The following is a 144,179-nucleotide window of genomic DNA, read 5'->3' as shown; positions in this document are numbered from 1 at the left end:
GGGAGGAGAATGGGAAAAAACTTTGTGGGTTTAGATAAAGACAGTTTAATAGGATAACAAAGGAAGATAACAACAACAACAACAACAATTCTTTTTTTATATATATAGTCTGGGCCAGCTGTCCTGGCTGTGCTCTCCCAGTTTCTTGTGCACCTGGCAGGGCGTGGGAAGCTGAAAAGCCCTTGGCTTAGTGTAGACACAACAGCTACCTGGCAACAACTAAAAGCATCAACATTATTCTTATACTAAATTCAAAACACAGCACTATACCAGCTACTAGAAAGAAAATTAACTCTATCGCAGCTGAAACCAGGACACAGGTCATCAAAAAATGCTTTGATAAGAAGCAGCTGCATAGTGAAGGTTACAGGCAGACTCCTGTTATATGCGAAAATGTTTGTTCTTTTTTTATTCTGCATAGCAAAAATATTTTTAAATTGCCACCAAGCAACTATAAAAAATTTGTATGTGTCTTAAAGGCCAATGATCAGGCTATTATGTACCTTTTCTGTTATTTTCTTTGAAACTTCTAACATCTTTCTGAGTCACTTCATCTTTAAAAAAGACAAACTTTCAACCAAAGAAATCTTGACACAAGATTTATGCTTCACTTGCAGTCAAACAAGACTAAAAACTAGAAAACGGGCAACGTGCATGTACACACATACATAAACACAGTGAATCATATTTTATAAATTATATTCAGCCACAAGAAAAAACATGTTCAGAGAGTAGCAGTGCAGAGCACTTGCTGGGAGCTTGCAGAGATCCTCCTGTCTGTAGGGAATAGGTAGAAGTGTGATCTTTTTCGAGCAAAGGGGCTGTCCTTGCCAGCTGGGAGAGCTGGGATGCACAAAGCCCTGAGTCCTTCTCTACAGGGAGCAGTCGGGGTGTCTGACACTCTGTCATATAAACTGCTAAGGTCAGAAAAATTCAGAAACTTACTTGGAAACTTACATTGGTCCTAACATAGATGTTTGTAGGGGAGCTGGTGACCCTGGAGAGATTCTAGCAGAATAAGGTTTAGAGTTATTGCAATCTATAAAAATGAAAGTGTCGCTTGCTTTTAAAGGTCAAAAAAATCAGAACAGTATTATCTCCATGTTCATTCTCTGTGAATACTGTTTCATACGCTCAAATTCTTCCTTTTACAAAAAGCAGACAAATTTTCTGAATAGAATGGCTATTTATTAGGATGTCTGAACTGTGCCTTCTAATAAACTCCAAAAAATAAATGACTGCCCAATAAGACTTTCTCTCAGCATATAAAACTATTTTTTCCTCAGTTTCAAGAGTAACTGTGTGTAATCTAATCTTGCTTTTCAAAAATATCCTCCCTGCAGAGATTATGTCAATTAACTACAGAAATACTCTTGAGCTTCAAGAGTGTCTGAACTTACATGCTCAAGTGAGCTGATCATTTATTGTATAGTATGTCTCAAATGTGCGATGCTTCTGATGGAGTTTAATGTTTACTGAATACCACAGAAGGGGATTCTGTACTGGGGAACTATTCAGTAAAATATTATTTACATAGCTGGAGCATCCCAGTGGATATTGGCAGTATTTTAATGGAAACTATCACCTAGTTTAAGTATTGAACAGGCCCTTAAGCCTGTGATGAGAGGACCTGGAGAAATGTAAAATCTTAGTGAAAGATCAGGACTTCAGACTGAGGTATCCTTCACGTTGTCCTGAGATTTAACTTGTCAAAGACACAGGTTTTCTAACAATGCACAAACGAAATAGTGCTAACTGAAATAAAAACAGATTAATATTATTAAGAAAATTATGCTTATGCAAATAGTTCTTGCCTTACTATTTACTTTTAAATGGGTATCCTAAAATTATAGTACGGCAAAACAGCTTGTATTCCTCTCACTGGGTGTTCAGAAGTATACGTGCATTAGAAATGTAGCTAAAGGCAATTTGCTTGGCCAGCTCTCAATTTGCTCTTTTCTGGATCAATATTTGTGTGCTTGTCTATATACATCTACCTGCATACACACAATCAAAATGTCCATTTCATTTACATTTGTTCACAGTTTCTTGACAGCTGCTTAGATTAATGCAACATAATTGCTAGATCCTTTAAAATCACTTCTTACAGATAATATTGCAACAGTTTTGAGTTTGTCTTTCAATTTGCGCAATTTCAGGCACAAAATAGAGCATAATCTCTAAATGTCCTGTTTTATTGAGGTGAGACAACTTAGACTGCTGACCTGCAGTAGCAAACCATTATCCAGTTAATTTAGTTTCCCATCATCTTGATGTTTTCGTCTACAGATAAAAGGCAGGCAGTTATCAAGCAGCTGTGTAATCTTGCCCTTTCAGACGATCCTCAGCTTTTTGGCCTAGAGGAGCTGTACCTGTCATATGTACCTTGTTTATGCAAGCAAGCCATCTCCTCATTCTTCTGGCTTTCTACCTTTACAATACAAACATTTACAATAGTCTTTAACAACAGCATTTTCTAGTAAAACCATTATTTCTTCAGTGTTTGAACAACTGATCCAGTGTCTGCATATTTATTTTATTTCTCTTATCTACCCAGACCCTTGGGTTAGAAAGGAACTTCTGAAAGCTGTAATCTGAATTTTTCACCTAGAGTAGTAGTATTGTTAAAAGCCTAAACACTGCAACAACTCTATTTCTACTGTCAATTTCTTAATATCACATAATTTTTGTAGTCAAAATAGTGTCTAACCAGCTGAACTCTCACTGGCAGTATATACTATGAGGACAGGCTGAGAGAGTTGGGGTTGTTCAGCCTGGAGAAGAGAAGGCTCTGGGGAGACCTTATAGCAGCCTTCCAGTACCTGAAAGGGACCTACAGGAAAGATGGTGAGGGACTGGTTACAAGGGCATGGAGTGATAGGATGAGGGGTAAAGGGTTTAAGCTGAAGGAGGGTAGATTTAGATTATATAGATTTAGATATAAGGAAGAAATTCTTTACTGTGAGGGTGGTGAGGCAGTGGAACAGGTTGCCCAGAGAGGTTGTGGATGCCCCATCCCCGGAAGTGTTCAAGGCCAGGTTGGATGGGGCTTTGGGAAACCTGGTCTAGTGGAGGGTGTCCCTGCCTATGGCAGGGGGGGTTGGAACTAGGTGATCTTTGAGGTCCTTTCCAACCCAAACCATTCTGTGATTCTGTATAGAGATAACAGCATTACAAAAAAACATTCCTGTCTTCATAACACTGTATAGTAAATGCTTTTATAATAGGTATATCTGGCATATTTACATAATGATTATTTCAGATGTGATAAATTGGCCATACTAATGTAACTTTTGCAATTTGGGGAATGGAAGAAGGACAGGGAAGACACAAAGTGATGTTTTTATTTCCCATTATTACACATTGAGATCATACTTCTGCAGCTAGCTTTACTTCATTGGATTCATTTACAAATGAAGGAAAATGCTGCCAATATGAAAAATTCAGTGTAAGAGATGTAACTCCACTGGGCACTTCTTTAAGTAGAAAGCCTTGCATACAATCCGAATACTTTAAAAACTTGCTTTCTATCATGAACAGTGAAAAATAGGCTACAAAAATATCATTTGAAGTATGCAAACAAGTGAATTCAGATATACTTATTAATCATATATAGCATTATAGCTTTGTTGCAAGTAGCAATAGAGTTAGAATACTCTAAGAGCAAAATATTCTCTGGCATATCTTAGCAAATTAGGTTAACAACTGAGCTTTAAAGCCAACTCCAGATTGGTCATAGACATTGGTCCTATTTCCTGTTCATTACTTTCATTTTCTATTATTAAAGTATAATTCTTTCAATTCAAAAACTCTGGAATGAAGTATTTAAGGATCTAACTCCATTGAATTTTTCATGAAAGCCAGTTGGGCTAGGATTCTTACATATTTTTGGTATTTTTGAGAATGTTGGTTTAGCTTCCAGCTTCAGATGGTACTATGAGAGGACACAAGAGATTATAGGTTACATTTTTGTGTCTTCTTCTCAGGGACCTTTGTACTTGGACCAGTGTCAGACAGAGTGTGATAATGAGATTAATCTCTTCATGCCTATTGCCCAATGTAAAAATAAAACTATAAAATGTTTTGTTTAAAAAATGACATTTTGATTTCATACTTCCCTGGCATGATCCAAAGTGCTTTCTTGTCCAGCAGGAAGAAATGACTTTAATAGTTTGGATAGCATCATGATGATCAGAGAAATGCTGACTTAAGCTCTCTGCATTGGTATCTATACTACTGTTCCTCTATACAGAGCCACCAACGTACAACAGTGGAATTATTTATTCATTTACTTAGATTGGGTTAATTGCAATTTCAGCTAATTAGCGACTTTCATCTGAATTCAAAAGATGATAAATTAAAAGCTCTGTACTCCAGAGTTTTCACTCAGCAAAACAAGTTACCTCCTTCAATCTGATTCCCATTTTTGGTGCATCAGGGAGAGACTCTACACACTGGGCAGCAATCCAAGCCGACTTCTACTCCTTTAGTTACATGGCAAGATGCATCTAGCTCCATCAAGCCACTTAAAGGTAAACTGAGCTGATATTTTATGAAACTGGGGAGAAAAAAACCCACCCAACCATAATGAAAGGTTTTTACCATGGCTTAGAAGAAACCGTGGGATCAACTACATTAAAAAAATAACAGGAAGTATTAATACAATAATTTTACCTATATTATCAATGAACCTTTTTGTATTTAAAACTTTTAGCCTGTTTTCTGATCAGCTGCAGGCTTCTTAGCAAAAATAAAAGTCAATGAATAAAAAACTAATGGGTTGTGTGTCTTAAAATATGAAAGCAAAGGGAAGAAATTCTCATGATGTATACCACCATAGCTAACAATGGTCACATTAGAATAATTAGTTAGGGATTTCTAAATTCTTCAGAACATCATCAGTCTCCTTCTAAGTTATCCTTTATTATTATAGTTACTATTTTTATGTAACTAGTTGAGGTTTTTTTCATGTTTCTGGGTACCCAGTTGCTGTCTAGTTGTAGCTTTCAGAGAAGTAAAATGAGAGAATCTTGTGTGGTAAGTTTAGTAGCAGGTACATCAGATCCTCAGATCTGGCCAACTGGCAAATTTCTTTGACATTGGATCCTATGCTAGAATTATCCATTCTACTACTGTACTGCAGAGCATTCATCCCTCTTTAAGTTAAGTACTTCATACCCTTATATCTCTGCCAGGATGTCTGAACTTATTTTTCACCAACAGGACAAAAAGAAAGGACTGAAAATTATTCTCTTAATTAGCACGGCAGGCAAACACATGCAGTAAGTAAATTTCAGTGTATCATTGCCTTGTGTTTGATTTTGTACCATCAAAGGTTAATTAACTTATAGTTGAGGTAAAAAGCATCTATTAGGTGACACAAAGCAATACAAAATGTACACATCTGTAATGACAGCAATGTGAGCAATCCACTTGACACATCTTGTCATTGTCTTTGAAAAGTAATCTTCACGGGGGATGGGAAGGGTGATAAAGTGCTGTTCTAAAAATTGTGTGGCTTTTTTCTTCTTTAAGCTTGAACACAGGGACTTAAAGAAAAATTCTCCTCAAAATATTTTCATGTTGTCCCTCCAGCGTGTGTATAGTTATGTGCATACGTATTTATAAATAGGCACACACACACATACAAATCTGAGGGATCCAGTCAGTTCCTTTGGAGGTGATGTGGGTGTTCTAGGGGCTGAGGAAAGTATCTTGTGCTACTACTTCACACACATTTCAAATACTAGATTATCGGGGTGACTGTGCTGTCCATTTGTCTTCTTGTCAACAGTCTGTTCTTCATAACACTCTAAACTGTTAAGCATATTGGCCAGTTTCACAGGAATTGGAAAGAAGTCTCATATTTCTTGAATATGAGCCACTAGATGGAGGATGAAGATGCAAATTACTGCTGCCAGTGAGGAAAAGGCAAGAGGAACTCAGACATTCAGTACTTTGCTAGCAAGCAACGAGACACAGTTTCTTTCTTGCCTGCAGTGTTTCATAAGGACAAGTAGGTTATATAGCCTTTCCACTGGAATACAGTAGGTAAGGCTGCAGGGAAAGGAATGCCTACGGAAAAAGACTTCATTAGTTCCACTGTCCCAAACACCTGGTCACATTTGACTTTCCTACTTTGAAAAACTTTCTGTAGGTGAACTCCTGTAACCAGTGAAGAATAGATTGTGCTCAAATCATATTTCACTTTGTTTTAAATAATGGTGCTGTATTCCTCAGATCAAACTCAAAACCCCTTTGTTTTCATTGATCTTGTAGGTCATGGCATAGCATGGTTGCAGTATACATAGGGTCAAGGACTGTATACTAGCATGGCACATAAAAAAATTTCCTTTTATCATCGGATATAAGACGTAAGAAGGCAGTATTTTTAATTCAAAGACTATCTGTATGAACAAATAAGCTATTTTGTAACAAAGGACTGCTGTATGAACCAGCTTAGCCCTTGACAATTTAAAAAGCCCTATGTACAGAATGTAGTGGCCAACAGCAGCAGAAGAAATAGAAACCTCAACAAGTTATAAAGCTGACTTCTCCTGCTATGAACTGAACATAAGAATATCAGGATGACAAAATGTGCTAGACAAGGCACTGATGGAGGTGTCTGAAACCTTTTGAAAAATTTCCATGAGTTTCAAGTCTGCCTCTGATTTGCTTTCTTTTGTTCTCAGATGGTTATCTATCAGTTCCTAACACAACTAGGTTATCAAAGTAATCAGCTATACAGCAAGAGTCTGTCACTCGTAGGACATAAAATTCTAAGAGAAACAAAACCCGGGCTGCAAATGGCTGTAGGCCTTTCTGCTACAATTTTAATTCCAGACTCCCTTAAATTCTTTCTTTTTTCCTAGTGTTAGTTCCCTTCCCTCCTGACTTATCAAGTCAATAAACTGTCTCAAACATTTCATAAAGTGGCTTTAAGGAATACCTAGACCTTTTATTGCACTGAGAACCTAACTAACTAAGCTGTCTGCTCTATAATGCAGAGCATTCCTTTTTCCTTTCTAACTCTTCTTCCTGTATGCTCAGAATAAGTCACCTTTAGATAGCTTTATTTTTTAAAACAACCCACACCCCCAAAAAAACCCAAGGTTCTTTTTTAACAGCTTATCCTTCCCAAAATCCTTTCTTCTGTGATACACATTTTATCATAATGTATTTTTTTATTTTTTGTTTTGTTTTGTTCTTGACACGATATAGTGCTTTTATTATTTACAAATCAGGGTGTTTATTAAATCTGCTTCAGATACAACTGAGCTCTATTTCTCTTCATAGAGCGAATAATTTTGTGATATTTGGCTGGAGCCAATACAGAAATTAAAAGCATGTAAAGTTCACTGGAATAAGCACTGACCTAAGGAGATGAATATCTTTTCAAGAACCATATGTACCTCATTATTGTATTGCATATTGAACAATATAAGACAATCATTAAGGGAAGAAATAAGATACTAATTTTCCTATTTAATAAATAAAAAATATTGAAATAAATATGAAAACTTTTCCTTATGCTAAGGAAAAGTGCAATTTCCCATTTATTCATTAATTCAAAAGACATGCCTCAAATTCAACATCAGATTTCACTAATCCAGTCTTATTCAGTCACTTGAAAAGCAAACATATGACAATCAGCATCTTGCTGTTTGTCTGTTCCTCATGATGCCAACCAATCTGCAGACTGGGACAGAGGAAACACTCCCATGGCAGTCCTGTGATACATATGTGCTATAGTACTTTATGATATATATTTATTTTTCTGTATCAGTACTCATCTTCAGTTCAATTAATGGGACAAGTCTAATAGCTTTGTTGCATGCACCTTTTAAAGCTGCTTCAAGGGTAGCTTCAAAAAAAAAAAAAATCTCAAATGAAATTCCAAGAAGATTTAAAAGTAATTCTGAGCTGTAGCTGCATGAAAGTTAAGAGGGCTGAAAAATTATCTAAGTACTTTAAAGTTGATGAGAGAAGGACTTGAGTTGTAACATATAATTTGGTGGTTTTTAAAATCACCCAAAGCTCAGGAATATTTATGTTAAGGAGTATTGTTAAGGCCTGCCTACATTTAGACTTAATTTAAAGTTACCTTACAAACAGAGCTGACCAGCTGCTGATGGATTCTCCCACTGAGACATGTCACAGAGCAACTGGCTGCATTGTTTTTCTTCTAAAAGTTCCTTTATCTTTCCTGTCTTACAACAAGCATATCCAATTGAGCAACTATTTGAAAATGATCTGTCACTGAAAAAGTATTTCCTTTGTGAAGATGTGAAATTGCAAAAATCACAGTTTTTTCCTATTCACTGTCATTTGAAATATCGATACCAACAAGCTGTATGTTATCTGCGGCTCCACCATGGTCAAGGTCCATGTTGTCAGATTTTAGGAAATGATCTACAGTCTGCAACTAATTTCCTTTGTTGACAAAACGGAGTTGGGGACTCTTTAAAAACATAGCAGAACTCTGACAATGTTAATGTTTTGTTCTGGGAAACAACATATGAAAGAAGATTAGAATTATCATACCGGGATGAGTCAATCACCCGCTCCAGCGCTAGCCTACAACCAAGAATGTCTGTTCTCATATGTTTTACGTGAAAGTAGAAAAACATTATGCTTAACCAAATGGCATGAGGAAGGAAATATGTTCTTCAGGGTAAACAGACCTACTGGAAACCTTCTGTGATTGTTCCACATATCTGATAAATAGTTTTGAAATGGGATTGATATTTCTGAATGTTACAAAGTTTTACTCAAAACAGTAGGACTCCAACTGAGGATAAAGTATGTGTTAATGAATTGCATAAGTTGTAAACCAATATTTGTCAACTTGGTACCCCATTAACAGTGATATTTCATAATCACTTTAACTTCACTCTAGGGGAAAAAAAAAAGTGAGATAAAGAAATTGTTGGGGAAAATGGACTTTGTAGAAATGCACATATCTCCCCTACCCCAAAACCATTTTTTTAATGACTTTTGAATAAGATGAAACTCAGTGGTTCATTTTAGATATATTTTCTATTATTTTTATTGACATTTCTATTTTAAAACTCTGTAAATCTGCTACTGTGTATTTTTTCTATATTTTATGAACTTCAGAAATTAGAGAAAGAAAGTTACAAGGTGTAAAATTTTTAGTCTCCTCATTCTGCATCTTTTCCAAAGTTGGATAAGTTTCTACCCAATTGTTACAAAATCTATCATCAGAGAAAAACAAAAAACAAAACAAAACGAGGAACCAATCAGACAAACAAAAACAAGCAAACAAAATACTTGGGGGAAAAACAACCCAGTCACTATATATAAATTAATCTTGGAGATTATGGGTCAGCATTTTAAAAAAAATTGAAGATATAGGTATATGTCTTAGTTACTTTAATAAAAGATAGGGTCCTCAGTTGTTACACACTTTTATAAGGCCTATTAGATACTTTTATTTAGTCCTCTAATTGTCTGAAAAGTCTGGCCTTCTTACATTTATTAATAGCTCACTTTCTGTTGCAGGCAAAAAATCTTAACTATTATTATAAAGTTAATTGTTTAGTTAGTGAGAAAAAGTGATTATATTCTTTAAAAATATCTGAGTAGCTGTGTATCGAAACCTTGATATGTACACAGAGAAAATTAATCCTATTTTTAATTCACTTGGGAGTCATAGAAATACAGAAGAGAAAGTGATCATGAGAGGCTGTGATCTATGTAGTCTGTTCTGGTGCAGGTCCAATTATACTATCAACCTTCATAACATGTATTTCTCACTTGTTTTAAAATTTCAAGTGATGGAGATATTATAGGCTTTCTAGGCATTCCATCAAAGTGTATAATTACGTTTACCATTAGACTTTTTTTCCTACTGCCTAGACTAAATATGCGTTGTTCCATTTCAGATCCATTATTCTCATTCTGTTCTGAGTGAGCATGGAGAACAGATGATACCTTTTTGCTTTATAGCTTTTATGTATTTGAAGATTTAACATTTCACTTCCATCTTCTCGTCTAAATAGTCTACGTTAGTTTTCATATTCCTTATGTTTTCTAAATGTCTGACCAATCCTATTGTTTTTCTCCAGACTCCTTAAAATTCATCTACATATTTCAAATATTTGCTGGCTGACCTTTTACCACAGATACATCAGTGGAGGAAATGCATACAGACATGATTTTCACTGTGGAAATGTGTTTATATTGCAAGAAAAAACATAACTGTAAATTTTCCAGCAGTATAAATTAAGCAGATTAGAAATACCCAAAACTGTTTCAGTTGGTAAACAGAGAAACTGAATAGCTGCTGATAAAGCTGTATTGGGTGACAATTTTAAAGCAAGCATCTACCAGGACTCACATATTCCCCTTCCAGTAGCTGAGATAATCTGACTTCTGAACGAGGGTGAGAATCTGTATTGGGTTTCTGTGGCAAGTTTTTGGTAGTGGGGGAGCTCCAGGGTGACATCTGTGAGAAGCTGCCAGAAGCTTCCTCCACATTGGACAGAGCCAATGCCAGCAGGCTCCAAGAGGGACCTGCCGCTGGCCAAGGCCAAGCCCATCAGTGATGGTGGTAGCGCCTCTGGGATAACATTAAAAAGGGCAGAAGAAACCACCAAGAGCAATTGCAGCTGGAGGGAGGAGTGAGAGGAACAGCTCTGCAGACACCAAGGTCAGTGCAGAAGGAGGGGCAGGAGGTGCTTCACGTGCTGGAGAAGATTCCCCTGCAGCCCCTGGAGAAGACCACGATGAGGCAGGCTGTCCCCCTGCAGCCCATGGAGGAAGGATGAGGGGGTGTAGAGATTCCACCTGCAGCCCGTGGAGGACCCCATGCTGGAGCAGGTGGAGGCACCTGAAGGAGGCTGTGACCCCATGAGAAGCACGTGCTGCAGCAGGCTCCTGGCAGGACCTGTGGCCCCATGGGGGACCCATGCTGGAGCAGTCTGTTCCTGAAGGTCTGCACCCCATGGGAGGGACCCCATGCTGGAGCAGGGGCAGAGTGTGAGGAGTCCTTCCCCTGAGGAGGAAGGAGCGGCAGAAACAACGTGTGATGAACTGACCACAACCCCCATTCCCCGTCCCCCTGTGCCACTGGTGGGGGGAGGAGGGAGAGAAAATCAGGAGTGGAGTTAAGCCCAGGAAAAAGAGGGGGGTGAGGGAAGGGATTTTTAAGATTTAGTTTTATTTTCTCATTTCTTCACTCTGATTTCATTGGTAATAAATTAATTTTCCCCAAGTTGAGTCTGTTTTGCCCATGACAATAATCAATGAGCGACCTCTCCCTGTCCTTATCTTGACCCAGGAGCCTTTTGTTGTGTTTTCTCTCCCCTGCCCAGCTGAGGAGGGCAGTGACAGAGCGGCTTTGGGGGGCACCTGGCCTCCAGCCAGGGTCAACCCACCACAGAAGCTTATGAATATGAATTAAGAAACATTTGTTTATTTAAAGAGTGATTGACAGCAGGTCAAGAGATAGTACTGATGTGATTTAGATCATCTGTTGTTTTCCAACATCAGCCAAAGATCATCCCAAGGTCTGCAATACTAAAGTTGTAAGGACCCCAGATTTGATAGCAAAAAGGTTGCAACGACATGAAATAGTAACACTTCTTTGGGTCTGGAGAATCCCAGAAGCACTCAATAACTCTTATGGCTACCTTTTATACAACTTCTCTGACAGAAGTTAGGAAGGGATGTGCTTGTGTGCGCATGTGCAGAAAATGTAGATGTACAAACCTCATACAGAAACTGTACAATTTAATATAACCAAGAGGAAAAGAGAGCAGGAGCTTTTACAATGACCAACAGCTTTGCTGCCTCGATATTTTTTTCTTTGAAGTTACTCAGACAGATTCCCAGAGCTGGCTCAAGACCTTTCGGCAACACAGACAAAATTAAATCTTGCAGCTCCGTGGGTGAGAAGCTGCGAATGGCTGGAGCAGGAACACAGAGCCGCAGGGGAGCTGCGGTGAGCTCAGCTGCTCGCTCCTGCTCCTGCTGCCTGGCAGATGGGAGGCTGTGAGCAACAACTGCTCCCACACCAGCAGCAGCCACCGCCGCCTGCCCGCTTCCCAGAACTCTGGCGTAGATAAATCGTGTTTTGGGGTCATCAACATCGTTTGTATATCCCGTTTGCCTGTGCAACAGCCACTTTTTTCTCTGCATTTTTGTTACATATTTGTTTTCTGCATGGAATTGTGACTCTAACGTGTGAATGCTGTTAAAAAGAACCATTTATGGAACATGCTATCATGAAGTACAGTATCAGTTGTGTTCTTTCATATTTTTAATACAAATTGCTGCTAACACTAATAGCTTTGTATTAGTTCTTTCAGTATCAGCTCTGTATTCTGACTTTGAAGCTGAAGAAATTAACTAAAGTATTTATTTTGTTTCATGAAAAAAATCTAGAATGAATGAATACTTTGTCTTTAGTTTCAGCAAGCTGCTAAATTTAAATACATTCTCCCCTACCAAGACATATGCAAGTTCACAAGCATTGGACATTTTTGTGCCCTGAGAGTATGATCTTGAGGAACTTCTGATTAGAAATTGAGTTCACTTCCACAAGATGTAAAATTTCTTATACTTGTATTTCAGATCCTGCTTAGTCATGTTTTACATTTACCATTTACTTAAATTCTCTGTAGCATCTGAGATGTCCGTTACATTTTAGAACCCTATTTTCCGTGCATATGGTACTGCTGGTATTAAACATTCCCAAAGACTTTTCAAATATGAAGGTACGTTTCCATGATACTTAGAGTTGCTACCTCTTTTAGTATGCTTTAGCACTGAAAAGATCTTTCCATAGAGTCTGATCTATTGCTGTTTGCTTTGCTACCTTCTTCCCTGACCATGTTTAACTGAGCTTAGGGCCAAGGTATTTTGAATATGGCTTTTGTGTAGGAAAAATCTCTTTTTTCTTGAATCTAGTTTTCATTAATAAGGTTTCAAAACTGCCACCAGGAGGTTTCCTTGATCAGAAACCCAACAGTTTCTGAATTCTGGCTCTTAATTGCACGTATTGTTAGAAAACTATTTCATGTGAATGGATTGCTTTTGCTAGTTACAGGAAAGAGAAACACCTGTTGTTTTCAAAGACTTTTTAAAAATTCTGATGAACTATTCCTTAATCCATCACTGACAGTTTAATATTGATATTTTATTGCACAGTCACTTCCATTTTTAAGTAAATATACTTTATATATATATATATATATATATATGATGTACCTTGTGGGCCTATTTATTTTTCTAGAAAAAAGACTTGGAGTGGAGAAGAGAAAAAAAAAATTCGCTCGGTCATGGCTATTCAAGACTGATTCAGTTATTCAAATCTTTAAAGCCAGACACTGCATTCAAAGGATTATGGAGTTATTCAAACAAGAACATGTTTCTCCCATGCTTTAATCAGCTATAAAAAGCTACCCCTAGCAGAATTTAAAATCGTTATTGCTTTTCAAAGTAGTATCCAGTGAAAATAATATGGGCAGCCACAGTAGAGAGTTAGTGTTTTGAAATGACCCAGTCTCATCCAGCAGTACTGGGCTATTTCCAGTCTACTTCTGAATGTTTATCTTCACTGGAGATTATATATTTAAGAAAGCTGGACAATGAATAAGGGAACATATGAGTATGTTGGAAACAAGAAAGTAAAGTGTTTATGAGTTAAGAAACACAGGAGAAAAAAGTTAAAAATGTATGTTTGGCATATATCACAAACCTCTTGGAGAATGCAGAATCATTATTTGAAGTATATATGTGGCTAAATTCAGTGTTTCTTTTGATCTTTTTGTTTTCCAATAGCTTTTTTGTTGTTGGCTTTTTTTTGTTGTTTGTTTTTTTCAAGCTACAGCATCCTGCATATATATTTGCCTTGCTAGGGATTAATGGTATTAGTATTCTCCAGCTGGGAGAGGTCTTCATTTACTGTCATTCAGTTTAGTCCGTCATCTCTTCTGTTTTCTATGACCTCATTATAAGGCATAACTAACCATGACATGTTTTTGCTGTAGCTAGAGAAGTGGAAAAGGTCTCTTTGAAACCAATTTCGATTTTGTTATTTCCTCTATTCACCATAGACAAAGTATCAATGTGGTAATCATTATTTGGAGACATATGGTTAAATTCTAGCTAATAAAACTTTACTGATAATTTCCCATGAGGAGAGAGCTGTGTATTGGGTTTGCATGGCAAGGTTTTGGTAGTGGAGGGGCTACAGGGGTGGCTTCTGTGAGAAGCTGCCAGAAGCTTCCCCTGTGTCTGACAGAGCCAATGCCAGCCGGCTCCAAGATGGACCCACCGCTGGCCAAGGCCGAGCCAATCAGTGACAGTGGTAGTTCCTCTGGGATAAAAGAGTTAAGAAGGGGGAAAAAACTGCTGGGGAAACAGCAGTGGAGGAGTGAGAAGATGTGAGAGGAACATCTCTGCAGACAGCAAGATCAGTGCAGAAAGAGGAGGAGGAGGTGGTCCAGGCGCCGTAGCAGAGATTCCCCTGCAGCCCATGGAGATCCATGGTAGAGCAGATATCCACCTGCAACCCATGCAGGACCACATGCTGGAGTAGGTGGATGGCCAAAGGAGGCTGTGACCCCATGGGAAGTCCAGACTGGAGCAGGATCCTGGCAGAACCTGTGGAGAAGGTTTGCTGGCAGGACTTGTGACCCCGTAGGGGACCCACACTGGAGCAATTTGTGAAGAACTGCAGCCTGTGGGAAGGACTCACATTGGAGAAGATAATGGAGGACTGTCTGCCGTGGGAGGGACCCCACGCTGGAGCAGAGGAACAGCGTGAGGAGTCCTCCCCCTGAGGAGGAAGGAGCGGCAGAGACAACATGTGATGAACTGACCGTAACCCCCATTCCGCGTCCCCCTGTGCCACTGGCGGGGGGAGAGGTAGAGAAAACTGGGAGTGAAGTTAAGCCCGGGAAGAAGAAAGGGATGGGGGAAAGGTGTTTTAAGATTTAGTTTTTATTTTCTCATTATCCTACTCTGATGTGATTGGTAATAAATTAAATTAAATTTCTGTTTTGCCTGTGACAGTAACTGGTGAGTGATCTCTCCCTTATCTCGACCCAGGAGCCTTTTATTATATTTTCTCTCCCCTGTCCAGCTGAGGAGGGCAGTGACAGAGTGGCTTTGGGGGGCACCTGGCCTCCAGCTAAGGTCATCCCACCACAAGCTGCCATATTTTTGGTTTTCTGAAGTTTGTCTCCCTTGTCATATGCAGACTAGCTTTTAGGGCATACTGATGGATTTAGATGTAGAACTCCTACATCAAAGTTCTGAAAGCCTGAACTGTGAGCAGCATGATTCAAAATTTGTTGCTGAAAAGAATATTAATGTATCGTTACATACATATAATATTTTGTAGATAAGAAATGTCAGAAAAAGAAGAGGATCAATCACTGGAAATCCTGGAACCTTAAAGCAAGCTGAACAAATGTCTTGCAATCTAAATGACTGCTGTTAAATGGAAAACAAATTTTAATGATTTTGTAAGACCAAAGAGGAATAATTAACTTCTAAACAGTCATACTTACATAAGAAATCCCAAAACAACTAAGAAAAGATCAAATTAATTGAAAAACCCTCAAAGCTGAATATTACTAGCTGGAATATGTAATTTTTTTTTTCTTAATGGTCTTCTAATACATAGGTAATTTATTCTGTCTCTCACAGTTTAAATGATGGTTCATAATATATTACTTTCAGCAAAGGACATTTCAGCAGAGGAATTTCCGCTTTGCAGATCTCTCTTTGACCTATATACTTTAGATTTTGGTTGACAAGACCTTTAGCAGCAGTTAATACATATATGGATAATACATATGTGGATAAGGAATTGGCTGGATGGTCACACTCAAAGAGTTGTGATCAATGGCTCAATGTCCAAGTAGAGAACGGTGACGAGTGGCATCCCTCAGGGGTCGGTACTGGGACTGGCCCTGTTCAACATCTTTGTTGGTGACATGGACAGTGGGACCGAGTGCACCCTCAGCAAGTTTGCCGATAACACCAAGCTGTGTGGTGTGGTCGACACGCTGGAGGGAAGGGATGCCATCCAGAGGGACCTTGACAGGCTGGAGAGGTGGGCCTGTGCGAACCACATGAAGTTCAGCAGGGCCAAGCGCAAGATCCTGCATGTGGGTCAGGGCAATCCCAAGCACGACTATAGGCTGGGCGAGGAATGGATTGAAAGCAGCCCCGAGGAGAAGGACTTGGGGGGATTGATTGATGAGAAGCTCAACATGAGCCAGCAGTGTGCGCTTGCAGCCCAGAAAGCCAACCGTGTCCTGGGCTGCATCAAAAGAGGCGTGACCAGCAGGTTGAGGGAGGTGATCCTGCCCCTCTACTCCGCTCTTGTGAGACCCCACCTGGAGTACTGCGTCCAGCTCTGGGGGCCCCAGTACAGGAGAGACATGGAACTGTTGGAGAGAGTCCAGAGGAGGGCCACAGAGATGATCAAAGGGCTGGAGCACCTCTCCTATGAGGACAGGCTGAGAGAGTTGGGCTTGTTCAGCCTGAAGAAGAGAAGGCTCTGGGGAGATCTAACTGCAGCTTACCAGTACCTGAAGGGGCCTACAGGAAAGCTGGAGAGGGATTGTTTATGAGGGAGTGTAGTGACAGGACAAGGGGTAACGGGTTTAAGCTGAAGGAGGGTCAATTTAGATTAGATGTTAGAAAGAAATTCTTTACTGTGAGATTGGTGAGGCAGTGGAACACGTTGCCCAAAGAGTTTGTGGATGCCCCATCCCTGGAAATGTTCAAGGCCAGGTTGGATGGGGCTGTGGGCAACCTGGTCTAGTGGAAGGTGTCCCTGCCCATTGCAGGGGGGTTGGAATTAGATGATCTTTAAGGTCCCTTCCAACCCAAACCATTCTATAATTCTATGATTCTATGATTCTGCTACTGCTTACCTAAGTCACATAAGAAATGGATGTAAGGGATTGACATAGGTTAGAGGATCTTGACCATATGTGTGCACTTTCTGTTTCAGTTTTGAAAAAGATTATGTAGCTCAACAAAGAGAATGGACCTCTGTTTTCTTGTGTAACTAGTGAAAAATTAATATGTCTGAAGCTGATCTAATGGTCATTATAGGAATTCCATTATACTACTGAAGAGTAAATCAAGGTATTTATGTGCACATATGTAAATCAACGTATTAATGGAACTTTACCTTCCAAATAACTCAGATTTTGATACCTGATTTGATTATTCCCATAGGTGATAAACATATGCTTAGATGCTAATTGTGAGGCAAAAGCTTATATTCTCATTTTTTTCAAGTATATTTTGCCTATTCTGTGGAATAAGGGAAAATTAAAGGTAGAAAAATTGTTACAGACTGATGATTCTAACAAAGCAATTGTGCAAATCAAAGAACACCAGAGCCATGGGAAAATGTCTCTCCTGAGATTTGTGGAGAGTAAGTTTGGATTTATTTTAAAGGGAATGACTTCTACATTTTTCTGCATATCTTGGTGACAGGGAGCCAAGTAGATCAGGCAGGTGGATCAAGCTTCCAGCATGTTGGTCTCCCTGTTCCTTGCAGCCCCCCAGGATCTGAAGCTTTCCAGTCCTGTATCATGCCCTTTGCCTTCCTGATTCTGAAATTAGGCAAATTACACATGGAAATCAGATAAGATAACTCCTTTATCATAACATCAACTCCTTTATCAGGATTAGGTCACAACATTTACAGTGTCTATGACTAAACTGGCAGCTGTTAAAATATATTGCAGTTTTCCTTTCTTCATCTTGCTTCCTTTCTTTCTACTGTAAAAAAATACAATTATATATTTGTGTCCTGGGAAACATAAGTATAAAATTAACTAGCCAGGACAATTCCACTTATGCAATACAGTCATGAGTCTGTGAACAGAAAGACAAGCTAAACGCAAGAGCCTTAAACAGATGGAGCTTTATAAAAATTGGTGAGCAATTGGCATGCCTGTAGTTTGCCAGAAGCTAGCTTCAAGTAAGAAAACATCAGAAACTAAAGCTGTAATTTCTTTAATTTCATTCTTCTCTTTTATTATCCTTTGTGGAAAACGCCTTTATTTTTCTTAAAGGGAACAAGATTAAACTCCATCATCAACAAGAACAGAAGATGCCTATTCTCCAAAAAGACAGTTAAATTTTCTTTCTACTGTCTAAGACTGGAAATATGTTTCTTCCTTTTAAAGTGTCTATGAGACTAAAAGGAAAGGGGATACAAGAAAACATGCACTGAAAGTCTTAATTAATCAACTTTCAAGTGGTATAACACCTTTATTACCTTTCTCTGTAAGCTTAATAAAAGGTTTCTTTTATGGCAGGTTGTTATAGCAGAAGCAAACTCCCACTAACCTAACACAAAACCTTAGGTCACATTTATAATTTTACTGTAAGCAGCAGTAAAATTATCAACAAAAATTTTAAAATGGTGGCCAGAAATTTTGCTATATTTCCCACTTCACTTGTCTGAAGATTAAATACTCACACACAAGAAGGTAGTTTTAATACTCAGAGAATTTATCTAGTTAAGAGAGCAAAATCTGGAAGATTTTCTTCAGACAAATTCTTCACTATTATGAAGCCAATGGTTTCCTTCTTCTGAGAAAAAAAAAATAGAGAGACTCACCCTCTGCAGCTTTCCAAGCTTCCCAAGGTCCACAGTTCTGAGTGGTCAGCAGGTCTTACACTTCAGCCTTGTGCCCCAGTAGCCTTCTCACTGTGTAAGCCCAGGATTTGCCAAAAGCGAAGTGTGCTGCCAAGCTGTGCTCCCACTACCTTCCCGTTGCTGTCGGGCTCTTGATCACTAATACATAAAATGATAAAAATTGTGTCCAGCCAAGCAAAACACTTTGTAACCATTGTAGTGCTGTAGGCTCAAATGGGCCTGTTCACCACCTAACTGTATAAATAAACAAACATACAAGTTTCGCCAGATTACAGCATGAACGCTGACATAGACGATCTTTGTCAATGAATGCAATGACAAACTTCCTATGACCAGCTTGCAACTCCTGTGCCATCCTAACGACCAAGTACATAATTCACAGGATCTATTTAATGGCAGTGGTGGAAATCATGCAGGTTAAAGCTTGGTTTTCTTGAAAAAAACCCAAAACAGTCCCAGTGCAGTTGTGATAGGGTGATGTGTATGCTGACAGTTTGCAGAAATGTAGAACACACCGTAACCAAAAAGCCATCAATATCAGTATTAAGAAAACTTTTTGAAATCCTTTCCCATTTATTTTAATTTCCCATTTAATTTAATTCTCCAAAATAGTAAACACAAAAAAACCCTGAAGATAGAAACAGGTGTGACTCACCAGAGAATGAATTGTAGATCATCAGTGGTGCAAACACTTTTTCCAGGGGACCTCTGGGGAGCAGAGGATGCAGGACATAGTATTCAGAATTTAACTTAGGAACTGATTTCAATGACTTTAAACTCTGTTCAGCAATAATAGTCTACTTTATTTTTTTATTTATACAAATACATCCTGTGACTAGTGTTTTTCTTAGCAAGTTATTTGTAGGTATAAAGCTATTAGATGAAGGAACCACTTCAGTTCTTGTGCTTTATTCAGTTACTTCTATGCTCTTCATTTTGACATCACTTACAAATAGTGAGAGCAGCATGTCACAATTCTGATGACAGTTAACAATGGTAAAACTGTTAAGTTGCCTCCAGTTGACTCTTTTGAAATACAGACTGTCCTTGATGTTCATGTCTAGTGGTTTGCTACTACTGGAACAGCTGATGATATGTGGTAGCTGGCATTAACAGTGCATTGAATTATTTTCTCTGGCAGTGGCTGACTCTGAAGAGTTTCACATTCTTAAAGTGCTACACTGAAATGAAGAGAAGCATTATCAATCATTAAAATCACTTTGCATTTTAAGATACTTATAGAGTGGAAAAACAATGGGATTGAGCAAATAATTCATACTCAATTAACTAGTAAAAAAAAATTAGTGGATTTTTTTTTTTTCCTTCCTTGTGATATGTGCATGAAAAGACTATAAATTCTTTGAAAGCATATATGAATATCTTGGACAAACATTTGTTCAAGTCTGTCCAGCATATAAGTCACACTATTCTGCAAGTGTTTGGTGCACACTGTGCTAAATGAAAATCATGTTAGTACCTTTGTAAATGATCACAAGCCACAGGTTCTTTTTCTGCTCTGTAGCTGGAGGAATGTGTTGTTGTTAAGGGGATATGAAACTTGTAGATATCCTTGGAATTTTCAGTCACCATCTTCTAATTACTTTACTATTTCTTTTGTAATATTTACTGCTGAGATAATTATCTCAGAAATTGAGATCTATTTAGGTTTCGTCTGTTTTTGAAAAAAAAAAAAACCAAATCCAACTAACAGTTGCTGACAAGAAATATGAAAGCAGAAATGATCCAGTTTTTAAAGAGGAATAAAATCCCTCATAAGTATTACAATGTAAAGATTAATCTTTTCTGTTCTGAAGAACCCTTGTATTTGGAAATAAGATATTGTTATATCTGAGAAAATGGAATCATAGAGTTAAAAAATTTAGGACTTCTTCAGAAACACAAGGTCTTTCTTTTTACTACTGCACTTGATGCTGTGTGAACTTAGCACAGCTCTTTGGAACACTTAAACTGTTGAGTGGAAGGTTTAAATATGCCACGTTGTAGTCATAGAAAATGGACCACAACTGAAATATATCACTAATTCCAATTGTATTATGTTTGTAACAAGATATTACAATCAGTTACGTTCACTGTTTTACTCTAAAGAGATAAGATGAGAGAACAACATCGATCTGAAAAGATTTTATAAGAATAATTGGTATCTGCAGACTGATGCAAAGAGTGAAATATTGATTTATAGTAGTAGGGTCTAACGTACAGAATCAGCAGCTCTAAGTCCATTTTACTAGAGCAATCATATCTGAATCTGTGCACCTACCCAAAAGGTACAGATGAAGGGAGGGGGTTACTCTGTTTACAACTGTAGCACAGAAAGCTTCCTATTACTGTCTTCAACAAACTGTAGAGGAAAGAAAACCAGAGGGAAAACAAAATGAAAACTTTTATGGTCTCACCATTAAAATGAAAATCATGAAAATATAGTTCTGTCATAGCCGCAGTAAACACCTGGGCCCAGTGATAATTGAAGTTCAAAAGGAACTAGTCGATAGACATTAGTTATGGTTAAGTTAAGGGTATGATATAATATGAAAAGCCAAATGCTAGGTATCCAACAGGCATAGGTCAGGATTACACTTCAGCCTTTACTTATATAACAGAGAGCTCATTCTATTCACTTGAGAAAAGCAGAAATTGACCGAAGCTGGCCAAACTGAAACCAGTGGCAATTCTATTAATGTTTCAAATAAGGAGTCACTAAATTAAATCAGGGGGATCCATGTAGTCCAAATTTCATCTCAATAGGTGCTTGATATGGATGCTGTACTGAAGGTATTCAGTGAAATGATTAGTGAGGCATGGTCTAACCACTTAGTCTGAGCATCAGTTAATAGATTTTCTTGAAGGTTGAATCAATTATCACCAGGTTAGATGAGAGACTGGGGACTTTAAGCTTTTCATGGCAACAACCTGAAGTAATTTAACAATGTTGCTCAACATTTCCAAACTTTTATGGTGGCCTGAAATAGTTCTATGTTGTTACATGTCCTTTGCAGGGTAATAAGAACCACCTAACGTGTCAGAGTTGGGTACAATTCCTCTGACACCTGAGAAGCATCAAGCCTGCTACCTGTGCAAGTCAATTACCACATACACATGGCAGGTTTAGTTGCAATTTTATTCTTTTTCTCATCTGAAGATCACACAAGGCAATCCCTTCATGCAAGCATGGACTACAATTTTCAGATAAATTAATTCCTCTGGTTCTCAGACATCCTTTCTCAGGAACTCTCTATGTTTGGGTGGGAAATGCACTGAAAGCCCACCAATTACCTACTGCCCATGGAAAGGTGGTGGCTGGAGTAGAACAATGCCAGAATAGTTGTTGTGACCTGTTAATAGGCTCTCAAGTTGTTTCAGGAAATGCAGTCTTTTGAATCAATTGCCACAGGCTGACAATCCCATAAAGACAATATCCTAAATGAAGATGCAGCAGATTTAGCATGATTTCTGCCAAAGGCAAATAGAATATACTATTTTAGTCAGAAGGGACCTACAACAATCATCCAGTCCAACTGCCTGAGCAATTCAGGGCTGACCAAAAGCTAAACAATGTTACTAAGGGCATTGTCCAAATGCCTTTTAAACACTGACAGGCTTGGGGCACTGACCACCTCGCTAGGAAGCCTGTTCCAGTGTTTGACCACCCTCTTGGTAAAGAAATGTTTCCTAATGCCCAGCCTAAACCTCTCCTGGTGCAGCTTTGAACCATTCCCACACATCCTATCACTGGATCCCTCCCTGAAGCACCTCCCTCCCCGCTTCCCCTCCTCAGGAAGCTGTAGAGAGCAATGCGGTCACCTCTCAGCCTCCTTCTCTCCAAACTAAAGAAACTCAAAGTCCCCAGCTACTCCTCATAGGACATTCCTTCCAGCCCTTTCACCAGCCTTGTTGCCCTCCCTTGGACACATTCAAGGACCTTCACATCCTTCTTAAATTGCGGGGCCCAGAACTCCACAGAGTACTCAAGGTGAGGCTGCACCAAAATTGAATAAAATGGTGTCCTGGTTTCAGCTAGGGTAGAGTTAATTTTCACAAGAAGTGAGGAGGGGACACATCCAGGACAGGTGACCCAAAATAGCCAAAGGGGTATTCCACACCATGTGACATCATGCTCACCATAAAAGGAGGCTAATCAGGGAGAAGCTGCTCTGGGTGCTCTGAGACTGGCTGACGGTGGGCTGAGTGTCCAGTCGGTCATCAGGTCAATAAATTGCCTTGTGTTATCACCCATTTTGTATATTCTAAGTACTGTTGTTGTTTCCCTCTCCCTTTGCTGTCCCAGTAACCCGCCCTTATCCCAATCCATGAGGTTTCGCCTTTATCTTCCCATTCTCCTCCCCATCCCACCGGGGAGGGGTAAGCAAGTAGCCCCCTGGTGCTCAGCTGCCAGCTGGGGCTGAACCACGACAAGTGGGATAATCCCCTCTTTTGACTGGCTGGTAATGCTGTGTTTGATGCACCCCAGGATGGGGTTTGCCCGTGTGGCTGCCAGGGCACACTGCTGACTCATAGTGAGCTGCTGTCGACCAGCAGCCCCAGATCCCTTTCTGCAGGGCTGCTCTCCAGCCACTCCTCGCCCAATTTGTACTGGTGTCTGGTGTTACTCCGTCCTAGCAGCAGAGTCTGGCATTTTTACTTGTTAAATTTCATCCCACTAATCATAGCTCAATGGTCCAATCTGTCTAGATCCTTCTGCAAGGTCTCTTGTCCCTCAGGAAAGTCAACAGCACCTCCCAGTGTCATATCATTAGCAAACTTGCTAATGGTGCATTCAACTCCTGCATCCAGATCATTGATAAATGTATTGAACAGAACCGGCCCTAGAATTGAACCCTGCAGAACACTACTGGTGACTGATCACCAGCCAGATGTAGCCCCATTCACTACAACCCTTTGAGCTCTGCCCTTCTGCCAGTTCTTCACCCAGTGCACCGTGAACCCGCTCATTCCACAGTTGGACAACTTGTCCAGAAGGATGCTGTGAGGGACAGTATCCAAAGCCTTACTAAAATCCAGGAAAACTACATCCGCTGCCTTCCCTTCATCCACTAGGCAGGTGACCTTATCATAGAAGGATATCAAAGTAGTTAAGCAGGACTTTCCCTTTGTGACCCCATGTTGACTGTGCCTGATGATTGCATTATTCTTTAAATGCCTGTCGATAGTATGCTGTACAATCTTCTCCATGATTTTTCCAGGAAGCAAAGTTAGACTAACAGGTTTGTAGTTCCCTGGGCCTTCCCTCATGCCCTTTTTGTAGATTGGATTGACATTGGCCAGCTTCCAGTCAGCAGGACCTCCCCAGACTCCCAAGACCTTTGGTAGCTGATTGAGAGGTGTCCTGCCATAACTGCTAGCTCCTTCAGAACTCTGGGATGAATCCCACCATGGACTTGTGAAGATTCAGCTGATACAGCTGGTCCCTTACAATTTCAGTGTCCACAAATGGAAAGTCACTGTTCCCACATTCATGGTCCTCTGACTCAGGGGGCCCATCAGCCCAAGGTCCATGAATATTATTAAAGACTGAGGCAAAAAAAGCACTGAATGCCTCCTCTTGTTCTTCATCCCTATTAGTCAGATGATCATCTTCAACAAGTATCGGCCCAATGTTTTCTTTAGACCTTCTCTTGCTATTAACACACTTATAAAAGCCCCTCGTTATCTGAAACAATACTGGCCAGTTTCAACTCTAATTGAGCTTTGGCCTTTTGTATCTTCTCCCTGCATAAACAAGCCACAGCTCTGTTACTCTTCCTGCAAAGCCTGACCTGGCTTCCGGAGATGATGCAGTTTCTTTTTCCTCCTGAGCTCCATGGGGAGCTCCTGTTCAGGCAAGCTGGACTTCTGCCCCACTTACTTGACTTGTGACACAGTGGAATTGCTCCTGTGCTTCTAAAAGGTCGTTCTTAAAGTCTGACTGCACTCATGGACTCCTAAGCCTTCAAAAGCAGATTCCCAGGGTACTCTGTTAAATAGCTCCCTGAATACCTTAAAGTTTGCTCTCCTGAAGTCCAGGGTAGCAACTCTGCTTTTTTTGTCATTACACTGAAAATTTTAAACTCAATCATTTCATGATCACTGTGGCCAAGACAGCCACCTACCATCACATCCTCCATAAGTCCTTCTCTATTCACAAATGGCAAGTCTGGCATCTTTCCTAGTTGGCTCAGTGAGTACCTGTGACAAGAAGTTATCTCCTACAAACTGTGACCAAATTGACAAACTGCTCTGCCTGGTGGCTGAATGAAAAATGGTTCAGTAACCCAGCCCTCTTCAGCCTGGAAAGACTGGAGAAGACATAACAGAGGTGTATAACCTTATGAGAGCCATGGGTAGGGTATATAAACATCACATTCTCCATCTCTTTTCTGTACAAGAATTAGGAGACGTGAACAAGCCTGGTAGAAACTTGGTTCAAAACAGAATTAAATGGTACTGAATTGATGGGGTAAATATTCTGTGGAACTCCTTAGCAAAGGATATCATGGATGTTAAGCTTTTATATGGGCCCAAACATGGCAATTGCCTGAAAGAAAATCCATCAAAGATTATTACAGAAAGCATACCTGACTCAGGAGGTTCCTGAACTGAGAGGAGGTGAATGCTGAAAGAATATTGAAGTATCATATATGTTTGTCCTCTCTTACACTCTTCAGGCACCTGCATTGGCCACAATTGGAGACAGGCAAGTGGACTAGACAGACCTTTAGTGTAACCCCAACTAGATGATCTTAAAGGCTGTCGAAAAAGCACAAATGAACCAAAAAAATGCCCCTACAGGGCTTCTAGGTTCACAAGTGTATCAGGTTTCTTCTTTGAAACAAGTATCTTACAGGCTTCCATAGCCTTGCTAGCACAGGAAGAGGCATAAAGAAGAGTAAACCGAATATTATGGGATATTTGTCTGTCTCTTTTAGAATCTGATCTAATTCCAAGTGAAGCCACAAAGGATCACTCCATTCATTTCAGTGGATATTGGTCTTTTCAGTGGAAAAGTGAGTCCAGACAATGGACAAAAATCTGTATAGAAAATGTAATACTATAGAGAAGCATTTGCTTGCAGAAGATGTTAACAGCAGCCTGTACTCATAGTATTCTCCAAGTACCACAAATATGTTAACGTGTTAATGATTTACACTGAGTATAATAAATATAGAAGGATCTGCAGATAAAAACATCCTTTTGTGATCCTCTTCCCTGGCAATGTATGGCAGGCATGGCAGCCAGCTCGCTGCATTCTACTTACTGTAGTCATCTTGTACTTGATTTTCAGCTTACTGCTGGATTAAGCCATTAGCAGCTCTCAGTGCTTGAGATGTAGCTGTATCTGTGTGTATATTTGTACAGAACTTAGGAGTTATCTGTTTCTAATAAAAACATTTTCATTTCTTGTAAGGGCATATGACTAATCTTATCCTATAAATGCACTTAGTATTAGCTGACATAAAAGCACTGAGAAGGTTACCAAAGCCAAAGTACATCATGCACAAATTAAAAACAAGAAGCAAGCCCACTTATTTCAATCAGTATTTCAGTATGCATTTCTCCAGCTTTATATAACCATCTAGAAGACGGTTTATGTAGTCTTAGCAAAATAGTATGCCAAATGCTGACACAAAATATGATTATTGGTTTTAAAATATCATTAACAATCAAATGCTTGAACATCACATTATCACATTTACAAATTATCAGAGAGATAGGTGGATGGCAAATATGGAAAATCCTCTCATACCTCGTATATCTTATCATATAATTACAAAGTCACAGGAGAAGGAAAAATGTTTTTAAGCACTTATGGCTGTTGCTTCGATGTAGTATTTCTCTGCATACAGAAGTAAAGTATGCTTTGCGATATTTGTTAAGGCACTTGGTCAGGTCTTAAGGCATGGGTTTAAAGAATAGCTGAAGGATTAGCAGCGCTTTTCCTAAGAAATAGAAATTCATTTTCCTGAATCCATTTGTGCTTTTTTCTGCTACAGTCTTAAGCCCTGAATTTGAGCTTCTTAAGATGTTTTTTAGCTTAATACTTATTCTACTAGATAGGACTCTCAGTTCTCTTATGTTATCCAGTATCAAAACTAATCATAGAAAAAAAGAATCTGCAGAAGGAGGAAAGAATTTTCTATTTATATGGCAGGCTCATTATGTACTTGAGTATTTTCCACTGAAGGAAAAAAAAACCTACAGGAGCTGATGCTTCTGGGAGACACACTAGCTGCCTCCTCAATTTCTTTTGTGCATTGACTGAGCCGACAGTACTATTGGAGCAGTGTGCAAGCTGGAAATAGATCTTCCACAGAGGGGCTGCCATTTTTTTTTCCTATGCCTTCATTAAGTTAAAATAATATACTTAATATCACCACCAATATTTACTACTGTCAACATGGTATGCACCAAAATGCACCAGATTTACCCAAAATACCAAAATCTCATCTGGATTTTACATAAATGTTCCAGTTTGAACAAAGTTTTCCAACAGAATAAAAAGAAACACAAACAAAATCCCCACCAAACAATAGACTTAATACTCTACTGGAACATGTTTTCTTTTGTGTCTGTTTTATATTTTAAAAAATGAATGAGTATTTATTGCTGGAATATCTAAATATTTTGAGTTTTATAAAATAATTTTACGTGGATTGACTATACCCGGATTTCTAAGAGAACGTCCTCTCTTTTAGAAAGTACTATTCACCTCAGTCTTGACAATTTTACAGATGTGAATCAACATATCTCCTAGATTTCCTTGTACAAAAATATTCATCTATGTTGATAAAAATAGCATTTATATTGTAGATGCTAATAATGTTTATGCTCTTAATTATCAAGTGTATTAGTAAAATCATCTTATTTGATTAGGTGCTTAGGTCATCTGCTGTGACATTACCTAACTAAATGTATAAGGTGATTCAAAACTTTGAAGTGGAAATGTAGGATTTAATTGTACAGGGAAGTTTCTAAATAAAAATGAACTCATTTATAAAGTACTTAGTGATTACATTCCAATTAATTTCCACAGAAATCAGCTGTGCCGAGGACTTCAGATGACAAGCACTAGCGTTAGGTATTCAAATGTTTAAACATTAAATAAAGATATTGACAATAATCCACAATATTTTTCCAGTCTTTCATAAACAAGTCACCTTCTCACCTGTTCTTGTCTAGTGACAAAATATCTATGTGTGCATGTATGAATACAATGAAGGAGAAGCAGAGGAAGAAATTGGTCTGTAAATCTCATTAATTCAGTGATTAGCACAAAGAGAAATTATGCACCTGCTGAAGCACAACATTATTCTCTTACAGAAGGACAGAAAGGGTGAGCTGATGTTTCATATGCAGTATGTTAAGTCCATTTCCGTAAGTGAAGTGTGTAACATTACTCAAAACTTCTTATGTGGAAAAGATCTACAGTATGCTGACATTACTCATCTTTTATCTTGTTCAGCTCACAGACAACACATCAACAATCCCATCTTCTATCTTTTTGTTATATTCAAAATAATAGAAAAAATATTATTCCAGCAATAATATCAAGCTCTTTCTTGCAGAATATAATTTGCAATGGGCAAGTAATTACTGTATTAGATAAATGTCAGTAAATCCACTAGTCGTAAACCTCCTTCGGATTGTTTCCAGAGCATTTAGCAGAAAAGAGTTACAGTGTTAGAGGTATGAATCCTTGAAACTATAGCTTAAATGAAAATAGAGATGTGCATTCTTAATTGCCAGTATTTTGATAGAGTTGTTTATTAGTAATTTTTTTATTTTCTGGTATCAGTCTTATTTTGTGTTTATTTCAACTGTTGCAATTTCAAAGCACCTTGAGCCAATCTTTCAAGGATTACATAAATCTCAGCAAAATGTTTCCTGCAGTGATATAGAGCTAATCATCTAGTGGTCTAGGAAGAATATTTGGTTGGTCTACGCACAAGATATGGACGGGGCTGCTCTCAAAGCTATTATTTTCTTAATTGAGGGCCCAAGTGAAAATGGATTAAGAAAACAGGAAGACTTATGAACAGACTATCAATAGTGACTGCCAAGGTTTTGCTAGTTGTGATACTGGCAGAAGTGGGCTCCAACTTCAGACGAAGTACTGGAGGGAACCTGGAGCCAATTTCCTGGCAGGGACAGTGGGGCAGAGCATCCTGGCATCCACATCTTCATCTGGCAACACATCAGGGATCACAGGAGCAGACGCCTCTGCTGGGAATGGCTGCCACAGCTGTGAAAGCCAAAACTCCCAGATGGCCATGTGACGACCATGATGCATCCTGGCAGTGGTATTTTGAGTGGTGATTGCAATACCCTTCTCTGAGTAGCTGTGGCTTGTAGCCATGGGGTTATCAGCTGCGAGTGCCATGGAAAGGTGCACACGAGCCAAAGTAGCAGCTGCACCACCATGGGCAGCAGGATCCAAAGTAGAGATATGACAGGGACAAAGGTTTTGACATATACCATATTCAGGGAATGGTGTACTGAGTAAGAGGAAAAGATGAGTGACGCTATTAAGTTTAGCAGCCACTTCAGTGGCAGCAGCAACAGCTTCACTGTGTGATCCGATGCCATTAGAAAGCTTGCTCACTATTGCATGGTTATCAGAAGAGAACTGCCCACTGACAATGATTACGGGTGTTTGTGTGGGGGTTTAATATGTAGCAGATCCGATGTGAATGAGCTGTGGCTACTACAAAACATTATCCCACTAAGAAAATGTACATTATTTAAGTATTTCTAGATATTTCAAATTGTGTATGGAAGAGTACTTATAGTATACTTCCATAAGAAACCTGAATTCAACAGGAGGGTAAAAGTGCATGAGACTGCAGGGACAAAGTGATTACAGCAATTAACAAATAGATAGCTGAAAAACTTCCCTCTAAGCTGATACTTAAAGAGTGAATCAGGTGATTCTCACTTGAAACCTTTTTTGTCTTACCCACTCACCTTCCTCCCACTAAACACCTCTGTGATTTGGCTTGCCAAGTACAGCATTAAGTCTTCATTCATGTGTTACTAGAGAACTGTTCTTATTTTAATGTCGAAGACCTTAATTCCCACAGGCAGCAATTCTTTAACAAGAATTGGGCAAAGGACTATGCCATAATAGGCCATGACATAGATAGCAAAGTTGTCCCGATGGACTTACTATCTCATTGAATCCTTGTTTGCTGCAGAACAGAGGATTGACAAAGTGAAATAATCTCTTAGCCCCTGAATGGAAGTAACAGATGGGGAAGTGACACTGGAAATCCTTTTGGGAGAGGAAGAAGTTGAGGTTTCACAGAGAAACATATGTATATAGAAGTCAAGCTTCCCAATAAGCTATAGAACTTTGGGACTTTGGTCTTAGAAACTGAAGTGGAGAGAGAACAGATCTCAGCATGGAGCAGGACACGAGGCGCAATCAGACATATCTGCAAGAAGATTTGGAGGTGTAAAATAAATTTCAAAAGAAATGTTCAGAGTTGTTGCAAAGAAGAAGGTGTTAGAAGTTACAGGAACTATCCATAGGTAGTTATGAACCTGTACTTTATAAAGAATACAAATTTCTTGGAAAAAATAGGTGTTGGGATGAGTTAATTAACAAGTGGAATTGTATTGTATATAATACATGGGCAATAAGCAGTAAATTAACAAAGAAAGCCTCACTGGACTGTAAGTTACTAAAGATTTTCAAGTCTCACTGTGCTGAAGTGCTGTGTATGTACAAGACTAGACTAGCAGAGCAGATACTGAACCTGATTTTCAGGAAGAGTAATTCAAGAAACTCTGTTCCCTTTTGAACTCAATATTTTAAAGGGAAAAAATGAAACACATCTTATTTGAGGAACCAATAATTTGCTGTTACTCCAGTTTGGGTTCTCTCAAAGAGCTTAAGCTATCTAATTGCTACAGAAAAGCTTCATTAACAACTGGTTCGTTCGTTCGTTCGTTCGTTCGTTCTTTCTTTCTTTTTTTTTTTTTTTTTTTTTTTTTTTGCCAGAATACACATCCCATCACCAACAATTTCAAGGCAATGGAACTTAAGACAACATTAATGTCAATAAGCATGCAGGTATTTTTTGCACTGAAGATTTTCTCACTTGAAAGAGTTCCTGAAACCTTGAGAACAGGAAGGGCTGTGATCCAAGTGAAACCCTATTCTAAATGCAGGTGATGTAAGGTGCAGCAAAAGGTGCAGTAGTCAGTACAGGTAAGATGATGGCCTTGAAGTTTTGGGTTTCTTTCAATTTCCAGATCTCCATTGGGCAGTACTGTTAGGGGAGCACAAGAAAGTTGGTGCAGGTGCCCATTCTCATGAAATCCCCTGACACAGATGTTAGGGTTATTGTTCATACTTAAAGCTTTAGAAGAGACACAGTCTTTCACTCAGCGTTTCTAACAGTTTTGCCAACAAAATGTTGGTCTTCACCATAGCAGGCATTGAGGACAGGACAGAAGGCGTTGCTTTGCCATTATATAGAACCTTAGTGTGCTCACCTCTTGAGTTCTGCACGCAGTTTTGGTCTCTGCATCTCAGGAAGCTGCAGCTACTCCTCAAAATCAAGGACAACAGTAGCAGTTCTACTCAGACTGCAAAGGTAGTCCATGCCCTTCCTCATTCATGCAGCTAACACATAGAGCAGCTAACACATAGAGTACTCGTGTGAGAAAGAAGGTTACTGTGTTGGTTTTGCGTGGCAGCGTTTTATAGCTAATAGCAGCTATAAATTCAATCTATCTAGCACATTCCAATCAAATCTGTCATTATCTCGAACCCTTCGAGCCCCACGTTGGGCGCCAAAAAGGACTGTCGTGGTTTTACCCCAGCCGGCAGCTGAGCATCACGCAGCCGCTCATTCACTCCCCCCCCCATCGGGATGGGGAAGAGAATTGGAAGAGTTAAAGTGAGAAAACTCGTGGGTTGAGATAAAGACAGTTTAATAGGTAAAGCAAAAGCCGCGCGCACGAGCAAAGCAAAGCACGGAATTCATTCACCACTTCCCATGGGCAGGCAGGTGTTCAGCCATCTCCAGGACAGCAGGGCTCTGTCACGCGTAACGGTTACTTGGGAAGACAAACGCCATTGCTCCGAATGCCGCTGCCCCCCTCCCTCTCTTCCCCCAAGCTCCTTATAAACTGAGCATGACGTCACATAGTATGGAATATCCCTTTGGTCAGTTTGGGTCACCTGTCCTGTCTGTGTCTCCTCCCAGCTTCTTGTCCACCCCCAGCCATCCCGCTGGCAGGGCAGTGCAAGAAGCAGAAAAGGCCTTGGCCCTGTGTAAACACTGCTCAACAATAAATCCATAGAACAAAAACATCTCTATATTATCAATGCTGTCTCCAGCACAAATCCAAAATGTATCCCCACACTAGCTACTATGAAGAAAATCAATCCTCTCAGCTGAAACCAGGACAGTTACATAATGCCAGTCCCTGTCTTGACACTACTGGCATTTCGGTTCTGTATAGGAGACCAGGACTTTTACTTATACTAATGTTAGGCGTAAATTGAAGTGATAAATTATTTTCTACGAGAAATAATATTGCAGTTGTTTTGAAACAGAAATTTTGGAAGATTGTTAATTGATTCTACCAAAACCAGGAACTGAGGCATCTCCTTTACTACAGGTGAAAATCCAACCATGATAAAAGAAATAAAATAATCAAGAAAAGTACTTCAGAGGACTGATAAACTGCAACCAGTTTATAATCTGTCACTTGGATAAATGAAAATTAGTTTTCTTTTATTATTATTTAATGAGATCCTGCAGCTTGGTGCCTCCAACCACTTCTTTTATCTCTTCCTAGAGATTTATGCATCTTCAGTTACAGGCCCACAAATATTTCAACTGGCATTTGGCATAACTAAAAGAGCTTCAGACAGAAAATGACAAGTAAGGCAGGAATAAACTATTCAGGTCAATGGTATGGAGCAAACTTCTAAATATGGTGAATAAAAAAACCTTTTTTAGATACAAAAATTTTAGACATTCTATTATTGTACCTGAACAGTTGAATAGAAAAACAGCATCAATCTTCAGTGCAGGAATATGGACCCTCTTTGGAAAAGCATGCAAAAAAAGATGCCTGATAGCTTCTACATATCTACCAACTGCTCATCTGAATCTCAAAGAATGTAATGTCATCCTCTGCTTCAGCTTTCCCATTTATCAGGAATACGTTTGGAGGATTCTTTGATGTTTATCAATTTAAATTCTCAGTGTTCAATAACAATTATGTACTTTTTTGAATAAACATCTGTTTTACCTATCACAGAATCCCAGAATTGCTGAGACTGGGAAGCACCTCTGGTGGCCATTAAGTCCAACTGCCCCCTGCTTGAAGCAGGACCAGCTAGAGCAAGTCACCAAGAACTGTGTCCAGTCCAGTTTTGAATATCTTCAAGGACAGAGACACTATAGATTCTCTGGGCAACCTGTTCTAGTGTTTGATCACCCTGACAGTAGAAAAAGATTTTTCTTATGTGTAAATATAATTTCCCATGTTTCAGTTTGTGCACAATCTTCTCCTGTCACTGGGCACCACTGAGAACGGTCTGTCTCCATTTTCTTTGCTCCTCCCATCAGCTGTTTATACACATTGACAGTATCCTCCTGAACCCTTTCTTCTGCAGGCTGAACAGTCCCATCTCTCTTAGCCTCTTCTCATATGACAGATGGTCCATTCACTTAATCATCTTTGTGGCCCTTTGCTGGACTTGCTCCAGTAAGTCCATGTCTCTCTCGTATTGGGGAGCCCAGACCCAGTCCTCCAGATGTGTCTCGCTAGGGCTGAGCAGAGGGGAAGGATCACCTCCTTCGATGTGCTGACAGCACTCTTCCTAAAGCAGCCCAGGATGCTGTTGGCTTTGTTTGCCACAAGGGTGCATTGCTGGCTCATGGTCAGTTTGTGTACTACTAGGACCCCCCAGGTCTTTCTCTGCCAAGGTGATTTCCAGGTGGTCATTCCCCAGGGCTAACGGGTGCCTGGGTTAGTCCTCCCCAGGTGGAGGACTTGGCATTCCCCTTTACTGAACGTGATGAGGTTCCTTTCAGCCCATTTCTCCAGCCTGTCAAGGTCCCTTGGAATGGCATCAAACCCATCTGGTCTATCATCCACTCCTCCCAGTTTTGTATCATTTGCGCTCCTGCTCCGGGTGTGCTCTGTCCCATTGTCCAGGTCGTTAATGAAGATGTTAAAGATTAGGGACTCAGGGTTGACCTCTAGGGTACTGCACTAGACACTGGCTTCCAACTGGACTTTTTGCCACTGATCACAGTCCCCTGAGCCCAGCAGTTCAGCCTGTTTTCAATCCACCTCCCTTTCCACTTATCTAGACCTTATTTCATTACTTTGTCTATCAGGAAGTTACAGGAGACAATGTCAAAAGCCTTAATAAATTGATAAACAGCATCCGCTGCTCTCCCTTCATCCACCACGTCAGTCATCTCATTGTAGACAACTGTCAGGTTGGTCAGCTCTTGAGAGTGTTAATAAACCAGTATATATATTATTCAGATATACTCATGGAAAGACTAACTGCATTGACAAAATTCTTGCACACTACCTGACAAAAATCCTGTGTACAGTCAAATGTGATAACTTATACATTAAAAATAGATTTTATCCCATAAAGATACATATAAAGAATTCCTCCATAGTTATGATTAAAAAAACCCAAACCAAACCAAAACAAAAAAACTCCCAAACCAAAACAACCCCACACCCCACCCCTGGCCTGTTATTCATTCAATCTGAAGTTTATTTGTGAAACTTGTTTATTTTGGAGCCAAACCCAGTAATTCCCAGAATGATTATAAATTCGCTAAATACCCTGCCACTAATGGGTTGACTTCAATAAGTTAGGACAGCAGTATTAAATCCTTTGGGAACTCAGCAATTAAGCCAGTGTATGCAGTTTACTAGACCAAAATACTTCATCCAAATCCTATCTGCAAAAAGCATTTTCCCATTTTTTCACTTAAGACTTCCAGAAGAGCTTCTTGAATTCTAAAAGGGTCCCAACAGCTCATTTCTCCATGAAAATCTGGGTCACCTAACCCACAGAACTTTATTGAAGGGTAGGAAGTAGAGTGCTTTCTAGACTTCACTAAGTAACTTTTCCAGCAGTGAACTTTAATATGCCTTAGAGTATTAGCTTAACAAAATATGACAACAGTTTATCTTCATAATAATCTTTTTCCCCCATATATCTCATATAACTATGTATTCCCACAGTTGTTAAATTTACCTTTATCAGTCTAATAGGATGATTGTTTTTCCCTCTAAATTGCATGCTGACATACAGGACTGTTGAATTGTTGGGGGATAGAATTCTTTGAATATTATATGTTTTATTATTTAAATAATGTGATGATTGGTAATGTTCTGATTAATTTTGGATTTTGATTTCTTATGTCATCATTAGTGGTTTTGGCCCATATTCTGAATCTAGAAAAAGTCATACAATACCAGGATAGGTTGTATCAAGAATTGGCCTAACTCATAATTTTATGTCTACAAACATAACAGAAAGATACAACACTTTCTGGAGACCACTACTTATGACTGATTCAGCTTGGATACTGAAAGCAGAGAGAAATTTACCTTCCATGTGTGTGAGATTAGTTTACAACAAGGGAGAATCAGGTTACTGATCAAAAAAAAGGAAAAAAGAAAGGAAAAAAAAAAAAAAAAAAGACTTAATCATAAGAATGAGAAAGCATTATCCAGAAAGGTAAAGATGTCTCTGTTATTAGTAGTCCTTAAAAACAGACTGGGCAAACATTTCTCAGGAATGACTTGGTTACAACTGAATGTGTTTTTGGCTGGGGAATGAACAGGAAGACTCCCAAATCTCAGAACACTGCCAGGAGGCAGGGTGAAGAAGCGCGATCACCCACAAGGAATTTTGTCACACTAGTCAAAACCATCAAAGATATCATCCAGAAATGGTCACGAGGTGTACAGCACAGTAAGAACAGAGCTTCTCCAAAGTGTATCAGGTTGAGGTGGGAGTTACTTTGTCAGATCTGTCACAGACTCAGTTAATATGAAATTCTAATTCTGTAAAAATATCAGCAAGTTGAAAAGTACTGTTAACGTATGTGTTTCACCTCATATAGTGTTGGAATTAATTTGCTTTTATCTTTTTGTTATACTATCAAAATTAATTATATTTAGGATGTTACACAACGTGTTAATGTTGGGAATCCAGATTGTAGTTTTTAATTATTCAAAAAGCTACAATGGATTTAGGCCAGGACTGTGCATCTCTTGGACTCTAGCAAAACCTGGAAGAAGCCAAATCAAGTGGACATAATTAACATTTACAAATGATGATGGTTCACACTACATTTAACTTATTTTTTCTATTTATTTTAATGTGACAGATAGCAAAGGAGACTTAACTATGGCTTTTATAACAGCTTTCCTATTATTTCAGACTTCCTGTGCTTGGATAATGGTTTATCCAGACCAGTCCAGCTTCCTTTGCTTGATCCTGCAGCAAAGTCACAATAATCCTATTGGTAACATTACAGGCTGTTGCTATGGAAATTAATGTATTATCTCAGAAAAATGACAGATGGGTTGAAGAGGGAACAAGCCCGTACTTAAACACTGATCCTTACATGACTATCTAATCCCTAAACGGATGTCACTTAGGGACTAGCTAATTTCAAAGACTTTAGTGAAACCATATGAGTAACCAGAACTGCAGATGACAGAGGATATATCAAATATTTTGCTTTGAAAGAGTTAAATTTTCTCTGCTTCGTTTCCACTTGTGGCCCACTCTTGTGTCAGAAAACCTGCAGTAGGTCAGGAATTGTCACGAGGCAGCAGAACTTCAGCAGTATTGTGTGTGCAGCTTAATAATAGCTTTTCCTCATCTCTCACTCTGTGTGAATTATGTCCTTAAAGAGAGAAGTAATTTCCAGGACAGCAGCAATGAAGCAGCTATCACTTGCTGATACACTTCATATTAAAAAACAGAAAACAAGACAAAGTTGATGTGTATTACTTTGCCATTACACAAAAGGATACTTTGCACCTTTTCAGTGTTTAATTGTTGAGGTTTATTCTTTCTCTTAAATTTAAACTAAAACATTAGAGTAAAACATCAGTGTAAACCAGGAAAAATTGTGGAGAATGCAGCATACAGCATTTGCTCAAGAAGGCCGAAGTAGGAGTGTGGGTTAGAAATGTCTCTGTCATATAAATGCCAACAGGGAAATGGATCAAGGAAGTAGAATGAGACTGGGACTTTTAAAGGAGAAAAGAACCACTGCGGTATGGAAATATTGTTTAAGACTGACAATAGATCATTGATTTTCATTCAATACAGAAAATCTTTTTCTTTCTCAGAAAACAGAAGGAAAAACACAACAGAAGATTTTTTTCTTTTTCCTGTTAAGCAATACTACATACCACCTTTTTGATTATTTTGTCTTCAGAATTATTTGACTGTTTTTTATAAATCACATAACAACACATTCTTCTTTGACGGTGATTTTTTTGATATTGCTTGGCTATGAATAACAATGTTGCAACAACTGTCAAAAACATATTATTGATAAATACTTAGGAAAAAAAATCACCTGGCTGTGATGATGACAAAATGCTGAGAATTAAAAGTATCTTCTCACAATGCTTTGAGTAGCAATGAGAATTGCTACACATGAAAATGTATAAAAGTAATTCTGAGTCACATCAGTAAATAACATATTATTATTTCAAGATTATAATAAAACGGTGTGTCAGAACAAGGACTTGATTTAAAATCTCCAGAACTGAAAGCCAATGACCTAAATTATGTCCTAATTTTATTCCCAAAAAATAGCAATTCCACAAGGGTAAGCTATTTGATTTTTTTTGGGGGAAAAAAATTGCTAGTGCTATGAAAGCTGGATGTATCTTTTGCAGGTTATAGCAATAACACCTGCACTGATCCACTCTTTGACCTAAAATTCAATGAAACAAGGAAGCAAAAAAACCCCGCCATCTACACCGCAGAGAAAAGCTGTGCAGTAATAACAAGCAGGATTAGAAAACATGAGTTGATGGGTCATGCCAGACATCTGTTGTGTAACCAGACACATCATGCTCTTTGCTACTTTGTATTTTATTTTTTATTTTTATGTAAAGTTAATCAGGTGGATATAGGAGACATTAAATTCTGCAGTTTTATTTAAGCATCTGCCAGGGACACAAGTGAATATAAGAGAATGAGTCCCAATGGACTACTGTTGTTGCTGTTAGGTGAAAGTCACAGATAGGTCAGAGCCATTAGGAACAGATAATAATGTTGTAACTGAGTAAAAAGCAAAGCTGATGACCAAAGAACAGTGTAATGGGGAAGGCAGTATATAGTGGATATGGCCTGTCTTTGATGCTCCCTCTTTGAATACAGAATTTCTGTGATTTGCTTCTTACATAAAGGTCAAAGGGATTTTTGTGGGTCAAGGATAACATTAGTAATAATACTTTGATCAGGTTTGTAGTTTCTCTTTCAAAAGAAATGGTAATATTTTCTCCTGACAAGGCAGTTATAATGATTAAATATTTGTGAAATCATTAGGAGTTGATTATATGCTCTTCCAGGAAGCTAGCATGCCGGTCATTTGAATAAGAGATAATATTTTTGATAAGCTTTTGATAAACTTCTAAGATGAAGAGCATCAACAGATGTGTCAGTAGAAGGAAACAAAGAGACGCAGAAGGAATTTATTGTCAAAAGTATTTATTATGCAAAAGGTAGAGTGGAGTCTTCTGCAAGGCATACTCTAAAGCTGCCCTGTATTTCTGAACAGCATTGCCTGGATACCTTTGAAACTGTGATAAGAATGCAAAAGGGATCCCATGCGTTAAGTATACTTACAGGATACCACAGGAACCTTACAAATTTTCTAACCTGAAGTTACACCTCACAAACAAATAGAGAACAAAAAAAAGGGGTTAAAGTATTTGATTCAACCATTTATGTTAAGTATCAATGCATTCTCAATGCATCCGTATTTCAAATGTTTCATTTTTAAACCAAATATGCTATAATTATGTTTGCAGTGCAGTACTTTGACTCTGTAAGGATGTTTCATATCAATTCATGGAGATTTAGGTCAGAAAAGCTACATGATTTTTTCATACTAGGGTTCACTGCAGAAGAGCTTAAGGAGAGCTTCATTTCTTATCCTTCTTTACATGGCAGAACTTTGATATAATATCTTACATTGAAGTGTCAGTAGAATAGGTTTCAGAACAAAGCATTGAAATGAACAGAAACATAACAGAAAATTTCAAATATATAAAAAAATACTGTTAATCTCAAAACTCTAAAAGAGCTCAAATATAGAACTATCAGATTACTGCTTGTCACACATAACCCATTATTAGAATGGGACTAGAATGCATAAGGTAATAGAAACCACAGTCCAGCACCACTGATTTCTGTACTGGTCAAGTTAGCAGAAACCAGCTTAGTGACATGCTGGGACAGATTCAACACAACTTTCACTAAAGGAAGTCATAAATCCAAATTTGTTCAAGTTCTATGACAACATCTTTTGGATAAGATGGGATGATATAGACTGCTTGGATTTCCAATAAACTTTTACAAGTTACCTTAACAAAGATTCTTAAAGAGACTAAATTGTCATCGCAAGAGGGGGGTAGCTCTCTCATAGATTTGTAACACAAGGTTTTCAGGAAAAAATAGGAAAACAAAGTTGCCAAGAAGTACTTTTTTACAATGAAGATTTCCCAAAGAGTTTTTCAGGCATCTGTGCTGTGCATAATACTATTCAAACTACTCATAAATAATGTGGAAAAAGGGAAATAAGGAGGTGACAACAGCATGCTGACAATACAAAATCAGAACTGACTACGAAGAGCCTCAGAGGGATCATACAGTTGTGAATGACTGGGTGATAAAAATGGCAGATGAGAGCCAGCATTGATAAATGTAAAGCAATGCACACAAAGGGGAAAACAATCACAATTACATATACGCAGCGATAAGCTCTAAATAACTATTAACATTCAGGAAAGAGAACTTACCGTCATTATGGATAACTATGAAAATATCAGCTCACTGTTCAGAAGTAGTCAAAAAGTCAAGTAAAATGTTGTGCATTATTAAAAAAAAAAAAGTATTTTGTTATGTCATCATTTTAATCTCTTTTGGGTCTACATCTTAGCTATAGCTTTAGCGACCTCCCTCTCAAAATCATATAGAAGATGTAGAAATGGTGCAGAGTGATAGAACAGATCAGATGTATGGGGAGTGTCTACTTAACAAAAATTAAAGATTCCCTGGTCTTTAGTTTAGATAAACTATAAGGAATAGATGATATACAAAGCATATAGCAAGTTAGACATATCTTGCAGAAAATGAAAAGGCAACATTTATTCTCCATTTTTCCTCAGAGTTTATTGTACAGCTGGTGTAAATTTGGTAAAAGAGCATATGTGGAGCACTTTTCCACAGATATATAAACGAACTATGGAATTTATTGTTACAGGAAGTGAATAAAGAGTTCAAAAATTATTAAGCAATTTCATTGAAGAAATGCCCATGTATTAAACATGGTGCTGTGAATGCAGTCTCAGGAAGGGGAAGTCTCAAAACTACCAGCAACCAGATACTGCAGCCAGGGGGAAGGTGTTCACTGCTTCCCATACTCCTTTCCTAATCGTCTGTCACAAGCCACAGAGAGAGACGGGAGACCTTTACCCTGGCCTGCTATGACTGTTTTTACATAAGGGACAAGCTGTGGAAAGGGTTAGCTAGAGAGGCATAGAAGTCCTGACCTCAAACCCACGGAAGTCACCAGCAGGAATCCCATCGGTGCAGTGGCTTTGGCCCAGACTTGCGCCGTCCTCTCTGCCCCGGCATCGCTGTCCCCTGCCCGGAGGCAGAGGAGGAGCAGCAGCCCTGTGCATCATTAAGTTACAATGAAGACTTTGAAAGAGGCTTAAGATGCTCGTGGACCTTCCACAGGTCATTCGTGCCGGCATGAAGGTCAACTAACGGGACCAGTCTGCTTGCCAGCAGCGCTCACCACACGTGGGATGTAACGTTAAGGGCGCGACCTTCAGCAGACAGGCTGCCGAAACAGCTCTCTTCCATGCTCTTCCTAAGCATTATGCTTTTTCAGCAGCTGTGAAGAGAGGATAAGTTAAAGCAGGCTTCAGTATTTAAAATTTAACAGTGTTGGGCAGATTATTTTCTCTGTCTGATCATTTTCCAGCTGGCTTTCTGACATTCCTCAGTTCTGGTCTTTGTGCCTACTTCATCTAAGGTGTTTACTTTGCAGGTGTATCAGACAGACATTACGCATATTTGGTTCAAGCAGGCTGAGGAACACAGCTCTGTAAGCCTTTGTTCCTGTACTTACATGTAGCGTAATAGACATCCAGAGCTATCATAGGAAAAATTATGCTATATTTTGAAAGGAAGGCTGTTTGTTTCATTTTATCTCCATCTGCTTTAAGTATCTCCAATAAACATCTTGCCATAATATCTGAGTGCTAATAAGGACAAATTAATTTTGACTCTGGAAAGAGAGCTGAACTGTTTCACTACAAAGACCAGTGTAAAGAGCTGATCTGCTTTTAAACATTTTTTGTAATTTTTTTTTTTTTTGAAAGTTATGCATTGATCACAACTCTACACTTTTATCAACAAATTTGAAAGCTGGAAGCACCCTTCTATGGCAAACCCCAAGATCTCTGGAATTTGCTAATCACAGAAGTGCTATAGTTTTAAGATAAACATCAACTGTTTCATAATTTAGAAAGAAAAATCAAAGTTTTCTCCCTACACACTCTGTAAACAGCTCTCAGTTTCTAAACCCATCAGAATATTAATCTGTTTTTATGGGACAGAGCGTTGCCGAGCGCTGTGCAGCTATACGTTGGAGCAAAGGCAGTGTCCTAGGTTGTTACCTATACCACCAAATGAAGCTCTCCTCTACAAATGAGCAGGCAGGGACTGACAGCTACTTTTCTGAAAGTAATTGAAAACTTCACAAGGGATTTTGTAAAATACCCTGAAATACTAAATTCTTTTTCTTCTTGGAAGGTCAAAAGCTGGATTATACCTAATTTGTAATTTAAGCTACCATACACTGAGGCTTCATATGCTGATGTTTGCTTAGGGAAAGCTTTCTTCTGCTTGAACCTTCGCCCAAGATTCTGGGTTTTACCAAGCTGAACAAACGCAAGGCTGTTCAGCCCGCGTGCTCCGAGCATGACACCTCCTTCAGCCGTACTCAGAGAGAACTGGAAAGCCTGTGAATACAGAAATACCAGGGTTTGCAGGCAGCAGATGCAGAGCTGAGCCTGGGTGCCATCGCTCCAGCAGCTCCTTCTCCCCCCTCGCTCACAGCCAGACCTCTGTCTGCTCGTGCGTGGCTCAGGCACCGTCCGCAGCCCCGGGTGTCTTGGGCTTTCCATCACTCACTCACTCACTAGCAAGCAGCCACGCATCTCCCTTTTCTCCTCCATTCAGCCCCACTGTATGCTGTGGCAATTCTCTTTCTTTTTCATCATAGGAATATTATAACCCTGGTAGAAATCACTTTTATGATACTTTTCCTGAAAGACAAAAAAAAAAAAAAAAAAAAAAAGTCGGCATCTTGTCAGAGATGATTGTGAGGTTTCCATTTATGCTCTAGTGACACTTCAAACAAACATTTTATGGGAAATTTCTGACAAAGTCAATGCAGACAGTTTTTCAAAATATCTTTTCTTTGGAAAAAAATAAAAATACCATCAAAATAAAATGTATAAAAGCATTCCTATTTATCTAGGTGGTTTGCATAATCACACTCACTTCAGAAAAAAAGATAACATCCTTTAATTTCCTTTAAACCTGGAAAGATTTTCGTTTAAACTCTTTAAAAACAGTAGATTTAGTAGGAAATCTAGAAAATGTACTTTTATTTACAGAACAATTTAACAACCATAATGATTAATATCAAGTGGTTTTGTTTTGTGGGATTTGTTGGGGTTTTTTATTCACCAGATCTATGCTTTCTGTGTGAAAAGGAATAGAATTTTTCTGTCTTAAATCTCTTTTCTGAGATTAAGGAGAGCTATTTGATTTTCCTTTGTTTATTTACATCAGAATAGATGTGCCACTGCCCCCCCCCAGTTAAAATACCTGAAAGATTTTCAGTTTCATCTCTTTGGCATTCAGGGAGGGATTTCAATGTGGGCTTTTCCTCCCAACCCCCATATTTCTTTCTCTTCCCCCTTGATTTTTAGTGTTACTTATCTGCGCAAGTAGCGTCTGTAGTTTAGTTGTTTGAGGTTAGAGCTGTTTCCATGTTGCTAAGCAAGTTCAGAAAGATTTAAATGTATTACCAGTTCTTTCAGCACAGTCACAAAAAGGTGACTTTTCTTGTTCCCACATTTTCACTCTGTAGTTCCATTGGTTTAAATATAGTTGAGTTATAAGTATTCCTCGCTCTGTGCCATTCAGATAAATGGAAATACTTCCACTGATTTCCAAAGAGATTTTGTACCAAAAAGTAGAGTCATTCAGGGAAAATAAAATATGGGCCAATAATTTTCTGTTTTCCTTTGAAACAGGCTATAACTACAAATGACTGAACAAGTCAAAACTATTTATTTCCTATTAATAAAGTTATCTTCTTACACATCAGTTTATAAAAGTCCTCTGAGTCATAAACTGTGAAGACACCCTCCTACAAAGATCCTATTTACACGCATGTAGTATTGTGGTGTTAAAAAAAAAAAACAAACACACAACAGTCAGGGAGAAGGCAAATAGGCAATATGTGCAAGTAAAGTTTCACAACTGAAATTGCAAAATTCTTGATGTAGCAGATAATTTTTAAACTCAGAATTAGTTGCCTTCACCTGTGAATTCAAACAGCCTATACCTGCATGAGGCAGAGTGTCAAAAAGGGGTTTTGAAATGCTTCCTACTTTGAAAAAACCCCATGTATGTATATCTTCAGGTACTACTGGCACAGTTAATTTAATTTTGGTTCAGGTGCAATAACTGCAAAAAAAGTGCTTCTCTTGCAACACATTATTTGCATTTATTAACTAATAAGGATGCTTAAAACAGAATAATTGGTTCCTTTTTCAAATAAAACATACATTAAATCTTCACTCAGAAATGAAGTTTAATTAATCTAGTTAGAGTTATAATCTCTGTGCCCATCCAATTTTTTTAATATTTATGCACCTTTTTCTCTAGGCAAGCAAGCTAGTTATGAGCTGGAAATGAATATTAAACATTTGGCCTTATACATTTCTTAGAAAGCTAATTCCCCAACTTGTCTTGACTTAGTGAAATTGTTACACCATTAAACAAGGAAAACTAAAGTTGTTTGGCCTACATGAAAAGAAATGAAAGGTAGGGCAAAATGTCTGAAGAATCAAATAGATTTGGATTAATAAACAAGCATTTCCTTCTTCCATCTGGGTAACAGCAGACTAATGAAAATGATTAATAAATTTTTATTCAAATGATTACATATCACCATAAGACTACTATTCCTGATTTGGTAAAGCCAGCTATGATGATTGTACCAACTGATTTTGTCAGAAAATTTTTTGAAAAGCTGAAGCTATGCCATTAACAGAATTATTTATACAGAAAGTTAAAATGATGATCAACTACGGTATTTCAGTCAAGTCAGACTTGATTGTAGCACTAAACTTCTGAGCTTTTCTCATTAGAACAGTACATTGCACTCTTTCATATGCATTAGGTCTGGTTTTTTAACACGTTTTGTCTGTCTTATGCAAAATCTTCAACACTTCCTTTTTTAAACACTATCCACCATATAATCTTCCTTCCTTTTTTCACTTGAGGTTTCAGTTTTGCCGCTCAGTGTCTATCAAATCTATATTGGACTTGTATGGCATAGTTTCATTTTATATGAAAGCAATGTGCAAAAAATAGAAACTTTTACACAGTACAAAAAAAGTCATTCCATCTTTGCTGTAGAGATACATCATTCTGGTTTTATTCAAGACACTTCAAAACACAAAAATGTAAAGGTACAACTTACGAACTGTCAGATACTGTTGAGTCATTGAGGAACATGCTAGGCTTGACTTGAGAACTACCCTTTTTCTCATGAAGTTAAAAAGAGTATGTTTCATTGACCATCACTGAGACAACTTCTTTTCCTTTCCATTCTCCAATTTTGTTTATTCTTTTAAAGCAATAGCTTTCAATAAAATTCTACCCTGTTGCCCTGCCATGTCTCTAGTCACTGAGGATACAGATATATAAAAAATAAAAAGGATGAAAAGAGAAAGATGTATTACACCACTCCCCCACCACCCTGGGCAATATGAAGTTATATGGAAACTGACACACAGCAAGAGTTATATTTCTTCTTATGAAGCTACTGCAGAACAAAGCTGAACATTAAAAAATAAAGGAGACCTGCACTAAGAAGTAGGAGGGTTCTGTACAACCTGTAAAAATTATTATTTCTGCCTCCTGTGAGGACTGAATTTCAGTGTATTTGAAATCCTGAGCTGAGAACATGCCAAAATTGTCTGTTTTTACTGAAACCAAAAGGCCTTATCCTTGAGTTCTTGTAATTCCCTTTTGTGCTACTGCACTGGAAAAAAAGACTTTATCTTGCCTTAAGGCAACAGCTGTCATAAGGGAATACTCAGAGGATGTGTGGCTGCCTTACCCAGTAGCACAAAGGACAGACAGGCCTATAGGATTTAGCTGTAAGTACCTGACATAAACCCCTCCTTTCCCCATCACTAACACCACCTTATCCTTCTCCTTCTGCCACTTTGAGACAGCTGGGTGGGAAAGGAGAATTTGGAGAGTTCTGCTTCTAGTGACTTTGGTGTTAATGTCTTTCTGTATTATTCTCGCTGGTCAGGATGCTAATTTCACAAGTTTGCTCTGAGTTGCACCAGTGTGTGACATTTTCCAGAAGAGGATTAGAGTTTTTAGGATTTCCTTTCTAAATCTTGATGCTGTTCAGGACCTGTTTTCTTCTTTATCACTTCTCTGTTACAATAGCATCCCTTCCTCCAACAAATCTGTTTAGAAGTTTCTATTCACCTCCTCTCAGTCATTTCTTGTCCCTAACTGCTATCTAATCTTCCCACTGACTCACTTCAGACACTGAGTAAGGCATAACCTTCCATGTAATCTGCTAACCCTTGAAAGGTGAAAAAACAGCATTAAGTAAAGCTATAGGCACTTTGACACATTATAGCTTCAATGCAATATGGCATTAAAACACTATCGAAAGCCCCTTTTGATAGTATTTTGAACACTTCATGGAAACAATTCACTAAGTACTGAAAATCAGAAACAAGTGAACTTGTTCAGGTATAGCAAGAAAGCTCTAGTTACCTCAGGAAATTTTTCATCAAACTAGAAGCAAATAAAATTTGTGATAGTATTCGATTTTCTTAAAGGTTTCTTTTGGCAAATAGAAAAGTGAAACAATAAAGCAAGCTGTTGAGTAAAAGGAAGACCATTTGTACATAGGCACAGAAGTAGAAATAGTCACGTAAGCTAGGGTACAATTGGATGAGTTTGACGCTATTTTTGCAAATTAATCATGGAGATTAAAGGAATAACTGGCAACATGTCCTCTTGTATTAGAAGAGGATCTTTGCTTTTTGGAGGGCAGTGGACCTATCTTGTGTTTCTCTGGAAGACATAAACAATTTCTTGTGACAGAAATAATGTACCAAGAGCATGCAGGCCAATAAACTGAATATTGCTATAGTAAGTACATGGCTTCATTTAGAAAGACTAGCAGACTACCTCAGTTAATATACTGAATATAAATTTCCAGTGATAAAAGTTTGGGAGGATTCCCATATTAACTACTTTTTTTTTCAAAAGTACATACATATATATCTCCATATACACATACATGCTTACATGCCTATATAAATAGATGTATAGTTATTTATGGCTGCTCTTGGCTATAATTGCTGTCACATGCTTAAGTTGTCATAAGATTTGTTTGGAATGCATTTTCAGGTCATTTGGAAGTGTATTTACAAAACTACAGGTGCATTTGCACATTAAAAGGAAACATTTAACTTTCTAAAATGTGTGCACACCGTTTTTTTCAGATGCTAGAAGGGAACTAATGTACAGTGATAAGTCTGCCAATAATAATGGTGATGAATGGTGTTGCATCCTGACAGTTCGAAAACAGAAGTTACAACATAGTGTGGAGTCCTGTTGATATCTGCAAGCCCTGGCTTCTCTAGAAAATTATCCATAAAATGGCTGCAATAAAAAAAAAAAAAAAATAAAAATTGTTCCTCTTAACAGTCACTATTCTTAGGAGTTGTTGCTCTCAATTCTGTTCCATGTCTGTTGTGTTTCTACAGGACAACTTTGACCAATGCTCACAGGTTTCCAAGAGGTGCCTATTTTAAGTTCACCCACTATGATTGCTGTGATTATGACTAGGCCTTGGCATACATCATTCTCAGATCAAACCCAAGACTATCACTTCAGTAATACTAGTATGATATTTGCAGATATTAGCATAAATGCAAAAGTGATACACAAAAAGGGACTTTTACTAAATGGGAGACTGCACCTATAATCTATGGCCTAAAATAGGAAAACAAAAATATTAACATCAGATATTTCAATTTCTCAGTCACAAAACACTGCATAGGAAGACTATCATTAAAGATAAGAACATATGTTCATTTTTTCTGTATTAATGTTTTGAGAGTGACCACTTTCAAACACTTTACAGGTTAATTGTCAATTGATACAAATCACCTGATATTTTATATCAGCTGAGGAACAGGAAATCTCATTGCAAACCCTCTTATGCTAATTCCAAAGAGCGAAGTAGACTTCTTCTTATGTTGTCCCCTTATCATTGTCACATATCTTCTGTTTTATGCATGTGTCCTTTGTGTGAGGAATCTTAATGCAGTGACATAGGCTGCCAAGGTTTCAACAGAATTTTGATATTTCAAGACTTCCAGCCATCCTCATCACATAGTACGTAATGAAAACACCTCTAAAAAAAAGTGTCGTCAGAAAGATTGGCCACATGTGAAGTATATGTTTGCATAGGTTTATGTACTTTAAGGTGATTATACCCTGCTCTATTAATATAAATTCGGACAAAGAGCTATCTTAAATACATTGGTCCCAGGAGAAAAAATGTCACTTAGACATTTCTCAGGAATTTAAAAAAAAAAAAAAAAGAAAAGAAAAGAAAGGAAAACATCCCCAAAAGACCAAAGAAGTGCAATGTTCAAGCAAGAAAAATGCAAGGAGAGATGACCCACTGAACAGAATTTCAGGAGTTGACAGCAATCCAATTGTTGTATTTTATAACACTGATATGAAAAGAACAGTGTGTATGTAGTCAGATCAATGACCATTAATCATAAAATGGAAGAATTTAAAGTTGGAATAGCCCTGTTAGATCAGTCAGCCTGTCCTCTGCCCACACAGGCGCTCTCCAAAAAATATACTTCAATTCACTTCACAGCATATAGCATATAGCTCTGCTGACATGAACTCCACTGCTTCAGCTTTTACAGTACAGAATGGAATTAATTCTGTTGTTGGAAGTTGTTTAGCTTTTTATGAAATCTGTCATCATCTCGTTTTTTTCTGTATCTTTTGTGATTTTCTGTTAACCCAATATCTCTCCACGAGATGGTGGCAACAGATGTATTAACTATTTTTCACTGACTATGAATTTATTGGCTTTCAGTTATATGATCAATGAAAAAAAAAAAATTCCAGACTTTCACCAATTGTTTATTTTGGCAGTACTGTTTTAGAAATAATGTTTTGTTAATTTCAATGACACCTACTTCTTCCTTAATTTCTGCCTAAGATTTTCACTTATTGGTATAAAGTGGAAAAAGACATAATGTAAGTATTGTGAGAAATATTGTGAGGAGGCAATCTCCTTTTAACAGATTAGTCTATTCATTAAGTTTCTAACTCACTATTTCATTGATTCATGAATTCACTATCTATCTCACAAATTCACTCTCACGCTTATGAGCAAGAGTTACCTAGCCAAGGGTGACAGTGGCATAGGCACAAATGTATTACTTATGGAACACACAGTGTATATTTACATGATATTTTGCAGGAATGTGTGAGGTCCATCTGAATGTGTTTTGAGACTTTGTTACTTGAAGATAAGGTATGGAGTTTCACCACATCACTGCATTACCACGGAAGTACAGCTTCTGGTCACCGCAGAGCCTTGTAAAGTTCACATACTTCTGCTTGCATAAGATATGCAGAGAAATACACATAAAACACAATAAATTTCCTACAGTTTCTGGATATTTTGAAACTAGTATTCAAAAGTATTATCTTTCTAAGCATATATAAAATTATAGCTTTATTTATTTAGAAAAGAATATGAAGTCCTGTCACACTTCTGACTTACCCGAATCCAAACACATGAACAAAAAGTTCCCTGTGGTTGAATAAGGAACAAAAAGCACAAAAAAAAAGAGTAACAACTGTACTGGATCAACAGGACCATCTGTCTCCAGTACAGGCCACAGCAGATGACTAGGGAAAGCATTTCCTGAATGTTCTGCTAACCTTCAACAAGTTGCATATTAGGGCACTCCACAGCCAGATGCAACTTCTGTAACCTCTGATGGACTTATCTTCCATCAAACTCCACTTCCAGTGTCCTCTTCAGCCCGTGTAAGCTGTCATCATCAACAGTATGTTGCGGCAAAGAGTTGCACAACTTAACTGCATGGGAGAACACCCTTTTGTTTCTAGCCTGCCTCCTACTAGTTTCCTTAGAATTGTCCATATTGTCATGTGGAAGAGACAGTAGATTAACCCCTATTCACCCTCTCCTCACACTCGTCACACTCATGATTCTTTAGATCTTTATGAAATGCCCCCCCTCCCCCCAAGTGATGTTATTCACAAAACGAAAGTCCCTAGCTAAAGGAATCACTACCAGTACGGGAGCTGCTCCATACCCCACTCCTTTGGTCACCTTTCTGTCCTTACTTTGAGGCTTTTCACGGTCTGACTTTTTTCTCCTCTGCAGATAGAGACACCTGAACTGCACACGATATTCAAGACATGGTTAGACTATGCATTTATAGTGGCATGACAATGTCTTATGTTTTGTTTTCCACTCCTTTCATCATTAGTACTTAACACTTAATTTGAGCTTTGTCCACTACTGAGCACCGAGCTGGCATTGTTGTGGAACGATCTCTCATAACACCAAGATTTCACTCCTGAGGACAAGGGTCATTTCAGAGCCCATCAGCTTTATGTGAAGTTTTCCCAAGTGTATCATTTTGCATTTAATCTACTCTAGGTTTGGTATGCCACACAATTATGGAGTTACTCCTGTAATCTTTCAAGGTGGGATTTCCTTCTTACCGTACTGAATTACCAACAAACTTTGTCACCTCATTATTCAGACCAATTTTCAGATTACTTACCAATCTGTTGAACATCATGTGTCCAAAGATGTCATTACCTTCTTCCATTTTAAAAAATGTTTTTTCACTCCTCACCTCCGATTCTAAGCTTTTAACCAGTTATTGATTCACTCAAATAATATAATAAATATAATATAATATAATATAATATAATATAATATAATATAATATAATATAATATAATGTAATTCCTGCATAATTTCCTTAAGAAATGTTGGTAGACAGACTTTGCAGATACTCTGCCAGCAAGATCACATTTATCCGCATACTTATTGATGTTTTCAAAGAGTCCCCAAAAAATCTAAGGCATAACTTTTTTTTACAAACATTCTGTTAAGCCTTCTGCAATCTATCCTGCTAATGCATGCCCACTAATGACATTCATTATTATAGGGTTTGATTAATTTGCCATGTACATTTGTGAGGCTTACTGAGTACTGGCATTCTGCAATTCTCCTTAATCCTTTCATTAGAGTAGGTATGATATTTGTCATATTTCAATCCTTAGAACCAATGCTGTTTTAAATAGGAAATTTCATAGCACAATTAGTATTTCATCTAGATTTCCCTTAGAGTTCTTGGGTAAATATAATATATATTGGTAATTTGTTACTGTTCAGTTTAGTCAATTTGTTTCATAATGTCTTTTATAAACACTTCAGTTTTGTACAACCTTTGAAGACTCCCATAATGAAGAATTTTACCGTCCTTCCCAAAAAAAAAAAAAAAAAAAAAAAAAAAAAAAAGGAAAACAGAAAATTAGGGAAGGGAAATAATTTGGCGTCTGTTTCCTTATTTCCTCTAAGGACTTATTTAATCATTTACTACCTTAATCATCTACTGAGACTAGAACCTCTCTGTCTAATTTCTTAGTCCTGAAATTTTAATAGTAGTTTTTATGCTTTTTGTAAAATAGTGTGTCAGGCTCAGCTTGGATATTATTGTATTTAGCACAGAGTTCATGATCCTATTTTCTTCACTTGGAAATGCCTTTGTCTTTTTGAAGAGTGGCTTCTTACATTTAATCAACTCCCTTATCTTATTTTTTCAAAATGATGGTTTCTTTTGACCTGTGTTAAATATTTTTGAGAGGTAGCAATCATTTTCTCTAGGCTCCTAGTATGGAGTTTTAAAATAATTTCTATGCCAACTGAAACATTTAACTCTCCTAGCTGCTTGTTTTGAACAAGCATCTTCATGTTTCATCTAGTTAATCTTTTCAAAGATAGGCACAAATGCAATGGATTGGTGGGGGATATTGCTCAAAAAAAAAAAAAAAAATTACTCAAAGGAAGGAAGTGGCTTTTTGTAACATTGAGAATCACTTCCTGGATAATATACATAAGCAAGGCAAGGGTATCTTCTGTCATGAACTCCCTAACCAACTGCTACCTGGTGCTGACACAGATTGGCACCGCACCCTGGTGTGATATTTTTCAGCCACATAGAACAGTAGTTAAAGTTTCCTATTACTGTCAGATTTCCTGCTTTTATGATCTTTTTGATCTCCCTTGTTGTGTTACAGTCAGTCTCCCCTTCTTGGCCAGAAAGTTATTTCTATAAAACCAATACTGTAGCATTTTTCCTTTGTATGCTTTTTATTATATTTGGATTTCATATTATTCATTGATAGTGTTACTTCACTAAACTGATTCATTTCTAAGCTTTCTTTAACATACAATACAACTCCATCACTGGCATAACCTACTCTATTTCTCCTGGATACTTTGTTTCCTGCTTCTTTAATATTTAACTGATGTCAAGCTTGGTCTTTCTACTAAGTTCCCAACATGTCTGTATCCATTCATTCATAAGGGTCATTTTATTTTTAACTATGAACCCTTTGCTGTGCAGTAAGATGTACAGTTCATGAAGATAAAACAAATAGTGTAAAATTAAAACATAGATTATGATCTTTGTTTTAAATATAGATGAAGTTTCAGTTTAGGATATTGATTATAAATCAAAACTAATTATAAAATCAAAGTCTGGTTTTGGATTTTAAATGTCTTGTCATTTTCATTCAAGTCACATTATGACAAACTTTGCCACCTATTTACTGTTTTTTAAAAGTATGTTACTGTTCCCTCTTGCCAAAGAGATCTGTAGATTTCAGCAGATGACCAGAATTTTCTCTTGCACATCTAAACAATGTCCTTGGTGGACATATTCTGAAAGTCATTTTAATGAAGTTCAGTGCCACTGAGATTCTGATAAGCCAGAAATACAACCTTATGAAGGCTACCTCACTGTCCAGTATCCAAAATCACAAACATTCATCTTGACCTCAAATACAGTATTGCATATATTTTTTTGAACAACATACGCATATGAACTAATATTGTTAAATTTCAAAATGTTCTTCTGCTTAATTTTATGCATACATTCTCACAGTATGCAATGATGCTGGCACACACTAATTATCTAATTAACCAGGACAGAGAAACCAATTATAAATCCTACCTTCACTCTAAGTGCATAATTATTTTTATATGACATGAAGTTGGCTTTACACCTTTGACCCTAGGTTGAAGGTCCTAAACTAAATTTTTTCTTGCTAATTAGTCAATACAGGCTGAATTTGACCTTCATTAATGGCTTAAATTCCTGTATCGGCTAGTGGTTTTTTATTGAATGAGGGAAGAAAAGGTTTAGCACATAGGGTATGTGATCTGTGTAGAGTTAACTTGGACTTGTTCTTGAGAGTTGCCTCTACTCCAGTTGCTACTGACATGCAAAAACCTTTGCCTTAGCTGCGGTGATCCTTTTTAAAGAGGTTAATTAAATCACCCTGAGATACAAACTGAAGCGCAAGCGAGGGTTCTGTTGCACTGCTCATCCTCTCCAAAAAAATGGAAAACTACTTGAGCTACTAAGTTCTTTAACATCTTTGCATTATTTTCAGCCATGCCTTAAGGACAAAATTCACTTAATGTGCACAGAAGAATGAAACAAAAAAATCTCCTATATGCAGTGGACTGTGATGGAGTGGCTACCAATCCATTTCATTTGGAGCTGATGTATCTACACAGTACTGTGCAGCAACACTAGCTCAGGTTTGAAAGACTCACAATGTAGTTTACTACTGCCTCGGATGTTAGCACTATGGTAACACGACTTCCAGTACATAGTACGTTGCCCTGGCAGGCAGCTAAGCAGTTAAGCAGTGGGGAGGAAGCAACAACCATTTTTACCAAAGTTGAAAATTACCTTTAGTTTCAAGTATATAACTATCCAGTTTGATATCTGTTTATTTCTTTGGAAAAACAATAGATTGGCTGAGGACACAAAAGTTATTTGTGCTACAGGCTTCCAGAGTTGCTTATTTCTTCAAATGTCGTAATCCACTGTACGGATATTTTTTTTTTCTCTCTCTCACATTTCTTGCTTCATTTTAAGCCTCCATGAGAAGTACAAAAAACATCTGTAAAGTAATATTTGGCAAGATAGCAGTTTGAATTCAAATGCATCTCAGGGACCTGTTTTTGTTCTAGAAAGTTCTTTTAAACTAAAAGGTAACCATAAAAATACTTTATTTCCTGTATGCAAAATACAGACTTAAAAACCCCCATATTCCAGAAAAATGTATCATGAATATACTTGATATTGCTAATGTTAATTCCTAATGGTATTAATATTCCCATTTATATTTATAACTTTTAAAAATGTACCATCTGTCTCACTAACTGTAAGAGACCAGATTACAGTAGCCATAATACGATTCATTTTTAATACAAATCACTACTGTTTAATTATAATGTGAAGTGTCTACTGGAAATGGCACAATTATTTCACTGGTACTTATAATGCTGGCAAGCCTGACAGTTTCAATTTTATTTTATTTTATTTTTTTTGTAACTGAGCTACACAGTCAAAAGTAGCTCTCCTCATTAAAACATAGAATAAAACAAACACACAATTCCTCACCAATTCTGCTTCTCAAAAGGCAAATTGATAGTTGAGACCAAAAGATAGTTGAGACCATCTACTTCCTTAAAGAAAAATCTTTACAGATGACTGCCAAATCTAGCTGTCAGTTTTGGCTTCTCCTCCTCTACATCTCTTCTCATTAATAAATTTTAACATAGGTGCCCTACTGACATGATAAACCCTGTGTTCTAATAATGCAATTTCAGAATTTTGTTCCTAGTCCCTCTTCTCTGTCACTACTGTTTCTGCCACTTCTCGGATTTATGATAGATGAAAGCTCAAGTTATGTCCCTGGCCCATGCCTGAGGCACAAGTCTAAAGTCTTGACTTCATTTAACTTCTCTGCAGGCAAAACACAAGATGTGGCTTCAAACCAGCTGAATTCAACAGGTTCAGAACACAACATTGTCCTTAATTCAATTTTAACCTGGCTCAAGCCAGCATAATTTCTATGAATCTGGGACAAATTGATTTAAATGAAATATGAACTACTACTACTATGAGTGTCTACTCTTTGTAAAACTGATTCCAAATATAGCTACTGGCCACATCTCTAGCCTGTCTGCAAGACTCAGATTAATAAAGCAAAATAGAAAAAAAAGATAAAGAAAACAAAGAGGATAGTTGCATGTCTGTATGTTTTTGTAGTTGGAAAGAACAGGGGCAGAATAATGAAAAGAAAAAGAGGTTCCTGTGATGGCATTAGTAGAAAATGGAAATGTAACAAAAGAGCACTTAAGAAAGCAACAAATGAGTAGTTCATGTTGTGAGTGAGACCACTAGTAACAAGGATTAGGAAAGTTAACATGGCAGCCCCAGGGAGAATACAGATAATATTCTTTGTGCTTATTAATTTCAGGTCCAGTGCATGCTCATGACTTTTTTGTAGCTAAGACTTTAGGGAAAAGCTGTATAAACCCTCCTCCATGTATAAGGAAGGGACTTTACACATCTCCTGAAGAAATCTGTTCCAGCCCCAACAAGAGATTTTGCCACATCCAGGCACACAGCATCACAAAAAGATCTGGGATTTCCACTGGTTCATTGCTAGTTACCAGTTTTTAATATAGCTAGATGGAAAACAGAGACCAAATTCTCATTTTTTTATTCTTATTTTGCATGAAGGCTTATTCAGATATATCTTTCAACCTATATCTTGGTTGATTAATTCTTAGTGTTAATTAACATTTTCTTTTGGTTGCAGTTCAGGATTTTGCCTCCTAGAGTATGAACCAAGAACTTGAATGTGTTTTCTCATCCTAACTTGACAGCATTTTATTTTACTCATCTTCATGCAAGATTCAAAATATCTCAGTGTTTCTCTATAATTCATAATTATGTTAACGTGTAATCTGTATTCAGTGAATTTAATTTTTTTCTTTTTTAAAGAGATGATAACGGAGGAAAAAAATCTGTCATTTAAAATGCATGTTAATCTTAGAAGAATAGCTGAGCATGATTCATTCATGCTTGAGACAATTAACTTATTGATAAAGGTAGCCGTAACCATACGGAAACACATCTGTAGTTGGCTTATTATTATCGCATCTCTTTATTTAGTTATACTGTAATATATGTCACTATTTTTAAGCTGTTTTTTCTCCATTGAAGACAACGTGTTAACACTCTTAGTAGAAAGTGTCACTCTTCAGTCAGTACTTTAGCTGCTTTTGAAGCCAAGGATATCTGGATCTTGACTACCTTTAAAGTACACTGAAGTATTGTTCAGCAGCTATGTAAAGACATGATGAACTAGTAGCAGAAACCACCCATCTCCATCCAAAGTGGTGCTTGCCTGAATGCTGAAAGAAGCAGAATTTCTTTCTTCAAATCATAGCAACTCCTGAGACCTACCAACAAACAAGAGAATGACAGCTGTTTAATTGCCCTCATAAAAGGTCTGAAAGTCCAGGAAGCAACTAGGGCAGTGTTTCACCATTACTCCTTCTTTAAATGGCCAGATAAAAGGAGATTGAAAAGAGCATTTGTTGTTGCATTTTCTTCAGTGGTTGAACCCGTTCTCCCATTTTAATTGTCACTGAATTTCTGGACAAGACGTATTCTGTCCTGCTTCATTTGTTGCCTACTGGCATCCCAGTCCAGCAAAACATTTTTTTTTGTGTGGAACCATATTCACTGAAAGCTACCATGCTTTGCTGGCTTAAAGCTACTAAATCTTCTTGTCTAAAATTTATTGCATGTACTCTGAAAGAGGTTTGACTTTCCAAAACATTCTACATCATTTAAAAACCTTTTTTTATTATTATTTTCTCTTTACTATGCTGTCCCTAATCTTACTCCTTATATGCTCATCAGTTTCCTAACCTTCAGTCCTTTATTTAACATGAAGCAGTGTAGTGTTTAGTACACGCGGTACAAGCTAGGCTTTTATATTTGTATTTACAAGGGAGTTAAAGGAAAGGCTTTGTGAGGACATAAAAATTTATTTTCCCTCTTATCGTCTTGCCCTCCTTTGCTCATGCCTTAAAAAAATGTTTCTTTGTTGGTTTTTTGTGCCTGTTGGGTTGGTTTTTTTTTTTTTTTTTTCTTTCTCCTGCAGCAGGGCACTTATTAACCAAAATGCTTTGAAAGCTTTAAGACATTTGTGTAATTGCTAAATTAGCCATCGGTATGTCGTCAGAATATTATTGCTGTGGGACTATGTTTCACATCAAAGTGCTATTATTTCAATGGTGTGTTTGTTTACCACAGTAAAACCACTCATACTGGTACATTTTCACAACCTTTCCTGCTTTCATGGACTAAGAAAATCTTCAAATTCTGAGAAAGTCTAAACCATTTAATCTCATCTTTTGCACCTGAACAAAAGATGCTAATGGCATCTGTAGTGCTAATGGCTCCAAGCCAAATGCAAAAAACAGATCACAGCATTTAGCTTAGTTTATCATACCAAATAAATCAGCATCATAAAGCAGATAGTAACATTTTCTTCCTTAAAATTGCATGTTCTGGCTCTCACAGAATCCTGAGAGAACCATGACGGGGAAGCTAAGCTGAGCTGTGGGGTGCTGTTCAGAGGTCTGGGACTCTGTGTAAGTCAACAGCAAAAAGATCACAGTCTAGGCTTGATGTATTTTCAAGTTCTATGGCTCGTGTTCTCTCTGCTAGAATTTTAAATCCTAGCTGTCATTGATCTTTAGCAGATACTGCTGTGTGCTGGTTTTGGCTGGGATAGAGTTCATTTTCTTAACAGTAGCTAGCATGGGGCTATGTTTTGGATTTGTGCTGAAAACAGTGTTGATAACACAGGGATGTTTTCGTTACTGCTGAGCAGTGCTTACACAGAGCCAAGGCCTTCTCTGCTCCTCACACCACCCCACCAGTGAGGAGGCTGGGGGTGCACAAGGAGTTGGGAGGGGACACAGCTGGGACAGCTGACCCAAACTGACCAAAGAGATATCCCATAACATATGACATCATGTTCAGCGCAAAAAGCTGGGGGAAGAAGAAAGAAGGGAGGGATGTTTGGAGTGATGGCGTTTGTCTTCCCAAGTCACCGTTACACGTGATGAAGCCCTGCTGTCCTGGGGATGGCTGAACACCTGCCTGCCCATGGGAAGCGGTGAATTAATTCCTTGTCTTGCTTTGCTTATGCACATGGCTTTTGCTTTACCTATTACACTGTCTTTAGCTCAACTCATGAGTTTTCTCACTTTTACTCTTCTGATTCTCTCCCCCATCCTGCTGGGGCGGGAGTGAGCGAGCGGCTGCGTGGGGCTCAGCTGCTGGCTGGGGTTAAACCACAACATGCTGTTAACATGAGAAGTTTGTACATATGTGTATGTAAGAATAACTTAGATATTTTCATATTAGACAAAGCATCTGCAACACTAGGAAGTGAATACAATCTCTTTTATTAGTTCAGTGAAAGGAATACTTTCAACCAGCTAAACATGAAAAGGAGAAGCTGATGTTAAAGAGCAGTTTATGTTATTGAAGTTATCTATGTACTAAATAATCCATCTAAATAAGATATTTCAGCCAAGTCTTAAATGCAACTAGGTGGCAGTGATTAAACTGCCCTGTGACATTCTGAAAAGCCAAAACCTAACTGCCAGAAACCTAAGTTAAAGATAGAATCAAGTCAAAAGAACATTTGTAGGAAACTTTGCAAAACCGTGGTAGACATTTTTATATAGCAAAGCTTTTCTTGCAATATAATGCTTGTTTACAGTTGTGGAGTTTTCTATATGAAAATCTGCTTGAATTAGAAATATGTCATGAGACTAAGAAGTATATTATTGCTTCCATCACAATACATTCCAGATTTTCTGAAACATTATCATATCCTAAAAAGTATAATTAAGATCATAGTTTTATACCAAAATGCAGCACACACAATTAAAAAAGTGCAGGCTTAGTGACTGTATCAACAAAGATGTTATAGGACTCATTCTCTCACTTCTACTACTTAGCATTGAAAGCACATTTGTTGAGAAGAAAGATAAAGTGATATAATTTAGGCAAATCAAGACTCAGGAAGGGAATATTAAACAATTTAAATCCTCATGATGCCGTAGCACATCAAAGCAATTGCTGAGTTAAAATATGGTGAAAATTAAAGTTATTCTCAATGAGGCAAGGACATAGAGTTAATAATAACAACAAAACCCAACTCTGCATCACTAATTGAATAATTTCTTTCAAAAATTCAGCCAAAACGCCAACAAAAACCTTTGACTTGATTTGTATATCTTGGCAGTAATCTGCAAGCCAATGGAGAAGTCAAAAGGCTATTGCATTTATTTCTTAGAAAGACTGTAATGAAAAAAAAACAACAACCCTACAGTTTAAAGACCAAGAACTGAACTTAAAAAAATGGTCCTGTTTCTTTCTAACCATGTGCACACAAGAGCTGGAGATACTACTAGAACTCCACAGAGACATCTAAAAAGTAGATGCCTAAGTATTACTTGTTATTTTCCAACAATAACACTGGGTTAGCATTTTAGAAATCTTGATTTTCATTTGAATGCTGAACAACCTTCTACCCTTCAAATTACTGAGAAAAAATACTGCAAATATTTTAGATATCTGAGGAATGAAGCAAACACATTTAGCAGAGTAGGTATGTTGTCCAGCAAATGAAGAACTTCTGAATGGGATGACTGAAAGAATTGTCTACTTTACTCAGGTCAAGAAAATTTATGGGATTTTACAATCTGAAAGGGTGATAAGCAGATAAACAAAGATGTCAGTGCCTTGTTTGGAAGAAGCTACATTTAGATTTAGTGTAAGTGAAAGTGTTGAACCATATAAAGTACCGGCAACAGCTTCAACAACCATATGAGTTTCCTAGGAATTTCTTAATATTACACAAAGCTAAAGGGATATCCCTTATATTGTCCTTGTGTCTTCAATGAAATATCTGTTTGATTTTGTTTATTTACTTATTTATTTATTTTATTTGCGCTTTGTGGAAGGGAAACATTTACCTCCTTGAACATACATGATATTATTTTAATAACTGTCAGATTACAGAACGATCACTGCAATCTTTATTTTAATTCCAGATTTTTAAACAAGAAATTGCTAGCCTGTACACTAGTAGAATTCAAAAAAATGCTGAATCCCCTATTACCTAATCCTATACAAATTAGGACCGTAATCTGTGCAGTGCAAGGCTTTCACTCTACAAATCCTTAAAGTCTTGGCTGTGCTACAGCTTGCAAATCATCTTTAATGAGTGTAACATGGATTTCACAGCTATTAGACTAACTGCATCTTCAGCTGTTTCCTGGTAAACTATCAAGAAAATGCTTCCATTTAATAATGGATATATCACCTTATGGATATTATGATCTTGTAGGAGATTTGAAACCACTTTAGATCCCTTGACAAAAATAGTCTGTTATTAGAATTAATGGGTCACCATTATGACAATGTGAGAAATTTTGCCAAATCCTACCCTTAGTTACCTGCATGTAAAGGTACAGTAATTTTGTCAAACTGCATGACTTGACTTCAGATTTACACTTACAAACATAAACTGCACCTGGCATAAGGACAGCAAGTTTCTTCCTTGACCTAACAGGAAGGGTTGAACAGGAGGGACAACACCTTGCCAAGTCCAGCCTGAACAATTCCACTCTCTGAATCACATAGTATAGCTGAAGGGTAGTTAATATTATCTCCCATAAATAACTTTAACTCAGGAATTTCAGCTTCCTTGAAACTGCTGAACTGAATTAAACTGATTAGTGCGCACTTCTAAACAGTCCTGGCTTAGCAGATCCCATGTGCAGTGAACCTTTAGTGAATTCTGAGCTCAGTTCTAAACTAAACCTGACATGTAGCACCAAAAAATAAATTTAAGTATCCTGATTTTGTGAAAATGCATTTAATTTGTAACAACAAAAATGAAGCTTTCCACTCATACTAAAAATATTTTTTTTCAACTATCTGATTTGCAGTTATGTACAAATGACATGGTTATTAAACAGATTCCACTTAGCAGTATGCACTATCAAATAGAAAAGAGGAAACTTTGAAGAGGATATACAAAAAGCACATATTGTGTTGGTATCCTCTCAAATCTTTGTCTTTTTTTTTGTGTCTAACATTTTAACACAATTTTCATCACTAGATGACATGATTGCCCATTCACAAATGGCTTGCTGTGTTTCAAAAGTGGCAATGTTTTATTTCACTCTATCTTTAACCATGCTAGGACACCTAGCTGTTATAGGACAACAATTATTATGGATATAAAACCTCATTATCATCTCACATAAACTGAAGCAATGCAATTAGTGTTTCTACTGTTTGGCAGGAGTAAATGCACATAGGCCCTTCCAAGATATAACTCTACAGACAGCAAGGGATGATTTTCTTGGTCAGAAAGCTTATTTTCAATTGGCATTGACAGTGCTCATTAAACTTTGAGGGGCTGCGCACCTGGAAATCTCAGTAGAATTTTAGTGTATTATTGATAGAAATCTTTATTTGAAAGTGCCAGACAATCTGGTTAATAACTTTAAATACACAAATGTAGAGGTACACTTTGGACAAAAATGCAAGGCATGGTTAGTTTGTGTGCTTTATTCCTGATACATTCCTTGCTTACTATATTCAGAGACAAGTTTCCTCAGAATAAACTGCATTTTTTTTTTTACACAGAGGTAGAATCTTAAATTGATTTCAAAATCAAAAAACTGCTTATACTGATCTGGATCAAATTTAACCAAATCTCAAAAGTATTAAAAGGGAGGCTGTGATTACAGGTTCCAGTCCCAGTTAATTTATAGAGAAATTGCTGAGCTATTACTGCAATTTAGAATTATATTGATAAACTTTAAGAAACAGTTTTCAGAAAGCCCTCATAAATGTATGCTGTAATAGCTAGTATAAAATTTTTTTGTTACAGTGTAATTTGCAAACTATTTCCTTTCCATATCTTCTTTGGATATATCAATAGATATCTCAGTAGATAACCCTTAGCAAGTTATCAATAACCACTGAGATGATAGGCAAGAAACAGTGCTTTGTGGCTGACCTGGGAATGTTCTTTTTACCACATGTAGGTCAATAAAACTCTTGTTAAAATCAGATTTTCTCTAACCACTTACTCCATTTGTCAGTATGTACCGGTATAGCTTTACTGTTTTTGTGGAAAATCTCTTGACCCATGAAAAGTAAGGCATGGTTCTACTGGTAAGCAAGTCAGCTTTTAAAATACTATAATAGTAGCTAAACACAACTTTCCTGTAAGTTTAATACTGTAAAGATTAAAATGGTAGATTCTTTTATCATAGCAGAACCCATCTTATTGACTACCACAGAGATTAATTTTAACAGAACATGAGAGCAAGAAAATGATATGATACAAATGGTAGCATGACTTTTGACCTCAGCACAAAAGATGTTATGTTTCCCAAATGCAAATGAAAAGCAAAAAACATTACACTTCAATACAAAAATACAATTGTGAATAAACCCAATATCTATCACAGTACCCATCACGTTAAGAAAGTAACTGAGAAGAAATGAAGTACTGTGTATTACAAGGATACCAGAACTCTTACTGGTTTTGCACTGAAGGAAGTCTGACACCATGTTATGACTTTTTAAAGCAATGTGTTTGAGTCCCAGTCAACCACAATTTTAAAACATAAAATGAAGTACCTTTTCCCATTTTTAAGCCTTTTTGGCTTTTATCACATTTCTTTTTTTTTTTCCCCTCAAGATTGATTTTGATTATTTCTTCAAAGATTACAAATATGCTTTACATAAATTAGAAGTCTGAGAGAAATGTGCTGATAAAATGTTTTATGATGTTAAACCAGTTTTTTCTCCATTAAGCTATCAGCCTTGGCAATACTTGTAAGCACTGAAAAAAACAACAGAGAGCAAAGCTGGCCTTTTGTCAGGCCAGTACATTTACTGATTTAGTGGAAACTTGGTCACGAGGATGGTAAGATGGTTTTAGCTCTTATCTTGCACTCCCTTGCTTTGGCACTAGCAACTCACAGCATCCCTACAGGCTCCACAGTGCCAAATCCTCGTTGTTGTCAAGAGATCTGATGCATTGAGTTCCTTGTGCGGCATCTACTAAAAAGAAACCGGGAGGAAGAGCAAGACATGTTGTGAGCTTTATAAACCAGATCAGATAGGGGCTAGAGCCACTTTATTCTCCTGATCTCATTTGAAACACCCTGAAAATACAGTATAGAAATGGTCATGAAGCCAAAGAACAAAGCAGTTATCTTCCCTGGTTTTCATTTCACTTAATTCCTTCCTCTCTTCCTAGTTATGCAATGAGTCATGATCAAAATTTCAGAGATCAATGATTTTCTTATTAAATACATTAAATTAGTTAAGAAGAAGTATGTGTAAGTAATTTTATCCTCAGATTTGGATGAATTTCGGTGGTGCTATTCATCTGAATAACATCCTGTGTCAGGCCTCCAGAATGTAGCAAAGTTTTATATTCTAGCAGATAAAAATATATGATTTTTCAGAGAAATGGAAGTAAAAACTATTTCCAGTTTGTGGAATAGGAAAATGTTAGAAACTGATTAATAATTTTTTTTCCCCATTTATTTATATTTGATTATTGCATAGTTACACAAAGTAAAGCAAACTTCTCGGGTTTATTAGCTATTCACTTCTAGGGCTGTGCAAACACTGATTTATCTGGGTATTTACATTTTTAGGTTTTATTGAAATAATTAGGAGTAACTCCCATTGTTTGACTATTTGCTAGTGCACACTTATTTCCTAGCACTGGGACATAGCATAATGGCTTTTAAAGCTTTTGCACCCAGAATATTCTCTAATAAATGCTCTAACACTTAGAAATTATTTGCACTTTAAATACCATATGATCCCATAACGCAATGTCATTTGGTTGGCTGGAGCACACTTACAATATATAGCTCCCTTGCTGATGATTATGTGCCTTGGCCCTGATGGTCTCCGAATTCAATCGGTGATATGGGAGCTTTTTATTTCTACATCTAAGACTCTCAACCAAATGCTATAGATTCATTAGGCTGATAGATTAAGAGGAATTGTATCAGTCTATCTCTTTAGGAAATACCACAAAATATGGGATTAGACATTGACTCATTGGTAAAGTACATATTGCATTTGCTAGCCCTTGAAGAACAAGAAGAGGAGTATTTTAGATCTGGAAAAGAAAAGGGGAAAATGTTCTTTCTAGATTTTCAAGCCCATGTTTGTCCTTCAAAAAGGATAGAGAGGTGAGGGGCAAGACTCGTTAGGTTGTATAGTACCCTCCATGCCTTGGGAAGCTGAGGAGCTGATGACACATGTGCCTTATAGTGAGGTTGTAAGAACCACTGAAAAAGTACATTTCAGTTTTGAAAACTGAGGAAGCGGAAAGGTGGCAGTCCCTGAAATCTTATTTGAGGGGCAGGGAATGACAATCTTTGTACAGTTTTAAAAAGAAACTGTACTGCGCCTGTCATGGTTCAGCCCCAGCCAGCAGCTGAGCACCAGGCGGCCGCTGGCTCACCCCTCCCTGCCCCTGCGGGATGGGGAGGAGAACGGGAAGAAAAGGTAAAACTCGTGGGTTGGGATCAGGACAGGTTACTGGGACAGCAAAGGGAGAGGAAAATAACAACAAAAGTACTTAGAATATACAAAACGGGTGATACGCAATGCATTTTCTCACCCAATGACCCATTGACCATACACGACTGCACCCTCAGACCGTCCCCCAGCCTCACCGCACCTCCCTGACTAGACGCCTTTTGTGCTGAGCATGATGTCATATGGTATGGAATACCCCTTTGGCTAGTTTGGGTCATCTGTCCTCGCTGTGTCCCCTCCCAGCTTCTTGTGAAAATTAACTCTATCCTAGCCAAAACCAGGACAGTGCCCTAATAGATAAGTAACTTATGTTCTGAAATCCATCAGGCTGAATAAGACTGAAAGACTTTTTAAAGAAGTTTAACAGAAAGGAACTGTATCATTAGAGAAATATATTTCTCTTGTACAAAATTGTTCAAAACTTAAATCTGACAGAATTCATACCAAATGTTCAATTAGCCTCTTATTAGAATACATTGTATGAAGTTGTGATAAATATTTTGTATCTCTTGAATGGTCTTTATTATTGAAAATAACCTAGATGACTGTATTGTTTGCTCAGAGCTGCTTCAAGTACTCTTGACGTGTTTTTTTAATGTTTCTTTTTCTAATGCAAATTTGAACTACTTTTTTTTTTACATTAATATTACTTTTATCCATCAAAAAATTTATATTTTAAAAAATAATGAAGTTATACTCTTTTTCATATTAATGAACAATATTAATGTAGGAGTGAATCTGAGGAATCTTTATTCCGATATATTGCCAACAGTTTTGTATGTTTTTTCTGAAGTTATTTTATGTCTTAAAGACCATACATGATTAGTCTTAGATTCTGTCCTTTATTCTTTTTTTACTGTAGGTTTTTTTATGCTTTATTATTTCATTTTAGTTGCTAACATAGAAGGCATTCCACATCTGTGATACACTTGGCATAATAATTTAATATTCTTTGTGAGATGCGGAAAGTTCATCCTATTCTTCCTTGGAATTTTGGCAGTAACCATTTTTCTCCCATGTGACCAAAACCATCAATAAATAAGAATGACCTTTTCTGCTCAGCTAAGATGTAATGAAAGCAAAATATTCAGTCTACAAACACTCAGAAAAAGGTCCTACGATCCACAGTATGCCTTGCTCTTTTAATTTTCATGACAGAATTGATTTGTTATGAGACTTTTTTTATCTGTAAAGAGGAAACTTGTTTCTCAGAAGCCATCTATTCCTCTATCTCATTTGTGAAAATATGCTAAGCTCCCAATAAATCAGACAGACAACTGATTTCATGGGTTAGTCAGGGTGAAAATGACAATTTTAACACTTTATTGTAAATTAATGATGGAAATCTTTAAACACAGAAAACCTCTGTATGTACTAAAAGCTCCTCAATGTCTACTGAAAGTAAATTTATAATGAATATTAAGAGTAGCAATGAAATTCTGCCTAAAGAACAATATTGACATTTTCTGTTTTGAAATGTAATGGCAATTCAAGATAACCTTAAACCAATCTTTTTTTAAGCAAGAAAAACATGCATGAAGGTCTGCTTCTGTAGTGGATGCAAGACTATTACCATATTAAATCAGATAGTATTGCCTCAGGAAAGAGCATGTTAGTATTATCTATGACTTTTAAAACTATGTGACAACCTGATTTACATGGTATACAGCTTTATAGTAATTCCAGTTTAGTTAGGACCTTATTCCATTTCCATTAAAGGCAGCTTAATCTCTTAAGCTTAAAGGAATCTGGATGAAATTGCAAGTACTAGGATAAAGCTATAAGGTAAAAAAAATTCTTCATTCAGAACAAATCTGAACCACATGCTTAGCTCTCTGATGAGGTCTCAGTGCATACTCAAATATACTGTGTATTTTTTTGTGATAAGGCTTTATGATGACTTTTTATATATACCCTTTAAGGATTAAATGAAAAAAATACAAACTAAGAAAGAAATCTGTAACAATTTAAAATAAGAGATTATATAGAAGTTAAGAAGAAAGAATTGATGAAGAGAGATATTTTAAGAACTGAGTAGCAAATGCCCAGTCTACCTACTTTTTTCTGTTCTCCTTACCAGGTCTTGTATTACATAGCTCCACTCTGACTTTCTTCAAAATATCATGCCCCCCCAAAATTCAAAGCTGATTCTGGAGGAAACATTAAAGAGGCAGTCACCTCTCCATCTCAGCAGTGGTATCACTAGCCTTGTTTCTCCTTGTTTTTGCTGTGATGAAAAACATCCCACTTCCACCCTTATAGTTCTTCAAAAAGGTTGAACTAAAAATATATAACTTCGAAGTGGTAATCAGGAATGGTCTATCAAATATGAAAAGACTCTACTTTAAGAAGATATTAATTAGTCCAGGGCAAAAAAAAGTATGTTCATTACAGCCTTATAGGAAAAAGGAAAACAAATAGACTTGAAAAAAAGAGATATATTTAATTTTATAGTACAAGACCATTCTTTTCATATTTGTACATTATCTGGCAGATAGATAAAATACAGGATATTTCATATATATTAGTAACTTTTAAATAAAGCACCAGAAGTGTGATGTGACTTTAACTTAATTTTCTTATGTGTAAGCACTCTTTAGTTTGTTTTGTTTCTTCTCGTTGCTTTGTGAATTAACTGTCTCTGTCAAGATTGTCAGGGAGAATAGTGAGATATGCTCAGAAGGCTCATAAGAGGCATAATTCATAACTCAGTTAAACCATTGGAGCTCATGACTTATGTCTTTAAATAATTCTGTGTTCAAGGATGAAGATGATTTGTTATGTTGCCAAAACCTTTTAATCAAGTTGTTTATGATAACTTCTGTAATGGAGAACAGTAGAGAACTATTAAAAATGTAATACATATGTTTTAAATATTCTCATTTCAGTTTTTCCTTACCTACTATCTTATCATATTTTATTTTCATTAAAGAGTGATAACAAATATATGGGCATTTTATGGTTACACATCAATAGTTGAATGTCTTCTTAACATTTTAATTTTGAACCGGTTTCTATGGGTCAATAAAGCTATTTATGTAGAAAACATGACACAACAAAAAATATTTTAAAAAAGGAATTAGATTGTGGGAGACTCAAAACTCATCTAACTTTTACAGGTCTCATTACATCATGAAATTAGTGTTAAAGACCAACAAGGATTCTCTTACATAAGAACACAGTTAGGTGTTATAGTTTCAAATAATTTTACAGGATCAGTAGTAAAATAAAATATGTCTGTTAAAAGTTTTCATTATATAATCTCAATATTAAAGATATACTGCTTCAAAGCATTTTCCTGAATAGGTCCTTAAAATCCAATAGTTTAATTAAGAGCAAATGAAAATTACTGCAAAAATGCCAGAAAACAATCTGATGGATAGCCCAGAAAAAAGTATATAGAAGTATTTTGCAGTTTCCTAAATGAATAGCAGTTATAATTAAAAAAAAAAAAATCAAAACCATACTTGTGGATTTGGTATCATAAGTAGTGAATCCACACATCCTCCTGCGAAGCTGCTGCTGTGTTTATGAGAAAAAACAAGTCTGCTATACATGTTGGGGTACATTGATATCTTGGAGAAACCTGCTGAAGAAAATGCAATTTTTTTCAGAAAACTCTCCCTTCCTTAAATTTAGATTTTGCTTTTGTTTGCTCTTTTCTACCCATGTACTATTTCAGGTATGCACTGGAAAACTCAGGTGATGGTTCTGGCATCTGTTTGATATAAAGGCAATCTACAGGGAAGTGCAAAGCCTGTTATATGAGATTGTGCAGGTTTGGGCTCTAGAGATGGAGGTGAATCTCACAACAGCAATACCATGACTTCTGTTTCAAAGAAAAAGCCTGAACTTTTGCTGGGCATTTTTATTTACTCCTACTGTCTCATGGAGATAGGCACACTGTGAGATTAATGTTTTTGGAGAGACAGTGGTTATTCTTTCCTGGCCTACAGATAAGCAGTGTTACAGAAAATAAGAAATCTGATGTGGCATGGTCTGGCCTAATCCTCGAGCACACTACAAAATGCTGGTAGCGACCAGTCTCAGCTTCTAGGATTCTCACATGGGTTGCTACTAAACTGAGGGTAAACACTGGCTTCTAGTTGCAAAAGTGATAGCTTCTCTGAGATAACAGCCAGGCAGTTATGAGTTCAGAGCAGATATCACAGTACCTTCAGTGCAGGGGCCATGCGTCACCCTTAGTCAGTGTCCCCAGTATTCTCTCCTCAGGCTTGCTCTTCTCTTTTATTACAAGCAAGGGCCAGGCTTCCGTTGCATCTGACTCTTTTCCTTGGAAAAACATTAAGTTTCAGATTTTCAGCTTACTCTTGAGGTGACACTGTCAGAAGGCTACTCTGGATGCAGGTGATTTCTCAAAAAGAATTTAAATACCTATCTTTTTTACTATTAGAAAATTTGGGAGGATAGGACTTCTACCCTTCTGAAAGAGAACAAAGACCTCTCTCTGCCTGTCCTGTTCCTTCTGGTGAAGGTTACAGAAGTATCACTGCACTCTAAAGACTTTTTCTTTCTTAATTCTCCCCTGAGGTGAAGATTTTGCAAATGAAAATCTAAAGTACTACCTTGGTCCTTCTCAAAAGATTTTTGCTGACTCAACTGACCAAGTTATAGACATGTAGAGTCATAAAATTGTAAAGTTGAGAAAGGGATTCTGAAATGTAGCTAAGTCTCTTAACCGGATGCTTTAAAACAATGTTGGTGAAGAGGGGAATAGGAAAGGGGAAGTTTTAAAAAGTCGCACTGGTCACTGTAGTCAGCAAATACAGCTCTAGATCTACCAGCAGCAGACTCTGAGTTGCCTTTCACAGCAAATGGCAATCCTCCCTGTGGCAATGATGAGATTTACAGGATGATGTGATTTGTCTGCATGAAGGCTTGAAATTCACTGTAACACGTGAAAGCCCTCCCACATCACTTATGCTTTTAAAGCACATTTATGCTCTGAAACGGTAACCAACACAATAAAATATTCAATATTAGTTTGCAAAGAAGGAGGTGAGGGAACCACCTACCCTGGTTCTGGCTAGGATCAAGTTAATTTTCACCAGGAGCCAAGACAGGTGAGCCAAGCTGGCCGGGGGGCTATTCCATACCATGTGACGTCATGCTCACCATAAAAGGGGGCCAGGTGGGGAGGGGCAGGTGTCGGCGGTGGCTCTGGCATGGGCTGAGTGTTGCGCCGATCGTGAGATCAGTAAATTGTTCTCTGTTATCACCCGTTTTGTATATGCTGTTATCAGTACTGTTCTTGTTTCCCTCTCCCTTGCCGTCCCAGTAACCTGCCCTTACCCCAACTCCGGGGCTTTGCCGTTGTTTTCCCGTTCTCCTCCCCATCCTGCCGGGGAGGGCTGAGCCAGCGGTGCGTTGGGCTCTGCTGTGGCTGGGCCTGAGCCGCGTCACCACCGCAGTGTTTCAGTAGTGAGTGTGCAGCATGACCAGTTCTAAAAAATAGAATGGGAAAAATTAGTATTTAGCCTGATGCAGAAACAAAAGCAAGTGTGCTAAGGTCTTGTCATCTGGCACTGAATTAAGGGTCTTCCCCACACTCTCTGTAAGACACATAAATGAGAAATTGCTTGCTATACTCCTGCTATAGATCACTCCAGCTTTATGTGAGTAAAATGAATTTCATCCTTTCCACATGTGTGCAATTCATTCTGTTACTTTACTGTTTTCTAAAACCTGAATATTTTTTTTCTCCCCTCTTTCAGACATTTTCTTCCACTCCTACTTCCACTTCTCTCACCATAAAAGTTTTCTGGGTCTGGATGAGGCTATTAGAATTCCTTCCATGAGCCTGGTAGGAATAGTCAACAGCTTCTAAAGAACTACCATCCCTGGTATTGTTATAATCTCTGAAGTTCCTTCCATTTATCTTAGGCAATGTAAACTGAACTGCAGTAACTGAGTTTTTTCCTGTGTTTTTCCATGATCCCCTGAATGTTTCAGATAATTTAGAACTGGAAGTCTAACACTGTGTTTGAATTTGTACAAGGGTTTGACAATTTTTTGCCCTTTAATTGTAATTCTACTACTTAAAATGTAGGCAATACATTCATGCATCAGAATACAAAATGACTACTTACTTGTGTCAGGAAGGAATTTACTCCCTGTTGTACATGCTGTTCACAACATTTATACAATTTGCTCGAGTAGTTGTTAAGCATTTGGAGGTGGTCACTTTTCATGGAAGCACAATTCAAAACAATATAGTGGGTTTGGACTTCAGTTCTGTGGTGATTCACTGCAGTTTAAACACACAAATGGCCAAAATGAGTGGGATAAAGGTACGCTTACTTGAGTATCTTGTATTTAACACTGATTACAGATAAATGCCTAAAGAAGAGAAGAACTGTGTGTGGCACTTGCTTTCCTATCCTCCAGCTTACTGCCATTCACATTGTAATATCCATTAATTTAATGATTCTCAGTGGATCTCTCTAACATAACGTTGTGCACTCTCCCCTAGAACCCATCATAAGCTAAAATTTTAACATCCACAGGTTTCAACAAATTTCAGCATCAACACATATCACAGGCCTACTATTTATTCCTGAAAAAAAATATTTCCTTTTATTTGTTTTGGATATAGCTCCTACCAGCTTTTTTTATGTCCTCCAGTATTTAAATACAAAAAAAATGTATCAAAAGCCTGTATGTCTGTCCATGGCACTCATGGTTACAGACTGCTATCAGAACTCTCTCAGGCATGTTTTGTTCTGGAATGAATAGTAGACCTCCCTCCCTCCCTCCCTCTTCCCTCAGGTGAGGAGTAATTCCTCATATGAAAATAATCATAAACTTGATAATCCTTATTCTCTACACCCAAACTTTTTACAGTTTTACTATATGCTTGTGAGAAGGGGAGGAGAAGCAAGAGGGCCAACAAGCTAGAACTGTATACTGTAATAAATATATGGGTAGAAAATAGATATATACAGTAGCATGGTCTCTGTTTTGATTTATGTTCCTTTCCTACTGATTTCTAATACTGATTTTTTAATATTTTTTTTTTACCACTCAACAGTGTCAGACTTTCCTATAAAATTATTGTGATCACGAGGTCTCATGTCTTAATGGAAATGATCACTTCAGTAACTACTATTTTGTATGCAAGTTAGGATTGTTTTTTCCCTCACATGCATCACATTATGTTCACTTGCACTGAATTTCATTGGCCATTTTATTGTCCTGTCACTCAGACTTAAAAAAAGTTCTGCTGTTTTTTACAAGTGACATTCACCTCTACTGCCAAAAATAGCTTTGCTTTAGCAGCAAACTTTGCAAATCCACATGTGAACTTTACCTCTTACGCTTTGGCTGCTCAGTTTTGTTACATGCTTCTGTGACCAAATTTATTGAAAATCTTTAAGAGGTTCAACTAAACAAGATCACTTTCTTTCTACAGAAAGATCTTTCAGATTCTCAGAAAAGTGAAAGTTTTGTGAAGCTTTACAAAAAGAGTCGTTCTCCATAAGCAGATCACATTTACCCGAGTGCCATTAATTCTGTCATTTACTATAGTTTTACTAATTTGCCCAATACAAACGTATGGTGTTCCCCACATCTTCCCTGAAATTTTTCTTAAAAAGTGACATCACTTTTGCCACTCTCCACTTGTGTTAAGGAATTTTTGAGGACGAGATGACACACAACTGCTGTGACTCAGCTTGGAAGCCTTGAATAAATATCATTCAGTCCTGATGTTTGCTAGCATTCATTCTGTTTGAACCACAGTCTCTTCCATGACTTCTGTTTCAGACAGATTCCCTGACAAGTTGCCCACCAAGAAAAATTCAAGCATGGGAATCTTCTCTGTTGCTTTATGAATACTAATGCAAAGGGTTCATTTTGCTTCTATGTAGTAATTTTATCTCCTCTGAGTGTTTTGGTTTGGTTTTTTTTTTTATACTTTAATCATCAATAAGTCCTAGAGACTGCTAGAAGGCTTCCTGCTACTAACTTGTTTAAAGAAGATTTATTAACATTTTTTTTCCTTTAATTAACTGTTCCTAAAACTCTTTTTGGCCTCCTTTAATGCATTGTTTTTACACTTAATCTCGCAGTGTTTCCCATCCTTTTGTTTTATTTTGTTTCATTTGCACTTGAGCTCAGTTTTCTGACGGAACACTTCTCGTATGTAATAGCATCTCTTTTCCTTCCATTTCCTTCTCCCCTCTCTGAAAAATTTCTGTATAGGTGGTGGTGTTTGCCCTGTGTTTCCAATATTGTATTCTACAGTAGTCTCCATGATGTAGAGAATGAGGGTCTAATTTTCTCATCTGCTTCTTAACAAGCTTTCCCATTTTTATGTAGTCTACCTTGTAGCACAGGCAGCAAGTATCAGCATCCTGGGTGTATAATCAGTCATACAGATCAAATACTACATCTTTTTCTACTTTGGTCTGTAATTTCGTTTCATACAGCATACAATAATCATTTAGATAGGTAGTTAATTAGTATAATTTGATTTTAAGATCTCTTGACACCTACCAACTACTCTTCCATCATCACTATGGCCGATATTGTCATCCTGATGTTCCAGTGTCACACCAACTGACAGTATTCCACCAAATTTCTAATATGCCTACTATGTCAATGTCCTCATTTGGGAGTAAACATCCAAGCTTCCCTACCTAATTATTTTAAAATCTAGCATTCGTGCTAGATTTTAAACCGATGCATACTATTGCATCGGTTCTCCTTTTGCAAACTATATAAATAGGACTGTCTTTCTACCTATTTCATTAGTTCCATTTTCTGACATGTTTCATTTAAGCATACCAAATTTCCATGTCTTCATCAATAATAAAAGCACCATCCCAAGGCATGTAATTTTCTGTATCTGCTTGCTGTTCCACTATCTTCATGCAATGTATATATATATGTGTATATATACATATGGGAGATGGGACCAAAGTCTTTGTAAAAACCTTCTCTTCACATGTATGTAAATGAGCTAAAATAGAAAAGAGTAGAGAATTTCCTCAGTGTTTAAGAAAATAAGGAAAATCAGAAACATCTCTGAAGACTTTAATTTTCAAGTATTTCCAAAACTATTAGAAATATCTGGGTGTATGCATATCAGTATTTTGATAGCTTTACAGTCATTACTTTTTTCATAAAGCATCACACACAGATTATTCGGTAGCAGTGGACCAAAATTTTCCAATGTCTCTGCCTATCAAGAGAAATTAAGACCTGAAAAGTAAATCCTGCAAATACTAATATTTCTGCTTTCCTCTGTTCTGAGCACTCAAGCCAATTCTATAGAAAATTTAAGAGGAATTCACTTCTCTAGCTTTTTTCCAAAAAAGAATTAATGGTTTTGGAAATATTTTCAATGGAAAGAGGCCTACTTTCCTGAAATCTGTGAGTAACATGACTGACTTGTTCTAATTAAATAAAAACAATAAAGGAAAAAGTTATGAAACCTTTTTCAAAACCATATTTGTTGCTTAGTCTTAAATGGCAAGCAAGTGACTTGACTAATGACCTTGAACCATTGTTATAATTTATAATACTATATCAGTATAGGTCACATTGGAATGCTGCCAATCATCTGTCTCTTATTTTCTAATTAACTTTCATAATAAGACTAGTATGTGAGAACCCACTGATGCTAAAGCAATTTTAAGAAATGTTCATGCATTTATAGTGGAAATTTCATATAGGCTGTCAAATTATATATTCCATGAGGTTGTTTTTTAATAAAATGTCTGTCTTTATTAAAAGTGAATTAAAATGAATGAGGGTAAAAGATGATGTTCACTGAGCAATTAGGCTGATTTAAGTGTGCCTGACAAGGCTGTAGAAAAAAAAAAAAAAATACCAGCAACTCCATATGGTATTGCATACACATATCATAATAGACTTAAATACACACTAAAATGCATTTAGAAGGCAACTACACGTACTGAAAGAAACAATCACAGTTCATATCAGTTCATATCGTTTAACTAATGTCCATAAAAAGTGAACAAAACCAGGTTAGCATGTTAAGTGAATCTGTGTCACTATTAAATATCTTGCTATAACACGTGATTTTTAAATGAACTTACTACATCTGTAAAGGCAATTATTCTACTGCATAATGGAGCAAAATGAACTTGTAAAATATTATTACAGTAGTTGTAAATGGTACTACTGTCAGTACTATGCTGTTAATTATGTCCAGATAGTAATGATTATTTTACCTGTGCAATGAGGGTGTTTCTAGTATGCTAATAAGTTAAACCATTACTTATGAAAATCAAGATATAAAATTATGAAGTGAAGAATTAGCCCACATTTTAATCATATTCTAGAATTGCCTTGGCTTTTGGAACATGTTGTCCAATAGTACAATGGTAGATTCTTCTTCTATTGGGTCGCTAACTGTATCACTGATTTGGGATGTACCAAGTAAGAGAGCTAATGCAAAGTAATTGCAACAGAATGACTGTCATAGAAGAGTGGAATGCACCTCACTCAAAAGAGAGAAACAGCAATATGTTTTACTGAGGTAAAAGTAATAGTTTGACAGAGTTCAGTAAATTTGATGGAATTTAACAAAGTTTAACAGTGGTATATCAACATTCAATTTGTCACAAATCCTAATTTAGAATCCTGCCAACTATGTCGATTGGTCATGAATGGGGTGATTTGGATTGCTTAAAGAAACACTGACAAAGGTATTAGCAAAAATGGTTTTAATACGATGTTGTAAAAGCACAACTAAAAGTTTGATGGTAAGGTTTGCTCTATTAATTACTACATGAAAGAAACATACAAAGGAAAATTGAGTTACACTCAAGTTAGAATGTTACACAGGGAGCAGAGGCAAAAGGGTTAAGGAAGACCCTTCCGTTGAGTCACAAGGTTCTGAATGGACCTGCTGGCTTTCTAAATTCTTTCTCAGAGAGGAGTCTAGGTGTGGCTGGATCCAGACTTAGCCCTATACTGGGTCAACGGTTTATGTCTAAAGGATTATGTATGTATAGGTTATGTAATGTTTCATAGCATCAGTTCAGCATGCAATCAAGGTTGCCACAGCAAAATCAAAGTTATCATACTACAGGGTTATGTGTGATATCGGTCACTTACCGAAGATCTGCCATTGGTAAAAGGTCTCTCTGCCTCAAGGAGCAACCTTGAGAGGCGTCCTACCTCAACGGGAGATCGCCACACAGCCGCACCGCCTAGCAGGGATTGCTCAAAGAAGTCTCGCTTAAGCTGTCATATTTATGGGATAAAGCGGTTGGCTCATGGTCCAATTACATGCCATGGAAAAGGTGTGCACGAGACGCCTTGTACCCTCAACTTTCTTTGTTCCTTGATAAATAAGTCTTGGAAAAGCCACCCACTATTCAGGTGTTAATCACATGATCAGTGCTCCAAGCTCATATGCATAGATGCTCGCTGCGTCACTCTGCTCCTTTGTGGGTTTTCAGAGAACAGATTGAAACTAGAGGGGTTCATGGCCTGGTTACAGCTCAGGCTGTTAGCTCCTCTGGAGCCTGCACCAAACCACCCCCGCTCTGGTCAAGGGGTTGAGCGCACCCGTCACAATGACTTTGCTAATAATTCTAATATTGACTTTAAGCCTTTACATATGGAACACAAATATTTGTAACATGTAATAAACAGTTTCAGAATTTCTGAGCACACACACACAGTTGTGTCACTAATAGAATATTTTAGCATTGTCTTGTCCAACCTGCATTTGAAGTGCTCCCTAAATATTTTGTATTTGCTGTAAAGAGAGAGAGATATTTCCAGATTTCAGGTTCTGTGCTGCCTGTAGCTCAGAAAATCAATATGAGATGAATTTCCTTCTCTGTTTTATACTCCTGTATAACATATCTGAGACATTACAGATTTGAGAAATAGATAAGTACATTCCTTATTTTTAAGTACATTATTATTATTAAGTGCGCTTTCTTTGTAAGTGGATAGGATTCTGAAGTGAGAATATTAAGAATCTGTTTATGAAATACTGTATTAATAGCCTTCTGATTAATTATAATATCTGAAATTAATTTTATTCCCATTGCTGACATAGGATTAAATTATGCAAACACATGGTGATATGGTTAGATATGCCCATGTGATTAGTTCCATTTCCCCAACTCTGTACATTTTTGCCCATTCCTTTCACAAATAAGAAGCATGTCTGTGGGTAAGCTTACCTTAGAAAATCTTGGGTCAAAAAATAAATGTTATTAGGGTATTGTATAAAAGTGTTAAAATTGATTTACTCTAAAAAAAAAATAGAACATAATTAATATTTATTGAAATTATTCTACAAGTAAAGAAATTTTCCATCTGATATAGGCACATGTAATACAAAATCTTGTTATGGACTTAAAAATAAAAAGGATTTCCCCAGAATCCTTGAATGAAGAAAATATTACGTAGGGATTTAAATTCTCCTCCTTGCAGGCAGTTCGTCCAAGACCTTCTGTAATATTCTTTAAAGGATTATAAAAATTTGCCCAATCACAACACACAGGTGCTACCCAACCAAATGCTCGGCTGAAAAGCTTCAGTCTGTTCTTACTGTGACTCTGCTAGAATATTAATGTAACTTCACCTTTTCATTTGCATAGGCTAATCAGCGGAAGAGTTGTTACTGCAGTTTTACTTTGCCCAGCTTAGGCAAGTCTACATGATCTTCAGTTTATTAAGGGGTTATTAGTGAATGTGCCTCTGGTGTTTATGAAGAGCCTTCCATCCTCTCATACTCTTGCTCCACTACTAACTCCATCTATGAATCAGTATTAGCAGGCTTAAGTTGCATAGAAAGCTTTTTCAGATCCTTTGCATTTGTGTGTTTCACCTCTAGGTTTTTTTACATATAAATGAGATAATGAACTGGAATCCAAAGTAAAACTGGTATAATAATTACACCCAAGAATTTTCAAGGTCTATGACAAAATAATCCCATATGAGAAACTGCTGAAATCTTACCATTCTAGTATCATAGTATATAATTCAATATATCGTATCTAATCATTTGATGAAGGAAAGAATTAGTTGTTTTTTAAAGCAAGAATAGGCTTTTGCTTTTCTTTTTCTTTTGTTAATTGAGAAGATGATTCTGTACAAATTTTCATTGCCATTACCAAGCAATACAGTTTTGCAGATTTTTTTTTTTTTTTCTCTCTCATTTCACAGGTCTTAAGTTGTCTAATGGTTTGCTTGCTTTCACAGAAAAATTGTTAGGATGCACTGAGAGATATATTTTTTAAAACCAACAGTGTGATAGATCAGCTTGACTGAGTGGTTTTACTTACAGTATTCATTGGTTCAGCATGAAACACAACACATCACTTAAATTGTATTCATTAAAGAGTCTACACATAAAATATTTAAAGTGAGAATAGAAAGCCATCAACAGAAGTTTAATAGCCCTAGGGGAGAGGAACTATTGCTCGAAACTAGTCAGCCTATCAATCTTAGAAATATTCACACTCCAGAAGAAATCAGTGTGTCCATCAAACAAAATTCTCTAAAGGTGTATTAAAAAGCAAAACAACTCCAGTTTTACATATTTTATTTATTAAATACTGATAGCTTGTTTTGGAAAAAAAAAATGAACAGAAAATAACACATATTTAGTTCTTCCCTTCCTTGTCCTGTCCTGCCCTCTCACTGCATTCACACATAGCATTTTTTACTTCAAAAACATACTTTCCTCCCTTTCTGTTGCCCCCTCTTTAGAATCCTAGTAGATAATTGTCATTGTTATAATTTGTAATGAATGCTGATCAACGTATACACTTTTCAGACAGTCACAGACTAGTCACTAGTTGAGTCTGTTCACATTTTTTAAGTATTTTTATCAGTAAATTACTTGGAAAGAGTTGACAATGACCTTTCAAATTTCTGGAAACATAGGTTATGGTTAACATAGGTTACTGTAAACTCTCCATTATTAATAAAGAAAATACATAATTTGAATTAGTGGAAATAAAACCTCTGTACATTAATAGCAATTGAAAGCATTCTTATTATGTTTTAATTTTTTAATTTTAGTTGTCCATTTTTCACCTGCTGAATAATATCAATCAGAAAATTGTAGCTAAAATTTTCTGTATAAAGGCCTTGCTGCCTAAATTTAAGCATAAGCAAAAAGTGCTTTGCCAATGAGGTTATATATATGTGTTTGGCAAGATATATTTGTATATATTGGTTTGGCAAGACATTTCTTGAGAGCAGAATTTTAATTCAAATGAAACAATGTAAGGTTAATTTTGTGTCAGAATTATGCACAAAATTTGAAACATACTAAAAAAAAAACCCTTTGACAAATATATTTGGTATGTCAGTATAGAAAATTTTAACGAGAATATTTTGTTAAATAATCTAGGGAAGAGTGGTAGAATTCAGAGTCTGAAAGAAACGCAGGAAAAAGTAAGATTAAGATTTCACCTTTACCGATGTCCACTGGAGGTAACTTCATTGAACTTAAAACCACTAAATGGGAAATCAGAATTCAGTAAGAAGGCTATAAAGAGAGGAAACTTTCAGAGGAAAACTGGAAAAATAAAGAGCTTTCCTTACCCCGTTTTCAAGTTGCTAGTAAATAGGTTTAGTATTTCCTGAGAAAAAGCAGGACTTATCAACCCAAAACCTAGTTCATTTCCAAGCATCAGTGATTCAGGACCTTGGAAATAAAATGGATGATCTGACTTTTGAGTACAGTATTTTCAAAAGTTGTGCCTGTTGCTGTTTACTTGCATTGTAAAATGAAATCAAATCCTTAACCAGGCCCTGCAAACTGCCATTGTTTTTCACACTAAAAAATGGTGTATCATCTTAACACCAGACTGAGTAGAGGAAAGAACAAGCATGTTTTCTGAAAATACTTTCAGAAAGAGATTACAGATTGATGACGGTTGTAAGAATACATTTTTGTCAGAACCTGCTGAATACCACTATTAAGTGGCTGAAAAACAGTATTGATCTAAGGGAATCTAGATATCTGTAGTAATGTGAACATAGACATGTATGAATACTGTATGAGAAAATAAACTGACTACTCTTTTGGGAGGACTAAATGTTTGCACAGGTTGCTACCTTATGCTCACATATACACTACATATAAACTAGCATCACTGTTTAGCCCATACAACTATTCTATGCTATGAGAAGTAATTTACATTGCTTCCCCAGGGGAAAAAAAAATTCTTTGTGATTTCATCTCAGTGTGCTTCATTGTCTTGCACGTTCACAGAAACTCTTAGCAAAATGAACATCCTTAAAGAAGTCCCATTTCTGCCCTTGCTCCAAAGATTCCAAACCCCCTGCCCTTCTATGCTGCCTAGGAATCTTCAACACTTGTATCATTCTTGTGATGATCCTCCATTGCACTGCTTTTACTGGTTCTTAAAAAACATTTTTCTGTGTCATCTGTTTTCTGCCTTATTGTGCTGCTTCAATAAACTTTCCCATATCATGTCTCCTCATGCTGCAGCAGAAACAAGTGTTGCTTCTTTCTTCCTCCTGTGCAAGAAGAAAGATGACAGAATCAGCATTTATCTGAGGTAATAAAAAATGGTATTGTTTTTAAAGTCTATGTAGACATAACCTCATTTCAGATACAGTCTGGGCAATCCCTACATCTTTTAAGCACCAAACTTGAAGCAATCTTTCTTCACATTTCTCTTCTTTGCCTAGCACAACGTAGCAAGTTGCACACTGTATTTTGATCCTGTATACAGGTCTACGACTGTTGATGCAAATACTTCTCCTCTATAATGGGTTTATTCTATTTATTTAACAAACTGATTTCTTAAGTTTTAAATTATTCAGAAGAACAACTGTCTTTTTGGTCTGTAACTGTGCAGTATGATTTATATAGGCTCTTCACAATTCTTGTATCTTAAAGGCATGACTCTGATATGCCTATTAATAACTATTTCAAATCCTGTATCATCCCTTTGTTCAACTGAATTTTGTCACACGTATTTTGCTAAACTTCCATTACTTTTTCAGTAAAAAGCTTTTAATGAAAGTTCCTATTATAATTTGCAAAAATCTTGTTTGTCCTTTTTTCTGTGAAAACAGAATTTGATATATTTTTTTGAAATGGAAATAAGGTTGAGAAGTAATGCTTATTTTTTTTAACCAACATTTGCTAGCAACTTTATAACAAAAGCATTTTCTTGTTTCAATAAAAACATTTTCTTATTTTTCTTGTTTTTTAAATAGAAAGTATAGACATATATATATACACATAGCTTTCCAAATGTTTTTTCTCTACTTGGCTGTTAAATTTGAGATATGATAAACTCTCTGGGAAACCATGAGAAATGAGATGTGTAAGCCTCTGTTTCATACAAATGAAAATGACTGTCATATACCATCTCCCACTCTACTCGGAACATGTCTGGTCCTCACAATTCAAAAAAGATGCAGACAGACTCGAGGAGGTCCAAAAGGCAGCCAGGAAGATGATCAAAGGGCTGGAGAACCTGTGCTATGAAGAAAGACTGAAGGAGCTAGGGGGAAGAGATGGCTCAGAGGGACCTCATCACAGTAGTCTAGTACTTAAATGGTGGCTACAAAGGGGACAGAGGCATTCCATTCACAAGTAGCCACATAGAGAAGATAAGGCAAATGGGTACAAGTTGTACATGGAGAGGTTTCATCTCAATATAAGAAGGAAATTGTTTGCAGTGAGAACTATTGATCACTGGAACAACCTCCTCAGGGATGTGGTAGAGTCCCCATTGCTGGAGGTTTTCAAGATTGTCGTGGTTTAACCCCAGCAGGCAACTAAGCACCACGCAGCCACTCACCCCCTTCCAGTGGGATGGGGGAGAGAATCGAAGGGTAAAAGTGAAAAAGAGAAAACTCATAGGATGACATAAGAACAGTTTAATAATTGAAATACTTAATAATAACAACAACAATAATAATAGTTGTAATGAAAAGGAAAATAACAAAAAGAGAAATAAAAACCAAGAAGAAACAAGTGATGCAAATGAAAAACAATTGCTCATCAGCCACTGACTGATGCCCAGCCAGTCCCCGAGCAACTGCCCCCAGTTTATATGCTGAGCATGACGTCTTATGGTATGGAATATCCCTTTGGCCAGTTTGGGTCAGCTGCACTGGCTGTGTCCCCTCCCAGCTTCTTGTGCACCACCAGCCTCCTCACTGCCGGGGCAGTATGAGAAGCTGAAAAGTCCTTGACTTGGTGTAAATATTGCTGAGCAAAAACTAAACCATCGGTGTGTTATCAACATTATTCCCATACTAAATCCAAAACACAGCACTATACCAGCTACTAGGAAGAAACTTATCCCAGCTGAAACCAGGACAAAGATGCAGTTGCACAGGGTGCTAGATAATGTCATCTAGACTACATTTCCCACAAAAGGTTGAACCAGATGACCTTCTGAGGTTCCTTCCAAACTGGGCTATACTACGGTTATATAATAAACTGACAGGTATTTAAAAAAAAAATTCTTAGGTTAGATTAAATGTTTTAAAGGAATAATTAGAAATTCTCAGGTTAGAGTAAATGTTTTAAAGGAATAATTAGAAGAATAGTAAAACCAAGTGTATACACACCATAAAATTATAACAAACTCCACTTTTTATAGCTGGTGAAGGAACAGTCTGGCTTAACTGACCATTCTTTGCAAATACACAAATGTGAACTTTAATATACTCACCAAAATCAAGAAGTGCTGAGAATAGACAAGCTTTGGGAGTGCATTCTGTCTATCTGCTTATGAGGGAGTGGTTAGTAGAGAAATGGATATTATTTTCCCTACTGTAGGACATCATTCAGCTTCTTCTTCATTAGGCCTCAGGAAGTAACATATGAGGTAAAAGAATAAATTGCATTCCAAGAAAGGAGTAAGAAGTCAGTAGTGAGAAGGTCATATTTTGTGTTAGTACCAAAGGAGAAAACTGAAAGTCCTGTGTTGCCAGACATATATGAAATGAATAGTACATATATCCAATAACATGTGAATGTGAGCTTAGATAAATGTGATAGATCAATCCCCAAATGTAATCAACAGTTGAAGATGTAAGTGTTAACACTACTCAAAAAAAAATTATGTTCATTAGAATACCATTAGAATTTAGCTCTGGTGCGTTTGTATTAGGTTTTCCTTTGCTGTTGTTTTTCCCCAGTTTCCCAGTTAAATGGAATCTGAAACCACAGTAGATTTTGTGAATTACATTACAGTGTATAAAACTTTAATTCTATCAAACCTGTAGATATTTATTCTATTTAGAAAATACCCTGTTCTAAAATTGCCAAGGATAAAAATTCTTGATGCATTAAAGGATGTTTAACAACCAATATAATGAATTTAGAAAACAGAATGGCATTATAGATAATACCTTTTATGAGGTTTATTTGAATATTATGTTGAGGTAATGTGACCTGTTTATGAAGTCATATATGATAAAATGAACCAATTTCTAATATGTTCTTAGTAAAATACTGTATTTTACAATGTTGGACAGAAAAGCTATATAGTTTAGGAAGTGGGTAATGATGTGTACATTGTAAAGAAAAAATGATCAGGAGTTAGAGCATTAGAATGCCAGTAAACTGAAAGATAGTGTTCAAGCAAATAAATTAGATATTTCTGTAGATTATTCCTGAAAGACAATGTCTTTCTAATGTCCTGGAAGACAATGTATATGATCAGGTTTTTTGCAGCTAAAGTTGTCCTAATGAATTCCTCTGCCTTTTCATCTGCCATTACCCCCAGCCTCACAAAGCTTTCCAGCCATGCAATCCTTTGCATTACATTCATCTTCTTTTCTATCTTCCAGTTCACCACCATTTGTTAGATCTTGTCCTGTTCCCTTCCACATCCCCAAAACCTGCTCATTTGTCCAATCCAAACCCAAAATTCTGTCCAAGCACTTTTTATCTTTTTGCTCCTGATTGTTATAGTCTCTTCCTAGCTGAACTCCCTGATAAGTCTTCCCTTCTTTCAGTCCGTTAAAAATGCCACCAGCAAAGTCACTCTCTGACTGCTGTTTTGATCAGATTTGGCTTTTTCTCATACTTTCACAAGCACTCCCGCACAGAGTATGTCATGTTCAGGCTCCTCATTTTGTGTTTTTCAAGCTTTGAGTAATTTATAGCTTTGGCCTAATTCTTCAGTGTTGTCTCTTTTTACTTCTTCTGTGACTACGTGTACTGCTTGTATCCCTTTATCTTTTGATTCTAGGTCTTTACCTTCTTCTTTGCTGCTCATTCAGCATTGAGCTGATCTGCTAAGATATAATCTTTTTCTTTTAAAGGGAAAATGCTCTTTCAAATACAATGTACAAATGTAAAATCTTCTTTCAGAGAAATGCTGGTTGTTGCTACTAATAAAATATAACAAAGGATGACTAACTTGACAGCTGCCTACAATGAGGGGACTAATGGATGAGGGGAGAGCAGTGGATGTTGTTTATCTATCTTGACTTCAGTAAGACTTTTGACATTGTCTCCTGTAACTTCCTGATAGACAAAGTAATGAAATAAGGTCTAGATAAATGGAAAGGGAGGTGGATTGAAAACTGGCTGAACTGCTGGGCTCAGGACTGTGATGAGCAGCAAAAAGTCCCACTGGTGGCTAGCCTCTAGCGTAGTACCCCAGAGGTCAATACTGAGGCCCATACTGCTTAACATCTTTTTTAATGACCTGGACAATGGGACAGAGTGCACCCACAACAGGAGCGCAGGTGATACAAAACTGAGAGGAGTGGATGATAGACCAGATGGGTTTGCTTCCATTCAGAGGGATCTTGACAAGCTGGAGAAATGGACTGAAAGGAACCTCATCACGTTCAGCAAAGGGGAATGCCAAGTCCTTCACCTGGGGAGGAATAACCCTGGAACCAGTAAACACTGGGGAAGGACCACCTTGGCAGAAAGGGACTTGAGGGTCTTGATGGACACCAAGTTGACCGTGAGCCCTTGTTGCAAAGAAGGCAAATAGCTGCATTAGGCAGATGTGGTGGGTCGACTCTGGCTGGCTGCCAGATGACCACCAAGCTGCTCTGTCACTCCGCTGTCTCAACAGGACAGGGGGAGGAAATACAGGGGGAAGTGAAAAAGCTCATCGGTTGAGATATCACTCACCAATTTCTGTCACAGGAAATTACTTTAATTTCTTGTCAATTAATTGTAACAAAGTAGGATAGTATGAAATAATACAAAACTAAACTACCATGCCCTCACTTTTCCCTTCTTTCCAGGCTCAACTTCACTCTTAACTCTTCTACCTCCTTCCCCAAAGGTGGTGATGGGGTTGTGGTCAGTTCATAAAGCCTTCTCTCTGCTGCTTCTTCCTCCTCATGTTTTTCTCCTGCTCCATTGTGGGTCCCTCCTACAGCATACAGTCCTTAGGGAACTTCTTCCATGTGGGTCCTTCCCACAGGCTCCAGTTCTTCACAAACTGCTCCAGCACGGGTCGTTCCATGGGATATAGTCCTTCAGGAAAGGACTGCTCCAGCATGGGTCCTCCACAGGCCACATGTCCTGCCAGAAAACCCCCTGTGTGGGGTCCTCCCCATGGGCTGCAGCTTCCTTCAGGGCATGGGATCTTCCAAGGGCTGCAGTGTGGATATCTGCCTCTCTATGATCCTCCATGGGCTGCAAGGGGACAACCTGCATCACCATGGTCTTCATGACGGGCTGCAGGGAAATCTGCTCTGGTGCTTTGTGCACCTCCTCCCCCTCCTTCTGCATTGACCTTGGTTGGGGGTTGTTTCTCTCACATTTTCTCCCTCCTCTATCATAGCTGTTCCACAGCACTTTTTACATTTTCTTAAGTATGTTATCACAGTGGCGCTATCAATGTCACTGATTGGCTCAGCTTTGGCCAGCAGTGAGTCTGTTTTGGAGCTGGCTGAAACTGTGTGCGTCCAACATGTGGGCAGCTTCTGGTGCCTTCTCACAGAAGCCACCTTTGCAGCACCAACCCGACCCCCCAAAAAAAAAAACCCAAAAACCAAACAAACAAACTTGGCATGCAAACCCAATACAACAGAGCACTGGCAGCAGGTCAAGGGAGGTGATTGTTCTGCTTTGCTCCACCCTGGTGAGACACATCTGGAGTTCAGGTCTGAGCTCCCCAGTACAAGACAGACATGGATTTACCAGACTGAGTCCAGTGAAGGGCCACAAATGTGATGAAGTGACTGCAGAATCATACGAGGAAAGACAGAGAGCTGGGACTATTCAGCCTGCAAAAGAGAAGGCTCAGGGGAAATCTTATCAATGAGTTTGAATACCTGATAGGAAAGAGTAAAGAGGGTGGAACCAGACTCTTCCCAGTGGTGTCCAGTGACAGGAAAAGAGGCAATGGGCACAAACTGAAAGAAAAGCAATTCTACTTAAACAAGAAAAAAAAATACCATGGGGTTGATCAAACACCAGAGCAGGTTGCCCAGAGAGGTGGTGAAGTCTCCATCCTTGGAGATACTTAGCATCTGACTGAGCATGGCCTTGAGCAATCTGCTCTAGTTGATTACCATAGGCACCTTCCAGCTTCAACCATTCTGTGTAGTTCTGTGTGACATTTGTTCCCATACCTGCTTCATGCTGCTTTTTTGTTTAGTTTGCTATTCTTTCTCTCCCCAATTGCTAACTATTGAGTTTACAGGTTGTTTTCCAAGAAGAATTAATAGACGCTAGACTCCTAGGTAGCTGATTTTGAAAGAATTGCCTCATATCTTTAAAATCTAAACTCTCACTGTTTTGCGATTGCTATATCAGTTAATAATAACAGTAATTCTTCCTGGCAAGAGCAAACAAGCCATAATGTTGGCTTCTGTTTCGTCCCTAGGCTTTTCTGGCATGACAGTGGTTTCTGACATCCAAGCAATCAGGCATTAGTAAAACTGCCGGGCACTTGTTAAACTTTAGGCCCTTTGCCATTATATTTGCTTATTTGCAAATCTTTGGTGTTTTTGCCAATAAGAGCAGCTAAGTTGCTGCGGTTGCAGATGAACAGTCTTCAGGTCTGATTCTGCTTTTAACGTAAATATGAAATTTTTGTGAATAACTTAGGGCTGGCCTGAATTGCCTGGTGCTATGATCTACAGCGAAGAAAACAATGTCTTGAAAAGTATGACATGCTGGATTCAATAGCAGAAACCTCCTCTGCAAAAGATAAAACAGAGGAAAAGAATTTTCTCATAGGCTGGAAAAAAAATGTTGGACTTTATAGTAGTCCCTTACAGTTCTTCATCCAGTCTTGCAGTGGTAAGGGCAAAACAAGAAGATGAAAGAACGGTTCTCTTAACTCCCCTTCATCCCCTAGTTCCTGGCCCTTTAGGCCAGCTGCAATTCGTAGTTCTGATTGCAGCAGAACAGCTCCAGGGACATTCACCCCAGTGTACCCAAGAGCCACGGATGACTCTGTTTTTTCATACTTTAAAATCAAGCACTGAAATTGAGTGAGGTAATGTATTTCAAATTTTACTTGAATTCTACAGTACCACAAAGTAAGGAGGAGGATTTTACTCAGATAGTACTGTAACAGAGCAACAGATAATAATAAATTATATATATATATGTAGGTAGCCAGGAAAAATATATGCAAGTTTACTGCTCAATTCGTAATTTCTTAATAGCTACTTGGACTCAGTCCTATTTGGACTGTCTTCCTTATCCAGCTGATTATAACTCTGTCAGCAATGAAACCACAGAGACAGATTTTCCTTGTAAACTAACAGTACAACTATTTCGGATTTAATGATCCATTTTTTCTGTCTTTAACATCTAATTTTTATATACCCTTTCAGAAGCATTAGTTAGACTACCCATACTAAAATAGGTGTGGTAACTTCTTTCACAATGTCCTATACATCTTGCAAGTGGAAATTTTAATCAGGTTTCTTAACATATGTTTTTTACTCTCTACTTCATGATAAGATTACAGTCATAAATATGAAGAAGTATTTAAAAGATGTAGAAAGTTTTATGCATGTATCTCAATTGTATTCTTAAGCCTCTTGAACTGGAAAACATAGCATTTCATTTTTATATATATCAGTCTTGCAAAAGATGGGTAATATTTCCCCCAGTGCAAATAAAGAACAAAGTAAAATGGCCATAGTATATCAAAATTAGTGGGCCCTATGCAGAACAAGACAGCTAAGTTTACATTATAGTGTGAAAGTGCCTTTGTCTTATTACACTTATGAGGAATTATAAAAGGTTACTGCATCTTCTAGGCCTCTAGTTCAAAATCTTAGCTTTCTGTTCTCTGATTTGTTATGAAAAAACTACAGATAAGTATAGAATGTGCTGTATTTTCACACAAAAAAGCCCCAAAAGTGTAAAATAATTTCACATATAACAATGAATATTATAATTTTTTTTAGATAGTCAATCAATTGGAAATAGAAGACTTTTTTTCAAATATGTTTGAGAAACATAGATGTGTGATATATTTTGATCTCGTGACAATAAATGCAGAAAGGAAGAATGACAACCTTACAAGCACAGAGAAATTTTCTTTAGAACTGCTTTACCATGAATTAATATTTTTTCTTTAATCACATAATAGAAGTACCAACAGGTCCACATATGCAGAATCATTTGCTGTACAAAGGCAGGGCTTTATAAAAGCAAACAAACAAGACCCCACCATATAGGCCAGATGTAAACACAGTGGCCTCATTTTTACAGGTCCTGAGCATTTGCTTCCTCCTCTGAAATGAGCCAGTGCCAACATTTACAGAAGTCATCCTGGCTGGTGCCTAATTTTAGGCACATATGTGAGAACATTGGCTTTCGTATTTTTCAAGTAACAGAATGCAGGCTGAACTTCTAACCTCCTCCTTTGCTCTGGCAGCTACGATGTGCATACAAATGACTCTGTGATACTTGAGCACAGATATAGGCATCATCTGTGAACATCGGGTTTATTTGTTAGTTAGGATCCAAGACAAAGAAAGTCAAAATAGAATTATGTGTTGGTCTAGTGCTCACATTTAAGTTGGTATTTATTCCTCTTTTAGCTCAGAGCAATGTTGCAAAAGCAGGACAAAGGCCTGAAATATATTCAGGAATACAGTGTGTGTTTTTCAAAAGGAGAACTGCAAAAGCAGACACAAATAGTAACGTTTTTCACTTCAGATTTATTTGGGATATTTTTAGGCAGTAAGATAAAAATTGATAGTTTCAGAAAAGCAATGTTTTGTAGGAATGATATCTCAATAAAGAATTACTATTACTGTGAAGAAAAAAAGTGTACAAGAGATTCCCCATAATATTTTGAGGTGAGAAGGGGACACATACTCTAAACGAAAGGTGCAAAACTCATAAGGAACGCAAGGTTTAACTTTTGCAGTTTAAATAAAGGATACTTAATTTAGCACAGGGTATTGCAAAACATTTCTCAGGATACCACTCAAAAATCACTTCTCATTAACACATTGTACATAAACGTGTTGAAAATAATTGGGAAGGAGATAATTTTTGGTTTTATTTTCCTGTTTTCCATCTTTTCTTAGTGAAAGACTATATTACATCATCCTTCTGAATCTTTTGGTCTTCAATTTTATTTTTTTTTATTTGTAATTTCTTTGACTGCTACCTCTTACAGAATATGTTGATGATAACCTGTTTTGATCAGGCATTTATTACATGTGATATGTTTCTGTGCCCCAGGTAGATTAGAATCATATTCATCATGCAATTTCAGGATTGCGATGTTTACAATTACAAGCGCAGTATTAATTTTACTCAAATATAATGGGAGTTTTACGTACAGCATTCATGAAACTAACCTTCGCAAGTATGTACGTGGAAAATGTTATGCTGAAATTCAGCAGTGGAAACTTTTTAATCAGATTTGCTAACATGCTCACATAGAAAATGAAATGTGGAATGATCAAATATTCTGCTCGTTATTTTTAGCTTTCCTAATTAACTGGTAATGATTTATAGACATTTTAACATGGCTTTTTATGCCAAACGAGTATTTCAAAAGAGCTACCATCACACAGAGACCACTTACCAAAATAATAATAAAAAAGTTTGTATTCACTTGGGTTCACATTGGTCTCTTTCCAAAAGTCTTTATGAAATCAAAACTGGATGAAATCAGAGAGAGCTGTTGGCTGTTAAGAACACTCATGTTGAAGCTACTTGTATTGTTTATCCTTACACAGGGAATAAAAACATCTTTTATCAAAATCAGTTCAGAATAAACCAATGTCTGTAGGAAAAGAAGGGCCTAGCTTTATCCCACAACAGACATAGGGTCACTTAGAGCTGCTGAGTACTGAGGGAATAAAAAATGCTCAGATAATGTTAATTTTGTAGGGCATTGAGATTTTTCAGCTTGCCTCAGGCAGTGAAAAGCCATTCCATAACAGATTTTTTTTTTTTTTTTAAGTCTGTCTTAGAGGAGAAAAAACAGCTTTCCACTGCATTTATATTTACTTTCCCCAGTGCAGAGGTGACTATTTAATTTTGATAATTGTCCTAACGAACCTGGTGAGAATATTAAAAATCCTACCATGCACCTAAATCTTCTTATAAGAATATTTTAAAAAATATATTCCTGCAGAGATCAAGGCAATACCTGCATATATACTATTTTTTAATTTCATAAAAAGAGAAATTAGAATATTTAAGAGAATATTTTAATAAATTTATTATTAAAATTAAATGCACAAAAAAGAAGCTGTTAATAAGGTAAGTCTCCAGAGTTAAAATAGTTTCTTATATCACAGCATGTGTCATTCTTGGAAATGATGGACATAATAAATTGTAATGTTTATAACCTGTCACTGCATGAGTTGTCAGCCCATCAAACAAAAAGTAGGGGCTTTCAAGAAACATTGAAGAGATGGTGGGTGTTAGTTTCTTTTTAGGTGTTAACACTAGCTCTATCAGCCTCATTAATGACTAGATGGTAACAACACTTCTTTATGCTGAATAGTGGCTGTGGTGAGTGCTGTGGAATGTAATATATAGGTATAATGACCCTGTTCAAAAACCAAGATGTTATGCTTATATGAAGAGGGTTGTATATATGTATGAATATGCTAAGAATGTCCTATTTTCAAAAACTTTTAATACAAATGTTTTTTTCTAAAACCCATCATGGATTTAGATCACACCATCTACATTCAAATAGTGCATTATAACATGAATCACAGAATGGTTTGGGTTGGAAGGGACCTTAAAGATCATCTAGTTCCAATCCCCCTGCCACGAGCAGGGACACCCTCCACTAGACCACAGTCTTCAAAATAACTATTGGAGCTGTTTAACACCCCCCAAAAAATTGCAAGACTGACTCAATAACTTGAAATAGGTAAATCCAAACTTAATTTATACCTACAAGATCAAATTCTAAGCATACATTTTTATGGCATCTTTTCTTTGTCAGTGTTCACATTTATCAAGTTCTCAGCCACTGCATTTCTTAATAAAATGTATCTTTTTACAATTGGTTACACTAAAAAAAGGTAACAGTAAAAGCCCACAGTAAAAGAGTGTTTGCTTCTATTTTTTAACTTTTTTTTTTTTCCTCAGCATTCACCACCTTTATATAATCTATTACTAGTTCTTCTAGGCTCACCCGTAAAAAAATTGTTGGAAATAGCTTGACATTTATGCATTTCCTTTTGACATTATCAGGGTTAATTAAATGATAACCACCCCATTTGTGGAATATACGAGAAGCAATAATGTCACCTGGGCTCATAACCACAGAAGCTGCACAAGGTAGTGTTTACTGCTATGTGAAATGCTCCAGCACCTATTATGTAAGTAATTTAGAAAGAGAAAGAAAATCAGAAAATCAGTCTTAAATGATATCACAGTGGACTATGGAATGAGAGGGATAAGAAATCTATCTGTATAGCTGTCTTGAATAGCAACATAACTTCAGACAGTACAGTTCAGTAGCTAGGGTCAAAGGCTAAGTTTAGCATTGCCATCCTCAAAAGAGAGGCATATGTCATGTGAGTAATCCCCTTATAATGGATGAGAAGCTATCATCACTAATTCCACTTTCAGGATGCTTTATATTCAAGAATAAAAATGTTTCAAGCATTAAGCTTCTTAATAATTAAGTCAGCGCTAAGGTAAGGTAGGGAAGTTAAGAACTGATTTAATCATTTAAGTAGCTGGATATTGAGGAATGACTCTTTGCTGGAACAGCTACATTGCACATTATCATGTGATGTGACGACAGAACAAAAAAAACCCAGGAATTTGAATCCTTGCTCTGAGCCTTGTGGCTGAAGGCATTCAGTCTATGCACATAGAATTTGAAAGTGTGGCCAAAATTGGAGCCACATTTTTAACACAGAAATTATTACAAAAATGTCAAGAATGCCTAAGGAATTCAAGTATCTCCCAAAGTACCGGGATGGTTAGGAATTTAAACCTTTGTACCTCAAGTCCATCTTGTAATATACAGTACTGTGAACTTTCTATTTAGAAATGTTTTTAAAAAGCCTACAGAGGAGTAAAGCTTTCTCCAAGGGTACAGATGATTTTCACAGCACTCTAGATACCTGCTTAATCTGCTTAATCAACAGGGTGGGGACAGGCTGCTCTAAGAGAGCTCTGTCCATAAGGACATATATAAAGTATATGTAATCCTAAGTGGTACTTGAGAACATTCAGATAATATCATGTCAGTGAGTGACTTGGGAATTGAATGCCCTTGTACCCATTTTACTGAAGCTTGTCAATACTTCAGTAACTCTTTTAGGTCCTGAGCTCTTTCTGAAGATTTTGTAAGTGCATACTTGTCTATCATAACTACCTGTGTAACCACTGTACATAATGAGTAAATCATAATGGTGACGTACTCAGCATTTCTAATTTTCCATTGTATTCAATAAACATTACTTAAAACCAAATGCATTTGTAGATTACGTAACTTGTACTATTTTTTGCAAACCAATACACCTGAGATATTACCTTTCAAATTTTCTTACAGATACCTCAACTGATCTTATCATACACGGCAATCCAGAAACTGTTTCATTTCAGATCAATTTCCTCTTCCCTCCAACTCCTTGCTCCAACTACTGCATGCAATTATGTCCTGATAGCAAAATATATAAATGCAAAAAACCATCCAGCTCTGTCTAAGAAGGAATTAAGTAATTACGCCCTGACTATTTTATCTACACTTAAGGAAAATGTTCCTCAAATCCTCTATGTATAAAAAAATTACACAGGCTTTGTTGATCTGGAGAGCCATCAACCTAGCTGCACTATGCTGAGCAACAGCTGAAGATCCAGGCCCAGAGAATGAGCAAATAAAGAATATTTGTTAGTTTCTGTTTCATTTTTTTCAGAGTATTCTTATACAAGTTATTTGCAATTGTTATCCTTCCAGAGATCTCCATATTTTATCTTTTTCTTGTAAGCTCCTTACGTGACCCTACAGAATGATATCATAAGAACTGTGCAAGTTATATTCAGGATTTTGAAAAAGGAAGGGGAGTGGGAAGAAATCAGGTGGAGTTGTAATAACAGTGGAGCAAGCACAGCATGCATCCTGACCACTGTGCTTCGTGGGGGGGACAATCCAAGTGGGATGCCCTCAAGCACTGCTTTCAGGAAGAGTGGCGGCAGGCAACTCCCCGCAGGCTGGCCAGCGATGACGATGACGGCTGGGAGGAGGCCAAGAAGCTACCACTCATCAAGCCTTAAAACATTCAGTACTGGAATTAGCTCGAGGCACACAAAGAGAGGTGGGACTAGGTTCCTAAATGTCTCAGAGAATAGTTCTGGAAGTACATACCATATTATATTAGATATTCCTCCAAGAATAAAAGCTCTGGCCTGTGCCTCTGTAGCTATGTCTACATTTGCAAGTAAATGCAAATCTGCCCTGGAACAAGTGCAGATCAGCATGTTAAAGGAGGTAGTGCTGAGACCCTTACCTCTTGTGCAATTAGGGTTTTTATATCACATTAAACTTTGCCTGAACTTCTGAACAAAAAGTTCCCACCATGTGTGTGGCTGGAAGCTGTTCAGCCATTGTTTCAGATTTTTATTGGAAGTTGGGGCTCATTGGTATGCACCTAGAGTGAAGCTTCCAGTCCACTTTCCTCCAAAAGGAATCTAGTTATGTGAGCACCAGAATTTTTGATACAGGAAGAATAATCAGGAAATCTGCTTCACAATTGCTTTATTATTGCAAAGCAAATTTCTGTTGTAGAGGCAACCAGTTATCTCAGGTGCTAGACAGCGAAATTTGCCATGACCAACCCAGCATTGCTGGCAATTGTACTGGGTGGGGAGAAAATTAAAATGGCTGTGTTTAAACACCAGGGCTTAAATATGATGAAGACAGAGGAAAGAAGATTATACAATTAAGATTCAAGATGTTTAGAAGGTGACATGGCTGGAAGGCAAGCTAGGAAAACTGTTCTAGGTGTAGCATACTAGGCAGGATGGCAGGCACTCACTTGCATCCGTGGTTGTACATCCCTTAAGGGCATTTATGTAAGCTGGTTCCTCATTGTTTTGGTTTCTAACCACTTGAGGAGCCTCACAGCAACCAAATTAAAAGGCTTGTTTGCATGTCCTCTGCCACATTCAACAGCTTATCTAAATGAATCCTAACCCATTTGAGCTATTATATACCAGTTTAAAAATCTACATCATTGCTAACCTGAATATTTTCATCAAAATAGGGGTGGGCAGTTATAAAAGCAGCAGAAAGGGAGATCTGAATGGGTGGTAATCTCTAGCAATGACACTGATGGCAAAAAAATGGATGCAGGCTGGAAAAGGAACCCTACCGCTGTGGGGATAAGCTGCATGTGAATATACCCCAAGCATTAAGTTTAGTACAAACAACAAACCTCACTGAGTTCCTTGTTCTGTACAAGTTTTCACAGCTGTACCTTTTGACCCTTTTATTCTCAATATCCCACCAGATTTTTCAGTACGTGTCTCTAAATAATTATGTAATCACTGCCGATTTCGTCTCTTTGAAGTTATCCACCACATCACTGAACAATACAGAGATACTGTTATCCATCTTTCTGTAGTATTAAAAGAGTTTCTTGAGCATTTTGGTGCTTTCCTAATTAAAAGAAGATTGTAAATGTCCTGATACCAAAAGAAAAAAAAAAAAAGAAAAGGTATTCCTACAGAAAGAGAATATTGGATTTTATATCACAGGTGGCTATTTCCATGTCTTTTTTTGAGCCCTCTGCTTCTTGAGTAATCTAGTAAAATTTTAAAGTACAAACATTTGGGAAATAAAACTTGGTTTTATACCTTTTTACATTTTTTTTCCTTCCACATTCATTATGTTTCCTATCATTCTTCTCCTTCTTCATTCCATGTAATTACTTAATAATTTGCTGCAGAAATATTTAATTCATTACTTGCTCCTTCCTTCTACACATTTCAAAACCGCATGCCTGAGCTTTCTCATGACACACTATAATGCAGTTTCAAATCTCCTCTCCAATTAATCTACACAGGGGCACATGTAAAATCAAAGCTGGGATTTGGGTTGCAACTTCTGAGTTATTACTTCTGAGCAAAGGCCACCAACCTCAAGATTTTTGCAATAGTTGGCCTCAGTTGTTTCACTCAGAATCCATTTGTTTGAAATGAACAGGTTATAGAAATTACAATAAAAATTTTACATTTTTAGGGAAAAATATACATAGTGATGAACTACTTTGTTAAAAAGTAACTCAAAAATAAATAAATAAAGAAATTAAAACCACCTATGGAAATTTTCCTTCAACTGTATAAACATGGCTGCATAGCCTCAGACTGACAATACACAGTAAGATAGTGTATACATTTTTCTTAAAAAGATGCCAGTGGAAACAGATGGAGTAACAACTAAATAGCTACTAGTCATTATATTTCCTGTTGTCAAAACTTATACAATATACAATATATAATATCACTTTCTTTTCTGAAAAAAAAAATCTTTAGGCAAATTTCTTTTTCCTTTGTATTAGGAAAAAATCTAAAACAACATAAGTGCTAAACTCTTGGAAAGACACCCAAAATGAGATAACACTGAAAGTGTCTTCAAACTCTGTTAATTCTGTTTCCCTTACCTGGTTGTTTCATGAAGTGGAGGCATTTCACCATATAACAGAGTAATGAAAGTCCACTTGCTAGCAACCAGGAAGAAAACACTGTTGAATTTTGCTTCACTGTTGTAGAACCTAATAAAAACACTTTATAAACAAATTCTTCAAGTCTGAGAAGGATGTTGAGGCATTTCATAATAAAGCAAGAAAATGGAAATTTTACTATGCACAACTAGGTTTGTCAAATAGTGTACATCAAATGGGCCTTTTGAGAAAATAATGAGCTTGGTTCTTCCTTTAGTAACAAAATGGTAAATCAGTTCTAACTTAATTCACTTAATTGAGTTGAATTCTGGGAAAACCCAGAATAACTGAGGCAGTATTTGGCTCACAGTTACCATCCTCACCTTCAAAGTCTTTTCCCGATTCCCTGTTTCATCTACAAATAACACATTAGACAATAAATATATTTATTTTGTTTATTTAGCTGAGAAGTGTGCACTAGTAGAGAATGTACTCTACCTCCTCCCCCAAAATCTGACCTGGAGTCACAGGGGCCTTTAAGGTTTCACTCTCACTCAAATCAAGATAAAGCTCTTAAACATCTTTGTGACTCCAGGTCAATGTGTCATTAGCAGGGCCTCCCTGTGTTTATTACAGAAACTACATTAATTGTATTATTATAACTCACAATAACTTAAGTGAATTTAAATTTAACAGCATGTTAAAGATCATGAAATGGAAACTACTAGATTGGCACTTCCAAGAGTTCTGATTATAAAAATACTGAGAGAAAATGTATCATTTTGAGGGAAGAACTACTTATTGTTGATAGCAATTAGGTCATGAGTAAGAAAGGGATAGTTTCAGCTCACTTAACCTCATAAAAGCATTAGCTTGGCTCTTGGTAGTTTCAGATGGTGTCTTTCCAGACACTAGGAAAAGAATTAGAGAATAGCTGACGTTGGAAAGGACGTCTGTCCTCCTCCCCTGCTCAAGCAGGGTCATACAGAGGAAGCTGTGCAGGACCATATAAAGTGGGAAAACACAGCCTACTAGAACAGCGTATCAAAAGTCCCAACTATTTCATCCAGGTCTGACAGCACAGAGAGTACCACACCGGAGAGTATCTTCTTGGAGTGAAAATAGTAACAATATTTTTTACCTATTTACTTGGAAAGGATTGTTCATGGATGGACCAATGCTATGGAACACAGCTTTAAGCTGCCCCTGTGACTGTGGATATATTTAACTGCCATTTGGGACAAAATGAAAGAAAACCAGTAACAAACTATAATTAGTCCTTTACTTTTTTTTTTTTTTAATTAAAATTACAGAATGGACTTAAATAAAAAGTATTTTAAAAGTTCCATTAATTTGCCTTATTTCAAGAATAAAACAGATAAAAATATATTCCTCTATGATAGTTTATGCAAAGCCTCTTTTACAACTACTATCAAATACTTTCATGCTAAGAAACTTGTTTGCTTCACTCTCCAGTCAAACTGCTAAGGCACCACTATTCAGAAAATACCCGGTTTTATAGAACATTTGAAAGAACAATGTTTTTCTCTGATAACAGGCAGACTTACATGGAAAAAGAACAAGTGCCTTTCCATATTTTGTAAGAAATAATGGAGGGAGAATTGCATTTCAAAATCATCCCTCTCTCAACAACAAACTAATGAATTGTAATTAGACTAAGTTCTTCAAAGCTTTACCAGTTTAATAGTTTCTTAGGCTTTCTTTAAAACTAGCTACATCTAAGGACAATGCAGAGAGTTACCCTTTTTTTCTGAATAATAGACGCCTCTTTCAGACAGTAAAGAATCAGTGTTGACAATCCCTTAATTATCAGAGCCTTCAAGGGATTTGCAAAGCCCTATTGGCTGTTTTTTTACAGCTAATTGCAGCTGTGTTTTTCGCCCTTCTGTTTTGTTTTTCTTTCAACATGGTGAAAAGAACAGTCACAAAGTTATCTGGGATCCTAGTCAAGGAGCTGCATCCTTGAGATGCAGCATAATTTGGAGAAGTCAATTAAAAGTGAAAATTAACTGTGCCTAGTTCCTAATTACATCTACCAGTTACTCATCTCATGGTCTTGGCTGAGCTTTTTTCACCCTTCTGCCTCAAGTCTTTGCTGCTGTAAAATATGCATAACATTTTGCCGTTGCTGTTTCTGGGACAGAGAATGCTTATGTCGTGATGCCTACACAGTGCTTTGAATATGCAGTATGCTATGTAAATGACATATATTTTTAGAGTTTCAAAGAACTTCTGTAGTTAGAACATTTTGAACATAACTCTGAATTAAAAGAGCTTCCTAGTGACGGGCTTATCAGCTGAACTTGTCACTTATGAAACCGCACCACTGTAGATTTAGGAAATGAAGGAAACTATTAAGGATCCTGCAGTATTCAGAGTAAATGGCTGGGAATTTCTCTACTGACTTCAAATTGTGAAAGGGCCAAAGTGTAACCGAACTCCTTCAGATTTAAAAGCCATTGTTTTAAACACTGACTTCTGATTAAGACATGATGCTTAAACAGAATTTTCCTAGGCACACTGACTAAAAAAAAAATATTTATGGATAGGGGAATGTTTATTAAATTGTATTTGAATAATTTTTGCATTCTATTCTTCAGAAGTCAGTGCTGTCTGGCAACAAAAATCCAAGTAGAAAGCAAAGCTCAAAGAAATCTTAGTTAAGTGAGAATTGTATTCACTTGTCTTCCAGTGTGTAAGCTTAACTCCTCTCAATTAGCAGTTGTGTTTATGAATCAAAGGGAAATGAATGTATTTTTCAGGTGATTTGTTAACACTTCCGGCATCAAATTCACCTTCTCCATCAACTGCGCCAAAATTTAAAAAAAAACCCAAAACCTTATCTGACTTTGAAATCTTCCCCTGTTAGTGTCAGTAATGTCACCATCTTGACCATTTTGGTAATTGCAGGAAAGGTATGTTTATCTAGGATACATGTCTTCCTTATTGTTTCTTACTTGTTTTCCACTTGCAAGATATGCAACAAATATATTAAAAAAAAAAAAAAAGGTAATTGTTAATATGTAATATTATCTATAGAAATTATTCTTATACATAGAATTAAGTATTTACACAAGGCTTTCAAGAAATAGGTTTGTGACTGTAAACAAATTATACGGGAATCTGTCTACAGTACCGCAGGCACATGGTTGACAAAATAAATGTATGCTTAATAATATATATATATAAAGACAGCAACACATTCTGCCTGTTATTTAGATGTTTCTGTCCTAAAAAACCTGTATCATTTGAAGTGTCAAGCAGAATAAAAATAATACTTCTTAAAATCCCAAACTATGAGGCATTTCCTTTTCACGGTAATTAATATTTTCTGGTTTACTACTCCCAAAAATCTTGTCATTACCCAAGAAAATAAGCAAGAAAACAAAGCCATCTTTTTTTATGAGACATTTTTACTTTCAAATTTTACTGTCCTAATAAGTGAAACAAAAAAGCGGTATTCATCCCAGGTAGGTGTGCCCAGCATATGTAGCACATGGAAAATAATCCAATTCACTAAGAAATTCTGCATTACTGCCATCTGCATGGGGGGCTGTTTTGACACTCAGATAATCAGTCCTGTTTCCTCCCTCTCTTATCCTACCTGACACAAGTCTGAGCACCTTTGTCAGTCACTGCCAGCAGCAGGAGGAATAGTTATTCCAGTGCCTATTCTGTCCGGCCAGTGCTGGCCCCTCCTTCCCACAACAGAGTTACCATCATCTGCTGAACTGCTAGTGATCAGTCTGAATAATACAGGCAAGAGACACTATTCAGCATGCCTGGCAAAACAGGTTTAGTTATCTATATTCCTCTCCCTGGGCAGAAAATTAAACACCATCCCTCCCACCCTTCCCTCCCGATACCCATAGTGAGTAGATGCAGGTTGCTGCCTATGCAATGATGAATCAGTTCATACACTTTCTGCTCCTTCACAGTGACAGCATGAATTAAACCTAAATACAAGACAAGGACTTGCTGCCTAGCACCAACCAGCACTGGCTGCAAATCTGTGTCTCCAGTCAGTGTGCTCACTGCCTCCTGTGCCTGGCTTCAGTACTGGAGGCACGGTCAGAGTACTGCTAGGGTTGATTTGAGTAACTGTGCTTGAGAACAACTTGGTCTAATGGACTGCTGCTGGATAGGAGCTGGAGATTTTCAGCCTCTTGGCCATCTACAGAACATCCAAAAATTGTTCACCAAACAAGCAGTGCTCTCAGATAGTGAAATCAGTATTCACAGTATTTTTCCTAAGATACTAGACTTTCCACTCACTTCTAATATTGATCTGTGTCTGCAGTGGGACATTTCAAACAATTACTGTGTTTAAGCAGGTTGTCAAGCTCAGGAAGGAGTTAAAAAGCAGTTTCTTTATACAGACTTTTCCACAGCTGGAAAATTCTGTTTCTCTACCCATAGGTCAGCCTTACCCCAAGTTTGGTCTTTTTTGAAAACTTTGAAGATTAAAAAAAAAAATCACTTAACAGAAAGACTCCTTTTACTCTATTCCACTCAGGACAGTCTTCACAGTTTTAAAAGTCTGGGGTCCAGCGGGATTTCAGCAGGAAACATTTGCTGAGCAATATAACATGCACAGAGAAAACACCATAACCTGTAGGCTCATACAGTACCTGTGCTCATAGAAAAGAGTGGACAGCTTTGAAAGGAAACTTAACAGCTTAGCCTGCTATAGCTGATACATTTTCTGCAGGTACAGCTTGGATGGCAGGTGCTCCCATCATTCTATACATAGGATATTATCTCCCAGCTGCAAGATTAAACCCCTGAAACACCAGGAAGGTACCACCAACAGAGGTCTACTGAACCTCTATTTCAGCCTGAACCCTGTTAGGTTCTTTCTGCATGAGCGTTTACCAGAAGTCAGATGGCAATAAGCCCATGGGGCCACAGTTGATCCAAATGTGCCAGGATGGGTCATTCCTAGCACACCAGACAGCAGAAGGAGAAAAAGGCCAGCAGTGTTAGATGATCTGTTTTACAAGCTGTCTCAATAAGATTTTTCTTTCTGCGCAAGTTTGATTCTGCAAATGTGTAAATACCAAAGGAAGACATTTCAGATATGGGCTTCTTGACTGATCTGTAGCTGTCTGACATGGATAACCTCTAGAGAGTTGAAGCAAATAGCATCTGATAGGGTGCCTGTTGTTGTCTGAGAGTCAGTGTCACTTCTTCTCAGAGTCAGAAGAACGACTGCTTTCTCCTCAAGTCAGTGCAGGTTCTCTCACATTTGGAAATGTCAATATTTCAATAATCTTTGTTGATAAGGTGGACTAACAGTGGCTTCATTTCAGCTGCTGGCAGTAAACTCCACAGATTCTTCACGAGACTTATTTCTGAACCAATGTGACCTTTGGCTCCAGATCTACCATAAAAGCTTGCTAACTTGTTTATCACAAAACTTTTCATTATGGCTGCAGCATGAAATGCCTCGTAAGTCCTTGGGATTTCTCCCCCATTGTTTCATGTAAAAAATGAAAAAAATATTTCTTCCAGCAGCAGAACCTCAATTGCCTTTGGACCAAGAGCTCCAGTTCCATTCAGAATGGATATATAGGAAATAAAAGTCTAATGTGAAATATCTTCAAGTATGGTTGAAGTATTGCCCTATATACACCAAAAAAACTTGTAAGGTTCCCATATGCTAGATCAATCCTACAGTAAGTACAGTGTAAATATAAACTTTAGTTTGGACCAGAGATCCTCAGATTCAGTTACAAGTGTGCATTGACTTAGTCATCCCAGTTGAAAGGTGTATCATTGGTAGTAGTGGTCAGCTATACTGTCTGTGATTAGTGAAGTACAAAATGCTCTTTCCACACTTCAGTATTATAAGAGGGTTTTTTGGTAGTGGTGATGACTTCGATAACAGCTGCAATTAAAAAACACAGAATAAATACTTAGAACAACCCAATGGTCATATCTCTGTATCTGAATTTCATGTTATAAACCTGACATATATGAAAAATGTTCAAGTTGTCTAATAAGTGATCAGTGGAAAAATGTGTGAAATGAAATGGCACTTGCATATCCTCCATTGGTATAGATCTTGTAAAATGCTAAGGCAGATGACCCTTGCCCCCATCCTGCTCAGAACATCTCTATGTTTACTGTAAGTGGAGTCTCTCAACAGAAACCTGTTACGAAGGTTTAGGTATAAAGAAAGTAGGCAACCCTTCAAAGATCAGATTTACAACAAGCATTTAACAGACTAGAAATCCTTGGGAATCGTAATGTATCTACTGTCAGTAATGTATATGTTGCAATAAAGAAAACTGAAGCCAACAGTGGCTTCAAGTCACATAGAAGGTTCTTAGATGTTGCTAAAATAATGAGTCGGTTCATTTGCAGCTTGAGCAACAGAAGCCAGAATTCTTCTCCTTCCCTTCATATCCTTTGTCCACGTATACAGTAAGGACATACAGGCTCAGGAAAGCTTACAATACTTCTATACTCTAGGAAGTTACCCTTAATAAAATATTCTATTAGTATTTTTTTATTGCTGTTCTTATGCTTATTTTCAACATTTGATCAGACATAATAAAGAACAGGGGAAAGGCTCTCAGATAAGGTGAAAATGTCACACCGAAGCTGGTCATGTTATAAGATGCATTACAGCAAGTATTTAAATTAACATGACTATAAAACAGCTTGCCCAAAATAAGAGAAGTTTTAGTTCTTCATAACCATAGTAAATATAACTGGAAAAATCTGTAATAGATCTGTTAAAAAAGATAATAATAAAAAAAAAAACTTGTTCAGGAACCATCTGCAACCACTGCAACAATGCAATTTCTTCAACTGACTGAACACAAAAAAAGATTTCCAGCTACCACAATACAACTTTTCCTCCTTAACTCCAGCAACAACACACTTGTTTACATCAGGGTAAACTTGCAGCAGTCTGTTTTAAGATCCCCAAAGCAGAAATTTAACATATTCTTCTGGAAACATCCTGATATGCTACAACTGCTTTGATATCACATACATATCAAGAGCCTGGAAAATAAAGTTCAGACATAAAAGGTACACAGTAAAACCAGAGAGCACCAAGTAAAACAATAAAAAATAACATTGGGTGTCAATGCAGGAGAAAATGAAAATATCTCCAAAGTAGGAAATACCTTTTCCTTCTCCAGGTTATAGCAATTAGTAAGGATGTAAAAGCACAACTTCAGCATTGCAAAAGTATTAGTTTTCACACTTCAACACTGTCCTCAGGAACTAACAAAGAGCAAGTCTGACTCCAAAAATTTTGCTTTAGCAAGCTGTTAGTGTTCTGTACTATCTATAAACCATGCTTGCTTTAAGTAGCGGCATATGTTCTGATAACCACAAGCTATTGGAAATCTATATTTAAAATGAATACTTGCAGAAACAACATAAAACTTACCATGGTTTGAGCAATTTAATTTTATACTACATACTGACAATGATCATGAATTTCCCTGTGTACTCTTTGCAGTGTTTAAGTTCATGTTGAAACTGTTTAGAACTTGAAATTTTACAAACTAAAACGCCTTCTAAGTCAATGTTAACCTAACTGAAACTGGGATGACAGTAGAGTCAATGTAGTTGCTATCCTGATTTTCAGCATTCTGGAACTGTTTTTACTCTATGCACAAAACCAGCTAAAAATATATTTTGTACATAGACTGTTATAAAGTACCATTAAGAATATTTCTTACCTCCAGAGATCTCAAGAGAAAAGAGTTTATGTGAAAAGTTCATTTCAAAAGATATATAAGTTTCTCACTGTGTTTATCATTAAAGCACTTTTTTATTATATGCATACAAGCAATGTTATTGTATATATATGCAATAGGGATATTTTATGCTAGATTCACACTGTCATGCTACAGAACAGCATAAACAGACATTGCAAGTATATTTTCAAGTCAGGTTTCCATAAAGGTTTTAGTAGTAATCAAAATACATGCTATATTGCATACTACCAGCTATATTCTATATCAAGTCATCATAACAAAAGTATGAAAGACATTTAAAATGCAGTTACAAGGCTGAAGATGGAAATTTCAGATAGAATACCTAGCCAGACCTGCTGGGTAGTTTCTCTCTCCAATGTGTGGAAGGAATCACTACATCTATCTTCAAGATGGTGAAGTCAGAGGACAGTTGTTATTAACAGACAAAAGGAGGCAACTTGATATACCAGAAGAAATACAGGTACCATTTTGCTGCAAACCATCTAAAGGAAGCAAGGTGAAATATTGGTAGTAGCAATGAGGGAAGGGGTACAGAATAGCAACAAGCTTGAAATTCTTCCTTGAGATGTCTACACTACATCCTTGTCTCCAGGATCACCTTCTCCCCCCCCCACAACTAGTATACGTGTAACAAAGAAATCCTAGAGGACACAATATTTTTTTTTTTTAGAAAAGACACACATTACAACTTTTTAATAACATGAGGTTTCAGAATACTGTGCATTGAACTACTAGCTGGGTGAATCAGTTGTTTCTAGAAACTATTCTATTTCTCATGATATAGAATCAGGAAAGTGTATAGACGCTTGTAAGTCAACAGCAGAGGAGATTGCTCTGGAATAAAACACAGTGGGCCCATATTCTACTGTTTTATTCTGCAGGCTTCATGGTATAATGGATCAAGATGCCTCTTCCACCTGAGACTGCATTATTTGCCTACTACATAATGTGCTCTTTCTGTCTTGGAGATATTTACAGCATGAAAACCTTTACCCTGCCTTTTCTTTCCCAGCATATACAAGTTGAAAAAATGCTTTTGGGGATGGGGGGATATTTTAAAATTGCTTTCAACTATAACTCTCATTGACATACATGCAAAGCATGGAGTTACACAGCTGTTACTCAGCTCTCACAGAAATTTTTAAAACAATGTCAATATAAGAAATTAGTTATAAGAATGAAAAATGATCTTTTACATCATTTAATTACTGGAATAAAATTTTCTTGATAAGAAGTGTCTGATGCTGACAGCTTGCAGCATTACTTTCATGTTCTTGTCCCAGAGGCTACAAAATGCTAACTCTCCTGTTGACTTACTGTACGCCTCATGATGGATTAAAACAGTCAGAAATACCTGAGCACTGCCTCACATCTGGGTAAACATTAATCATGCAGCTGTAGAGACAGCATTACCAAGAATAGAACAGTGTCTTTATGGTCAACTTGATTTAATAACTATTAGCTGAAATATACATGAAAAATATTTCTTAGTGACTATCCAGTTGTATTAATTTGCAAATATTAGTCATATGAACTCTCTTTTCAGGCTTTTATCTACCAACACTTTGACCAGAATTTAGGATAATATTGGGCTCATCTGTGCATTTTCATTCCTAGTAAACTTTTTGCATGTGTTCTAATTCTCCAAATTGGGAAGGTTTTTGGTGTTTGAATGACAAAGCTAATCTTGACAAGCCATCTGAATAATCAACTAATGAAGAATTTCTGTGCTTGATAACAAGTGTGGGAAGATAACAGAAGAGCCCACCTCTGCATTTTCTGGATAGCTAGAAATGGAAAGCCAAGTGTGGTGCAAAGATATGATATGAGAGCAAGAAGATCAGTTAGAAATGTGAAATTTCATCCATACAAGTACTGATGAAACTTGCACACTCTGAAGATAATGGTTATGCTCCCATTCAATTGTGCACAGTGGCTTTCTGCTTTGCTTAGTGTCCTTGAAGCAAAGGTAATTGGTTTTTTACTCTCCTGTGAGCATAATGTGGGATATGACTACTCTTACCCCATAGGGAGAATGCATCATACACTAATTGTATTGGCAAATCAGAATCAAATTGTGTTAATACATCCAAGGCTAGTAACAGGCTTCATCTATTTAAAAAGCTCTGTGGCTCTTATCTGTCCAAATGCAGAATTTTCCTTGACCTGGAATGTCATGTCAATAATTCAGATAAAACAGTCAGATGATGAATGAAGTTTATATAGCATTTTAGTAATTTCATAAAAAAAGGATGCACATTTTAAGGACCTGTTATGACCTCATCAATGACGGAGACAATTTGTGTTTCACTGTTGTATCTGGCAAGTTCTGTTTCACGACTATCTATCGTAACGGATTACATTATTTCTGAAAATAATGTCGTGAGTTATTTTATAACTTGATTTTTCACTGGTAATGCTGCAATTGCTAGCTCATTTTTGCTGGGGTTTTGGAAATTTTATCTATTATTTTATTTTTATTTTCCTATTTCTATTGTGTCTGTAACATACTGCATACTGCAGTGGAGTGGGGGAAAACAGAAAATAATTTTATGTTCTCCTTGACCTTCTAACTGTAAAGGTAGTAGCTTTTACTTAATCCCTGACTTGAAAGGATCTTATTTATTTATTTACTTTTAAAGCACTGTTCTGGGTTCTCTGTGGATGAGACAAAAAAAAATCTAATTTGTAAAGCTATCTAGGTTCAGAAATGCACGCTGCAAGAACACAGCAATAATAAGGAATGGGATGAGTGCGGTATTGCTCTAGTTCAGAACACAACCCCTAGTGTAGGTTAAAGGTAGGATATAGGTATGCATTATTGCCAGAAGCGAAAGAAAGAGAACTTCATCTCAGAGTGGTGAAAAAGATTCTTGAAGTTACTCAGATGCACATGAAAAAATCCACAACAATCTGTTTCAAGTTTAACATTTTAAATTTGCTCTTAATGTTAGTTATAGGGTCCTGGACCAAGTTTATAACTCGAATGGACAACTTAATTCTGAAAAATACTCAACAGAGCTGCAGGAACATGCTGTTCAGATTCTGGTCCTACCATCCTAAGTGAGACATTGCTCAGTACCAGTCAAGTTCATGCTCTAAGTACAGAGCAAACATGCTCCATTAAGGCAAAACATAAATTAAGTGATACGTGTATGCACTTCTAAATTTTTTTTTATTTGAGGTTCTGGTAATAAGCACATACTTACACCTCCCCTCAAACATAATATGAAGGCTATTTTCCATCAGAAGAGTGAATTTTTCTATGTAATTTCATCAAAGACATACTGAATTGTCATATATACTAAAATAAAATAGAAAGAACCTGAATGTTTTACCACCATGATATTCTGCCTCAAGTAAACGATTACACTACAGTCTCACCTCTGTGCCTGGCAAGATTATGGAGCAGACCCTCCTGGAAACTATGCTCCAGCACATAGAAAACAAGGAGGTGACTGGTGACAGTCAACATGGCTTCACTAGGGGCAAATCATGCCTGACAAATTTGATGGCCTTCTATGATGAGGTTACAGCGTCGGCGGATAAGGGAAGGGCAGCTGACGTCATCTACCTGGACTTGTGCAAGGCATTTGACACTGTCCTACACGACATTCTTGTCTCTAAATTGGAGAGACATGGATTCGATGGATGGACCACTCGGCAGATAAGGAATTGGCTGGATGGTCACATTCAAAGAGTTGTGATCAATGGCTCAATGTCCAAGTGGAGAATGGCGACGAGTGGCGTCCCTCAGGGGTCAGTACTGGGACCAGCCCTGTTCAACATCTTTGTCGGCGACATGGACAGTGGGATCGAGTGCACCCTCAGCAAGTTTGCTGATGACACCAAGCTGTGTGGTGTGGTTGACACACTGGAGGGAAGGGATGCCATCCAGAGGGACCTTGACAGGCTGGAGAGGTGGGCCTGTGCGAACCACATGAAGTTCAGCAGGGCCAAGCGCAAGGTCCTGCATGTGGGTCGGCGCAATCCCAAGCACGACTATAGGCTGGGCGAGGAATGGATTGAAAGCAGCCCCGAGGAGAAGGACTTGGGGGGATTGATTGATGAGAAGCTCAACGTGAGCCAGCAGTGTGTGCTTGCAGCCCAGAAAGCCAACCGTGTCCTGGGCTGCATCAAAAGAAGAAGGGGGTTGGAACTAGATGATCTTTAAGGTCCCTTCTAACCCAAACCATTCTAGAATTCAACATGCTGTCATTTTGGTTTAGTAGCACTTCATATACATTTTATCAATTCATCTAACTGCAAAGACAGTAGAGATGCAGAATTTTAATTTTGGCCTATATTTCTTCCAGGCAGTGAATATATTGTAGATTAATTCTTCCATGTCATGTGATCAAAAGTTAAATATCATGAATGTTCTCTAGTTTTGTGACCTTGCATTGTTCTCATGGAAGCTGTATGGGAGTCATAGGTCACTAAAGAACAACAAACAGGTTATTTCCATGATGAAGACTGTTCTTGTCACCTTTAGCAGTGCCACCAAATAGTGAGAAAATTAATAGTAAGATAGATTGCCGAAGTAATCTACTTGGACAGGGACAGAAATCCTTTGATTATACTCTCTGGAGGATACTGAGAAACTTTAATCAAGTCAAGCCTCTCTCCAAGTTTAAAAAAAAAAAGAAAAAAGAAAATAATTTCTCTATTAAGGGTCTCTGAAGATTTCCAGCCTCTTTGGCCATGTAACTCAATGCTTAAATATCTGTGACTTATTTCAGAACAAATGTACAACTGATAAAGGAATACTTGAAAGATAACTCTCTTTAATGAAAGATAGATACCTGCACCTACTGTATTAGCTGATTTAATTATAGATGATGTACAACAAAGATCATATCTCAAGAATAGTAATAGAATGTCAATTAGAAATCAAAGTTGTTTTGAACTCTTGAGGGCAGGAAGGGAACAAAGCCAGCCTACCACTCTTTTTAAAAAAAAAAAAAAAAAAAAAAAAAAAGTAAGCTTCCAAATAGTCCTCAAAGTTTACTCCTCAAAGACAATGTGTACCCTTGACAAAACTTGCTGTACAAAAATGCAAGTGACCTCAGGTGTCAAAATTTGGTGTGGGAAGGGAAGGATTTGTCAGGAATGGCCCAAATCAGAGAGGAAGTCAGGGGATTTTTCAATGCTCAGATATCTGAACTATCTCTGAATAAAAGGACAGCACTGTCTTTCAAGTATGACATAGGCTAGCTTCTTAGGACTAATCTGGTATCTCAGTAAAGGTCTGCAATACAGCGATCATCTTAGTTGAAAAACAAAGGTGACAAAGTCCTTCTATGTGGAGTCTATTTCCAGACCATCTCAAAATACCTGTGTAACACAAAACAACTAATTAGCTCTTTAAGTCTTAGTTTCTTTGTAAAAGTACAGAGAGACTGAAAAAGTTGTTTTAGAGGGAGATAAAGCAAAGACATGAAAGATAGACAAATTCCTTGCGGCCATCCCAAAAAACACTCACTACAGTGCTGAATGTAAATGTTAGGCAGACTACCTGATAATGTTGACTCATCTGGTGCCAATATCCAGCAGACACCTTACCTTCTGCGGACCAAGAATCTCCAGTCTAATTGAAGTTCCCACCTTCTGAGGAATAAATTAAGAAGTCAAAGCAAAACATTCAGCAATTTGATTGCGCTTCTTTCCATTTGGGAACATCCTCACAGGGCCCTACAAGGAAGTGCTGTGTTTTAATGTTTCTCCAACACCAAGTGTTTTTCTTGTAGCCTATTTTACACAGCCTGCTTGCCATGCAAACACAGGGAAACAGAAGCACTGCCTCCCACTTTCACTGCAAGCACTAGCCAAGCGACTGCAAGTGTCAGTGCCTGTCAGGCATCCACACACTGCTTCTGTCCTGGCTGAAGTCTGCTAAAAGCAAAATCCCTGCACTCTCTCATTCTTTGGTAAAGGAGGGGTTACACCTCTTCAGGCTTGCAGGTGTGTGAGCAAAGTTTCATAAAAAAAAATAATAATGGTTTCATGGTTTATGCTAATCTTGTGTTCCCTGCCTCTCTTCTCTGTATCCAAACAATCTCACTGTGGTTAAAAGGCAACTCTGATGTACATGAGTGTTAATGTTTTAAAAGATCAGAATGTTGTTTTCAGTATCGAGATACATTTCATATAAAATAATAAAAAAAAATCAACATGGATGTCCCCTTCCTCTTTGCTGCACACAGCTAGGAACAAATCTGTCCTGCTGTGTTAGTCTCAAAAGCAATGCCTAAAGGCGTGATATGGCAGCATATTTGTACTCTTCACACTTATGCCTTAAAGTTCATGAGTACCAGTATAGCACAACATTGTTAGCTTAGAAACATCAAACCTGAAAAGAAGTAGAATTTTTATCATGATCCAAGAATTTTATGTGAAAGAAACTATAGACCATAACATTTATAGACCAAATCCCAGATGCAGTTACCATGTTGCCAAAACCCATCATTTTTCTTTCTTATTCAGCCCAGTTGAAATTAGAGCATTGACAGAAACAATTTCTGCCAGGAAAGTGGAAAAGTTAGTAAGAGATCATATTGAATCTGTTTTCCTGCATTTAATTTTGCTGGATAATCCACATCTTACATTCTACAAAATGTTGCTAAAACTAAATAAGAGAAATAAACCAAAATTAAATGCTAGATTTTTCTGCTGTTTTCTTTTACTTTTGTGTATGTAGAATAAAGCTAAAGGTAGAGGTTGAAATGCTGAGTGGTGTATTTTTTTGCAATGAATTTCAAGTGTGTTGCACAGCCTGAGGGGAACACAAAAGCATTAAGATGTATTTATATTGAAAGAAGAGTGATTTTTATAAGTCTGATAAAGAAATCTATCACAGTCTACATACCATATCAAAGGATGGTTATGATGTTACTGGAGTAAATTCCAAAAAAGTGCATCCAGGGTAACTGAGTAATTTGCCACAGTGCCATTCTTTGTCAGTCAAAGTGGTAGCACCATTTTCCTCTATGAAGACAAAACCCAAGCAAACAGAACATATGCTCAGTTGGTTCTTACAAAAAAAAAAAAAAAAAAAAAAAAAAGAAACTTGCTACAGGAAACAAGAAACAGGTAGAACAACCTAGAGGGGCAACTCGATATCTTTCCCCTGTTAGTACATGCAGTCAGTGATCTTTGCTATATAGAATATACAAACAACTAAAAAGTCCTTTTCCCTTACCTGCCATATTACACAACATGAAGCAACATTTGTACTGAAGCACTTGAAAAACATAAAGTGTTATGTTTTTAACCAGCTCGCCAATGCTGAGCTTCTTATAAACTAAGCATCTAAAAGTGTGTTACCTGGCTCACTACAAAGTCACCCTATAAGTAAATTTGTGTTTTTCCTCACACAGCAGTGTCAGAAAAATTACTTGGTCTAAAAAATCTACTTCTACATGTGTTAGATTACCAGAATAAAATGCTGCTTTACTAGAATTTATAAAGCTTCTATTTCCAACACAGAAAATATCTGTCATCTTTTCCTTTATGGGTCAAATTCAAGTAAGGTAAACTGTTCTGGAGACAAAAATTGTACAAGTAATACCAACTTCATGCTAAAAAGAGCAGGAGGGTAAAAGGCAAGGAAGAAAAAAATAAGATAAAAAAGATACATCATTGTATTTTGCTTTATTACAAAGCTGGCTATTCTTATTAGTGGCTATTCTTGATTTGCCTACTTCACTTTTACAATAGCTAACACAGTGTAATTTGTACATGAAATAAACTGAGCATCCTTTATTTGTCTAGGAAAGTAATAGAAATAATATTGACAGATTTATAATAGCTAAAGAAGCAGAATCTTACACAGCAGTACATAGCGTAAAAGTGGAAGTCATCTCTTCACTTGTCACTGTTAGTATTCTACTTGGAAATGTCCCATTGGACATCAGGTGATAAGAAGAGCTATTTTTCAATTCTATTTCTGCTTGATTTATAGCACTTTCAGTGAAAATACTGCAATCTGTATTTTAGCTAGGACAGCCTATTTCCAAGAATTGTATATTCAAGATCTTTTACAGAATTAAACAATATTGAAAGACCACAGTTCAAACATTGCTGTAATTTTATGAGGAAAATGGCATGCCTCTACGCTGTTATTCCTGTAGTTCTGTACATACACAGTATTTATTTTTTAGCTATTTGGGGAAGTTCCTAAGGTCATGTACCAGTGGACCAAAGCCAATCTAAATTAGTTGAAGACGTGACCTTCACCAAAGAGAAAAACTTTGGTAGTGCTCAGTTGTGGAAATAAAAATGAAAAGACTAGATAAAGAAGCATAGTTTCAAAATGAGGAAACTGCAAGAAAGATAAAGTGGTGTTGACAAAGCTTTCAACTGAGATTAAAAGATGTAGGAAGCAATTCACAATATTAAGAGTAGTGCTAGCTGAAAGACAAATCTAAATCTTCCATCCCACGACCTATTACAATATTTCATACGTGTTCTTATAATAAATCTGGAGAAAAAAAATGCAAATATCAACATTTATGAAATTAAAAGCTCTAGATATATTTGATTGAGTTACAGATAAATGCAAGAGATTTTTGTATCAGCCTTTTTAACAAACAATATTCTTTTGCCATTCTTGAACTTAAATTCACAATTTCAATTTGCTGACCCAAACAATGTATGTTCTATGATGCATATTAATCTTTTCCTGCCAGTGAAAAACCACTCAGTGCCTTAAGAAGTTTATTTCAGCCTTGGAACAATTCCAGTAGAGGAGTTCCTTCAGAAAGGAATCCTGAGAGGTTTGGACTAAAATTCCCTACTTATTTAGCTTCTATGAAGTCTAACAGAGACCTCATCTTTCAGGAAAATACTTTGATTCAGGAGTTCTGAAATATTTTGTTTCCAATAAAAAGTCAGAATACTTCAGGTGCAGAATAATCTATCTAATGACAGGCATAAGAATCATAGAATCATAGAATCGTTTGGGTTGGAAGGGACCTTAAAGATCATCTAGTTCCAACCCCCCTGCAATGGGCAGGGACACCCTCCACTAGACCACATTTCCCAAAGCCCCATCCAACCTGGCCTTGAACACTTCCAGGGATTGGGCCTCCACAACCTCTCTGGGCAACCTCTTCCAGTACCTCGTCACCCTCACAGTAAAGAATTTCTTTCTAACATCTAATCTAAATTGACCCTCCCTCAGCTTAAACCCACTACCCCTTGTCCTGTCACTACACTCCCTCATAAACAGTCCCTCACCAGCTTTCCTGTAGGCCCCTTCAGGTACTGGTAAGCCACAATAAGGTATCCCCGGAGCCTTCTCTTCTCCAGGCTGAACAAGCCCAACTCTCGCAGCCTGTCCTCATAGGAGAGGTGCTCCAGCCCTCTGATCAGCTTCGTGGCCCTCCTCTGGACTCGCTCCAACAGCTCCACGTCTCTCTTGTACTGGGGCCCCCAGAGCTGGACACAGTACTCCAGGTGGGGTCTCACAAGAGTGGAGTAGAGGGGCAGGATCACCTCCCTCGACCTGCTGGTCACACCTCTTTTGATGCAGCCCAGGACACAGTTGGCTTTCTGGGCTGCAAGCGCACACTGCTGGCTCATGTTGAGTCTCTCATCAATCAATCCCCCCAAGTTCTTCTCCTTGGGGCTGCTTTCAATCCATTCCTTGCCCAGCCTCTAGTCGTGCTTGGGATTGCCCTGACCCGCGTGTAGGACCTTGCGCTTGGCCTTGTTGAATTTCATGTGGTTCACAGAGGCCCACCTCTCCAGCCTGTCAAGGTCCCTCTGGATGGCATCCCTTCCCTCCAGCATGTCGACCACACCACACAGCTTGGTGTCATCGGCAAACTTGCTGAGGGTGCACTCGATCCCACTGTCCATGTCGCCGACAAAGATGTTGAACAGGGCCAGCCCCAGTACTGACCCCTGAGGAACGCCACTTGTCACCATTCTCCACTTGGACGTTGAGCCATTGATCGCAACTCTTTGGGTGCAACCACCCAGCCAATTCCTTATCCACCAAGTGGTCCATCCATCGAATCTATGTCTCTCCAATTTAGAGACAAGGATGTCGTGTAGGACAGTGTCAAATGCCTTGCACAAGTCCAGGTCGATGATATCAGTTGCTCTTCCCTTATCCGCCGACGCTGTAACCTCATCATAGAAGGCCACCAAATTTGTCAGGCATGATTTGCCCCTAGTGAAGCCATGTTGACTGTCACCAATCACCTCCCTGTTTTCTATGTGCTGGAGCATAGTTTCCAGGAGGGTCTGCTCCATAATCTTGCCAGGCAAGGAGGTGAGGCTGACCTGCCTGTAGCTCCCTGGGTCTTCCTTTTTATCCTTCTTAAAAATGGGCGTTATGTTTCCCCTCTTCCAGTTGGTGGGAACTTCACCAGACTGCCACGACTTCTCAAATATGATGAAGAGTGGCCTGGCCACTTCATCCACCAGTTCCCTCAAGACCCACGGATGCATCCCCTCAGGTTCCATGGACTTGTGCACCTTCAGGTTCCTTAGATATTCTTGAACCTGATCTTCTCCTACAGTGGGCAGTTCTGCATTCTCCCAGTCCCTGCCTTTGCCTTCTGTGACCTGTGCAGTGCGGCTAGAGCATTAGCCAGTGAAGACTGAGGCAAAGCAGTCATTGAGTACCTCAGCATTCTCCATATCCTGGGTAACCAGGTCACCTGTTTCATTCCAGAGGGGACCCACATTTTCCCTCATCCTCCTTTTATCACTGACATACCTATTTTGGTTTTCCAAAGAAAAAAGCCACTCAATCCACCTACTATAGATAACTATAAATTTCTGGAAAATTTTGTTTATAATCCAAAAATATTGTGTCAAAAGACTACAATATTATACATACACATAGTATATGTACCTATATATGCACAGAGATATACAGTATACATATATATACAGATACATATATTAAAACGCTACAGCTAATCGAATGGAAGGACTGCAGGTGGAGTTAACAGTCAGCGGAAGTTGATTTGAAATTGTACCTGTACCAAAAAAGGATGGTTCTCCTCTGCTCTCCTTCTCCCTGTCTTCTTTTTGTTCCCTGTGTCAGGTCTAGGAAGTATGTGGCCACATGGTAGTTGAATCAGTTTCTTGATCAGATAGAGGACTAATAATTTATTCTGCATAATTCTCAGTCAGGTCAATGATACAATGTTCCTCATCCAGTGGCCTCACGATTGCTAGAACTGACTCAAGTGAATTACTAGGAATGTGGCCGAGGATGGAGTGAAACCACTGGTCTCGAAGGTGGTACACCTTCTGATAGGCATAAAATGATGGTGAAATTGCATCTCAGACACAAAAGACCTGAGCAAAAGCTCTGTAAATAATATTATATTAAAATGATTAAAGGAAGTAAGATTCTAATTGAGGATTGCTGTTCTAATTTAGACAGTGAGCCATTTGAGATAACCCAGTCAGAATAATTTTATTGCCAAAATGACAATTTGAAGTAGCTCTGCATCCTTAATGTGGTGGTGCCTTCTCTCCACACTGGAGTTTGCCTCTTCTCCTGCTACTGCTTGTGTTCTAGTACAAGAGATCCCTTCACATATGTCTAACAAAGCTGCTATTTAGGGAGCATTAGTTGTTAGAGAGCAATTGGAGTTATAAAACAGATTACAAGGTATATACTTTTGTAATTTAAACAAAAGGTGTAACTCTGCTTTCAAAGAAAAGCAAGTTTGAATTTAGACATTTGAGAAAAAATGAAATTTAAAATATATGTGATAAATATCGTCCAAGTCCATCTGCCACCATTCACAAATCAGCATTTGGATTTAAAATGTTAAGTCTAATGTGTTAGAAAATGTGTTGTCCTTCAGCTATGACAATTTGAATAAGGTTAGTTAATTAAAAGACACCGCTGTGCTTTTTTGGTTCAAATGCAGCAAATGGTGTTCTTAGTCTACAGTGGCATAAATGCTATAGTTCTATAGGTTCTTATTACACATTTCTGACCATCACCATAAAAGTGCCATCCACATCAAATCAACTGCTTTAGACAAGCTATTCCAGGACACCCAGACCATGTATAAAGTATTTCCTCAGGGAAATGTTTTGAAAAATAACTCCCTGGAAAAGAGGTTGCTTAGTACAATTCTTACAGCAACTCATGGGGTTTACATACTTGTCAAAAATCATTGCAAGCTCAGAGATGTCTGCATGAACTTTTGAACTGACATCTGATAGATAATCTGACAGCTATGTGTATGAAACTGGATAACAGCAACAACTTAGGAGGAACAAGAAAAACAAAACATATTGGTTTTGTGTTTGCTCTCAGTAGTTTCCAAGAGTTTTCTTTTGCTACGCGAGGACTGTCAACTTCAAACAACTGATTTTAGGGCACGCTTTCACACGGATGCTCTTCAACTTACTTGAAATGGCTCGGCTCTTGTCTTGAATTGATTTTCCCAGGAAAAAAATTGTTTCTTTATTTGTTAATAGCATAAATAAAACAATACCATCATATCTCTATTTGGGATTTTGACAGGAAGTTTTTCATCAGTAACAGCATTTCACCAGGAATTATTAAATGAGTCAGAGAAAGAGTCTTCCCAGCTTTCTGCATAAGGCAGAAATAACGGCAACTGGAGCCAAACTAGAATCTCATAGTTCCTCATGTCTACTCCTCTTGCCCCGAACACAAACTATGTATAAGAAGCCTATTGGATAGTATAAAGCTGAGAATCTGTCCTTTTTGCCCTCCTCTGATTAAAGAACCCAAAGCTTTCAGCAAGAGATAATGATGTGAAGACCAGAAGAAAAGTAGTGGTTTTTACAGGCATATTACATCAAATTCACAGTTGCACAAACTTCATGGGACATAATTTGGTCTCAGTGAGTCTTCAAGAAGACCTGCATCATTCTTATAAGAAACTTTTAAGATAATCAAGAATCTACCAAGACTAGATTTCTTTTTTTTTGAACTGCAGCTAAACTTGACATAGAAGTTATTCAATGTGTAGGTCCAGACTAAATGACTGTTAGAGTCTCATCTGACCTTAAAGCCTCTGAACCTTAATATAGAACTTTCAATTTAAAATGATGGCTATTGATCTTTAGCTAGTTAGTAGTCCCTTCTAACTCCACAGATTCTAAAATACCTCATATGATGTTCCATGGTTTCACTAACCCTATTGCATTTTGTGGTAAAAGAACGTGAGTGCAAGTGATACCAATGGTTGCTACCAGTAGTCCAGGTCTTTTCCGAAAGACCCTTCTCTGCAAGAATCCAAAGATTAGTCCCTTATTTCATTTTGTAATATAATAGCCTTAATTTCTTTGATACGTCTTATGTACATATATCTATATGTCATGATTTTAAGTTTTTTAATCACTGAATAGCTGAAGAACATAGCTACCTCTAACTTTCAACTTTAGACTTTTGCATGTTGTCTTCTGCTGTATATATTTCAAAAAGCTAAGTAATTGTAAGAATTACCCCAAGAACTAAACTCATTAGATCAAAATATCTCTGAAAACCATGATTTTCTCTTTACATTTGTACAACAATAATATCCATGCTGTATTTAGGGTGTGAGATTCTACAATATTTAGATTTTCATTGTAATATTGCTACCTCAGGGCCACTAAAGATGAACATTTTTCGTTACTTCACTCAAGATTTACAAGCTTGCTTTGTATCCCTCAGGAGCTGAAAACTATACTGTAAAATGTCAGCAGACACTACCAAGAATGAAATCCAGGTGATTCTTTGGGTCCACACACTCTTTGAGGCTCCTGTGGGCTATCCCACCTAAGTAGCTCACAGTATGTCAGATAATCCAAAGTAACGGCGCTGAGTCCACACTCTGTGGGTACTGCATGTCAGTTGATATATGCTGACCCATTATCTCAGAGTGATGGGGACGGGACTTGCAGTTCCTGCACTTGTTCTCCTGCACGATCTTCAGTTCTGGAGAAAGAACTGAGACCTTTCTGGTCTAGTTAAAAGATACAAGAGTTGGGTTGTTGTCTCCTAAACTCCCAACTCACAAGACACTGCAAAGAGATGGAAGGGAGCTCATGGAGGCTGGAAAGACAGATGAGAGAGAAAGGAGAGTGATAAGAGAGCACAAAAATGGGTTCTAGTATAGGAATTGGCGGGATGAGGGGCACAGAGCTGAAACTGTAGTAGTTCATTTAGTCATCTGCATTGATCTATCAGAATACAAGAGCTGCAGCTTTCTTTCTAGAGATCCATTTCTAAATCATGTCAGGGCTTCGCTTTGTGATCAAACAAACATATTAGACAGGAAAGGCATTAAGACAGCTAATGTTGATTTGCACTTGTGGTGGGTTGACCCTGGCTAGGGGCCAGGTGCCCACCAGAGCCGCTCTGTCACTGCCCTCTTCAGTAAGGCAGGGAGGGGAGAAAGGAAGATGAAAAACAACCCCAAACTTGTGGGTTGAGATAAAGGCAGTTTAATGTAGCTAATCAAAAAGCCGCGCGCAGAAGCAAAGCAAAAAGCAAAAGATTATTCTCTACTTCCCATCAGCAGGCGATGTCCGGCCACTTCCTGGGAAGTAGGGCTTCAGTAAGCGTACCCCCTACTCCGGAAGACATTGTAAAAAAAAAAAAAAAACGAATGCCCCCGCCCTGTTCCTCCCCCTATTCTCAGTTTCTTATTGCTGAGCAGACGTCATATCATATGGAATATCCCTTTGGTCAGTTTGGGTCAGCTGTCCTGGCTGTGTCCCCTCCCAAGATCTTGCCCACCCCCAGCCTGCTGCTGCGGAAAAACAAATGTTGGAAAGAAAACCTTGATGTGTGCTGGCACTGCTCAGTAGTAGCCAAAACACTGGTGTGTTATCAACAGTTTGCTAGCTACCAATACACAGCACAGCACCATGAGCACCACCATTAACTCCCTCTCAGCCAGACCCAATACAGCACTACAGCCTATGCAGTAGCACACTGCAGGTATGAAATGTGACTCATGTGACATCTACTGAAATTTGAACACTGTGTCAGAGTTAAGACTGCAGACCAAAAGATAGTAACATTGCAATGTAGACTGACCATATAAAACCCACTGTTACCTGCTGTATGCTTACTAGCATACAGCGGTCCTTCCAGGTTACCAGTAGCAGTAATGGTTAGCTGACAGATGGCTTTCAATATAAGCACTGAAGGGACTGGGCATATCTGTATTCAATTTGATGTATTACTTTATCAGGCAAACTATATGGTTGTGAATGCTAGTCCTGATTTGACTTTTTTAAAAAAGTATGTTTTACTTTAATTTGCAAAATAATAGCATTATGAAGATACATCTAAAGGTATTCACTTTGCACTTGTCTTTTTCGTATTCTCCTTTGTTATTCTAATTTCATTGTAACTGAAATTGTAGCATCAAAAAGCTACACGATTAGATTTTGTTATTCTCTTTAGTGTAATAATTTCTTATATAATGTTGAAAAAATATCCATAAATTTAAAAAAAAAAAGTATCTTTCAGACTAACATTGTGGCGAGATATGGTCAGACAAAAGTAAGTGAGGATCAGTGTACAGATTGTGACTCCACAAGCAAATCAGGAAGCTTTTGCTTCTATCCTAGAAGAGAACTATACAGTTCCTACAGGGACTACTATAAGATCAGACCTTGTTCTGCTATTATTCCACAGCCTAAGGGAAAGTCTCCTTCACTTTCATAGCGCATGAAGAATTAATCAGCCAAATTCACCTGCGCAAAATAAGGAGCAGACCCATCTTGTTCCTATTTTAGATTCCTATTTTAAAATTGGTGAGAGTTACAAGCCTACATATATTTGCATATCTGGGATCAAATCCAGAATTTGCTCATTCAAGTGACTCACTGGAGACCTTTTATAAATCACCTTGTGATTTTCAAAACTGCTGTTGTTCATGTATCTATAAAATGTCTCAATACATATCATTCCAGTATTGATTTTTTAGAAGTTTAGAAGATATTTAAAAAGAAACAATAACAATATAAGACTCCAGCAAGCTCTTCTGTTTTGTGTTAATAAATTAATTCAAGGTGGTTAATAATAATAATGCTTTGGGTGTTTTTTTCTGTTGTTATTTTCAGGTCACATTAAAAAACATATATAATACACCATTGCATGTATGCATTGCAGTTTTACACCAGCTTAATTTACAATTCAATCAATGTGAACCACATGAGAGGCTGTGCTAAGCATAGCCTTTCTGGATTCATTAGAGTGGCTGCTCATTCACCAATAAGGCTTCATTTGCCAGTAGTCATTCTTTCCAAATCCTGCAAGCCTACTGAGGATGCAGCCCTGCTAATAAGCTGCAATGGGGCCTCACGCTTACAGCTATACCTTTTATTGTACATTATCCACCTCAAACACTGCCAAGCTGTTTAGTTTTTAAGTGAATAGTTGAGTAAATGACACATTTTCATACTGCACGTATCAGTATCCCAGATGGGAAAAGTGAGTGTCATGTGTATCCCAGGAAGAGGGAATAACATGGTTGTGTATACAGCTGCTTGCTGATCCTTCATCTCTGTGTTGATTTTTCCATTTCTCGATGTAAAAGAAGATCCATCTCTTATCCTGAGCATAACATAATCTTCTCAGTTATGTTTCTGACAGCCTCTGCTATATGCAGTTATTAAAAATAATTTAATTACAGTGTTATCCCTGAATTAAACATCACACTGGAAGTATAACTGGAAAAAAAGATATTAACTGGCAAAAAGTAACTCCTTTTCTTTCTCACTATTCCTGTATCAGAGGGATGTAAACAGAACTGAGTCCCACTGCTTTTTAAGACTTATGGAGATGGTGATGACTTCTCCTCCATATTGACATCTAACTGGAAAGCAAATAAGTATTATTTTCAGTTCAAAGTTTGCCTGCAGCAGAAAAAACTCAAGAAACTACTTCCCCAATTGTAGTCAAAATCCATAGAATCATAGAATGGTTTGGGTTGGAAGGGACCTCAAAGATCATCTAGTTCCAACCCCCCTGCCATGGACAGGGACACCCTCCACTAGACCAGGTTGCCCAAAGCCCCATCCAACCTGGCCTTGAGCACTTCCAGGGAGGGGGCATCCACAACCTCTCTGGGCAACCTGTTCTGGTGTCTCACCACAGTAAAGAATTTCTTCCTTATATCTAATCTAAATCTACCCTCCTTCAGCTTAAAACCACTAGCCCTTGTCCTGTCACTACACTCCCTGATAAACAGTCCCTCTCCAGCTTTCCTGTAGGCCCCTTTCAGGCCACCAAATTTGTCAGGCACTATTTGCCCTTAGTGAAGCCGTGTTGGCTGTCACCAATCGCCTCCTTATTTCCCATGTGCCTGAGCGTAGTTTCCAGGAGGATCTGCTCCATGATATTGCCGTGCACGGAGGTGAGGCTGACCGGCCTGTAGTTCCCTGGGTCTTCCTTTTTACCCTTTTTAAAAAAGGGGGTTATGTTTCCCCTTTTCCAGTCACTGGGAACTTCACCAGACTGCCACGACTTCTCAAATATGATGAAGAGTGGCCTGGCCATTTCATCCGCCAGTTCCCTCAGGACCTGCAGATGCATCTCATCAGGTCCCATGGACTTGTACACCTTCAGGTTTCTCAGATAATCTCAAACCTGATCTTCTCCTACAGTGGATGGTTCATTCTCCCAGTCCCTGCCTTTGCCTTCTGAGGCTTGGGCGGTGCGGCTAGAGCACTTGCCAGTGAAGACTGAGGCAAAAAAGTCATTGAGTACCTCAGCCTTCTCCATATCCCAGGTAATTATCATTCCAGAGAGGGTCTACATTTTTCCCAGTCTTTCTTTCGTGGCTGACATACCTATAGAAACTTTTCTTGTTGTCCTTGATGTCCCTGGCCAGATTTAATTCTATCAGAGCCTTAGCTTTCCTAACCTGATCCCTGGCTGCTCAGACAATTTCTCTGTATTCCTCCCAGGCTACCTGCCCTTGCTTCCAGCCCCTGTAGGCTTCTTCTTTGCGTTTGAGTTTGCCCAGGAGTTCCTTGTTCATCCATGCAGGCTTCCTGGCATTTTTGCCTGACTTCCTCTTTGTTGGGATGCATCTCTCCTGAGCTTGGAGGAGGTCATCCTTGAATACTAAACAGCTGTCTTGGGCCCCTCTTCCTCCCAGGGGTTTGTCCCATGTGACTCTACCAAGCAGATCCCTGAAAAAGCCAAAGTCTGCTCTCCTAAGTCCAGGGTAGTGAGCTTGCTGTGCGCCCTCCTCACTGCCCTAATGTCTTGAACTCCAGCATTTCATGGTCACTGCACCCAAGGCTGTCCTTGTGCTTCACATTCCCCATCAGCCCCTCCTTTTTGGTGAGAACAAGGTCCAGCATTGTGAGTCTCCTTGTTGGCTCCTCTATCACTTGTAGGAGGAAGTTATCATCAACACATTCCAGGAACCTCCTGGACTGCTTATGCCCTGTTGCATTGTCCCTCCAACAGATACTGGTGTGGCTGAAGTCCCTCATGAGGACCAGGGCTTGTGAACGCAAGGCTGCTCCTATCTGTTTATAGAGGGTCGCATCCATTCATCTAGTAGATAGTATAGCAACATTTAGTCCCTTCCTCAGCAGCAAGAAACCTTACACAGCCCCTTCTAAGAAATGGCATTTTGTAAGCTGTGAATTGTGTCTTCCCACTCCTCTTTGAGGACTGTCAGGTTTTCTGAACTGCAGGCTCCCCTGTTTGCCACATCAGTCCTCTGCCTGCCCAAATGGCATACTCAGTTGCCATCTAAGAGGAAACCATCTCTTCTCCCTGCAAAAGCTTCCACTCAATCCACATTTCAAGAGACAGGAAAGGGCAAAGCAAGCAAATTACTCCCTGCTGTCAAGTCACAATCTTTTAAGAGAACACAATATACTGAAGTAAAACAGACAGAATCTGTTACAGAGAGGGCACTGGGAGGAGCAGCCAGTTAGATCTTTTAGATGAACTCCCACACACCTCTGTTTACGCACTTGTGGTCCTGCTACCAAATCAGCCTGACTGAATTTACAGTTGGTTTTGCAGAGCTCTACTTCAGATAGTCCCAATATATTTCCACTTTTTACAGTTCAGGTAAGATTTCTTAATGTTTTTTCCATTGTGTTTGTTTTTTACCTATAAAGCAACACCTTTACCATTTCCTCCTGAACTTATCTCCTGTGTCAGTATAGTAAACGAGGTGTGTGGGGGGTGGGAGGTGGTTTAATAGAGCTGACATCCACTGCTGCCAGTGAATTAATTTGTGTATGCTCCACTAGAGCACACAGCGCTCAGTTACAGCAATAATCTATGTTACTTTATCCTTAGACTTGTCATCACTCGGTTTAGACTCAACCTTTGTTTACATCAGTGAGTGTTTCTATATCACTATAAAGGCAAAAAGATTCTTGGCTGAATATGAGTTTGGATGTCTATCATAATTTTCTCCAGTGGAAAGCAGCAAACAAAACACAACGGGATCGTTGCATTGAAGGGCCAGCAATAAACTTGTCTGCAGCTGATGTGCAATACGCTTCCATGATTCAATTAATTCTACATGATTTTTCTCACAACAGAAAATGATACTTGGTGTTAGTTTCCATGATACTTCTTTCATCCACCCTAGAAACATAAAGCAGTAGGTAAAACTGGATATCACATAAATACACACAGACACACACACATAAATAAATTCACAAGCATAAAAATATTTAAGGGAGACAAGGAATGATGAAGAACTGCATGAATTTCTGTGGTATATACAGATAAAATGAAAAATCTTAGAGCCATTTCTGTCATATATCTAATCAAGTAATTGACATTCTTTGATACTAAACAAAGAGATCCATGCTTCACTTTTTTGAATGACTGAATGGCATATTAGCTGGAATAATTTTTATATTTCAACTCCAAGGGTCAAAACTGACCTAGCATGGTGTTCAGTTAAATCAACAGAAGATATTCAGTAAGAATAGGAGAAACATAAGATTGTGGTAATCTTCTGTATAAACATTGACATGGGTGAATGATTTTCTGATTATGGTTAATGAGTGTCTCAATCTGTATATGAAAAGGGAGAAAAAAATTACTGATGTTGACAAAATGCATTGCTGCTAGTGATGCAATACTCCATACCACAGGAGACAGGGTCTTCATACTTCAGAGTTAAGCTTGCCAGCCTTGCTCACATTTTGTGATGGACACAGTAGGAACACACTACAACCACTGGTGTCAACTACAAAGTTTATGGAACTATGAAAAGACTAGGGCAGATCACAATTAAATAGAAGCATCACTGAGACTTACAGAAAGACGCAAACTCGAAGGTGAAAGGCTTTTTCTCAATAGGGTACAATTTTCCCCCAAAATCCTGGTACACCTGGGACTGATTTGGCAGACATACACTGGAGTGAAGTACAAACCGCTCCCTCTATGCAGGGAATCTGGACTGTTCTATAGATGTTGCTTGTATGCAAAATGTAGACTTCATCCCCATGCAGTTGTGGCAGATCCTTTTAAGGGGCTTATGAGGTATTTATGTGGACTATCCAGCTTTCCAGGGAACTCTCAATCGTCCTGTGTGATTCACACAAAGCCAGCTAACAAACGTCCTGGTTTATGTCCTGCTAAACACAGATATTGGTGTTTCTATAATGCATCTTAGAGCCATGTCTTCAAGAATCTTACAGGTTGCTTGGCAGATTACACATAATCATTTCTTTAACAAAGAATGCAGAAGTATAAGGCATTACTACTAGTTTAATAAAAATATATATTACAATAATAAGCACATATATAAAATTTCTGAGTGTCTAAGTGTGTGTGTGTGTGTGTGTATATATACACACACACATAGGATATACATCCTGAGTCAGTCTTCCACAGGCCAATTCTCCATAGAGATGCTATGTATTTTCCATTAATTGATGTTAATTTTTGTTACCATATGGAAAAAGAAAAAAGAAAAAGGAATGCAAAAGTATTCAGCTCAAGTTCACAGAAAACAAGTTGCTGAACAGAACTCTCTTATTTGGTGTTTCTTTCACAAAACGTAATGATATAAAATTGCAATGCTGCAGACACTGTTACTTAGCATTCACATCACGGAAGCAATAAAAATCTCACAATTTTTGAGAACTATTTGAGTGAGCAAGTTTTTGTAATTAATCTTTCCTGCCTGATTGCATTTCAGTTCCACACCTTCCATTTTCAGTCATCAAGAGGCAGTGCGCAGAACTTCTACTTACCTCCCATGTACAATCATAACGTAGTCAAGTGAAACAACAATGTAGATTCAAATCTAGATTATATTGTCATAAACTGTTAAAAATTATAAAATGTTTCAAATTCTCAGTCAATTATTGATACACAAGAATGACTATTTATTATTTGATTTGCTATGACAGCTGAAAAATGTAGATACTTGAAAGTACGAAGAAACTTTGAGATTTAGGGGAAAAAAGAAATTGGCTCAAACCACATGACAGAAGATGTCTAAACAGAAGGCATTATAACAGTGGGAAGTACAGAGTAGAAGCATTCCTGCATATGGGAAAGGAACGGACAAAGTCTTACACATCTCACTTTGTTTCTGTTTATCTACTTAGGTGATCTTTAAGTGTATTTTTCTTGGGGTTAGATTTCATTTGACAGTTTTTACTGATTGAGGGACTAAACAGTGATTCTGACAGGGTAAACATCCATCACCATTTATGTTTTAAGAAATCTCTTAATTAACAGTGGATTTACAAAACCCATGTGTGTCCAGTACAGTATTAGCATTTACCAAATGCTTTATAATTGACAATGCCTAAATTATTGAAATGATGAAATGTTTCATTAGAATAGCTAATGCTCAGCATCTGAAAAATACTGTAGTTCAGTAAATTAATTTTTACTTCTTGTCTTTTAGTAGAAGACAAACTCCATTATTTCTACTTGTTACAATTTCTATATATATACGTATATGTAAGTGCATGCACACACATATATAATTACACAGACACAATAAACACAATCCACAATTCCTGTCCTAGAAGGTAATCCTATACTCCTGCTTGAAGAAATGGGCTGTTTTAAATGTTAAATTTCCACAATCACTTAGTGATAGTTTATGCAAGAAACAACCTCCTACACTCACTCATTCTCTTATACATCAGAAATTTTCTGCAGAGGAATGTTAAAGCTTTTATTGCTGCTTTATACAAAAAACAGAGAACCAGATCGATGTGCAGCCTTCCTTTTGTACTATCTGTTCTCTCAAGCTGTGCTTGAATATTCTTTGAAATGCCTCCAGCATGCCTCAAATCTGAAAAGTCATTAGCAGATGCTTAGTACCTATTTAGGTCTAAATTACATGTTCACAAAATATCTCCTATAATGTTTGAAAAATTCACTATTTCCTGCTCCCTTGATTTTATCCTCACAATGGTTAATATTTTTTCTTTTTCCTGCTTTAGCAGAGCCATAACTCCTGGCGTCACGTTCTTACATGAAAGAACGTGATCTTGATTTTTTTATTAGCAACGGAGTCAAAAAATATATATATTTATATGACGGGAAACTTGAAATTTGAGAAGCAAATAGTCAAAAGTATCTGTATTTGAATGCTTGGGATTAATAGTGCAGACCCAGTTTTCAAGCTTTAAGTCATGATTTTAGCTTCTATCTGTAAAATGTCACAACTCTAAAAAATTCAAAAGACAAGATGAAATTGACCAGTTTATAAGAAAATGGTAACTGTTTAAGAAATGCTAAATAAGTATTTTGTTCAAAGTAGGTCAGGGAAAGGGAAAAGCAAACCAGAATAATCCCTGACTTGTATTGCATTTCAGACCTGTCTCTCCTCTAGGACCTTCATTGCTATGCTGTTAATAAGAGGAAATTATCCTGAAGTAGCACTAATGAGGGAAAAAAGGGAAGCTTACTGACTTATCTAGAGATTTAAGATAGTTGTATAGTACTGTGAGTGTGTATTAGACAAACTCCAGTATACCAAGTAAAAGTTTTAGATAAGGGTTTGAACTAATAGAATAGCCTAGTGAATGCCCACTAAGGAAAGCTTATGCAGAGATATAATTGCACATGCTCTCAAAAGACATTGTAGAGATGATTTTTAAGGCTACAATTTTTGAAGATAAGCTATTTGTGGAATATTAGACTAGAGAAAAAATTGGGTTTAATGATGAGCACAAACCACGCATCCTAGTGTTTTGTATCAGCAAGATTGAATCTAGGTTTACATCTGGACTTTGCCAATAAAGTGAATTTTGTGATGTGAAGAACTAAGACCTGGAACTGAAGCCCAAAAGAGCATTAGGACACCTTCTCTGTAACTGGTATTCAAGATCTGAATGTCGCCACTTGAGCCCACTGTTAAAGTTGAAAATGAGAAATAAGACCGCATTTTTCTTAAATCCTGTATTTCTAAAAAGTCTTATTTGCTCCACACCCACCACCAAAAAAAACCCCAAACCAAATCCACCACCAAAACCCAAAAACCAACCAAACAAAAAATCCAAATTGTACTTCATTACAGCAGTATCTTGGAAAGTCTTCAAACAGAAACCCTGTTCTCTAATTGGAAATGTTCCTCTCTACATGGACATATTTTATGCCAAAGATCACTTGTGTGGTTTTAAAGAGAAGTTTCCATATTACAATAGCTGCTACCCAAGAGTTTGATTCTAATTTAGTTTCTTTCAACTAGAAGACTCTAAGTAGTACAACTGATTCTCAGATGGGAAACAGTAGTAAAAAGTGGGATTGCAGAGCTTAAAGTGAGCAGTGAGGGAAACAGAGAGGGAAAAACAGAAGGCAGAGGAGGAAGAATCCCAATTAACTAAATTGTTAGTTATGCTTCTTATTTATACTGAATTTATTTAATGGAAAGGAAGACAAGAAAGCCAAAAAGATAATTAAAACTGTTATAAAATGAATGTATATTGTTAATTAGCGAACTTTGACTAAAGAAAGGACAAAAGTCAAACTATAGGAAAAAAGAAATAGTCTTAGCAGAACTTTAATGTTAAGAACTATTAACTCAGAGTATGAGTCCACGGAACATTTGAAGATTATTTGCCTGTCTATGTGGCCACAAACATCCTAATTATGAGGATGCTGTGGGGACCAGCTGCTCCCTCGGGCCAGGAGCATGAAGGCAGGGTCTAGCAGCCAGGGTCTGAGGATTCTGTACTTTACTAGGTATTTCTAACAGTGAACAATAAAGATCAAAGAGGCAAGTTTGTTTATAATTGAAGTCAGTGCCCAAATGTTCATGTGCTTGGAGGATATCACGATCAGACCTTGAGCAATGGAGTTTTTGAGAAAGGCATTTGACCTCAAACTCTATTAGCATTAAGCAGCCCTAAAGGTTGATTGCATGGCTCAGATTAAGTGACTGTTCATACTTTTGCTGATATACACTAATTTCCTTTGGTAATTGCATTCAAGTGTATTTACACCTGGTTGCATTCAGAATGTTTTTAATTGTCTTTGGTATGTTTTATTTTAAGATTGGAAAGCAAATGTGCCGAACTGTGAGGTTGTTTTACACATTGAAATTTGATAGTAACTTATTCTTTCACTCCTTGCCTCAAGTGCAATACACTTAATTGGTTCCTAACCACTGAATTGCAATCATGGTTTATGGCTTAGCTAGCAGTCTTTAAAGGTTTGATCCAACTTCATTTGCAACTTTCAGAACACATCATTGCATCAGTGAATACCATGAGTAGACAAGGAGTGTGTCCTTTCACTTTTACCATTTGTCAGTGCTACTGTAAGATATAACAATCTCCTTTCACCTCAGGGTTTACTCAGTCACTGCTGATAGATGATCTGTCATAAACCCCTGTGTTCTCTTGCTTTTTTGAGTCCAAAAATCTTCAAAGCTTGGTGCGGGAAGCACCGAGACGAGCTTCGATGTCATAGCGTTCCAGAGTGGAACAAGGAATCCCCATATTTATGTCTTTTATTTCCTAGAGCTTTTGTTTAATAATCTTCATATAATTTCCTCATTTTGGTTTATATGATAATAAAAGAAAAATGTTTCTTTGGGGTGAATTTTCCAAATATGGAATAGATGACAACAGACATGAACAGATAAATCCTAACAGAATATATTTGTAGTTTGATAAGCACTGCAAATTACACAGTCATTTAATTTTCATTACTAATATTCATATGCTTCCTTCTCTTTGATATAGTGATTTATTCTATTCTAGGGACCACTAAACCAAACATTTTCATTTTTAAAATAGCAGCAACACTGCAACAGGTCTTTAGCTTAGTAAACAGTATTTTGCTTGTTGACAAATCAGAATCTGTATTTGGTTCTGTTAGCTAATCAATGTGTATATTTGACATTACAGTCAACAGGACTTTAGCTTCTGTTGAAATGTTTTCCCAAATCAGGGCCTCAACAGGTCCATTTTTGACAAAAATAGTAAAGGACGGGAGATGAAAGTAACAGATCTTGTCATTGACACACATTTAACTCTTTCTAAAGAAACTTCAGCTTAGGTTTTGAAGACTAAGCTTGTAGTCATCATAGGTAATTGTATTTAATTGTTTCTGCAGAAGTGCAAATAAACTCCTCTACTATATCCTAAGATATACTGTTTCAACAAGTTCTTCTGGAAGACTGTGTTTTCTTATATTTCTTCTAAATGTGTCTGTCATTACTTGCAACAAGTACATCTCCCAGCTAATGATCAGGACAGTATTATGTTTCTGTCCAGGAAGGCAAGAGCTGAGCCTCTCAGCACTGCCCAAGCAAACTTGCACAGAAAGAGTCAAGGTGAATCTGAGCACAGCAGCTCGGTGTTCCACAGGCAGAGCTCTCTTTTCCTTCTTGAGTGCTACTTTATTCATCTTTATCCCTCACTTCAGACAGGTATTTCTTGGTATATCAATAAGATAATCTTTCAATTACAATACTACAAGGGAACATGGTGGGGATGGGGTGGGGGGTATTGCCAGTATCACAGTTTCTTTTTTGGTCATTCTGTTCCAGGATTCTGTCAGTTTCATTGATATCCTTCGAGATACCGAGATCCTCTCCTTTCAATGCTGTGTATGTACCCTGAATTACACTTCTGAGAGCCTCCAACTGCTTAAACTTCATGCATGTATACTCCTCTAAGTCCAATAGCAAAACCTGTAAACATAAACCCAATAACTATTGAGTTATAATAGGCCTTGATTCTGACCACTCTCCATGATTAGACTACTCTCTTTTAGCTCCATCCACAGGGTTGAATTCACCATAAAACTCAAAACCTTTATTTCTTTTCCAGTTAGATAAAATAAAGTGAAAAACTTCTGTTAGAAATCTTCTGGATGCAAATGTGAACAGATCTTGTCTCTGCATATTTTACCTTTGATGGAAACAAACGCAGCAGATGTTTTACATTGAAACAAAACAAAGCATCATTTATTTATAAATAAATACAGCTGACATTAACTGTGGTTGCTATTGTCCAATAAGCTTTTGTCAAATGGAAGCCTAGAATATGTGATATTTATTTTTAGATTTTCATAAAGGGTATAGTATCCATTAGAAGATCAGTGTGATAGTAAAGATCTGTTATTTTAAAAATCTATAGTCTACTCCCTAAATCTCTCATATATTAAAATATGTACAGTTTCTTCAATTAAATTTAAGAGGGGAGAGAAATCATTATAGATGAGCACTCAGCGCTCTACATAACTTTTGAAAGCAACATTAATAAACTAGGAAATACTTTTATCTTCTCAATTTGCGTACTGTAGAATTACCCAACATTTCCTTAGGTTAAATAGTACGATAAGAGCGTTAATACTTTACATAATGTCAGTACCAATGACTTGATCATTCTATACAAATGTTTAGATAGAAGCATACTAGCTGCTTCATTTAATCCCATCAATCTTATTTTTTCCCTTTTACAACTAATAATCTTTGTGCCAAAATAGTGTGTTCAGGGAATTAGCTGACAGCAGAAATTATCTGAAAAGTGTTTTTAAAACCATTTATGATCGTTTTAAGTTTAAGAGAGTAGTTGCAATATTTATACTGGAACAGCAGCCAAGTACTCTACACTACAGAAACCGTTCATATCTCTGAGCATTGCCATAATCAGTCAGCTTTTGTTTTCAAAGGGGCTGAATTTTCCATGTGACACTTTTTATTATGACATTAAGTTGTTTTTCCTGATAACTTTTAGAGCTGCTTCTGAGCTATACAATTAATTTGAAATTGAGTTGGCATGAAGGCAGCACATCCTGCCAGCAGTTTCCTGATGGGGATATCCTCTGTGTGGTATGGAAAAATCCAGGAGTCAAAAGGGATTGTTTCTTCCTCTCTCTCCAGGGGGTCAGAAACAGGACCACTCTCAATGCAGAGAAAGATAATGGTTGCGAAAAGATAGAAAGGTTGCAGGGTAACTATTAGATAAATTAATTGTAATCTCTCTCAAACTAGAGCAGGAGAGAAAGAGGCCTACTTATGTCAGTAGTCTTGCTGAAGAATCAAGGATGGCTTCCTGGCAACTGTCTTGCTGCAGAACTAAATGCTGAGGTGTCCTTCTCCAAGCAAACTAGTACTGATATGAAAATTACTCTCCCCAGCTATGTCGAAGAGACAAAGAATATGCAATCCAAACACATCTATAGAATCGAGCCTTGTGGTTCCAGTGTTCCAGAGAAAAGTAACATATGTGGTGGGATCACCCTGCCCAGCTGCCAGACCCACACCCAGCCACCCTCTCACTCCCTCTCCTTAACAGGACAAGGGGAGAAAATAAGATGGAAAAGCTCATGGGTTGACATAAAGACAGGGAAACCACCGACCAGTTATGATGATGGGAAAACCAGATTTGACTTGGAAAACTTAATTTATTAAACATTTTAAAATTAAATACTCCCAAATAATTATAAAAATAGATTTGGATGGTGAGAAACAAAGACAGAAAAACTTAAAACACCTTCCCTCCACTCAGCACCCTTCTTCGCAGGCTGAACTTCATTCCTCCATTCCCAACTCTTCTACCTCCTCCACTCTCAGTAATGCAGGAGCATGGGGACTGGGGGGCTGGGGTCATCCCATATCAGCTCCTCTCTGCAGCTCCTTCCTCCTCACAATTCTCCCTGCTCCAGCCTGGGGCCTTCCCACGGGCTGCAGGGAAACACCCTCCCCACCAGGGTCTCTCCCGGGGCCGCAGGGGCACCTCAGCGGGGGCGCCTGGAGCCCCTCCTGCCCTCCTCCCGCTCTCCCCTCGGGGCTCGCAGGGCTCTTTCTCACCCCGTTTCCCTCAGCCCTGGCTGCCGGGCAGCGCTTTGCCCTTTCTTACCCAGGCTTTCCCCGAGGCGCCCGCCCGTGGCTGAGGGGCTCAGCTGTGCCCTGCGGTGGGGCCCTTGGAGCTGCCTGGAACCGGCTGTGTCCGGCACCGGACTCCACACAGGGGCCGCACCTGCAGAGCCCTGCTACACCTACACCCAATACAACATAACTTTGGATTGAAAAGGAAGGGAGAATTATGATATTTCTAATCGTTAGTACCTTCTACATCAAAATCTTCCTTATTATGAACAAATCCACTTTCCCCCACATGGTTGACAGCTGCATTTTCACAGAGGAAAAAAAGATACTCAGAGTGTTAACCAGCCTGAAAGAAATTACCCTCAAATTGAGAAGGTATTATCTTTGAAGTAAGTAAATTTGACTAATGCTGATACGGCACACAGATGGAATGTGCAAAACACATTGGAAACTGAAAGGTGAGGGATTTTGATGCACGTCTAAGTTTGGAGAGCACAGAACCCATGGTATGATGAATGCCTCAGGGCACCTGCACCTGCCTGCCAAATCTTTTAAATGCTGGGCAGATGCTTCTACACTGTGCAGTGAAGAAAGAGATACTAGCTATCAAGTAAGAAGGAAGTACAGAAAGTTTTATTTATCTTATGTTGTTGGCATTGATTCAGAACTCAGCCCTTAACATATTCAGAGGCAAAAGTGAAATCTGTGTATGCTAAAGCACTGGAGCCTAAGAAAAGTTAAAGGAAGGTAGTTTTCATTCAAATCTAAGTTTTTATCACTTTGTATATTCTTCTTGAGATTGTCCATGACTATTTTATCAGGATATACTAAGTAATAAAAAATACTTGATTGACATAAATGTCTGATAATGTGGGGTCTGCAAAAATAGAAAAAAAATTGAAAAGCAAAAAGAATTCCAATAGATCAATGGAAATGATGTTATTTTCCTTCACAGGAAATTCCTAATTCTGCAAGGTCACCTTCTTAACTAAGAAAATGGTATAACTCCTTGCAATACTCCTCCAAAACACATATTCTTATTAATACACATTTAATGAGAACAAAAACAATTGCATCAACAGATGTTTCTCAAAGATATACCGAAAGACTGAAAATACTTGATGGTGCTACCTCAGGCTATGACCTGTCACTGCCACCTGTTCAACCCTTCTTCCTCAGATCAGTGCTTAAAGGAATGCTTTTAGATTATGCTGGGAAAATAATTTACTAAGTATCAACCAAGCTTGTATCTGAATTTGTACTACTTAGAATTAATTCGCAGTACACCTTAATGATGACTCATTATTTCTTTTTGCAGTTCTCATTATCAGTATATACACTGTTGATTTACCTATACAAGATCCTTTCCATGCCTGAGAAGAAAGGAGAATTTAAAGAAAATCATTTATGGTACAGCAATTCAAAAGAAAGAATTTATGCAATAACAAGGACCATTTGTAAAGTATTAGAAGTCAAATGTGGGATAATACCATTCTGAGTTTACATATAAAGTCTACTAAAAATCAAATCGACACTGGAAGTATAATTTAGTTGAGTGACAATTTTCCTTGTGTGCCAAATCTTGTTGCATTAGGTATGTGAACCTTAATTACAGGAGAAATCCTTGCAGGATACTAAAGCCTTAAGTGAACAGAGACAGATTCACAAAAAGAAATTCCATAGTACATATTTGCTTCATGTAAACTTAGTTGACACCAATTACTCAGCAGTCATTCTGACTGGAAAACTCTTTTCCTCTCTGAAACCGCAGATTCACTGTAAAATAAAAATGTGAATGGATGTTTGTTTAGCAGGAGACATTATGCATGACAAACCAAGCATCCACCCTGAATTAATTTTAAAGTTCTATAAAAGATCCTTTGTTCACTTTTCCTTCTCTTTCTGGTCTTCAAATGTAGGTGAAAGCAAAATATAGCATGACAAGATACTGTCTGGTTGATTTTACTGTAAGGGTTATAGTTATCGGAAGCAACCTTTGTGTTTCACTTAACATCCATCAGTAGCTTTTTTTTAGGGAAAATTAATTAAAAAAAACCCCATGAAACTTAACCGATCAGAGTTTAGTTTTTATCCTCAACAGATTTATCTTTCAAAGCCGGAAATAACCCCCTTAGTGATTCCCTTTCTTGTTCCTGAACTGACATATATAGATTCCAGCATCTGTCAAAGAACTGATCTGAAGATAGAAAGTAAAAAGAACTGAAGTGCTAAAACCAACGAACATGATAAGAATGCTGTTGCTGACTACTATTTCAGAGAATAACAGAAAGCTTCAAAATGTGTCATATGTCACAAAGTTCTATGGAAAAATGACAGTGAAATAGATGTTACAAATCCAGGTATCTCAGCTTCTTCAATATGTACAGCAATGAATACAATACATGAAGAATATAATTTGAAGTTTAGTTACTCCTTCACAACAGATTCAGATCCTCTTGAGTTTCTTTTGAGGGAAAATCCTAGCCAAACATTTTTCAGATAATAAAGTTTTTACATCTTAAAAAAATCCACTGACACAGAGAATAAATACTGTACTTTCAGTAAGCATACAGACTTTTTTACTTTTACTGCAAAGGAAAATAATTCTCTTTCTCTCCTACATTTCAGAGCTGATGAGGTGTGATCATCAAATAGATGGTCATTACTTTAAAAATGAATCAATGATATAAAATATGATATGATCTAAGCTGATTGCCAATAAGAAGGTGCTAATTTAATCTGTGGTGGAAAAAATATCCTCTTGCACAGGGGTAAGTTAACAGACTAGGATCAATGATGAATGTTGTCTCAAAATAAACTGAATGAAAAATTCAGTATTTACTAATATTAGAATATAAGATAACTTAAAAGATGCATATGTAACACTTCTTTGATGATTTTCAAAAGAAGGATAAAGAACATATTTTAATCATCACAACTTCTATATTTTCTTTCTTCAAAATGCACAAGTAAAAAAATGTTGCCCTAAAAATTATTGCTGAACCAAACCTGTATTGCTCACAAATTGTGAAACCCACTTACTGTTTCAAGCACTGATGAAGTTTTATCATTTTTTACTAATCATTGTGCACACAAAGAACTATGAAAAGTGAGCACATATTACATATAAATAAACTGCTCTGAAAATTACTTTCCTGACCATCACATCAAATTTTGAGGTTAGCTAAAATCCAACCTTTAAAGTAAAAAAGGGTTTGATAACTTGGAACAAGACCAAACTCTGGAAATATGTAGCAGTTTCAGTGTCAGCAAATATGATAGGGGTTATTATTTGAGCTAATATTTCTGAAGAAACTGGAACAAAAACATTGATAAGAATCAGTCCTATAAATACATTTTCAGAATATATAATTTTTGGATGGAGGTTAACAAAGCATTTACCATCATACTTCCTTTTCACCGCATACCTTGACTGGACATTCTCTATAGCTCTGCAGAAGACACCTTATGAACCATATTTGCCTCTCTCAGTAGAAAATAAAGTAAGACAAAAACTTGATGCCATCATATTTAGTGACTTATAAGGCCAAAAATATAGTAAATGCAGGCAAGACAAAGGATCAGATTCAGAAACTCAGTTTAGCTGAGGTCTCAATGTAACAGGTCAAAGGCACTTAAACATGAGTCAGCACCATTAAATTATTTTCAGGTAATTTTGTTAATGGGAAATAAAGATTTCGGATGTGGAGGAAACTTAGATACCATCCAAATAAATTATACAATGATCATATTGGAAGGAGGGGAAGTGAAAAAGTATTTCTAGAACAGTTTGGGTTTCTTTAGTGGAGGGATTCATACATGAAGGGTGAGTCTGTAGATCATATAATGTCAATATCTATACATATTTTAAAAGCACCTTCAGATGGTGCTATTATTTGCCATTTACCACAATATTGCCAGCCTTTGAGCAACTAGACTTTTTATTATATAGTATGGACGCAGAACTGCTGCAGCCTTTAGCTGTAAGTAAACAAAGAGCTCCTGCAAAACATTTATTTTTATATAGCTTTTTACACACACACATCACCATTTGAAATGGAAGTACAATATCAAACACATTTGTTCTGCAGGTGTATCCTAAGAACTAGTGTTAATCTGGTATTCTAAGCAGTATTAGTATAGTACAAGTCTGTCTACCAATCTTTTTCAACAAATGTGTGCAGGTATACAAGCCGTAAACTTTCTTTGGTATATAACCACACATAAACTATGCATGTATCCAGCTACTGTTTCCAAAATTTACATTAAAATTAGATTATTACTCTAGTGTATAACATGAATTAAAGTGAATGTCAGAGCAAACAATTAATAAATTCTATTTATGTGATTTTTTTTGTTGTTTTGTACCTCTCACCGAACACAAAGACTGCACTTAACTGCAGTCTTATTAATGCCACTTACAAGTAGGACTTAGTATGTTGCCCTTAATCAGGCTAGATTCTTTAAAAGATTGGCATGCAGCAATATATAACTCTCAAAAAAGTGAATGTCTAATTACAAAAAATAAAAAGAGAAAAGATGAAAGTCCCACATTATTTGTACATCAAAGTCTTTATCATCCTTTGAAAAGAGACGATACTTCTCATAAACTTTTTTTTCTGCAGGTCTATCTTTCCTATTTTTTATTAAATATATACATCTGAATCGGAATCTATTTTAATAAAAGTATGTTTCTCAACCAGTACATTACTCAGTATTTTTCTCAAATTAATAATCAAAACAAATAAATGCTAAAACCCCTGAATAATGTGTGTGTGATAGGGAGGTGACTTCACTGGAATTCTGAAAGAACAGGGTTTTTTTATATATATATATATATATATGGAAATATTTTATAGTGGTAGGACAGATTCATTCCACTGAGGTTTAAAACAAGCAAAATAAATGGGATTTTGTTTGGTTGCAGGTTTTTTGTTTGTTTTTGTGTGTATGTGTGGTTTTTTCCCCATACAACAGGCAGCAGATCTGTGGAACCACTTGCTAAGAGTGGCAGTGGATGGAAGAAGTTTATTTTGGTTCTGAAGGGTATTGCACAAATACACGGAAGATACAAGGCATACAGAGTCCCTGGAACTTTTTTCTAGTTTGGTGCATGTACACTCGCCACCAAATGTGAAGAACGTCATCACCAATATTAGAGTCCTAGATTATATATTATTGTTAGTAATTAACCTGTTTTGTCCTAAAATTTCTATAAAGACTGTTGTGTTGTCCAGGTCAATGCCACTGTATTGGGTTTGTGTGGCAAGGTTTTGGTAGTGGGGGGGCTACACAGGTAGATTTTGTGAGAAGCTGCTAGAAGCTTCCCCCCATGCCCAATAGAGCCAATGTCAGCCGGCTCCAAGATGGACCCACTGCTGGCCAAGGCCAAGCCCATCAACAACAGTGGTAGCACCTCTGGGATAACAGAGTTGAGAAGGGTGGAAAAAACCCATCAAAAGCAACTGTGGAACAGCAGCCAGAGGGAGGAGTGAGGATATGTGAGAGGAACAACTCTGCAGACACCAAAGTCAGTGAAGAAGGAGGGGCAGGAGGTGCTCCAGGCACTGGAGCAGAGATTCTCCTGCAGCCCCTGGAGAAGTCCATGGTGAGGCAGGCCATGGAGGTTAACAGTGGAGCAGATATCTACCTGCAGTCCATGGAGGACCCCATGCTGGAGCAGATGGATGCCCGAAGGAGGCTGTGACCCCATGGGAAGCCCGTGCTGGAGCAGGCTCCTGGCAGAACCTGTGGACCCATGGAGAGAGGAGCCCATGCTGGAGCAGGTTTGCGGGCAGGACTTGTGATCCCATGCAGAGGAGCCATGCTGGAGCAGTTTGTGAAGAACTGCAGCCCATGGGAAGGACTCACATTGAAGAAGTTGGTAGAAGACTGTCTGCTGTGGGAGGGACCCCACACTGGAGCAGGGGCAGAGTGTGAGGAGTCCTCCCCCTGAGGAAGAAGGAGCAGTGGAGACAACGTGTGATGAACTGACCACAACCCCCATTCCTTGTCCCCCAGAGCTGCTCAGGGGGAGGAGGTGGAGAAATCGGGAGTGAAGTTAAGCCCAGGAAGAAGGGAGGGGTGGGGGGAAGGGGTTTTTAAGATTTGGTTTTATTTCTCATTACTTGACTGATTTGATCGGCAAAGAATTAAAATAATTTCTCTGAGTTGAGTCTGTTCTGCCCATGACAGTAACTGGTGATTGATCTCTCCCTGTCCTTATTTTGACCCAGGAGCCTTCTGTTCTCTCCCCTGTCCAGCTGAGGAGGGCAGTGATAGAGCAGCTTTGGGGGGCACCTGGCCTCCAGCCAGGATTAACTCACCATAGCCGCCCACTCTTAGTGGCTGGGTAGTGGTAATTCTACTTACTTATAACTCTTCTAAGTCTGTAACTTCAATTTCAGATTCTGTGGTGAGTCCCCTTCATGAAAAGGTTCTGGTATGGCAATCTCCCCATCTTTTTTATGGTGAATACTCATGTAAAGAATTAATTTATCTTTTCTGCAGCATCACCATCCTTTCCAGGAATTCCTTATGCTCTCAGTCCATAGACCTTACAGATTCTGGGGTGCTTCTTTTTTGTCATGTCTCAGGAAGTTACTACTAGTTTTGATTCTCTTTCATCAAACTTTTTTTTTTCCTTAACTATGTTTACATTTTTATCTGTCAGATCTTGCTATCCTTTTCTTTGTTCAGATGCTTCTTACTCCTACTAACCTTTCCCTTTTGTGTTTAGCCATGCTGACCTCCTTTTGGCATTTCATAATAGGTTGTGTGAACTGACACTGTGTTACCAGTATGGTCTTCTTCAATAGTTTCTGCACTGCCTGTAATCCTCTGAAGCAGCTGTCCCCTTTAGCTTCCTTTTAACAAGAGTTCTCATTTTCACCTAGTTCTTCTTATTAAAGTTTAGCAGTGAAATCTTTGGCTGTTGATACTCCTGTAGGGATGCTGAATCTAAGTACCTTATGGTTGCTCTTACAGATGGTGCTTCCACAGTGAGATTTTGAACCAGATCCTGCACTTACTGAGCCAAATAAAGGGTTGCTTTTCTTCCTGTGGGCTTGCAAGCCAGCTATTCTACTAATCAATTGCTGATATCACCTAAAAATATAATCTGTGATTCATGTTGGGATTTGACCTTTGTCTATAGAGTAATTGAGTTCACCTGTTTATTTTGTTACTCTCTCTGACCTCTCTCAGAATATAGGAGTCAGTGTCACCTCTCTAGTTGTTTGGGTGTTAATATAGATAGACTACTATACTCTTCTTGTGTATGCCTGGGATTTCAGTTCATGAAGATTCTGATACTTGAAGTGGCAAGTTTATCAATTTGGCTTAATTCTAAGAACTCTTAAATGTATACTTCTACTTCACCACCAATATGCTATAATTCCTATATATTTTGTAGCCTGATTTTATACTGTTTTATTATCATTTTCCTTCCATCAAGTTTCCAATTTCAGCATTGCCTTAATTTAGGACATAGCATACCAGTTTTGTTATCTTAGTCCTTAAGCTTCTAACATTTGTATAAAAGCATGTGTATCACATTTCCTGTCTCAAAAATCTTTTAAAATGGCACTTATTTTCCACTTGTCTATTTGATTATTCCTGTCTTCTGACCTGCTCTTCACATGAAGATACAGAATCATCATAACTTCCCCTTTGGGACACCCTCCCCACCTGTGTGTTGTCTGACTACAATCTGCGGTGTAGAACTTTACTAACAATTGCTTAAACAGACTTCTTTGCTGAGAATTCCCCAGCTTCTGATGAAGCTGACACCTTCCCCTTTATACTACCTTTCTGCCAAGCATTAAAACCATACCTCTGCCTTTCTTCTTGGTCCTGTTTGGAACTGTTGAACAGTACTATTAAAGCCTAGGGAGCTTGAAGAGTGATAACGAACACTGAAATAGACTCCAGCACTGTTCAATAGGTCTGGCCAGCTGACCTATAGGTCAACTTTATAGATATGTAGGTTCCAGTAATTGTATTGATTGCCTCTGCATTGACAACAAATGGAGCTTAGATATATGTTAATATGTCAACACTTACATGTAGGCACCAAAAATTTAGATGTTTTAATCTTTATTTAAATCTAATTTTCAGATTCTCCCAGCTCCAGCTTCTCTGGCATATTTTGTCCATGATCAGTAGCTCTCCAAACAAGGAACAATCTATTTTTTCCCCCAATTTCCATGCTGTTCATGTGACTTCTTCTGAAGGGGACATATCACACACTTAGAGCAAGCAAAAAAATGGATACTGTGTGCCATGATTATAAAATTATGGAGATTCTGGAGAGTTTATAAAAGTGAGAAAAAGGGCTTGCAAATACATTTTCATTATTGTGTTTTGCAGATGTTAGCTAGGAATGACACAAAGAAGCATGCAGAATATCACACAAGTGCAGGAGAGGAGGTGTACTGCAAATGACTAAGAGACCTTATTACTTGATCAAACCCAGGAGCAAGATACAATATTTTTCCCAAAAATTTTAGAGATGGAAATTATTCTTTAACAAGCAAATGCCAAATAATTTTATCCAAATCTAAAATCACTTCCTTGCTGATGTCAAGAGCAATGCAGATTCATTTTATATATAAGACTTAATCTTTATATCAACATGTTATGCTAAAGGATTCTGATATTATAATTGTAGATGGTTTCCATAGATACATGGAAGAAGACTGGCATATTATGGTAAATATTGAATTACACTGAGAATGCACTGAGGTGTAAATTTTCAGATGACAACATCTATTTTAAAGATTTGCAGAAAGGAAGGACAAAGAGAAGGTTTTTATAAAATAATAAACTCATGGATGAAATAATATGTTGAGCAGAATATGAAAATAAAATGCTTCCACTTTCAATACCTTTGTTTCCTTACTGAATTGAAAGAGACACGAGTTCCAGCCCTGACTATCCCATCATATCAGCATGCCTCTGTTTGCCAGAAATGAGATGTGGAGGGGAAAAAAAAAAAAAGTTTTAGTTTAGCACAGAGATCTGCAGCGAAAAACATAACCCAATGGCCAATATGCCTCTGGATGACGTTTGCTTTCCAACCTAAACCTGATTCAACAGAAGGAAAAAAACATCTTTTCAGTATAGTTTAGTTTTTGTGTTATGCTAACCTTTATCTTTTGAATGATTGTTGTAATACTGTAATTCATAACTGAATTTCTAACCTTTTCTCAATCATTTGTGTATTTGATTCTAAACGAGATTTCAAATAAATCAGTATCAGAGGTATGATAAAACTTACTGGGCTTTGGAGAGGGCTCCTTTTGTCTAAGTTCTAAACTGATTGCATAGAAAGAAAAAATATGGACAATCATCAATATACATGTACATGCACAACTTAAACTTTTAAACATAAAGGAAAGAATCGTTATACATTTCACTTCAACCAACCCTTTTAAAGGTACAAATGGAACTGTATACAAAACCACAATTCATATTGTAAATCTTAAATGAATGATTCAGTTTTAAATTTCTGTTTATAAAAAAGTCATACAAAAATCTTTCTTTTCCATTGGGCAAATACTACTTTATCTGTTTTCTACAGAAGAGAACATTCTAAAGTAATGATATGATACCTTAGATTAACCAAAGGATTTTGTGCTACCTAACACAGATGTAGGTTAGCCCTCTCCCAAAAGTCCTACATTCCATGGAATTCAAATCTTTGCCCTAACACTGGCTCACAGAAATTATGCAAGAATGAATATGGGTTGGAACACAGGACTCCTTAGAGATCATTCTGTGACAACACTTTCAAAGAAAGCTGAAATGCATTTGTATATGCAATACAGCTTCATTATGGTAAAAAAAAAAAAAAAAAAAAAAAAAAGTTTATCTATTTGGAAATAGTCTGCTTTCTCTTAAACCATGTCATCACATAATATCATCAGATCACCTGTAATTTACCATATATAGAAGACAATTAAAATTAATTACTTACTTAGAAATGTTATGTGCTATGTGAACATACAACCCTCTTCCTTCCAGTAGATTCCCTCAACAAAAATATATATTTAGTATAGAACGCCATATCATAAATATCTATCACTAATACCAGTGTCTTTTTTCACACTTTGGAAAGCACTGAACCATTGAACATTTACATTAGTGCAGCATTCATTTCTACAGAGGGAAAGAGGCCTCAAAAAGAGATTAAATGGAACATCCCTCATTTACTGCATACCCTTACATGTAATCCAGTTTATACCTGGAAAGAGAACAGATAAACAAATACTGAAGAAACTCTGCAACATTGCCACATGTTAGTACTACCCAATTGTCCACTGCAAATCATGAAAAAAGGTTACAGCAGATACTACGTTGTGTCCCTGTGAATAGTATAGAGTACACTGTTGACTGGCAATAAGAAGGAATTTGTTCAAAGTCTGTTTTATTTCTCAATTTTGTTAAAATCATTCTTAATTGCTTATGAAAAGGTTGCATCATAAAGACTGGCTGTATTTTGTGGTTAATCAGCAAGAGTCAGAATCCAACTCCTATTGCTTTGAATGAAAGCCAGAGCTAAGAAAAAGCTTAATCCCCACAGGTGATACTGCAAAGTATACAGCATCTTGGCTTAGTTACAGATCATCAGATTGTATAACAGTTGACTTTTGCAAAAGTAGAAGCAAAATATCCAACTTTTTTTTCTTAATCTAGGTAACATTGCTGTTGTCTCTTCTCCTGTAAAATAAATACATTTCAAATAAAACTAGGAAAAAAAGACAACAACTCAGCAGATCACACTTATTTTTCTTTTTTTCTGAGCTGCTTATGGGATCTTACATTTGCAAATATTTCCTGCTAGCCTTGAGGTTCAAATATATATAGATTTTTTTTTTTCCCTATAGATTCACTCTTCAAAGTGATTCTAATGTACAGACTCACTGTGAAGAGCAAGCCTGTTGGGAGGAAAGAAAACGGCTGGTGAGCTTTAAGCCAAAACACATGGTGGTTCTAAACCAGCAGGGAAAGGAGTTTGCTCTAGGTCTGTTAATGAATGCTACATTACACTTTTTTAAATAATCCATTTCCTTCTGTATTCATCCAGTCTTCAACTCATACAATTGTTCATGTGCCCTAATGTTATTTTAGGTGGTGTGTATACTTTAGGAGAATACACTTTATGTTGCATGAGATATTAAATAAAGTAAACAAGTCACTAACTGTGTGTCCACATCAATACAGAAGCAGCTCATGAAATTTAGCTATTGGTTTGAATTATTGATTTCTTTCTTAGATTAACCAACTTCTCCATAATCACTTGTAAAACTAATACATTATAATTAGAGGATGAGATAAGTAATGGAGATTGGTCTCATCAAATAATTATGCTTCTCAGTTTGAAAGATATTAAAGTAATGTGTTTCCCACCTAATGGGTGACAAAAGAGATAATTTATAATAATATATTTCTCATTTGCAGTTGTTTCATTATGTAAAGAAGAATTATTTGCACATTCTCACATGTGTAAAAGAAACAAATTCTCTCCTGTTTAACCAGAGTTTATCCAGATAATCTGTAACTGCAGAATGCAATAGGAAGCCTTCCAATAAGAAGCATCTCATTCCGAAATTCCATTTTCCAGTAAGTGTTTATAGTTTTCTAAATTCAGTCTGTGTGGAATGCCATGCATAGAAAGACTGATTTCTCTTTCCTTCTTGTTGATTTACTATCCTCTGTTGGCTTCTTGATTCACTGTTCCATCCTGATTGTCAGAGCAAAGCATTAGCACTGGAAAAAAAGAACAAATATGACAAATGTTTTTAGAATGACTGGCACGATGTAGCTCTAATGCTCAGTGCTCTTTGGCACTACTAGAAAACAAATGCATTAATCCATATCCAATTAATCCAATGTTGATCTGGTCTATCAAGTAAACTATTAACAGTATTGCACAGTTTTAAAGTTGGATTTATACATGTAAAACATGTATAAGATATAAAAATATATAGATTATAAAATTATAATAAATATTCCTATGCTTATATATAGCATCCTATAGAAATTTCATATTTAGTAAAAAATTGGCTCCATTAAAAAAAAACTGAAAAATTTTATTCAAAATTTCAAAATCAAACTCGATATTAAAAAGCATGTAGTTCCTAACACAGTTCAGAATGTAGAACTTTGCATCAATTTTAAAAAGGAAACGTATATGTGAAGACTTAGAGCAATAGAGACGTGAAACTTCTTTGATAAATTAGTTAATGGATGGAAAACATGGATATGTGAGATGAGTGAAAAAATCCTAAAATTTAAAAAGCAGTTATTACATTTCAAGCAGGATTCAATATCACATTCTTCCTATTTTTCCAGTGTTTTCACTGTTCCTATCATATTTTCAGGAAATGGAAAGGAGTAAACAAGAGAAGGTGAGGAATTAAAGGAGAAATAGAAAAGAAAGGTGTGTTTAATTTCTAAATGTTGTTGCATAGAGAAAACAAAAACAAAAAACCAATCATCACACAAAAAACCAAACAAACCCCACCAAAATCCAAACAAAACTTTTCCCATAACAGTTTGAGTAAAGCAAAACACTTTTAGGAGCCTTTTTTCTTTTCCAAAAACTGTTCCAATATTACATTGTTACAACAACCAATTGTTCTTTTCCTTTTTAAGTTTGTTTAAGTATCATGGAATTCGGTCAGCTGGAATTAATAACTATGTTCTAGGCCACTGAGATAACCTTTTTCACTTCTTCCTGAAAAATACTCATAATTCAAGCTCAACCTGAATATAAGAATATAAGTTCGCTTCTAGGAAGGGTGTAACTTCTTGACCGAAGCAGCATATCATAAATGCATGGTGCATGGTACAAACATAGACATATGAATAGATATGCAGTACAATTAGACAGGTTGTATAGTCAAC

Source organism: Balearica regulorum, chromosome 2 (assembly GCF_011004875.1).
Source record: "Balearica regulorum gibbericeps isolate bBalReg1 chromosome 2, bBalReg1.pri, whole genome shotgun sequence".
In the NCBI taxonomy this organism is placed as follows: domain Eukaryota; kingdom Metazoa; phylum Chordata; class Aves; order Gruiformes; family Gruidae; genus Balearica; species Balearica regulorum.
This window is presented reverse-complemented; position numbering follows the sequence as displayed.